At 36.1% G+C, this 111341-nt stretch overlaps 1 protein-coding gene across 1 annotated transcript; it reads left to right on the top strand.

Annotated features, from left to right (window-relative positions):
* Positions 1-8007: 8007 nt before the first annotated feature.
* Positions 8008-87033, top strand: LOC113225437 (fatty acid synthase-like). Its single transcript, XM_026457748.1, has 41 exons — positions 8008-8113; positions 14058-14210; positions 16438-16630; positions 24983-25103; positions 28985-29188; positions 29453-29569; positions 29747-29910; positions 45204-45346; positions 48421-48624; positions 51218-51407; positions 52156-52315; positions 52798-52967; positions 53180-53331; positions 53506-53689; positions 53986-54134; positions 57186-57370; positions 60027-60146; positions 64160-64269; positions 64603-64793; positions 65079-65248; positions 65843-66106; positions 66174-66294; positions 66436-66726; positions 66988-67431; positions 67924-68094; positions 69350-69480; positions 71855-72005; positions 72398-72569; positions 73518-73630; positions 74541-74702; positions 75155-75283; positions 77000-77079; positions 78490-78645; positions 81093-81344; positions 81684-81837; positions 82051-82255; positions 82900-83050; positions 84141-84312; positions 84579-84755; positions 84848-84950; positions 85413-87033. Exons 2-41 carry the CDS (start codon positions 14058-14060, stop codon positions 85997-85999), a joined length of 7266 nt encoding a protein of 2421 aa, XP_026313533.1. The 5' UTR covers positions 8008-8113; the 3' UTR covers positions 86000-87033.
* The last annotated feature ends 24308 nt before the right edge of the window (positions 87034-111341 follow it).

Genomic DNA, 111341 nt, shown 5'->3' on the forward strand with positions numbered 1-111341 from the left:
CAACGTTATGTACTGTACATAACGTTGCATTTACAATATATTACAAATCACTTTTACATTGTATTGCTATTTATAATAATAACTCACACACTTAACATAGCCCCGTACTAGGGAAACCCTGGGTCGTGACATGGACACACACATAGACAACCACAAATTACACCCAAACTCACGAGAGAAATAAATGTAGGCCATGCAAATATTTCTCCCGACCCGGGAATCGAACCCGGGATCTCTGCGTGGTCGTGGTAGCTCAGCATGGTAAACGTTCGACCACAGAGGCAGTATTAAGTAACGCTTTTTTATCTTGCTTGTACTTTTATTTTGTGTGATTAAGTTATTATTGAAATTATTTTTGTTCTTCGACGAATTAAAATAATTTAATAAACACAACTAGTTGTCTTTGTCAATTTAATGTAAACAATAATAAGAATAAAATATATTAACTGATTTATGCTACGTAAATATGTAATGTACGAGAAATCGCTTAGTTGAACGTGACATTATCTTTTTTTTCATCGACAGAAACAGTTAGGTGCACCACAGTCCATCGTCAAGTTCGAATTTCAAAAACCTTTTCCAAGCTAGCGTGCAAAAACGTTTTTGCGCGCATATTTCTAATGAGAAAAAAAGCCTTTCCGAAAGCTAGTGAGGTGAAAACAAATTTTTATTCTTAGAAAAATGGATTTGAAAATTTTTTAATTGGTTTGTTATATGTTCTAATTTTGTAAAAGTTATTTGTACGATAGAACGGAATTTCAATGTCAATAATTAATGCTTGACAGTCACAACCGGTGCTAGTCCATGTTGCACAAGGGTCCAATCAATATCCTATAACCAATATCCAAGCGACCAAAATGAAATACGTACAAATATATTTTTCCCAGAAGGGCTAGCACAATAGGACGCGACTAGCGCGAGAGCGACACAAAGTGCGAGATATTGCTATTCTCGCAGAAAGATCTCGCGCTTTACGTCGCCCGCACGCAAACCGCGCCTTATAGTGCTAGCCCTACAGTAATCGGAAATATCGGGTGCATATGATGTAATTATAAATGATGTTGAGAAGTTATAGCCAACGGGCTATTGAAGCGAAGTAAACGTATTTGCGACGGCACAGGCTGCCTAGAATACCTTTGAGTATCTTTTTTTATAATACCAAGTGACGGGAGGAGCAAGACGTGGATCTGTTGGTATGCGACACGCCTATCCATAACAGTTGCAGTGCCACACAGAGTTTTAAATCGCAAGGATCTCAGGGGCACTGCCACTGCGCCCTTTACAAGTTTACAAGTTTTAAGTTGACAAGTCCCATGTGCCTAATTTCACCAACACTCTAATTCTTCTAAGCCAGAGCGTAGTAACTCTCACATTACTAGGTAGGTACTTGGCGGCAGAAATAGATAAAGTCCTGCGCGCGTATGTGCCGGACACCCGGCACTATAGCGTCGTCCAATAACTCAAGACAACCGCATACTCCATACTACAGATTGTAACTCTGAAAAACGTCAAAATCCCATATAGTATATAATATTATAATATTATATAGTATATAATAGTATATAACTAAATGGCGATGATTGATAACCTGGAAGTAGTTTATATTGTGTTATTGGTCAAACACAAAATTACGCTCGTTTGGCCTCATCCTAACTTTGATAAAATATAGCTCGTCAATATAAAACGAATTAGTTACAGAAACTTTCTACTTTTCCAACAAATAAAATTAGAGTTATTATTTTTTTCTATGACTCGAATATATTCTAATCGCTCTCCTGTAATATTTTCCACATGCACGTTAGACGTTTTAAATTTTCAGCGTCGACAAGTGATAAATGATCAATAAATTTGACAAATTGTTATTCAGATCTGTCTAGATTGAGTTTTTTTTTGCTAGTTTATTGATATTTGCCCTTGAATTAGGAGACTCCTTTCCGTTTTTCTTTTAGTACATAAGGACTGTCAAGCACAGACATAGCAACACAGTGGCCAATAAAATAAACAAATCGACCTCAAAAGTTCGTAGAATTACATCTATTTGCCAAGTTGCATTTACCGAATCTCGGGTTCATCCCCTAGTTTTTCCACCCATAATTGTGGAATATTTTCTTCAAATTTAAATGGGACCTACACTGAGGTACCAACAAAAAAAAAATCAAAATCGGTTCACAAAGCCGGAGTAATCGTGTGACTTACACATAAAAGAAATACAGTACTTGTAAACCTCCTCCTTTTTCGAAGTCGGTTAAAAAGACAAGACGAATTGATGACGAAACCGCCGCAGCCACCGCGCTCATCGCTAATTTTGTGCATTTAAATTTATTTCCCTTTCTCTGAAATACATTCTAATAAGTTAATTTAAAGTCCACAAGCATTTTATACGTCGTTCCGCTTAAATATCCCTTGATCGGCAAAAAGTAAAATTGCAAATTCAAATGTTCCGATAGTTCCGTTTTCATCCATCGGGCGTTGTAGGTCAGAGCGGAAGCCATTTTGGAGGGACGCAGAGAAAAAAATACGGCGCTATTCGAGAAAAGAACAACCATCCACAAATTATATACAGGTATATTCAACGAGCAACTAGCGTTTGTCAAAAATAAAACACAAGGCGCCATAGAAAATTAATAATTAAATATTCCCCAAAATAAAAACCCATAACCCTAATAGCACTTTATAATCCTACCTAAAACCACAAACGTGACTTTTCTCCTATCAATAGATTTAACTCTTTAGGCTCAACTTACATTGCCCCGGAACGGAATGAAATCGAATTTAAATAAAATAAATAATTATTTGAATGAATCACGAACGAGACTCTGTTAGAAGCTTTCGGAGTCGAAATTCGTAAATCCAGTACCGCCCGTGGAACATACGATGTTTTTCATCACAATTGCACGTAAAACGTATGATTGCACGCAGGCTAACTTGACATAATGCCACAAATAAAACCCTCGGACCTTTTTTCTTTCCATTACAGCCATGGTCGTTATTTTTTATTTTTTAGCACGACATACTTCCTTACATAGGTCAGGTTCAAGTTCAAGCAAGGAGGTTACTTAAGTTCAAAACTAAAACATTCCCTAAAATGTTATATAAACAGAAATTTAATTCCAATTCAGCCACATACTAATTAAATACTTATTACGAAGAATTTATTTTAATTATTTTCTGTATAAAAATTCAGCATTTTTTTTACATTTTGATTATGTATATACATTTTGCTATTTACAACATTTTTCTTTACACCGACCTTGGCTGTAATAAGAAAAATTATTTGAGGCATTATAGTAAAGTTAGTCTGCATGCAATCGTACTATTTACGTGCAAGTGTGATGAAATTTCATTATAATCCGTCTTTTTTGAAAATGGAGTAAAATGATTTTTTTTAAATTTATTTCTGTCCATGGAAACAAAGTCCTTCAGCCGAAAACATAAAAATAAGTTTTTCTGTAAATATGGCCGCCACAAAGAGGATAGGCAATTTGAGGCGGCGTGTTTGGATTGACTCGGGATTCCTTAGAACGGGCCGATACGGGTATTTTAGTTCGAGATTCGTATAATTTCGCGTTTTAATCTTCGATTAAGGCACAATAGCACTATCCTATTCCACTTTAAACTAGATTTCACAAAATAATTGAAAGTCAAAATAAAAACGACACTTTTCCCTCCAAAAGGTCCAGAGCGAATCCCCCGGAGTAAAATGATAGTTCAAAGTGTTGCCCGCTTGTGAGCAACTAGTGATTACAACCGATAAATATCATAGCGACTATTGACTGAACGTTAATTATGCTGATGAAAGAAATAGACGAAATTGTTCATTTCATTCATTATCGGTCTATTATACGTACAATTGCTGGGTTCATTTGAATTGTTGATTTTTGAAAATTCATTCATACATACACTAAATTTAGAAATATGTTTATTAATAATATACACTAAGTTTAAAAATATGTGTATTAAAAATAGGAGACATATTTTTAAAATGTTTCGTTTTTAATTTATTTTTTTTATTGACCAAAATTCAGGAAAAATACTTATTTACTAATTACAAGCTTCGCTCACAAAAGCCCTTCCGGCTTTATCCGCGGCGAAGGAGCTCAGTATATTTAAGATATAATATAATAATATAATAGAGCAAAAATCTTAAAAAACTGACTTAATTAGTTCTAGACAGGTACAAAAACATGGTCACTTACATGTGCATATCAATGGCATATAATAACAATTTAGCAATTTACAAAAAATACATATAATCAAATCCGCCTGTCGTTATTAAAATGTGTATGACTAAAAATACATTGCGATAATAATATACCAACTGTCAACATAAGAATAAAGAATACAACAAACGCAATCAGTAATCATTAGAACGTGTACCATTCACAATTTCGTCATTTTTGGCAAATGTTTACGTACTACTACATACGTACTACGTACGTATTACTACATGACTATTTAAAATTTAACGAAAACTGGCAACCCTGCAAATGTCATTTTACTCCATCTTCAAAACAGACTTTAGAATGTCGTAATATTCACAATTCAGATATTTTGTCAAAATTTTACCTACTTTCATAGTTAAACCGTCTATAACATTAAGATAAACGTCGGTTATTTATTTATTTATTCATTTTAGGAAAATTGACGGACAAATAATACAATTATAGTTATGCTTATATGCAAAGGGCGCACTATAAGTTTCCGGAACTGGTCACTTACATAATTTTTTTTTTATTTATTGAGGCTTTGGCAAAGCCATCAGCATGAACATGAAGTTTAAATATGTTTCTGTAAATATGGTCGCCATAAAGAGGATAGGCAATTAGAGGCGGCGTGCTTGGATTGACTCGGGATTCCTTAACACGGGCCGATACGGGTATTTTAGTTCGAGATTCGTATAATTTCGCGTTTTAATCTTCGATTAAGGCACAATAGCACTATCCTATTCCATTTTAAACTAGATTTCACAAAATAATTGAAAGTCAAAATAAAAACGACACTTTTCGCTCCAAAAGGTCCAGAGCGAATCCCCCCACTTATATGTATAAACAATATTTAAAAAGTAATTACAACATTTGAAAACGGAACTCTTTGGCTGTAGAGTACAGTTTGTTTCATCTGACTGTCACTTGTTTTTACATTGCGGCGTCATTTTAGAAATTGGCTGTCTACATCACCATGGATTTAAGTCGTGAAAATTTTTGTAGTTAGATTTTCTACGACTTTAAGTGTAATTTAACAGGTCAGCGGATCTTCGCTCGGCTTCAAACTGCTTTTGGCGAGGAAGCACCATGCAAGACGACTATTTATAGCTGGTTTGCAGAATTCAAACGTGGTCGTGTGAATCTCAGTGACGAATTTCGTGATGGTCGCCCGTCCACTGCTGTGAACAACAAAAACATCGATGCTGTGCGCCGCATGATCAAAACAGACAGACATGTGACATACCATGAGATTCGGGCATCTTTAGGCCTAAGCATGAATCAAATACAATCAATACTACACAAACATTTGGGTGTGAAAAAGCTGTGCTCTCGGTGGATCCCACACAATTTGACTGAAGCTTAAAAAACGGATCACGTCAACGTTGGTGCAATGCCTTGCTTACCAGATTCAACGAAGGGACGTCAAATTTGGTGTAGGACATAGTAACAGGTGACGAAACATGGATTTATAATTACGATCCCAAAACAAAGCAGCAATAGAGCGTATGAGTCTTTCGAGATGAGCCGAAACCAACCAAAGTGGCGCGCGTACAAAGTGCCTCTAAGCGGATGATTGCTTCTTTTTTTAATAAAACTGGACACGTGGCTACTGTTGCTTTGAAGAATCGTTGTACCGTGAATATTGATTGGTGCATGACCGTTTGTTTATCGGAAGTTAGTGACAAACTCCGCAAAAATAACCGTGAACGCCATATCATCTTGCACCACGATAATGCCAGTTCTCACACGGCCAGATAGACAAATTAATTTTCGAAGGTGAACAACGTTGATCTTATGAGCTATCCCGTGTACAGTCCCGACCTGGCACCTTGTGACTTTTATTTATTTCCAAAAATGAAGAACCAGTTACGCGGTCAACGATTTTCATCACCTGAAGAGGCTGTCGAAGAGTATAAAAAATATGTTTCAGAGATTGTCACGGAGGAGTGGCTTAAAATGTTTTCAAAATTTGAATATTTTGAGAAACAATAAATTCATTTCTGACCATTTATAATATTTTTCTTATTTATTCCGGAAGCTTATAATGCGCCCCATGTATGAGTAATCCAATGCCATTTACGAGTTTCTGCCAAGATAAAACAATATAAAGTGCTTAAACAAGGCCAAAAATAAATTTTAACAAAAAAAGAACATCGTTATATAAATAGAAACTAAGTAATTAAAATACATAGTGAGTGAAATAAAAAAAGAAAATAGACAATTAGACAAAAACCAGTGTAATCATCGCCAGTCACGTGGCGTGTCAAAGTGACGTTTGATCATTTCTCGCCTGACTGTGTCTATGCCTATGCAACTATATGACTATTTCTTTCCATCATCGGGGGACTAGACGTAGGCTTGAATTCCACCCCTATGTTGTGGATATTCCAAAGATTCGCACGAAGCGTTACGCTTCCACATTCGTATGGATATGGAGTGGAATTCCCTGCCTGCAGACTTGTTCCCTGAACGTTATAACTTTTACCTTTTCAAGGCGAGAGTGAATTTAGGTGTGACGTTTTTTAGGTGTGCATGCTCCATTGTCGCCCTCATCGTCAGTTTCCATCAGGTGAGATGGAGGAAAACTGGCAACCCTACAAATGTCATTTTACTCCATCTTAAGAAAAACAGACTATAGGCTATGGTAACAAAAATTCAGTTCCGCGGCAATGTACATAGCCTTAAACTCAATGTTTGACCAATATCTGATAAGTTTAACTTTAACTGACGGTTTAATCCCTTCAGTGAGGGAAGACCAAGGCGTATGTATTGCGACTTAACGTCCAGAGTAATTTTATTAGACCCTCTCTCCCCATCTGACGCATGTCCTCAATATTATATCGCACTGCTATTACAATAGTGTTGTAATTCAAAATATGTGAAATTCAAGATTTTACCATTGCTGAACGTAAAATTGGATGATCCACGCTTGAATAAAACTGTCGTTAGAATATTTTGGGAAAAAGTAAAAAATATCAAGTTAGCTCAAAATGAGGCAAACTTTATGCGAGCTAGTTCTAGCCAAAACAGTCCTTACTTAAATATATGAAATTATTTTTTCACTATGTAAAGGAGGGAGGTTCTTTCGTCCGTTGGATGAGGTTCCTTACCAGAACAAGCCAAGTGAAACTCCAAATGGTTCAGAAGATTTTTATTTTCACCTTGTATCTCGCTAATACAATTCCACTCTATATGCGGAAGGTCCGGGCAGTTGTTCCCAGAAGGGACTCGACTCCTGGAAACCGTTCCGCGAGATGAGGTTCTTCACCCTATATGAGCGTACGAAATATCAGGAGATCCGGGTAGCAGTTTCCAAGAAGGGACTCAACTCCTGGTTGCCTTATTGAGCTCTCTGAATTCTCAGATTTCTCTTCCCATTAACAAACTTGTGTTCGAGTAGTCACCATTCGAGGGAAAATGTTAACACCGCAATTCAGAAATAACGCCAAATGGGTCAATGCCATCTAGCGGATTCTTAGAGAACTAAAAGTGAACAATCTGGCTTAAAGCTGTCTATTACATAAAGTAGGTTTGTTACCACTTTTATTTTTAAGTATATTTTACAAGTTTAGATGTTTGTAGTAAATTTTAACCTATTTATAAAATTTAATTTTCTTTCACGGGAACTGACCAGTTCGTTTTTCATCGATTCTTATAAAATACAATTTTTGAGTTAATACACTATTGTATTAACATTGCGATATAAGAATCGCTTTCAAATAAATACACCCTGTATGTAAATATTTTTTAATTGTCCGTTTTATATACCACAGTTGGTCGGTGCGGTTCTTAGACGTACAGGAGAGCCGCCGGTGTCCCAACGCCCCGATTTCTAATTCCGGATTCATTAAGTTTTTATACCAAAAAAAGTTTATTGACATCAGTGAACTTTTACCATTTAGTCAAAGGTGAGTGAAATAGAAATAAATACACACATAACAAGTGTCTAGGATTCAAACACGGTTTTGCCAATTACTGAAAATAAGGTATTTTTATTATTTTTTTTAATACCGTTGGATTTTTTAGTTCAGTTTTGTAATTTCAATTCGAAAATGAAATTGACCAAAAAGAATCCACTGTAGTTGTGATTTTTTCTTAATTAGAACTTACATGTATAATCGTTCGCTTAAAGGCAAAACCATATAAGTGACATTTTCCGCAAAAAATCTCCAAATTATTGTACCAAATGTAAGAAATTCATCTTTCTGCAGATAAAACTCTTAATAAGTTTATTGCTTTTTGTATTATTGAGTTTCACGTGCAGAAACTTACCGTAGCTATGTAAATTAAAGACTTTTGTGGAAAATGTCACATATGTGGTTTTAACTTTAAACAGACGTATGTATGATAAGTAGATAAATAATAATATGTAGTTAGCTCGTAAAGGTTATCTTATAATGAAATAAATAAGAAAAAATGCTTGACCACCATGATATTCAATTATTTTTGTGAAATTACTCCACGAGTTTGTAATAATTATTAACACAAAGATCTGGTGGACATTATTTAATCAGTCACAGATCACGTCAGTATATTGTAATGTAAACAATGTTGAATGTCAAATAACTGATTCATTTTACAAATGATACGAATTTTCGTAAAGTAAAAAATTTCATAAATTTCAAAATTTATGAATCACAGACCATATAAATACTGTATGAACGGAATGGGATATCTTTAAACCACACGCTGCTATGATTTTGGCTTAAACTTTTAAAATAGTACTTAATGTAATCGTTGCCTAATGACGGTTCTTACGAGATTTTAACACCTAATTGTATAATGTTTTACAAGTAAATAAAATAAGTAAACACAACTAATATTGAATATATATTTTGTTAACATTATTCATTGTAACAAACATTTTTTTTAAATAAATTTTCACCCATTTATTAGAGTACCTAGGCGAAGAAACTCTACGAAGAAACGCTGCAAAACAAAAAACCACAGATACAATAGAAGTGGCGAAATATCGCTTATATTTTAACCAATCTTTTTTATGAAGGTTTATAGCCCAGTTGAAAGATCTTTAGGCCAATTTAACTAACCAGGACGCAGTAGAGCCTTTGAGTAGCGTTATTAACCGACTTTAAAAAAAGAAGGAGGTTCTCAATTCGACTGTTTTTTTTTGTATGTATGTTACGCGATAACTCCGGTATTTGTGAACCGATTTTCATGATTCTTTTTTAGTCGGAAAGAGGGTACCTCCATAGTGGTCCCATTTAATTTTGAAGAAAATCATCCACCTCTTAGTGTGGCTGTTTATGTAAGTGAAGATTCATTTTTGTAAATAGCGCCTAAATTTTAGTATAATGAGCAATTATTTTAATGGTTGATTTTGCTATTCTTTAATTCAAGGCGTTTTTCTCTCATTACACTTTGAGTAGTGAGAACCGATTTTTATTATCTCCTGTGTCAAGTCCCGTATAGTGGCGCACTAGGGGATGAATCCGGGTTTGCGCTCTTTCCGGTAACCGATTTCAATAAAACTGGGTAATTATATGTAATTCCACGCACTTTTGAGGTCGGTTTTGTTAGTACTCTGTACTGATTATATTTCATATTTTAATTAGCAAAAATACGACGTTCTTTTTTTGAAACTCATAGTTTTGTGTACAGAACTATAATACTGATTGTCGTTACTCAAAGTTGTTTTTGGAAAACAAAAGTATATAAAATGCCATTTTGTATATAACTAAACATGACAAAATTCTAGTAGGTATGTATGAAAAACGATATATTAGTAGTTTTATTTCGCCATTTTTTTTTATTATTCTTTCAGTTCCTCGCATATTTTCCGTTTTGATTTAAGACATTTTATTTTTTGGTATAACGATGGGTAAGATACGTGATATAAAACTCGTTACAGTGAATATGAAACTGAAAGTACTTAAAAATGCGATACTTATAATAATGGAAACAAGGGACCGTATTTTATGTAGATTATAACAGAATACAAAGTTTCCTGTCCCCGAACAATGAAAAGGTTCAGGTCAAATGTCGTGTAGTGCATAAGTAGCTTTAAACAATTTAACATGACGGAATACCGGAGAGTGTTACAAATAAAACATTTCTTCAACCAGACTATAATGCCAAAAAGAAATGTAATTATAACACACCGTCTACGCATGCATTTGTGTCTACGTATGCAATCTCACGAGGTGTTTAAAACACTTAGAGCAATGCAGTACCGATGCAATCGCTGATCGTCTACATTTACACACGCGCGCGTTTTTAAGCATCGATGCACACGCGCGACTGCATCGATACAAACGCGCGATTGCATCGCAACACTTGGCATTTATAGGCGATTGCACCGATGCAAATGCGCGACTACATCGATACAAACGCGCGATTGCATCGATGAGTATACATCGCAAGTGTAGCGATGAAATCGCGCGTTTCATGAAAGCGTGTTTGCATCGCTGCTAACACTCGCAGTGTGTACCAACACTTAAAATGAAAATGAGCCCTTGATTTATAAATAAGTCGTTATAACATTATTTACGAGTACAGACTAGCGTTTTGTTTATTTTTTTAAAGCCTCGCATTAGGGAAACCCCTGTATCGCAGGTGCCATGGACGAACACCTAGACAACCACAAATTACACTTAAACTCGCGAGAAAAATAAATGTAGGCTATACAAATAATTCGTATTCGGGACGCATGCGTGACAGTCGAGTATGGTAACCGTTCGGCCACTGATGTATTTATTTACCTATATGAAATAGTAAATCACGCAGTAAAAATCTCAATATATTTTTATGTATATATATTCGAGAGTTTAGATTTGTTCGACGTTTTAGCGGTTAAGACCTGAACTTGTAAAGTCCATGTACGGGCTTACTTGCACAGGTTTATAATGTCATTCCCATATAACCAAGCGATTGATAGAGATGGTATTCTGACCACTTCGTACATTTTGCTTTGTATGTTCAAGAAGATGGACGTCGTTAAATAATAGATGGGCGCTGGCATCTCTCTTTTTGCCACACAATTTGTAAATATATCACTGTTCATGCCGTTAGGCTTTGGAATGGACTTCCTATTTCTGTTCACGAAAGTAAATCGTTAGCTATTTTTAAAGTGAGAGTTAAAGAACATTATTTATCTACTATTTCATCCATATCTTAGGTATTATATTAAGTATTATAATATATTATATTAAGTATTTATTTTAATATTATTATATTTATATTATATTTTGTTTTTGTATTACTTTTTTTTAATATTGTGCACGAAGCCCGTTCTTTTAGTTATCGTGTCCTGTATTCAGGTCTGCAGGCAGAAATTTTTGTTAGAAATAAGCAGAACCTTTTGTTTGTATTTTCCTAGTATTTGTATTTTACTTGTACGAACCCGGAACCTCGGAGATGGTGACACCATGAAAACCGGTGTGCAAATATACCTATTTTATTACAGCAAGTTAACGACTTGCTCTTATGGTAATTTTAGTTTTGCCGTCTTGCCTTATTAGGTTTTTAAATGAAGCTACAATGTAACAAATTATTTTAATTGATGAATTCGGTAAAAAAAATAATGAATTTGTAATTACTAATTACCACATAAAATAGGCACTTGTTTAGATTTCTGTGGTAGTGGAAATTACATGGAACATTTTCATTAAAATATTCCAACTACTAACGTCATTGGAGGTATTGACACAGAAAATCACAAATTTATTCATTAAAACATTGTTGATTCGTATTCGAAGATCCACTGCGCTCTTATTTTGAATAACCATATATTTAAATGATAATTGTAAATTTGCAAAAACAGCAAGCAAAAAATCTAAACGGCCATCTTATTCAATGATTTATACTTTTTCTCTGAAACATTTTAATTTGTTCTGTGCTAATGTTTGAGTTGTATAAACTAACTTTTGATATTGAGCCTCAAAACTAAAACAACTAAGCATTCAAAACCTGAAACCATATTCGGAATGGCAAGCAAATTCGCTTCAGCTTTTGCATATTCTAACCTAACCTACTGAATGGAGGGCGCAACCAAGATTTAACCTATGTGAAAAACAGGATCAAATATTATTCTTGACGTTAAATATAATGACAGTTTTACCTTGACCGCATTGACCTGAACCATTGACTTACAATTATATGGACGTCGGGTCCGCGCTAAACAGTGTCCGCACTTGTAAGGCGCTAAAATCGTATACAGAGCGCCAAACTCCGCTTTAGTCTTCATTTGTTCGACTGACAGCGCGATACTGCGATGACATTACAATTTAAATTTCGAATAGGTTGACTTGGGACATTTTTTTCGTGGTTTTTGTATTAGACCCGTCGTCCATTTATTTGTAAGTCAATGACCTGAACGCAATAAATTTATAATTTATCAGTAGATCAACTAATATAACAGATAATATCGACGCCGGAAAGCGATCTTGTCGTATCTCGAAAAATAGGCCTTTGCACCAGTTCCGAAAAATTATTTCTCTTTAATTTGAATTAGTAGAAAGTCAATTTTAAAGTATGATGTATATAATCATACCTTAAAATTTACTTTCTACTGATTCAAATTAAAGGGAAATAATTTTTTGAAATAATTTTTCGGCACTGGTGTAAAGGCCTATTTTTCGAGATGCGACAAGATAGCTTTCCGGAGTCGTTATTTATATCAAACATGAAAAAAATATTTTTTATTTAAATAAGTTCAATTAAATCTTTAAGAAACAATTAATATTATCCCTTTGACTTATTTGATAATAATGATAATATCGACGGTCTTTTTCAATGTCAAAATAAGTGCGCATTTGACCTCCTCATCCCATAATGAAAAGTAACAATAAGATCGATTGCGAAGCATGCACACCTATACAATGCCTATGCATTCTCAGCTTGAAAACGGCCCGAATTATAGCGTTCTGGAAACAAATCTGCAGGCAGGGAATTCCACTTCAATAGGTTGCTGGGGAAACTACCGGCACATGAAACTTATCAACTTATGTTTTAGGGTGACAGTGCCCCTCAGATCTTTGTGATTTAAAGATATGAGTAGTGCTGCAACTGCTATGGACAGACCAGGCGCACAGCTTATTTCATTCCGTCAGATGGTATCATAAAAAGAAATATATATATTTTTTATAGTATCAAGTGACGGGACGAACAAGTCGTGCGCCTGATGGTAAGTTACACGTCTACCCATAACAGTTGCAGTGCCACGCCCGTCACCCTGAGACATACGTTGACAAGTCCCATGTGCCTGTAATTTCACTACCACCGTTGCCCTTCAACACCGGAACAAAGTAATGCTGATATTACTGCTGGGCGGTAGAAATATGTAAACTGGCAGTACTTCCCTGGAAGAACTCATTCACATGGAGCTCTGAGCTATTGAAGTATGGAACATATACACCTTTATAAATTCACTCTCGCCTTGAAAAAAAAATTTAAAATTAGATCAGTGTTCCGGAGAACGGTGGCGAATGTCTGTATTGACATATACCTTTAAGTTCTAATTTGCGTACACTATCGCTTACAATGAGGGAAAAGACCGTAATGTAGCCTGCAAGTCGAAGACGGTTCACAACCTTTGAACAACGTGTGAAGTCGCCATCCGTACAGGCATTCGTTACCGACTATGGCTTAAACTCCAGACACCTGTACCCAGCAATGGAAACTGTTATCAGTTGATATGGAAGATATCCTTAAGCCACTGTTACAGACTTTACTACTATAGTCAACATAACGGGGTGTGTGATGGCAACTAGATTGATGCCGTGCCCATCTGCGGATCATATGTGGGTTAATTTAATATACTTTCTCAAAGTTATCTCAAACATTGTACACGCGTCAGGATTGCACAAGAATGAACTGTCTTTTTTAATATTGCAGATGGCACCACCAGTAATGGCTGAGGACAGGCTGACGTCAGGGCACCGGCTATCGCATCCCCCACCCGGAGACGAGATCCTTATTAGCGGCGTCTCCGGGTACTTCCCTGACTCTGATTCCGTCGTCGATCTGAAAGAAAACCTGTTTAATAAGGTATGTATGAATAATGGGTCACCCGGATAGAGATATCTCATCCAGCTAAAAGTTTAAAGTCGACTCTTTCCGCGAATTTTAGTAGTTGTCAGTCACCAGCCTTATATACATCTATTGCAGATAATTTAAGCGACGTCTACTTAATATTACAGCCCTCGCAGTTTGTGCCATCCACCACGATCTTACTCTTGTCTCATCATTCTACAGTTTGCGACTTTGACAATGTCCACTTTGAGAATATTAGGTAGATTAGAATTAGCGACACAGAGATATCTCGTTCGTTCGTGGCTAAAAAATCCTATACGAGAAGGATAGCAACGATCGCATTTATGGCAAAAGAAACGCCATGTGGATGATTGCGATTAGGTGACAGAGAGGGCATTTATGAGTTTAAAGATCATGCAAGTTTTTGTGAGGGAATTGACAAATTCTTTCACCACGATGGCAAGCATGTCATCAATACTATAAGAAGAACACCAAAACCAAAGCTTCGATTTCATTTGCTTTGTTTTTATGAAGAAGAAGATGTATTGTGAGCAAGAACTCGACTACGATTTTTCTCCAGGCTTCAGGATATTCGGCCTTGTTCTTCTTTTCAAAGATAGTGTAACACGTGATATGATATCCTTTAAAATTGACTACGCTAGCTAGATTGGTAGATGATGAGTCTTATGCTGCTCCTCACAGTAATGAGCCAAAGATGTCTTAAGTCGATGTCAATCACAGTTCCTTTTAACAACCTCCGTGATCCAGTGGCTTGCACGCCGGTTTTCATGGTATCGCCATCGCTGAGATCTCGGGTTCGATTCCCGGCCGGGTCAATGTAGAAACTAACTTTTAAATATTGTCTTGGGTCTGGGTGTGTGTGATACCATCGTTGTTTCCAATTTCCATATCACAAGCGCTTTATTTACTTATTTTGGGATCAGAGCAACGTATTTGATGTTGTCTAATATTTATTTATTATACTTTTAAGCATTGACTTACAAATGAATGGACGACGGGTTTAATACAAAAACCACGAAAAAATGTCCCAAGTCAACCTATTTAAACGTAGTGACATGTAAAGGAATATGAAAAAGCTAAAACGTTGATTTTAAATTGTAATGTCATCGCAGTACTGTCTAATTTTGCTTGCTTCGCTGTCAGTACAAACGAAGATGACGCTCTGTATACGATTTTAACGCCCTATAACTTCGGACACTTTTTAGCGCGGACCCGACGTCCATATAATTGTAAGTCAATGCTTTTAAGCATCTATAGTTCAAGGCGTATCAGACGACATTGACTTCATACAACTAATTTATAGTAAAATTGTGCCACACAACAAGTTGTACTCTATACTGTCACTTATTAGCGTTCTAATTTGAATACAATATATATAACGTAAGGTACAGTTTTCAACAATGAATTTTAATGAGTTTGAATGTACCAAGCAATCACACTAAATAACTGGCCTCAAATTAAGGAATGTACTGTAAGTACTAAAGCAACGCTATTAAAGCCAAAGTATTACTCAAAATAAGACCAGAGCCAATTTAGAAAAATAACTCTAGATGCATCCAAATTTTTTTGTATTCAACGGCCAAAACTAAGTTCACAATTTTGATGACACTGTGGTTAATTTTGATGACATCAGCCCAACGATTTATATGCGGTGGATGATAAGGTTCCATTTCTCGAGCTCGATAATAAAGTTCATACCACGTACAACCAATTTGGAAATTTAGCTTTTCTAAACAGGTTCTGGTTTGGATGCTTTGTTTAGTGCCCCGGAGTGAATTCTGTTGCTCTTGTACAAGGAATTCCATAGTTTGACACCAGGTAAATCCTTGTGTTTCGCTTGCAAATTATTCTTATTTATTTAATTATTTTCCTTTTTTTCTCCCTTCCCTTTTCTCGTTTTATTTGGAGTTGGACCTCCTTGCACGTTGGCGCCAGGACGCTCTATCCTGCGTTATCGTTGGTAAGATATTCAGGGCGTTCAGGTCTTTCTCAACATTGGTCCACCATGTAAGCGCTGATCTTCGTCTTTCACGGGGTTTGGTGGGGATGTTTAATACTCCCTTTACTAAGTAACTTTTGTCTCTATCGGTCGGTTCTCTTTAAGCTTTTCTGCCACCGGAGCCAATTAAAATGGTTCTTATTTGTTTAATTAATTTAAGAAAACAAATACCTTAAAAACGCTTACACTTGATATATATCCATAATATATCCATATTTCCAGGTGGATCTTATTTCCGGGGACGATCGTAGATGGAAACTAGCCCATCCCGAGATCCCGCAGCGTACAGGCAAGATCAACAATGTCAACAAATTCGATGCTTCGTTCTTCGGAGTGCATTATAAACAGGCCCATACTATGGATCCTATGTGCAGAATTCTGCTTGAGAAGGCTTATGAAGCCGTTATTGATGCTGGTAAGTGATAATCGGATTACGTTTATTCACTAACACAAATTGTGTAAATTCTTTATTATCGAATGAGTTTTTCTTAATGTTTCAATCTTTGTTATCATAATTATAACAACCTACTGGAGTAATTTACTGTTATTGTATAGGAGATTGCATGCTATTATGCGTAGTAAATACCTACGACGACGGAGGACGAAACTTGTTTGCAACGCAACGGAGTAAGTTGCATTAAACAATACAAACGTGTGATCGGCGATGTGCCGGTTGTCAAATAGCGTCCCCACCCCTCCCGTGCGTCAGTCCGCGCATCTTTCATCTAACCCAACTCGGAGCGAACGAGTTGTATAATTTTATTTATTATGTAATTACGTCATCACACTATAGACGCACACAGCAGGTATATATATATATATACATATTTATATATATATTTGCTATATTTAAGTACTTTTGCGATCTATAATATAACACACAGCATTAACACAACGTACAAAGAACAAATACGCAATTATTTAAGCAGTTTATTTTAGTTTATTTTATTTTGCGACACACACGTCCGTCACTCATCTCAGCTCATTGAAAACCAGCGCCACAGTCAATTGCGGCTGTGGCATAAGCTGAATGAAGTCCTTTTGCGTACGCCACAACCGCACACATGACAGTACAACATTTGTAGTTGTTATATTTAGTACTTTTCTGTTTTGCTCTTTGTTTGTTATTGTCTTATTTCATTTTATTTTAATTTTGTTAATTACGTCTTTTTGTTTTGTTTTGCTTGTCTAAGTAGTATCAATATTTTTTTTTTTTGTATCTACGTGTTGTGGCTATGCAATTCATTAAATTATTCATTAATAAATAACGCACACACTCAACATAGCCCCGCACTAGGGAAACCCTGTGTCGCGGGTGCCATGGACACACATATAGACAACCACAAATTACACCCAAACTCACGAGAGAAATAATTGTAGGCCATACAACTATTTCTCCCGGCCCGGGAATCGAACCTGGGACCTCTGCGTGGCAGTCCGGCATGGTAACCGTTCGGCCACGGAGGCAGTTCTGACGGAGGCAATAACTGTCTATTCTATTCTATTCTAATTTCACAAAAAAGAATTGAATATCATGGTAGCAAAACATCGTGCCATTCGATAAATTAAAAAAATTATAAATTTATTAGTTTTATTAACCATTCCAGTAATTATTAGGTTTACATTTTTTAATTCCGATCTATTTACAAAATTAATATGAAGACATTTATCAGTTCTGAATCAAGGAACATCCTAGAAGGCGAAGGAACTTTCGTTTGAACATAGAAAACTAAGATTTTTTTACGTTGGTAGTTAAAATAGCGTGGTAGCCTAATGATTTAACTTACCACTTCTCAAACAGAGGCCGTGCTTTCGTATCCGTGTTCGCACTTCTGAGTTTTTCGAAATTTACATGCGAAATTTCATTTGAAATTTACTATGAGCTTTTCGGTAAATGAAAACATCGTGTGTAACCCGCACATCGCAGAAGGTTCAAAATCCTCTAAAAAGTGTGAAATTCCTTTGCCCGCATTGAGCCAACGTAGTCGTAACATAACACCTCGCTTATGAGGAGACCCGCGCCCAGCAGTGTGACGAATAAATGGGTCGATCATGATGATGAGTTAAAATACGAATTAATGGGATAAAATTGGATACTGTACTCGTACATACTCCATAATTTCAAACTTCTTTCATCATCGCCTTACACCTACTTAGGTCCTTCAAGTATCTAGATATCCAATTGAAAACCTTTCAACCAGATAATGTAAACGCGGTCGGTCCAATTGAGTGTATTGATATAAGAGATCTCAGAATAATAGAAACCTTTGCCATTCCTGAAAGAAACAAATTTCATTGCATTCATGCGAGAAATAGAATACCGTTGGCTTTATCCCATTGTAATAAGAGCCATTGGTATTTGCTTTACTTTTCATCAGTCAGCGACACACACAGTGTTGTAAAGTAGCGGAAATCATCGTGACATCGATAACCGAAAAATGTAGACTATCGATCATCGATAAATTGGGACATGAAATATATTGTTACTGAATTATCATGCGTTTGTTGTCGAAAGAATAAGTTGCTAACGCAATTAGTAAATAAACAATGACGGCCTCGGTGGCTCTACAGTTAGTGGGATACTATATGCGAAAATCTCGAATTCGAAAACGAGTTGGCGGGTCAAATTTGGGAAAATAACTTTTCTATTTTGATTATGATCTGGGTCCTTGGAATGAGGAAATTTTAATTCAGGGAGCAATTTTTAATAGAGCTCCTTGTTCACAAGAGTTGAGCGAGTTCGTCCAGGCAAGTACTGCCACCTTACCTATTTCTGCCACCAAGTAGTAGTAATGCTCACATTACTACGATCCGGTATCGAAAGGTACCTAATGGTGCTAGTGAACTTACAACAATCTTGGCAACTTATGTCTGAAATTGAGACGACCGCAGTGGTAGTGCCCCTCAGATTTTTGCGATTCAAAGCTCTGAGTGACACTGCAACTGTGCACTACTTGTTTGTTTTACTTGGTATCACAAAAAAGCCTATTGTGTCCTACCGCTGGATAAGGGTTTTCCCCAATATCCGCCACTGCTCCCTGTCCTTGGTGATTTCCCAACACTCTTGCTCAAACCCATCAAGACCGCCCCGCCTACGCCTTGCATCCTCGGGTACCCAAGGATGACGACGTTCTTTTACTTCTTGGGTTGCACCCGGCTTACGTAGCCATCCCGGATTGAGCATGGCGGTTTTGCTCCGCACGTCAGCAATTCAGTTCATCGAACACAACATTGTAGCACACGCTACAATTCAAACACACAGTTCAAATCCCAGCATGCGCTCTGGCAGATTTTGAGTTTTGACTTTGAAACTGGATCAGCGACCATTATTAACTAATAATTTAAAGGTGTGCTTGGTCGGATTTGATCTAAAAAACTAGATACAATTCAAATCAATATTGCATATATTTCGGCTCTTTGCAACTAGATGGCGTTGACGAACGAATCAATTCTAATTGTACTTAACAATAAAAAAATACTACGGTGTAAGAACGTTCCAGTATCATGTATTTCATTGGACGTCTCGCTATACTCACCGTTGGTAATGAGCCTAATTTATCTCAACCTATTCTTAGATGAGATTAGACGTGACCCTAACCATTAATCTAGAAGCCGCGCAGAATTTGTTCCAACTTTATCACTAGAATATGAATTAAGGACTTCTTTTCCAAATTTATTTGCTTGTTTATTATCAAGTGACGGGACGAACAAGCCGTGGGTCCGGTGGCAAGCGCAGTTTGACAAGTCCCATCTGCCTGTAATTTCAATTACCCTTCAAAACCGGAAGCCATAATGCTCACATTACTGCGTGTCGGCACAAATCGAATCTTTCACAAGAAGCTCTACTGCTACTGTACCAGTTCACCGGAAATCAAGGTCCAGAATAATTTACATGACAAGCTTTGTTAAAAAACACATAGGATCAACGTTAAAACAATTATGACTTATAATTTAAACACATAAAAATATACGTACATGACTAATTATAACCACCTATATGTTATACTACGCATATACAGAATGTCCGGTAATGAATGTATCATACTGAAATGGCTTATAGCACAGCTTAAGACTGTTCCAAAAAAAATGGAAACAAAAATCTGTCCCATTGTAGTACCTAAAAAATGTTTTTTTTTTTAAAAGTTAATTATTTTTATCTTATTTTAGGTTTTTGTGCACTATGACTACAAATGAAAGGTGGTAGTGACAAAAGATAAGAAAAAGTACTGGGCTTTTGGAGAATCGATATATCGCCTACTATTTATCAATGAAACTCACCCAGGTCCAAGCCCGCCTAGAAAACCATTAAGCGAAATATATATTAATATTGATATAGCTATAAATCTCTATTATGTTCCAAAGAGGCTAAGAATCTATAATGTTACTGTCAGTGAAATGAAAAGACTACATATAAATCATCGTTGAGGCGATGGGGCCAATTCCTCACTGATAGCACTTGACGTTCTTTGCTACTGAGATCAATTTTGGATAAATAGCGAAATCGGGATGGGCCGTCGGCGTGCCCGGCTGTGTTTAATGTAAAACCATTACGTTTGTCGATTTTTTTTTGTTATGTTACGGTTGACGTTTTGATCATGAGACTCCGTACACTTATACAGACTGTTTTTTTAATGGGACAGTATGGGGGAATCCGAAACCATGGAAGATACGAGAAAACTGTCTTAGGAATCATTAAGTCTTTTTTTGGTAAAACAATTTTAGCATAATCAATTTTTTGGCCAAGCGTGATTTGTCCATAAAAATGAATAAAATTGATCGAAATTTTTGGTGTGGATGTCTGGCACATGCTACGACGCGACGCATCGACAGCGCCCGCTCTAAGGAAACCGTGCTCGGAGCACTGGTGACAACTTATGACTTAAAAGCCACCAGTAATTCCAATAAAAAGCTTTCCTAGCCGTTTAACAAGACGAATTTATTAGATCAAACTTTAAAATTTTACTCTCGGTCCTTGCTTAGCTTGTCGTATTCTATTAAGACGCCCATTTCCTTATCTCATCGTTTTCAATGACTTTTTGGTAATGTATATAGGGCCATTCTGTTATATAAGGGGTTGCTTTGTTGTAAATAGAACTAAGGTATTTGTTCATATAAACGGTACGTTTTCTGAGAACATGTAGGACAGAAATACCTCGTAGAATTAAGTACGCAAAAAATTGTCTCGATGCACTGCATCGAAGGTTGTTTCGTAGCTATGCAATGGCGCGTTTGATAAACGTACATTTGCATCGCTCACATAAGGGCACATCTGCAAAAGCTCGAATGCAATAATAGGCATATAACAATATCCGGTCAATAAAATGCCACCACAAAATCTTTGTGAAAAGGCATCTAACACAATTATTCCATTTCCTTAAGTCGTAAATGTTGAATTCATAGATTGGAAGCCAAGCTCTTATCTGTGGATCCATTAAAACTTCTTCATTTGTAATCATAACTCAATATTGCCTCTGTTGGACTATGGCGGACCCGAAAATTTACATTTGGCTCACTTAGTATTCAAGCTACTCGTGTTTCTGGTGTTTTGTTAGAAAATTTCAGGGTCGTACTGAGAAATTTCGAAAACGTATTTCAGTTAGTTAAGCTTTCGAAGTTCGTCTATTTCATTTAGAACTAATAATAATAAACCCATAAGAGCGACGGTAGTTTAGACATAGGGAAAAGCGTTACATTTCTATCACCGTGACTATCGTTCCAGTTACAAAAGAATCACAGTGACAAATCACCGTGATTTTGTCACGCCTGTCACTTACATCACGATATATGGTTTTGGCAACCAGCTGCTTTCTAATAGTCGTTATTACTCATTTTGATGTAACGTTTAATTATATTTGAAAAATTGATCCTCTATAACCTTTACAGTTTTACAGGCTTGTCGCATTATGACTAAATAAATTAAAAAAATACTCATGCGGCGTGTGTTTCATCTTGGATCCATTTTGTACAATTAACTTCTTTATATTTACAATATTTGCAATGATCTATGTATTTCTTGGTTTATAATTAGAGTTTAAAAATAAAAGCGAACTACAATGAGTAATTCAGCCGCCAGTCTCTACAGAACTGAGATCGCCTATAATTTTGTTTTGTAATACGTCGTATGTCATGATGTGAGTGCCGGAGACAGGGAACGGAGGAATAACCTATGTGATTTTGGAATGTCGTTCCTTCGTAAAAAAATCACGGTGATACTATTTGACGGCTGTTCACCGTGATTTTTTTGTGTGACCCACCTCTACGCTAGTTTAGTGGGTAATAACTTCCATACCTGGCATTGTTAAACTACGCGGGCTTCATATTCCTTCCTTCCTCTCTGCTAGATATGGAATGGTCTACTTGCTGAAGTATATATTCCCTTTGCGTCATGTGGTTCTTTAAAAAGCATGTCAACAGGGGGAGCAATTCTGTTTATTTTATTGGAATCGCTGGTAATTGTAATTCCATTAAAACTACATTAAGATTACGCTTCAATTATGATAATATTTGCTATTCTGCTAAAATCTAGTTGTAATGGCAGTTGAGTCTTAGTGGAATGGCAGTGATGACTTTAATTTATTCAATCTCTAGTGATCGATATTACCTTACCAAAACTACCATGGAAATTAATATACAAATCTTAAATTTTATCTCGTCTAATCAGCAATTTAGTCTTAAAATTGTCGGAGCCAGCTGTCACTTCAAACATAATTTATTAGATAAACGACTTAGTAAGCTATCTATGAATAACTTCAACTAGTCTTGATCACGATTTCTTTGTTTACAAATGTCACATTATTTTGACAACTCAAACAGGGCATCGCAGGAGAGAGCGGGCTTATTGTGTAAGTTGCTTGGACAGTGGAGACGTGTACCGCCTTCCTGAACTTGCTGCGTGATATTTAGAATCCATTTTAACCGCATCCATCTTTTATACTTTCTGACTAATTACTATGAAAAGTGCACAAACGAGTAGCAACAGAGCTCCTTGTGAATGTGTTAGTCCTGGGTAATACTGCCACCTTACCTGTTTCTGCCGCCAAGCAGTAATTCAACATTACTGTGTTCCGGATTTGCGGGGTAAGGGTGCTGGTGAAATTACAGGCACATGAGACTTGTCAACTTATGTCTCAGAGCGACCCCTCAAATTTTTGCGATTTAAAGTTCTGAGTGGCAAAAAAAAGATAATAGAAACTTTATTGTTGGCACTTAGGACCTTTTTTTGAGGACATCCTCTCAAGGTTAAGTAATGACAGTGCATATTTAACTCAGCGGCAGTTTTTTCCTAAAAAACATGTTTTAAATATCGTAATCGAACTTATCAAATCAATTAAAACTTTACCTTACTGCTTCGAGTTTAAGGATAATATTTGAAGTGGTTTTATAACGAATTGAAGAGTTTCTCAATAGTAATTATAACCGCCTGGTTCCGTAAAATTTAGAAAACGAATTTTGAATTTAGCAAATGTTACCCCTGCTGTGTTTTTGAACAATGTGTTTTTCATCGCACTTGCTAGTAAGGAGTGTCGTGACGTGCAGGCAAAGACGGCCGTAATATCCTAAATTACGCCCACGGGCTTTTTCGTTGATTTTTTAAAATTAACACTTTCCTTATACGTTAAGATTAACCAAAAGTTTTAATGCTTGAAAATGTAAATGTATTTCACATAAGCTTGAATTATAGAAAAAAACATTAAACACTCGCATTTTTTTTTACTATATTTTAGTAAGTAAATTATAGCATTTGGAAATTAATTATTTTGTATCTAATATATCATAGCTTCATGCGATTTTGCCTTTTAAAAATTTTTTTTTCGAGTTGCCATTATCTATGTAAGAATAGTTGCCCACTGTTTACAAAAAAAAGACAACTCCGCCACTTGCAAAATCCGTATCCGTAATACAAGAAATAAATCATTATTGTCTTTATTTCCTCGTAAATGTGATGAAAAGCATTGTACGTGTGAGCAGTAAAAAAATATTATTTTTTTTAAATTACACAATTCTTTTACCACCTTGAATACACTGTATTACTTCATCGTACTTGTACATGTAAGTGAGGAAATGGAAGAAGTAAGAGAGCTGAAAACTCTACCTACCCTGTTAAATAAGTTATCATACGGCTCCAGGATTTCTTTTGTTTCTACGCTCGTAATGAAAAATGTGTAGATATAACATTGACTTACAATTATATGGACGTCGGGTCCGCGCTAAAAAGTGTCCGCACTTATAAGGTGCTAAAATCGTATACAGAGCGCTACAAACTCCGCTTTAGTCTTCATTTGTTCTACTGACAGCGCGATACTGCGATGACATTACAATTTAAATTTCGAATAGGTTGATTTGGGACATTTTTTTCGTGGTTTTTCATTGACTTACAATTATATGGACGTCGGGTCCGCGCTAAAAAGTGTCCGCACTTGTAAGGCGCTAAAATCGTATACAGAGCGCGACACTCCGCTTTAGTCTTCATTTGTTCTACGGACAGCGCGATACTGCGATGACATAACAATTTAAATTTCGAATAGGTTGACTTGGGACATTTTTTTCGTGGTTTTTGTATTAGACCCGTCGTCCATTTATTTGTAAGTCAATGTGGTTTTTGTATTAGACCCGTCGTCCATTTATTTGTAAGTCAATGAGATATAACATGAATTTTTACTCACTTTGCGCTTGTTCAGGTAGACGTCTCTAATGGACGTTACGCGTTTCGCGGCCGGTAGTTGAAATGTCTTCGGTACATTTTATTGACCAATTTTCTCTTTTACAGGTGTTAACCCAAAAGAGCTTCGTAACACCAAAACCGGTGTATTCGTGGGGGCTTGCTTCTCTGAATCCGAGAAGACATGGTTCTACGAGAAAATGCAGGTCAACGGCTTTGGTATCACTGGGTAAGATAATCCTATTCTTTATGACAACACATCATATACATATATAGTCTGCCTTTTTTAAAGACGGAGTAAAATGACATTTGTAAGGTTGCCAGTTTTCATAAAATTTTAAATAGTTATGTAGTTGTTGTCGATAGTTTTATGGATGGATTATAAAAGAAGATAAAATTTTGCCAAAAATGACTGACTTGTGAATGTTACGACTTTCTAATGATTACTTAATTTCACAGTTGGCTTAGTAATATCGAGTTAAATTTTTATTCATATACATTTTAAAAAAACTAGCGGGATTTGATTATCTGCATTGAATCAAAATTAAAAATTTTAAAATACGTCACCTCTTTACATGTTTCAGAAACATAGTTCTAAATACAGTGTATGTATATATGAACTTACAAAAATTGACAATTTAAATGAAATTTTTATTGAATTGATATTCAATTATTTTTTATGAAATTACTCCACTAGTTTGTTATAATTATTAATACAAAGATCGACTCAATCAGAAAAAATTCCTTCGATCCGGTCGGATTCGAACCGACGCACGTCTTCTTTAAGATCGAAGGAATAATTGAATATCAATTCAATAAAAATTTAATTAACACAGTGAATAGCGACATCTCTCGGCAGGACTGGTAGCTGTAAAGGTACTAACTGGGTGATAAATCTGTAATAGATTTCTCATAGATGGCGCTACGACTAAAAAGTCGTTGAAAGACCAAGTACAAAGACACGACGCAAGCACATAGAGAAATTCGTGAGGTCCGTTGGTTCGTTCCGTGGCTTAGTTGGTATAGCGTCTGGCACGGTATGCAAGAAGACGTCGGTTCGAATCCGACCGGATCGAAGGAATTTTTTCTGAGTGTTCGATCTTTGTATTAATAATTCTAATTTAAATGAACTTGTGCTCAATAATTGAATGAATAATGGTTCGAGAGAGATGATTCAAATGAAACAAGTTAGGTTATTTATTCCATAAGTGTGACCAATATTCAGTCGATAGTCGATAGAATATTTATCGACCGCAATCACTAGCTGCCCGCAAGCGGGCAACACTTTTTCACACTTAACTGTCATTTTACTCCATCTTCAAAAAAGACAGATTATAGTGAAAGCAGAGCTTCTCGTGGAAGTTACGACACTACTTTTATTTCTGCTGCTAAGTACTAGTGTGAGCATTACTGCGTTCCGGTTATTTGTCAGGAAACTGCATTTGCTTCTTCCACGTCTGTTATGTGTCATCTCGTTATGCATTCACTTTACATAATGAATATATAATTATATATAACTTAATCGAAGTCGCTCTTTTCTACTTGTGCAAAGTGTATTAAGAAACTGCTCTTACATGTAAGTATTGCCTTTCATACAATCTATTTATGTTTACTTTATTTTCTTCTCCTTAAAGAGAGCCTCACATTCAATATATTCCAAGTAATATGACTCTCATCCCTCTACGTCATACGTCCATTTTCTCTCAAAGAAATTCCAAGTGGATTTATCACAAATGGCATACTTATTACATGGATTCTAGATCGCAGTAAACATCAATCAAATATCGTCCAAGTTTATTGCTTAACCGATATCTTTCTAAAGCTATCACGGAACTACGAATTTCGATATTGGGAACGAGATAGCTAAAAAAGCCTCTATTTATGCTATATTTGCTTAGGTGTACATATCAAGTATTGTGAGACTATACTTAGTTCCGAATCTAATTTACTCTTTACATGATTAATTTATAGTTAACATAGTTTGTAAACAATGTTTTTGTGTTAACAATGTTTTTGTTTTTGAAATTGATATTGATATAAACGCAAAACATTAAATTAGTGTCCAAAATGCCAAAGTGAATTAATGCTATTCCGGTATATTACTAGACCAATATTATGAAAAACATTTCCCCGCAATTTGAGTGCTTACTTCTAAATTCCGCATTAACTTCTGTCCCTATGCAGGTGCCAAGTAATTTGCCATAATATCATCATTTTCAATTCCTTGGATCAATGGCAATAATAATATGTGAAACAACAACTTAAATTACCTTACCATATTGAGAGAATTCTTTCCTAGTAGTGAGACATAGTTACAAGTAAATTTTAGTGTAAGTGGCCATAAACTGAACAAAACATCAGTTAAAACTTTTATAACTGGACTGGTAGTAGACAACGGCGCAATAATGGACGTACAATTGTGACTGAAACGGGAATAAACGGGAGCTCTGTTTAATCGCATTATGACACGGATCGTCGCTATAAAGACTCTTCACAAAACGCTACACTGGTCGTATGTAGTATCTTCTACACATACTTGTATTACAGGTCATATACCAATCTTTCTCGGATCTTATATATCAACCAATATCAAACAATCCATTGTTTGATATTGGTTGATTTTTCTGGATGTGTAAAGATCCATCTTTACACATCCAGAAAAATCATTCAATCATTAATATACTAAGAACAAGAATGGTTCCGGGACGCTACCCTATGGTACACAAAATACAAAAACTTTACTTTCATCTTATTTATTGTATTCGGTATCTCCACGACAATGATCTGTTTATCTCCAGAATGTCCATTTGATATTAAACAATGCCGCTCATTTAGCTTATAAACAATTGCTGTGGTTATTCAGTTCGTTTTGGTTTGTGTTCGTAACTTGTTAAGAGTGATTGACGTACTTAGTCAAATGCTTTGTTTGGATTCTATTGAATTTGGAATAAATACAAAACTAGATTTAATTAAACATATTTCATTTCTCTAGTAATATAAGTGCTATACAATCAGAAATTTCGTTACACACTACATTTGGACTTTCGACCAACCTACTGTAAATTAGTTACATATAATTCAATTTCAGTCTTAAATGTAAAATGCTGGGTTTTCACATGTTACTGGTTTCAAATCAATATGCTGTACCTTCCAGTTGCTAAAACGCTACGATCACCCATAACATAGATATCATAAGAAGTGGCTAAAAGGCTGGTAAAGCCAGAAGATGTGCGGAAGCGTATCCCCATTGTATTAAATTGCAGCTTTGCTTGGGTCGCGAATGCTAACGCCTGGAAAACGAGGCGATTATAGCAATTTTCCTTTGAAACGCTCTGGTCTGTTGTAGACCTATGCCAACAAAGTTGTTTGTCACTTACACCACTACGCCTCTGGTCCGTAAAGCTTCATTCAAAAATGGCCTCTAAGTGCAATCTTCGTAGAGCAGAAAGATAATATACACTGAGGAAAACAAAGCACGGCGTACTATCTATTACTGCTGCCCGTTAGTATATTCTTTATTATATTGTAAAGTAGTTCACAGTAGTACGGAACAAAACTTAAAGCCACTTTGGCCTTTTCATTATGAACCGAGACGTAACCGAACAGTTTGTTTGAACAACAATAATCTTCTTAACAATTATGGGTTTAATGCCTGTTAAATTCGACGATATTCGTTTCTTCTAAGAACAGATATTCATGCTTAACAGTTCTTTTAATTTGAGAATAATTGTCTTGTCATGTCACTGTAATTAAAACATTGTATTATATATATACATAGTATATATTATATATTATTCAGGTTTAATTTCTTACTATATTCTTCATGCGTCTAACGTGAGTGAGAGCCTATAATGTTAGGTATGATGGTCAATGCCTGGACAAACCCTTCACCATCTCATAGATCTACGAACCGTCTTAATTGCACGGGTCGCAAGAGGCATACCGTATTTTTGCAGAGCTCATTCAGCAAGCAGTCCATCCCTACACAATTTCATAGGAATGTCTTCGTGTCCCAGTTGTCTCCTCACTGAGATGTGAGGGCAAAAGTATGCTTTCATTGTGATGGATTGTAGTATGATAATTACTATAAAACCTCTGTCTTGTTTTCAGATGTTCCCGCGCCATGTTAGCAAACCGCATTTCATACTGGCTAGGAGTGACTGGACCGTCTTACACTGTAGACTCAGCGTGCTCAAGCTCTCTCTACGCCTTGGAACATGCTTTCAGGTCAATCAGAGATGGACATTGTGACGCTGCAATTGTCGGAGGATCGAATTTGTGTTTACATCCTTATGTGTCACTCCAGTTCTCTAGGTAAAATTGTATTTGTATTTGAGTTTGCCAAACAATCATCATCTTAGTCTCAAATTAGTAACGAAAACATTTCCCTTCCCAGGACTCTAAATCGGTCCTATTTAGAATCATATTCTTCATTTGGTTTGTTGTCATCTTAAAAGCGCCAGCTTAAGTATAGCCGGATATTTTTGTTACACCCCGTGACTGGACTAGAGCTTCTGATAATATGAAAATCGTTATGTAAATGAAACTAAATTTACTATGTTTGGTTTGTATGTTTAGATTGGGAGTATTGTCCCCCGACGGTCGATGCAAGAGTTTCGACAACAGTGCCAACGGATATGCTCGCTCTGAAGCTATTGTCGTCTGCTTCTTGCAGAAAGCCAAAGACTCAAGGAGGTAAGTAATGTGACTTTTCTTCAAGATTTCGCCTAAAGGGCTCTTTTTTTTAAAAGAACGAAGGTATTCGCCGAGTTTCGTAATTATATAATATAAGAATCCTTCATTCTTTTGGTACTTAACCTTTTTTCCACTTTTTTATCTAAGTCTATCCTCATATCTCTTATTTATCCTCAGAGTATATGCCCAACTTCTCCACGCCAAAACCAACTGCGATGGTTACAAAGAACAGGGTATCACGTATCCTGCCGGCCACATCCAGAAATTGCTTCTCAGTGAGTTCTACGAGGAGTGCTCCATCTCAGCAAATACTTTGGAATTTGTTGAAGCTCACGGCACAGGTTTGTTCACGTTCTTTTCTACTACTTGGGATATTTTCTACATCACACTTAGTACCAGTATCTTCAGATACTTTCTGTAGTACCATTGCTTACACGCCAACGTTTTATATATCACTAATAACACGAATATTACCAATTGTTGACATATTATATGATGACACAATACAGGACACAGCAATGTGAGCTCTAAACACTAACATTCAAATACAAATGTCGAGGCGAGATCGGTTTAAACGAATATATAGAGTGATAACTCTAGACAAATAAAACACTATTAAAATATAATTCAACCAAAATTTATCAAATCATGTTTTCATTTTCATCTCCGTGCCCACCTAATTTGTTAAAGACAAAACATAATCAGATAAAAATTGAATAAAAGGGTACCATTAACGAGGTTAATGAAGAGAACAAAGATAAATATAATTTGAAAGTTACAATAAAGAAAATATTAACTTAATAACACGATGACAATGGTCGTGTTCTACTGATTGAAGCTTTCTACGAATTTTTCGATATCGTTTAGAAAACCAGTGTTATAGTTTATTGTGATAGTATAATTTTCAATTTGCAATATTTCATTCAAAAATTGAGAAGTCAGGGACTGATGTCAGAGATGTTAGTGGTACTTGGTAAGAGGACAATAATTATCTCGTGATATTTACCATTTTCATATTGAATTGACTGGCTTTAAATTGTTTCATAAGGGTGAAAGCCATGATCGTGGATACATAACCATTACCATGCGGTACTCCCAAAATTTCATCCATGTCATTAAATTCGATACTGGCAAAATTGCCACCAGTTTAGTGTAGATAAAGCTGTCCTATGCAGAAAAAAAATTAATGCCTACAAGGTGTTATAAGTCAACCCACGCAATAAATACGGAACATTATTACCACCCCAGAACTGGGAAAAAAAATCATGCAAATACAGATGCAATTGATCATTCCAAGGCCATTGACTTTTTCTACTTGAAAATGAATGTCCTACACAGAATGATAGATCAAATATATCACCTACATACCTCTCCGTTCCACTCCGCTTTTCTTTATCATCCATAGAAACTCCATTCTTTGATTGGGTCTCTCCTCCCTCTTTTCCCTTCTGTCAAAAAAAAATTGAACTTACTATATAAAGTTTTTTAAATTGAGAAATTCTTAAGATCTACTGACTCGATATGTAGCTCAGTTGGCACAGCGGTAGCCACGTGGAGGCAACAGACGCTGGTTCGAGTAGTTTGTTCGCTCTTCGTGTCAATAATAATAATAACTAATAACTAACTAAAAAAAACTAATAACTAAAAACTACACCTAACTGTCTCCGTGGCCAAACCGTGGTTGCCACGCCGATGTCACTGGTTCGATTCCCGAACTGTAAATGTACCTGAGTGAAGAAATTTTTTAAGTTCTCACAGGTGGCGTTACGGCAAAAAAAGCTGTAATAACCGAATACAAATATCCGCAACTAGCACGTAGGTAAATTCATAAGATCCGGTGGTTAGGACAGGTGGTAGCCACGTAGTGGCGACAGACGCTGGTTCGAGTCAAGTCGACTCAAATTAATTTTTCCTTGTGTTTGTTCTAAAACTAAAAGGTATCAATTTAAAAACAAAGAAATAATGAAGACTTAAATTAGAATCTGTGTTCTCGGCATTTGCAATCAACAGAGAACGTGCATCCGATAGCTGAAGACAATGAAGTGTCAAGAATGAATAGGCAATAAGTGTAAAAAATGGGTCAAAAACATCCGGGCACACCTAGGGGGCAGTTAGGGAACCAATTTAAAACCCGTTAGCAGCAATATAGATAGGGGAATTGCTCTTTTAATGCCATTTTTTACTGTTGCAATCTTTAAGAGATAGTGGTTCTTTAACGAACAGGCCTCCATTGATACTTATTGTGGTTAATTTGGTTTCTTTAAAGCGAGGACGAGATGCGGAGAAAAACTGTTTTACTAGATCAAATCTTTTACGATACACCTAAGGATATTGCCTGAAGAATGTTCTAATTTGTTAAATCGCACTGCTATTACAATAATGTTATAACTCAAATATGTGAAATTGAAGATTATACCATTATTGAACGTAAAATTTGATTCTCTACATGTCATTAAAACCGTCTTTAGAATATCGTAAGAAACAACTAATAGATATCTACTTAACTTAAAATGAGACACGCTTTATGTCAGCTAGTTCTGGCCAAAATAGTCCTTATTCAAAATTATAAAATATTTTTTCTCTTTTATTTTTAAATATATTTAGCATGTAGGTAATTGTTTGTAATAAACTATAACCTATACATGTGTTCAGGAACCGCATGTTACGACTGGCGAAATGGCGGCAAATAATAACTTTTCTCACGCATGTCACACAACCGTAGTTTTTATTTTTAATTCATAGACAAAGTAGAACAGGCCCCCAACTATCATATCGTTCGATATCAAGTAACGTGTGAAATTGTCAAAATCGTTTGCTATTGCTATTTCATTTTGAATAAAACTTCATCTCGACTGATATCGGAATTGAGGTCCAATCAAATTGTTTTGTTTTTCAGAGTGTTCGAAATTTGATATCGAATTCGATGTTATTATGAAGCAATAATAACATTTTCACAGATAAGAAATTTGTTCTAACAAAACAGTTTACCTTTATGCTGGTCGTAATTTGCGGTTTTTGAACACATTATAGAGAGTTTATAATATGTGTGTAAATATAAGAATTTATTTCAGACAACGCTGTTACATGTTCATATAGTGTTAATAAATAGATGTTTACAACTATGTTCATGAACATGAATGGACATCCAATACTTAAGGATTGCGCTATTCATCTATATGCTATCACCCTAAGCAGACAGTTGGTGCTGCCCCTCATTCTAACCAACAGGGATGCCACTCTCTTGCGAATGATTGCCTGAAAGCCGCCAACATCCCCAAGGTCCTATACTATGGAGACTATTGATGTAACTTGAAAAAAATCATTTTATGGAAAAATAGTACAACAAAACAAAAATTTGTATTTTTTTCGAAAAAAGTAAAATGAAATAACTGAAATAAATAGCATCAACTTAAATAACATTAACTGTGATTATTTTACTTTATGGATACTGTAAATATGAATTTCCAATCCAATCCACTTGACAATCAACAACAACGAAGAGTTAATTGCACTGCTTTCAATCAAATTATAAACTAAACAATGAATGAGGATTTTTTATAGGGTAATTTCCCGTCCATAGACATAAACGTCAGGGAGTGCTGCCCATTGGTCTTGAGCAATAATATAAACAAAAGAGGTAGTGTCAAATTAAATCTAAAAAATATAATAAATGTAATGTAAAATGTCCCAAGTCAACCTATTTAAACGTAGTGACATGTAAAGGAATATGAAAAAGCTAAAACGTTGAATTTAAATTGTAATGTCATCGCAGTACTGTCTAATTTTGCTTGCTTCGCTGTCAGTCGAACAAACGAAGACTAAAGCGTGAATGACGCTCTGTATACGATTTTAACGCCCTATAAGTTCGGACACTTTTTAGCGCGGACCCGACGTCCACATAATTGTAAGTCAATGAAAAAATATAACAAATGTATGTTGGAACTATGTTATTGTCACGGCACTTTTTGAGAAAAGTTAATGCAGCTAGGGCGCGCGCACGTTTGTTCTTGAGGTCTTCGAACCGCCGGATTTTATTTGCAACACCCAGTCCGTACTGGTGTACATATCAAGTTCTTAGGTTTTCGCGATTGTTACACATGGGAAATGAAACTATTTGTCCGGATTTCAATCGCGTATATTTGTTTATTCAAACAAACCGACGTTTTGGGCCCTTTACAGGTCCCATGGTCACCTATAAGTTAACCTATGAGTCAACTATAATAAATGTGTTTTGTTTTTCGTTATTTTTTCACGGTCTTTTTACAACACTAATTTAGACAGCCTCAGCCGTCCCCAGAGTCAACGTTGTTAAATTCGACACGCAAGGCACTGTAAGCTTTTTCACTGTAATTGTTACACAGTTTGCAAGTGTGAAAAATCTGGTAATTTGTTTTATATTTCTTTTTATTTATTTATTTTCAGGTTACAAAAGACCCGTAAACACATACCTTATAGACTAACATAAGTACATAATAATATAATAAAAACTATTTATTTATTTACACGTATGGACCACGACGTGTGACGCAACGTGGGTGTCCGATAGCCGTCCTCGGAAACCTCTTCGGCCAAAAATCCTCCTTCATGAAGGTCGACCGATGTTGAGTTGGTACTCTCACCACAAATGAATTAAAATTCACCTTGTTGCGGGACTCCAACTGCTCGACCCTCAGGGCAGCTTTGGCTTTCACCCGTATGTACTCCACGATATCCGCAAACTTTGTGAAGAAATGAAGTCGTGTCACGTATAGCAACGTCAGACGTTGGACGCAATAGATGGTTGGGGCCAGTCGGGGCGGTGCCATTAAGGTTACGGCTAGTGTACTTCTTTTCTTTTCCACCTTTTTAAAGAGGGTAATTTTAACCCCATGAGCATCTTGCAAACCTGCGGGCTAGCGTGTTTATTACACTTTACCGCCAGTGCCCTAAGAATGAATTTCTCCATCCGTTAGTAATATAGTGTAAACATACCATTGTTTTTCTTCAGAATCTTGAGAATTTGATCAATTTCTTAACTTTTTCTCTAAACTGTGATGAATATAAGTATTGACTAATTTAGTTGAACTCCCTGATACCATTGATTTGTTCCTGATACGAGGTCGTGTTACTTTGGTTCAGTTTTCCAAGTTAACCTCTAGAATGCGCCCAGGCATACAAATCTTATTCCCGACGGATATTGAACTTCTAAGTCGACGAGGTAAGTTACTCGATTACGGGCTCTCAGTCTACATTAGGAAAGTTTTGACAGTTTTTATTTCACCTGCGTCACACTGGTAACAATCTACTTTTATCATACTTGATAAATTCTTTTGTACGTCCATTTGTTTGTTTCGTGACGGTACTATTATTTGTACCATTACTTATGCATGCACACACCGGCACAATTAGCGGTGCAAAAAAGTGAGAATATAAAACACTAATGTTTATATTTAAATAAGAATTAGACTTAATTACAGTACCGGCATGCTATGATGGCCGTTTTGACGTTTGTCCGCTCATCAAGTTTCGTATTAATTCATAACTACGTTGAAGGAGCTAATTGATGTACGTTGTTGTCAATAGTGACGTGCAGTAAAATTTATGGATGTATTATTTTAAGACACAACTCGGCATTTGTTTTTCGAAATTCGAATTTTTCAAAAATTAAATCTCATACGATCGTCACTCATAGGATCGCCGTCCAGCACAACTTTTACGTCCGGGAAACTCGAGTCAAAGCTAAATGCAAAACAAAGCAGTTTCGAATTGACGGTATATTAAGTAAACATTATTATTTTCGTTCTATTAAAACTTTTTAATTAGCTACTCCTTGCAATGCTAGTAATAAATCTAGAAACTTATAGATGCTACTCTATTTGATTAAATTTTTTTCGTTAATAAATTGAGATTTGACCTCACTATTGTAATCTATCAAAACGGCCATCGTAGCGTGCCGGTATGGTAGAGTACACTCAGATCGAAAGATTTTTTCTTTGTGTTCATAAAAACTAGTGGAGTATTAAAAACAAATCAAGTTTACTAACATGACTTTCAATCATAATGATATTTTTTTAACATCGCCATAGGCAGCCTTACTAAACCTTTATTGAAAATAATCGAAATTAAACAAAATTCTTTTTTTTAGATTTTGTGACAGCGCCGAAAATTGTAACAGTTTAACAGTTCAAATAAAATTTTAATAATCAAAAAAGACTTTCAACTTAAGTTTACGAAATTTACAACTACGCAAATAGCATTCGATAAACCTGTTAGAAATTTAAACAAACGCAAAGAAATGAAAACAATGAGAGTCGAGAATATTTTCAATTTTAAAATTAGACCTATATTAAAATAACCGGTTAGGCTTATGAAAAAAACACTGTATTATTTTTAATGATTACTCGTGGAAAAATTATTAATTACTGCTACCATTGAAGGTAACGTTTTCCCCGGTTATACAAATTCAAATTTTCAACAATGACTTATGGTCGTTTCCATTTTCCGTTTTCACCTCACTAGCTCGGATGGGCTTTCTTTCTTATTAGAAATCTGCGCGCAAATTGTTGGCAACTGGTTTTTGAAATTCAAACTTGACGATGGACTGTAGAGCACCTCACTTTTTCTTTCGATGAAAAAAAAACATAATGACACGTTCAACTACGTGATTTATCGTATATTATTTATGTAATATAAATCCGTTGGCACATTTTATTATTATTATTGTTTACTTTAAATTGACAACGATAACTAATTTTGTTTATTAAAACCGATTTGTTATAGTTCAAATGTTTTTCTTGCATCTACCATTTTCCTCGGTTTAATGAGGTGAAAAGTCGTGTATAAGGAGTCTCGCTTTGCTCGTGGTTCAGTCTTAGGCTTCTTCGCTTGCTCAGGTTTCAAAACAAGCACTTGGGTCAAACAACAACTTTGTAGCCTTGCATAATACATAACTATTATTGTACCAGTTCCCAAACTGCATTGTCGTTCTTGAATAATCAAACATTATAATTATTAACATAAAGATCGAACAGAAAGAAAAATTCCTTCCATCTGACAGGACTCAATCCCGCGTCTGTGGCACACCAGGGCGCCCGCTCTACCAACTGAGCTACAGGTCGAGTCAATAACCCTTACGAATTTTTCTACGTGTTTGTTAGAGATCTTTATTTTTTGGTTTTACCGTAGCGCCACCTGTAACAAATCTATGAAAATCATTTCTACATTCAACCAGGTACCTTTACAGCTACCAGAGGCTTGATTGTAATTGATATTATGATGTTTTACTACAATGATATTAATTTATTTTTTTGTTAAATTACTCCACTGATTTGTTATAATTATTAATACAAAGATCAAACACAAAGAAAAAAATGCTTTGATCTTTGCATTAATTATAACTAGTGGAGTGATGTCACAAAAAATATATGAACATCGTGGTAGTAAAACTTAACAATATTAATTACAATCAAACATTATTTAAGCTCAGAGCGTTTAATACAAAAAATACAAAGTGGCCCGATTAGTGTATCCGGGAGTGTATACGTATCTATCTACAACCACATTCTGTAGTGTAAAGAACAATCCGACCCTTCGTCAAAAAAGGGTATTATAGCGAAAATGTGTCATCAAGAACTTGTGATAGTCATTTGTTTCCCGACTACAACGTTAATTTTACTTGTCGGCCGGAATGGATGACAAAAAGCGCGGACAAAACAAATTGTCAACGCAATAACAGAGCGGTGGACATTCTAACATCTTCTTTTCACATTTTGCGTCTTTTTAGGTTATAGGATACATTAACAACAGCAGTAGTCTATAAATATTATCTTTTTAGTAATTTAATTCGCACCTCTAGTGCAAAAGGACAACTATCTTAATATCAAATATATGTATAACCAGAAATAGAGATGAAATAAGAACCATCCAGCCCTGGCAACTCATCAAGCAAATGGGCCTTATATCACTTTTAAATATCAATTCTCGTTTGCACCGAAATCACAAATTAGAAAGCTAAGATAGTACAGCGCCAACAACTGACCTGTGAGTACGTCTCCGTATTTTCCAAAAATATCTGTATTTATTCTATTATAGATAATATCTCTAACAATGGGGGCTGTTTCATTCGGTGGTGTAGGAAAAACAACATAACATCTAATTACAAAATAAACAGAATCACATTTCATCGGTAATTAGATATTAAATATGTAATTTTACAATCTTCGTCCATTATAGCAAAGCTAAAGTTAACTGGTCGATTTGAAGTGAAACAATAGACGACACCCGTCAATTGTTTCGAATTCGGGCTTTCCAATCGAAGTGCAGTTGTCACGGTAATGATATGGCAAAATAGTTTTCAAACAAATTAAATGACATTTCGTCTCTATTTCTGGTTATAATTATACTCGATGTCTTTTGATGACACCAAGAGACGGGACGAACAAGTCGTGCGCGTTTCTTTATATATCAAGTACGTTTATAGTAGTTAATTCTGACCCATCATCCCTTTGTTGGTAAATCAACGGTTCTCCTTAAATTCAATTTTTCAAATGCCAAACTCTTAAATAAAGGCTTTAACAAAAACTTAATTATCTGGATCCATTGACTTACAAATAAATGGACGACGGGTCTAATACAAAAATCACGAAAAAAATGTCCCAAGTCAACCTATTTAAACGTAGTGACATGTAAAGGAATATGAAAAAGCTAAAACGTTGAATTTAAATCGTAATGTCATCGCAGTACTGTCTAATTTTGCTTGCTTCGCTGTTCGAAGAAACAAACGAAGACTAAAGCGTGAATGACGCTCTGTATACGATTTTAACGCCCTATAAGTTCGGACACTTTTTAGCGCGGACCCGACGACCATATAATTGTAAGTCAATGTCTGGATCAGACAAAATTAAGTTGCTTAATTTTCAGAAAAAGCTTCTAGCGTCTAAAGAAAAGTATTTTCCGCTAGAAAAGATAACCCACCAGAGCCGAGTGAAAAGCTAATTTTTGTAGCGTTCGCTATAAAAATTTCCGCCGTTTTCATAGCGCTTTTTAGGGTTACGTAGTTCAAAATAAAGTAACGTTCATTGGACGACAACTATCGCCCACAGCTATACAAACCGTGGTAGTCTAAAGATTTGACGGACCGTTTCTCAAGCAAAGGGCATAGATTCGAATCTGCATGCGAAATTTTATTTGAAATTTATCATGAGCTTTTCGGCAAAAGGAAACATCGTAAGGAAACCTGAACTTAGTAGCAGTAGAGCTCCTTGTGACAGAGTTCGTCCAGGGAAGTACTCCCACCTTAAAGGTTCTGATGAAATTACAGGCACATTGGACTTGTCAACTTATCTCACAGGATGACGGGCATAATGGCAGTGCCCCTCAGACCTTTCCGATTTAAGGCTCTTGTCCCGTTACTTGATATTATAAACACACACGAAACAAACACATCTACAAATAAATTTTATGTTTGCAATTTAGTGACTCTAACCAGCGATTGTTGTCTCAGCGTGGCTGCTAATTCCTAAAAATACCTCCACGGCCCGGTTATGACGATGCGATGAAGGATGCATCGTCATTACACCTTTTCATCACCCTTTTCTCTGGTTCCTGACCACTTACTTTTGAAATTTTTAATAATTCTTTAATTACCTATCTTCGTCAATCTTAATTTTCTTCTCTCCGTCGCTACTTTCTACTAAAATTCCGAAGCGAACACACGTGCTCTCCTTCATATAAAAATTCTGACCAGTTATAACAATGAAAATCATGCAACTTAACTAGTTATAAAACATCAGTATTTTTACGAACACTGGCCCTTTTGGGGTAAGTTTGCTTACTTTAAATATTAATCCGTTGTAAGGGAGTGTTTCATATCATTGTACATGTTTTTATATCCTTATTTTGTACTGTTACAACCTTTACGCCCTTATTTTACCTGTTCTTTTGCCTTCCTGTACCTTCTCTTTCTTATTTCTACAATAAAATTCATGTGAATCGAGCTTTCTATTTAATTACGCGAGGCCCGCGTGACACGGTTACCATGCCAGAGGTCCCGGGTTCGATTCCCGGGCAAGGAGAAATATTTGTTAGGCTTACATTTATTTCTCTCGTGAATTTGGGTGTAATTTTAGTTGTCTACGTGTGTATCAATTACACCCGCGATACAAAGCTTTCCTGGTAGGCTATAACTGTGTGCGTTATTATTATGCACGTCCTACACATTGCTTTTTGCTGTGATACACCACTTCGCGTTACCCACTAGGCGATAGCTGAAAATCAGTGCGTTGCTTTTGGGCTACACCTGCACTGAGCTATGGCCTGTTTGGCTTGCTGCAGCACTCACAACTTGCTTTTTAATTAATTGTAGATATATCGTCGTTTATTGTGTATATTTATTTGATTTCATTCCTTTTTGTTATTTTGTATGTTTTGTTTTGAGTTTTTTTTTGTCTTCTTTCTTTCTTTAGCTATTTGTTGTTTCATATTATTGTGTGTGCTTGTGGTAAGTCAATAAACTTATTCTATCTATCTATCTGTCTATTATTATTATGGATATCTATTTACTCTAGATTATTGTTACTCTATCTAAACTACATTAATTTTACATACTATAGTCTTCTTTAATTGTCAAATTGGCGCTCTTAAATTGTGACGACTATAGCTTACATAATCGATTAATCAGAAACAACATGTGTATGGCCTTTAGGCAAAATTCGTATATAAAATACAAAAGAAAATTAATAAATTAAAGCCATAGGTAATAATTTCACATTAAGCACACCTTCTCTCAACTATCGTTGCTTTTAATTAGTAGCTCTTACACAAAATTTTGTCTAGTAGAGTTCCGTCTGTGGTGCTTTTCCTTAAAATACAATTTATTTTAATAATTTAAAGCTTATGATGTAAACTTTTATTGTTTAACGCAATGTTTTATTAGCATGATATTGAATAGTAGCCATAGAGCAGCCTATAAAAGAGTTCGCCCAGGGAAGTACTGCCACCTTACCTATTTCTGCCGCCAAGCAGTAATGTGAGCATTACTGCGTTCCGGTTTTGAAGACTTATCAAATTCTCAGGGTGACGGGCGCAATGGCAGTGCCTCTCAGATCTTTTCGATTTAAGGCTCTGAGTGGCACTGCAACTGTTATGCTGCTTACCATCAGGCGCACGACTTGTTCGTCCCGTCACTTGATATTATAAATAAAGTATAACTAAAAATGATAGTAATTAATATTGAAAATTAATAACACTTAATAAAAGCCAATTTCTAATAATGAAATAATATAATAATAATAAGTTATTTACTTCAGACAACATTTAAGGTCCATTTTAATGTTAGTAGAGCTTACCCTTGATTAATACTTAATAACTAACAATGAAATTGGCCTCTGTGCGAGTGTATACATCAACGGGCAATAAGGTCTATCAACTATCGCTTTCAGGACGCCGTTACAGCTCCCGCGTATTCTGTTCAACAGCGAGGCAGTTTTCTTTTGCCAAACGGCTTCAAAGCCATCCGCGTACGCATCTGCGAACATGCCCGAAGCGCTGCACAAGCGCGGGAGCTGCAACAGTGCCCTGAATGCATTATTAAATTGGACTTGCAGAGCATTGACCACAAACTTGCCGTGTACAATGATGTACAAAAAATCTGACAGAATTATGAACAAAGCAAAATATCTTCCTATCCTATCCTCGGCTACTCGATTTAGTGTGCGAATAATGCCTTGTTGCGCAGATTTGTCCTGGCTCGCGTCACTCACACTGTGTACCTTGCGAGAGCCAAGTCCGTTCTTGATTCTAACTTGTTGTAACTTGTTTTTTTGTGAAATTACTCCAAGTCTGATATAAAATATTAATACAAAATATTATTAATACGAACAATAAGAAAAATTCCTTCGATCTGGCTGGATTGGAACCAGCATCTTCTGTATACCAGGCCGACACTCTTCCAATCGAGCTACGGAACGAACCAACAGACCTTACGAATATTTCTGTGTGATTGTTGCAAACCTTTGTTTTTTCTTTTTTCACTGCTTTTTGCCGTAACGTAATTTCAAGCTTGCGTATAATAATCTTGGACAATAACTTGTTATAATTATTATATACAAAGATCGAACACAAACAAAAATTCCTTCGATCGGAATGGACTCAACCTGCATCTGTGCCAAAACAGGGCGAAAAACACAGGGTAATCTTTGTATTAATAAAGTAATCGACTAATTTCACAAAAAATACATTAATGTCGTGGTAATAAAATGTCATTATTCATTACAATCAATGTTACAATAGCTTGTGAAATTTATGTGATTTCAAACTATAATAATACAAGCAACCAAAAAGATACTTTGTAACAAACTTCAGAAAGACATTGTCAGGAACAGCAATGAGCAAAACCCACAATTATTTCGTCGAACAATTTATACCTTTGAATTAATTTATAATAATGCTACAGAATTTCACCTTTCGGTAAGAGGTTCCAGTACATTCGATGCTCTAATATACCTGACCCACTGGCCGGCCATTTTGGTTCTGAGAGACTTCTTACTCATTCAACAGGAAAATGTAAAGGAATTCCAGCTTTTTATATAAATTTGTATTTGCGTAATGTAAATAAAGATCAAATTGGTTTACAAAGTTTCTTAAAACGTCAAAGACAAAGGATCATTTATTCTATAGGTAAAATATATGTGTACATTTATATTATAACATCAAGTGACGAGACGAACAAGGCGTGCGCCTGATGGTAAAGCTGCCTGTCCATAACACTTACAGTGCCACTCAGAGCTTTAAATCGCAAAGATCTCAATCTTAGTAAGTCCCGCGTGCCTGTAATTTCACCAGCATTCTTATCCTTCAAAACCGGAATACAGTAATGCTGACATTACTGCTTGGCGGCAGAAATATGTAAGGCAGTACTTCCCTGGACGAACACTTTCACAGGGAGCTCTACTGCTGGTAAAATTTACATTACCTAAAACCGTCGTATTTAAACTACTGCTCGTTCATGACGCTGACTTCCCTGAGAAGAACGAGCAAGAAACTCTAGGGATTGATCGTCATTCACTATACTAAAAATAATCTAGGATGATCCCTGTGACATTTCAAAATATAACCTTGTAACCTTAGAATAATAACGCATAGAAACCTAGTCCGCACACGCTAAGTGAGGCAAATTGAAGCGCGCCCAAAGGGCCTACACGAGCGGGCGGGCCTTCAGTGCTCAAGGTCAACTTGCACCGCGAACAGATCAAGAATTTTAGCTAAAAATGACGAAATGTGCGGTAAATTAGTGTAAAAATACGTCAGACAAACATAAAATAGATACTAACATCACATTCCACAAGGAAGTAACGCGTTTCAACTTGTATTTTTATATAAATATTCACTAAAACCGAAAATTAACCTACTACTAAAACTAGCCTACATGAATTTGATTTTTGCCTCACTTGTGACAGTTCGTTTGATATGAAACTATCATTCTATGCGTTATTATTCTAAGCTTGTAACAACTTGCACTAATTTACATATTTCATAAATTCTTTTTATAATCCTCGCTTTTAATGAATAACTTTTATTGAAGTAAATACATTAAATACAAAAAAAAAAACACCAAATCAATGTTTATTTGGGAGAAATGAGCGGAAAAACATTTTTTTTCTTCAAAAATTCATTAATTTTTTACGACGACGTAAAAAGGTTACTTCATTACATTGCAAAGATGAGGTATGTAGATAAAAAGTTTTCCATAATTTAATGAAATAATATATAGTGCGTGCATTCTTGCTTAAGGTATTAATTTTAATCATAGGCAATGAATTTACATTTCAGTGTTATTAATTTTTGTAAACTTTTAAATTGATGATATGATGAATATTTTTAGAAATTTACTAAATAACAATTGAAATTCATTTGAATTATAGTTGTGTTCCATGCCTTCAATATTTACAAAACACTACACACAATCTATACATCGTTCAGAATACGTCAGAATAATAAAACTATCACTATTGATAGTGTTTTCTTTGGAACATGTAGTCGCTGTGCAATTTGAAGTTGTTGTTGTGTAGTATAATGATGCATTAAGGAAGTCATATTAAAAAGAATTTTACAACTCGCAGATTAAAGGTTAAATTCGTTAAGACCTTTTTTCATACTGATCTACTCAAAACCAAATAGACTGTTACAAGGTTAGGTGCATCAACTGTACAAAACCTCCAGCTCTAGAGGACCGGTCCGAACTAGCCATTAAACAATTTTATCGCGCAAGGTATCGCTTTCTTTGTAGACACAGTTCTGTCGACCAAGGCTTCGGTGTAAGTGGAGTACGTTTTAATTTAACGTCAAAGCACTTGACTGGCCAACTTTTTTCATCTATTTTTGATGTTTTTCCATTTGCAGTCTGCTTTTTAATAGGGAAACTCCTTGGTATAGTTTTTCTACTTTTATTACGACAATTGTGAGTTACAGGGACGTAGTCAGGCTTTTGTTTTAATATTTTATACCGTCTCTAAGAAAAGAGAGATTGGCGCAATTGTGATTGGCGCAATTTCAGGCATCCTTGTCTTTGCAAATGTCTGTCTATCCAGCACATGCCTTTTTAAAAGTATCAAGTTGCGGGACGAACAAGTCGTGCGCCTGGTTGCAGTTGCACTTAGAGCTTTAAATCGCAACCTTACCTATTTCTGCCGCTAAGGAGTAATGTATGTTACTGTGTTCCGGTTTTGAAGGGTACGGGTGCTGGTGAAATTAGATCTTTCAGATCTTTGCGATTTAAAGCTCTGACGACACTGCGATTGCTATGGACAGGCTTGTAGCTTACCATCAGGCATGACTTGTACGTCCCGTCTCTTGATATTATCCAAAAAAAAACGTAAGTTGACAAATCCTTTATGCCTGTAATTTCACAACCATCCTTACTCTTGGAAACTGACACGCAGTAATGCTCACATTACAGCTTGGTGGCAGAAATAGTTAAGATTAGGTAAGGCTGTTTCACAAAGCGCTCTGCTACTACTAAAAAAGATGCCTGCATTTCGCTAACGAATGCACGCATACTTTGCAGCATCCAATCAAGAAATATGTTAATTTGAACTTATTCAGTGATTTCACTTTGTTTGTTTTTTATGAATTTTTTTAAAATTAGAAGGTATGCCGTATATCGAATGATCGTATATAGAAAGTTTAAACGTGTCGGAACTAGAGTTGGGGTGTTGGCGTAACGTGCTGCACGTTGCTATATGTCACGTGTAAGTGTGCAAAATACTAAGGAAAACTTTTCACCACAGCGTATTATGTTGAGTTATATCTTGCTTTCAAATATATATACCTACAGGGCGTTACACGGTTATGCCACACAGAGGGAAGTACCTTAATAACGTAGATAGACAATATTACTGAAAAAACTTCATTTTTATTTTAAAAACGATTCGAACGGCATTCAAAGATTTATATATATAATCGCCTGTCTGAACCGATAATCGAACCCGCCAAATGTGAAAAAATACCTGTAATTTTACTATGCTGATCGAAAGGCTAAATCATGAAGATTGTTTTCTTCTAAATAACATGGCATTTTAGATAAAATGAATACTATTAGATTACTAAAATTGTCTACCTAGGCTCTTACGCTTTGAGTAATGAAAAATTCCTTCCGCAGGTACAAGAGTAGGTGACCCCGAGGAGTTGGTGGCCATCGACGAAATCTTCTGCACGGGTCGATCAGAACCTTTGAAAATAGGGTCAGTCAAATCTAACCTGGGACACAGTGAGCCTGCGTCTGGATTATGCTCTGTTGCCAAGGTAACAACTTTTATCAGGCCCGTCTATCACATCCATCGAGTATATAACCAGAAATAGAGACGAAATGTCTTTTAATTTGTTTGAAAACTACTCTGCCAAATCATTACTGTGACAACTGCGCTGCGATTGGCCAGCCCGAATTCAAAACAATTGACGGGTGTCGTTAATTGTTTGCACTTCAAATCGACCAGTTTAACTTGAACTTAATTGACGAAAATTGCAAAGTTAAATTTTTAATATGTAATTACCGATGAAATGTGATTCCGTTTGTTTTGTAATTAGATGTTTTGCTGTTTTTCTCACACCACCGATTGGAACAGCCCCCATTGTTAGAGACATTATTTTTATTACAATAAATATAGAATATTCTTGGAATATACGGAGACGTACACGCAGGTCAGTTGTTGGCGCTGTACTATTTCAGTTTTCTAATTTGTGATTTCAGCGCAAACGAGAGTTGATATTTAAAAGTGATATAAGGCTCATTTGTTTGATGAGTTGCCAGGGATGGATAGCCCTTATTTCGTCTCTATTTCTGGTTATATACTCAATGATCACATCCGCCCGAGGCAATTACTGTCAAATAAGTAATACTCGACCATATTAAAAGACGCATGATGCGAATGCAGCTTCATACTTGACATTGTGTTTTGATTCGGTCGAGTATTAGTTATTTGACAGTAATTGTTTCCGTCGGATGTCAGACGGACAACGAGAGTAGACTCCCGGACACGTAACCAGCCGGTATATGACACCCTTCGGCCAAAACATCTCCTTCTTGAAGTTCGACAGAATTTTTTTTATGATATAAGTCGTGTGTCTTGTGGCAAACAACACCTATAATATTTAAATATTTATTAAAAACACAATGTATACTTGCAGTAACAACCAAAACGCTTGCATGCTAATTTCTTATATACAAACATATTTGATACGCTAAGTTTGCCTTATAAATTACTTTGCTAATGCTGTCACAAAAGATGTCACCTTAGTGGACCTTACGTGGGCGCGTTGTCAGCCCGGCAAGTGTGTGCACGTGTGGCACAAACAGATCTACGTTGCTCAGTATTCCGGCATTGTCCACTTTACCTCGCAGGAGAAATACGTAATGGAGTTCGAACTTTACGTCTTTCTTCCAAGGTGTCAAGACCGACCATTCCGTAGACAAATAAGGCAGGAAAGAGCAGCGGATAGTAACCATACATTCTCTTGTATAAGAATAGAGCGAATTTGCGTTGTGTTTTTTCAATCTGGCGACAATATTTATCCTCATAAGTTGCAGTGCCCCTCAGAACTTTAAATTGCATAGATATGACACTGAGCCTGTCACCCTGAGACGTAAGTTCACGTTCAAATTTTAACAACCCGCACTCCTTCTCGAAGAAAAATGACGCCAAAAAGCAGCAAATTCACATGTATGGTGGCCATCTTGGAAAATGGCGGGATCAAAAATTTTACCCCGGTTTCCTATTGTGGGTTTCCTATTTCCAATTTACGCTACATTAAGTTTTACAAATTATTTTATTAATAAAGTATTAATTATTTTTATTGAATGAATTTTTATTAAGTTCTATTTATTATTATTTATAATAGAAATTAGAATAAATTAAAACATATTAATTAGTACAGCAGTCTTATGTGAGTTCAGTTCCATGATTCAGATTCAGATTCATTTATTTCTCAAATATTAATTATAAATTGCACTACATGTCAAAGTATAAGAAATTATATTAAGATCGTCAAACAGAAATGAAAATTATAAGAAATATACACAGTAATCAGAAAATTGACAACTCATTAATAATAATATTGTTGTCATTAAATTACATATCAAATATCATTCTCCATCAAGGATCGTCATAAGTTGATAACAAATATACAAAAGAATCGGATCGCAGTAATGCTCACATTATTGTTTGGTGACAGAAATGGTCGCAGTACTTTCCTGGACTTTACCACAAGGAGCTCTACTATTTTTTTTTTCCATTAGAAATAGTGACAGACTTAATATTATTATGAGAAATAAACTGGCCGTCCTTGACAGCCATCATTACAAAATCACAAATTCATTAAGGAGGCAAACGCTTCTGTAATATAATTCTAGTTGATATTGAAATTTTGCGTGTAGTAGGTTTAAAACTAAATAAACTAAGGTTTATTATACAGCTTCTGCGTACCAGGATGACAAAAATGCATGGTAGTGACTCTTTAGCTTTTTCAGTTTGTCAAAGATACCTATTTGAAATAAATATGTACAAAATAATCTCAGTACAGGATACTAAAAAAACGGTCCTCAAAAACTCGTGGAATTACATCAAATTGGTTACCGAAAAGTGCGCGTAACCGGATTCGTCACCTAGTTTGCCACCAAAAAATATTCTACTTCTAAAGTAGAATATTTTTTTCAAGTTTAAATGAGACCACTACTGAGGCACCATTTTTCCAACAAAAAAAGGATCATCAAAATTGGTTCACAAATATAACAGTTATCGCGTAACATACATACAAAAAAATACAGACAAATTGAGAACCTCCTACATTTTTACAATGAGCTATCCTATTTATTATGCAGCTTCAGTGTGCTTGGATGAAAAAAATATAGTAGTTTTTGTTGTACGCTGTGTAAGGGCTAATAATAATAATCACAAAAACAAATGTAAAATGAAATCATTTTCAACCCAGAATAAAGGTTTCAAATCTTCAAAATATAAAGAGAATATCGTAAAATTGAGTTTTTATAGGTTTTTTATCATAAACTCGAATTTAATTTTGCGAATTAACGTTTGTTCGAATTTTCATTACCCCGAAAACCGAATTATAACGAAACCGTTGTTATTTCAGGATATGTTAGATGTTTATCGCAAAGACACGATTAGTTCGGTAAGGTTAGGTTAAGTAAGGTTTAAAAGAAAAAATATTTTCCCATCATTTTCCTCTCAAAATTACTTTCGAGGTTATGAAAATTCGAGTTAACGTTATTTCTAGAAAATGTCATTTCGGACTTTTGATAGATAACCGTTATTTTATAGGTTCCTATTTCAATCCAATTCTTAACAGCTCCTGTTCTTCTACAGCTCTGCATAGCCTACGGCACAGGTTACCTTCCACCCAATCTACACTACAAGATTCCTCGTGAAGGCGTTGCTGCACTAGCCGAAGGTAGACTCGAAGTAGTCACTGAAAAGACGCCTTGGAATAGTGGCATGTCCGGCATTAACAGTTTCGGGTTCGGTGGTGCCAATGCTCACGTTTTGTTGAAGAATGTCTCTAAGCCAAAGGTAAGTTTGTAGTCTATAATTTGTTACATTAGTTGCTCAATGCACTATGGAAAATGAGCGTGCCAACAGCTCCGGTACCCACCTGTAGGTGGGTACTAGTAAGTACACAGGGCCGCTCACCCGAGACAACGGTCTGTGACAATCTTGTCCACGTGCTGATCTGGTGTCAGGACCGGAAGTTATAAAGTCCCCGTGCTCGCACAGGTTATACTCGTAATAGTGAGGGTCACTATAATAAAAACTTAATTAGGAAGATAAGGGATTGTTACTTTGGTAATGATTCTTGTCTAGCTTCCTGAGATCCAGCAACCTTCAAGTATGCCCTCAATTTGTTTTGAGGGCTGTCGCCTATGGTCATAGAGAATACGAGCCCTGTACCCCAACTATGGCGGGGTCGGGTTAGATTATAATAGAATAAAATATAATAGAAAACGGTAATTTGCCAGAATACAGTAATTATACAGATCTAAAATAAAAATAGATACAATGTCCAAGCAAGTGAGCAAATATTAAATGAAGTAAATATGTTGGCATCCAAAATTAATTGCATTTCAAATTAATACAAATTAGTATTTGTAAATTCTAAATATTCTTTAGGCATTCTTGATTACGGAGTGTGCTGCAGTAACTAAATTTGAGTGCGATATTTTTATTTTAGTATACACTGGGCGTTTACGTAACCATAGGAATAATGTTGACTAAGTCAAAATCACTTGACATGTTAACTACATTTTCATGTACCGGCCTTACTAGGCTAGAATATTATGAATTAAAAGGAAAATGTTAAGTTCTTAGATTTTTGTTATTGCTCATGCATTGGACTTCATGGTCAGACGAAACCTCGGGATTTTTTTTTAATAATATCAAGTGACGGGACGAACGACTCGTACGCCTGATGATAAGTTACACGACTGTCCATAACAGTTGCAGTGCCACTCAGAGCTCGCAAAGATCTGAGGGGCACTGCCACTGTGCCCGTTTACCAAATATACATATACAGGGTATACAGGATGTACAGCATGTAAAGGATATACAGGATTATTTGTAAAATACTAACAACCTCTCAGGACTATATTTCTAATATCATAAACAACAACTTTTGTTCCATGACTTTTTACAAAACATAATACATTTACCAAAAACAAACTTTTAAGTTTTTATTGTAATATCTGATACATTTTAGCTCTGTATTTGGTAATAATGTCTTCAAACGTGCAAGCGTCCTCCCTGACGAACCCCGTTCCCAGACCGCACAGAGTTATTGTCGTTTAGAGCGATCTATTTAAATATTTTTATTTTTGTACGAAAGCAAAATCTGATTAATTCTTAAAAGTACTGGAACAAAAGGTGTTGTTTAAGGCGGATTTGCCCTCAGGCCCAGTAGGCCCGGGCCCTGGGCGGCCAGATTTTAGGGACGGCCAATCATGACAAAAAATTCGCTGTTGATAACAAGAAATAACTCAAAGTACCTAAATATTCTAAAGGCTCTCGCACATTATGACGGGCCGCACTGCACTGCAACGTATAACAATAAACTTCCTAAATCACTTTCGTACATTTTATGTATAAAATATAGATAAGTTACGTATTATAATGTAATGTATAATCACTTCATCACTACGTCTGTCTGTCTGTCACAAGAACTACTGAACGGATGTTGGCTGACTGACTGCAAATCCGCCACTGTTTATGACGTTAGTGATATAATCCTGCGAGATAAAATATTGTATGAAAATTAGTAGTGGTGCCAGTGCAGGGTTTCTAAAACCGTTTAATTTCAAGGCACCGACAAGTACAAATGTTAAAATCTTTGTTTTGTAATCGGCAGGATAAAAAGATGAGATTACAGACAGTTGATTGTAACGTCTGTTTTTGACCTTAATTATTACACTATTGAAATGCGTTAATGTTTTTTATTTGTTTCACTGTGACAGTTTCAAACGATTATGATTTTTTATCACTAGTTTTATTTTAAATTATTATAAAAATATAATAAATATAGATTGTTAATATTTTTCAAATAACTCTGTATGAAGAGCCCGAAACGATGGTTTATTTGAAAAAACAAATAAACATGATTTAGACCCGACAAGAATAGTTTTTAATTTTCAATATTAAGTATTGCAAGATGTCGCTTATTGCGATAAAAACCGAAAAAGTCCACTACAAAAGTGTATAAAAAACATAGAGTTCGTAGGATATGCTGACTCGATCTATAGCTCAGTTGATAGAGCGGTGACCCTGGTTCAGCACAGTAACTGGTTCGAATCCTGCCAAGTCGAAGGATTTTTTTTGTATTCGATCATTGTATGAACAATTTTAGAAAATCAACTAGTGCAGTTATTTTACAAAATATATTTGAACATGAAGAAATATTTTTAGTACACGGAAAAATTGCTACGTGGATGCCAAATAATATTCAACGTAATTTCAAGATGACGTGTTGGTAAATCTTCATTATAAAACTTATACCTTCTATACGTTTTTGAAACATCCTCAAGCTTCTCTCAAAAATGTTCGAAGCCCAATGTCAACAAAATTTTACACCCCTTTTCTCATTCATATATATAATATCCACAACACACATCACCAGGTAAACAACGGTATCCCAGCTGATGACTTACCTCGCCTAGTATGTGCTTCTGGACGTACTGAGTCCGCCGTTGCTAAGATATTGGATGATTTAGAGTCCAGAACTGTTGATGTGGAACTTGTAAGGTTGTGGCATGCAGTTCATGATGAAGATATTGGTGGCCATGTTGTTAGAGGATACACGCTGCTCGGTAAGTAGTTTTTGTATAAAGGGCATAATCTGAAATATTCTTTCCAAGACCACAATTGGCTATCAAAAATATTACAATATTGAATCGTTAAATAAACTATTTAATCCACTGTTAGAGAATCACAAAAGATGTCATGATCTCAGATGAATGTTAATACGTTTAAAGGAAACAAAGTAAACCGAAATTTTTTATCCAATAAAACGTCTAAAATTTTAAGCCAAACTTATTAATCTGGAAAAGGAATAGACGATAAGCAGACACTAACGCCCGCCTTCCTCTGCGAAAGGGTAATTGGGCGGGAAATAGCTTAGTGAGCGGAGTAAAATAGTTTTGTCCTTCCACTAGGAAAGTAAAAATCAGTTTAAATTTTTATTTTCTGTAAAAAATCACTTTCAATGTTTTAAAACATAGCAAACCTATGAATTTTATTTAATCCCATTTTCTGCACTCTAATTAACCTTCGAGTTCATTTATATTTCATATCTGAATAAATTAATGGTAATAATGTTTTGTAGTAAAATTATAGTCTTAAAATCTCACAAATCGCTTTCCTTCTGAGCACGTTAAGTCCTTATACCTATATATTGCTTTTGCGGATTCCATTCAAAACTAACGCGCGACACAATGACAAATCTTAACTCGCCGAATCCACTTCGCTTATTCGTTAGCGGTGGAAGCACTTCTAACATTTTTGGATTTTCTTTATGGTTTATGTCATGTATGTTAAAAATGTATATTACTATACCAGGCTCTACCCCAACCAAAAGCGTCCAATTGTCCCGCGACATCCAATATTTCTCGGGCGTCCATCGACCTGTCTGGTTCGTGTACTCGGGCATGGGCTCGCAATGGGCTGGTATGGCAACTCAACTCATGAGGATCCCAGTTTTTGCTGCAGCTATTGAGAAGTAAGTCTTTTTTGAATTAAAAATGTTTTTTGAACCATGTCAAATTGCTTGACCCAAGTTACAATAGTTCTGGAACGGGGTTCTAATAGAACAAAAGTATTCTTGTAACTTTATAAAACTAATTCTATCTAAGCACAAGTTAAGCCGTGGTAGCCTAATGGTTTGACTTACCGCCTCTCAAGCAGAGGCCGTGAGTTCGAATCCGGGTTCGCACCTTTCAGTTTCTCAGAATTTATGTGCGAAATTCGATTTTAAATTTCAAACAAAGAAAAAATCGTAACGAAACCTACACGTCGGAGAAGGTTCATAAACCTCGGAAAACATGTGAAGCCCTCGCCTGAAGGGACACCCTTGCCCGGCAGTGGAACGTATAAATGGACTAATGATGATGAACCACAAGTTGACAATAGAATGAGTGATAATAGAATGTGTCTTTACATACAAGATTTTACGGGCTAACAGATTCCTCGCCTCTTCCACAGGTGCCACAAAGCTCTAGAACCTAAAGGCTTAAATTTGACCAAGCTTATTACAACTCCTGACCCAAAGATTTATGACAACATCCTCCACTCTTTTGTCGGAATTGCCGCTGTTCAGATCGGTCTCACTGATGTCCTAAAGACTATCGGCATTGAACCTGATTACATCATTGGTAAGAACATTTTTGAAAAATTAGTTAGAAACATTAGTTCTTTTGTTTAAATTAAGACTGATTCCTGATTAGTTTTCATAGACCGAGCTAATATAACCTATTCACAATTCTGCTTATCTCACAATACTATCTAAACGTTTGCCTTAGCTATATGTAATTTTTCTATAAATAGTGGAAAAGTGAAACCTCAAGCCCTATTATATTATCCCTAGGTCACAGTGTCGGCGAGCTAGGTTGCGCGTACGCCGATGGCTGCTTTACAGCCGAGCAAATGATCCTTTCTGCGTACAGTAGAGGTCTAGCTTCCATCGAGACTCCATTCATCAAGGGATCTATGGCTGCTGTCGGTCTTGGTTATACTCAGGTCAGACTTTTTTTCATTCAACCACGAATATTTACACACAACAGACGATTGAACCTGTCAAATTGATTGTCTCATATGACTATAAAATACCAGGAACAATTATTCTTAAAAATATCTTTTGCTTTATCCATTGATGTTGTTGGTTTTGTCACAGTTATCTATATACCTTATCAGGTGAAGACCATGTGTCCACCAGAAATCGAAGTGGCTTGCCATAATGGGCCAGGCTCCAGCACCATCTCAGGTCCTGCTGACATCATGAAGAGCTTTGTGGAGAAGCTGACTGCCCAGAATATTTTCGCCAAGGAGGTGCCTTGCTCTAACATTGCGTATCATTCAAGATACATTGCTGAAGCTGGTAAGTAATTTGCAATAAACTTTTTACGCATGTATAACCGATTGCAATAAGACTTGGCAAACAGATGTAATTTCACGAACTTTTGAGGTCAATTTTTTTATAAAAACGTTATAATTATGCATGAATTGTAAACTGAAAACTCCCACCAATCTTTAAAATGCGCTCTAAAATATTATTTTTAAATTGACCACATACAATAAAATATAACATTCTTCAACAAAATGAGTGGCAAAAACCGCACGGACTTTTTGATCAGCTCCTTAGAAGCAGATATTGATACCCCAACGCACCTGCAGGTCCCAGGCTACTGAAATACCTAAAGGAAGTGATACCATCACCTAAGCAACGCTCTGAGCGCTGGGTGTCCACCTCCGTGCCACAATCTCTGTGGAAGGATGCTAAGGCTGAACTGTCTTCTGCTGAGTACCACACTAACAACCTACTTGTAAGTAGCTTTAATTTTGGATTGGATTCTATTCTCACTCATTTTAAAACGTTCTCACAAATTTATTGTTCGGTATCCACAAAAAAGTTTTCGACTAAGGGTGGATTCACACCTGTTTCGGTTCATAATATGGACACATTTGGAGACGTTCGCGTGTGGTTCGCGTGCACGTTATAATAATCACGACGTAGTAAATGGAAGTAGCCATAAATGGAGTGAGTTCTTTGGGTTCTCCGGTAAAAATGGGTGTTCCGCAGGGCTCAATACTTGGTCCTTTCTTATTTCTCATTTATATTAATGATCTAAAATTCTTTGTTAAGAACCTTTACGAAATAGTATCGTTTGCTGACGACATGTGTCGTCTTGATTTTTAAAACAGACAGACATGACGTAGACTATGAAAATATTAATGATACCCTTTCAAAGGTAGTTTGTTGGTTTAATATTAACAATTTATTGCTCAATGCCAAGAAGACAAAGTGTGTTAAATTTAAATTACCTAATGTAAAATCGACTAGCCCAATCATAGAAATAAATGGAGAAAAGTTAGACCTTGTTAATAAAGCTGTCTTTTTGGGTGTGACCTTAGATAGTAAACTCCACATATATCTGCCAGCAGATTCAGCTCTGCTGCATACGCAGTCCGTAAAATACATAAACTCACCGATGTTGCTACTGCTAGACTAGTTTACTTTAGTTACTTCCATAGTATAATGTCCTACGGGGTTCTCATGTGGGGTAAAGCGGCAGATGTAAGGCGTGTTTTTTTTTGAGCAATCGGTATACATACATATGGCCACCGCGGCTACGTTTTAGATATGCCATTCGATTAGTCCAATTTCGCATCACTCTTTCGAGAACTTCTGGGCGTACGGCGAGAATTTCGCGTACAACGTTGGCTTCCAAATGCTCAATCGTCGCCGGTTTGTCCGCATACACTTGCGCCTTCACATGGCCCCACAAAAAAAAGTCCAACGGCGTGATATCGCAAGATCTTGGCGGCCAATCGACGGGGCCATTTTTCGAAATAATCCGATCGCCGAACGTTCCCTTCAATAAGTCCATTGTGTCACCGGCTGTATGGCACGTGGCGCCGTCCTGCTGGAACCACAAGTCGCCCAGGTCGTGCGTGGCCACATTTGGGAAAAACCAGCCTTCCAACATCTCCCTATATCGCGCGCCATTCACCGTAACGTTGGCTCCGGCTTCATTTTTGAAGAAATAAGGACCGATGATGCCTTCTGCATGCAAGCCGCACCAAACTGTGACCTTTTGCGGATGCAAAGGCGTCTCCAGAACTTGTTCGGGTTGTTCTGCGCTCCAATACCGCATATTTTGCTTGTTTACGTACCCTTTTAGCCAAAAATGTGCTTCGTCCGAAAAGATGATTTTCCGATGAAAATCTGGGTCATCTCTCAGCTTGGCCAGAGCCCAGTTAGAGAACGTACGGCGTCTCGGATGGTCATGCCACTTCAGCTCCTGGACCAGCTGGATCTTATACGCCTTCAAACCCAAATCTTTACGCAAAATCTTCCACGTAGTGGACGCTGTAAGGCCCAATTCTTAACCGCGGTGCCGAATTGAGACATTCGGATCTTCGGTGACACTCTCGTTCACAGTTCGTATGGTTTCATCGGTACGCATTGAACGAGCGTAGGAAATACGCGGCACGTCACACAGAGAAAACGTCTCGTCGAACTTTTTCATCAATAAGCGAATATTGGCTTCGGTTGGCCGGTGATGTTGGCCGTAAATTGGTATCAAATCACGGTACGTTTGGCGAATTGATTTGCCATTTTTGATGTAAAATTCCAAAATTTGGCGACGTTCTGGGAGCAAAAGGTGATTCATGTTGATAACTTCAATATTTTCTGTGTCAGAAAAAACTAAGATGGCCGCCATCTGTCAATTCCTTCTCTGTCAAATCCCTATCGGAAAATAGATTGCTCAAAAAAAGCACACTTTACAAACCATATTTGTGTTGCAAAAACGAGCGTTTCGTTCTGTGTACTATTTAGGTTCTCGGGTTTCTCTCATAGAAAAGTTTAAGGAGACTGGTATCATGACTATGGCATCACAGTACATTTACTCAAATATTTTGTATGCCCGTAAAAGTATACATAATTTCGTTAAGAAAGAAGATAACCTTAGAACTAAGTCCAAACTCATGTTACCACGTTTTCGTTTAACTAAGGTAAACGATTCTTTTATGGGGAACCGTATACGTTTTTACAATAAGATTCCGGAGCATATATTAAGATTACCATTTCCTAAGTTTAAAACTTACATTAAAAGTATTTTCATTGAAAAGTCATATTACAAAATTGTAGATTACGTGTTAGATAAAGATGTATGGAGTAACAACGTGAATCTTAATTCCACACAAATATGATTCAAAATGTATTCTATAGCGTTTAAGCTTATTTGAAAAGAGCAATCCCTAGAGTTTCTTGCTCGTTCTTCTCAGGGAGGTCAGCGGAACGAGTAGTAGTTTAAAAAATGACGTTTTCGAGTGTAAAAATTTTACCTATGAAATAAATTATTATTTGACTTTGACTTTGACTTTGATGTGCACATATTTTGTTCTTGTGCGTCTCGTTGTAACGCAACAAAATGATTAATTGACTGACGGTAGATTAACGACATACGCATGTGCGCGTAATTTGACACGTGCTTTACCGTTCGAGACTCGTAGTTTGTACAGTTCGTGCGCATGTGTGGATCTGCCTTAACAAGTCTTTCGCGAGTCATAACATTTTTAGTTTGTTAAAGTTCTTATGCAATGGAAATCTAAATGGCCGGTGTTATAATTTCACATCTTTAATAGCAACATGGCGCAAAAAGCGAACTACAATGGAAAAGCGCTAAACGCCCAATGTTCATTAATATGTACCTACTAAATGTTTTATTAAATGCGATATTTTGAATAATGTACACAGGGCATTTACGTGACCATCACCGACCGTACGAATCACATCACGTATTATGTACATTTTCATGTACAAGTGGTCATATGAGAGTCATGGTGCAAATACAATCCTCAACTTACAGAGTGCAGTCCTCTTTGAAGAGACCTCCCGGCTGATCCACCCGAACGCGATCACAATCGAAATTGCACCGCACGGCCTTCTCCAAGCCATCCTGCGTCGCTCATTGAAGAAGGACGTAATCAACATCCCGCTAACTCAGAAAGGACATGAAGACAATGTCCAAGTGCTATTTAATGCTATTGGAAAGTAAGTTTTGGTAGTGTGAAATTTTCACATGTAATGTGATGTCACAAGAGTCAGTTCCTGGAGCTATACGAATGGTCTATAATGCTCTGGTGAGAAACAAGCTTGATCTTTCGTCATTTATGTAGTACCCACACAAAGCTAAGTTTCATTGTTAACATAAAAGGAAGTTTCTGGAGATCTCCAACCAATGTCCGTCCAAAACAATTGCTGTCAAATAATTTATACTCGACCAAATTAAAAAAACAATGTGACGTATGAAACTTCATTCGCATCAAGCGTTTTTTAAAATGGTCGAGAGAGATTACTTATTTGATTGTATTTGTTTCGGACGGATATTGGATAGAGAACGTATTGGATAGAGTACAGGGCCTGTATCCGATGAATGGGGACTTCGTATTTTAATATAATTCTTTTGAAGTGAGGCGGAACAACAACTTGCTCGTCTCTGTTTGTAAGGTCTCGTGACACGTCGGATTGTCCTGAACTTGCGGGGCCACTAGTAAGGTTATTTGACCCAGACGTCCCTAAAATAATTCACAGAGTGTGACGTCGTGAGCGATTCGCAGTGCCTTCGTCACGTATATTATCGGATAGGAACTCGCCGCTGCTCCGTGCCCTCACAATGCTCAATGAACTCTTGGCATCGGCACCGGAGAGTGATCTCATTGTTATTTTCATAATTAGCATAGTTTCACGGTGCATTAGTTTTTAACTGTAATACCGTGTAAATAAGTAAATAAATAAATAACGCACGTACTCTACATAACCCCGAACTAGTTAAACCCCGTGTCACGGTGCAGTGGGCACACACATATACAACCACAAATTACAACCAAACTCACGAGAGAAATAATTGTAGGCCATACAAATATTTCTCCCGGCCCGGGTATCGAACCTGAGACCTCTGCGTGGCAGTCCGTCATGGTAACCATTCGGCCACCAAGGCATTTAGTAAATATATTTACAATAAATTAATTAATTAAAAGCAAGTACTGCACAATTCAGAAAATATTCAAGAATAACACGACTGTAGTCTCATTGCCTTTTACTTTATATATTTATTTATTTACGTGCAGGAACATATTTCACCCGGCCTAATTGAACGTTGCCTCCCAAGACACGTACTGTGGTCTAGATCAGGGGCTAGAATCACTTAAATTTGTTACGACTTTCTTTTGTCGTCTATGTTATTTTTACTCACATTAAGGCTCAGTTTACATTACTGCGAAAAGGAATGTATGGGAATTGGGAATTTTTGTAACGAAATAGTACATAACATCTTTACGTCAATTGTATAACGTACGAACTACACACGACACGGTAACTGCGGGAATTACCGAGACAGCGCAAGAATCTGTTATTGGGCTCGTAAAATTTCGCTTTCATTCCGTAACGCTGAATATAAATTGAGCCCTATAAATCTTGTTTTGTTCTTACTCTGTACTATTTGTAAAGCTAAAGTATTTAAATAAAGATATATACATAAACGATAAAGTACTATGATAACGGAATTCGACGGTAAGTGTAAAAGATCTTTATGAAATTACAAGTTAATTTCAATTGGTGTCCTTTAATTGCGCCAAATTGCGATGTGATCAGTATCAAAGCTTGTTCATGAACGCGTCGAAATTTAGCGGTTTCTGAACAGATGTCCAGGTTTTCTTTTCTTCCTTAGATTACAACTCGAATTAAAATGTTGTAAAAGGTAAAAGCGCTGATAGCCTGATGTATTAGATATAAAACAAACAATTTCCTAATAGTAAAAATGCAGAATTTGAATTTTTAAAACAAATTCAGTGAATATTGCAAATGTTTAGCTTTTTTATCGGTACTTCAAGCTTATGCGAAATAAATTCAGATTTTTCGAACAAAAATTATTTTGGCAAACAAAAATTATTTTAAAAAACATTAGCGACTCAGGGCGGTAATATAAATGAAAAAACCCACGGGCGTAATTTAGGATATTACGGCCGACTTGCAACCCTAGTACTGACACCAGAATCTCACAATGTGCAACAGTAACAAAATTCTGTATGCACAAGAAGATAACTACAAAATCTGATAGAAAGAACTACGACTAAAAGTGAAGTCACACGATCGTGCTACCTATCAATAATCCGAAATGACATTTTCCAGAAATAACGATTGCTCGAATTTTCATAATCTCGAAAGTAATTTTGAGAGGAAAATGTTTTTTCTTTCAAACCTAACTTAACCGAACCTAATCGTGTCTTTGCGATAAACATCCAACATATCCTGAAAGAACAACGGTTTCGTTATAATTCGGTTTTCGGTGTAATGAAAATTCAAACAAACGTTATTTCGGAAAAACTATTCGAGTTTGTGTTCGATTACCCACGGGCGCTGCCGGTGCGTCGCGTCGTTGCGTCTGTCATCGCTCTAAATCTTAATTCAGTGGTCCTACGGCACGTTTACTAAATTCACTTTCTTAAGTCTCGAATTCCTTCAAAAATACACGTAATACATGAACCGATAACTTTAATTTCTAGTAGCAATATATTTTGTTAACGGTGAAAGAAATTTGAATATCGTGATAAAGCCTGCAAGTTGAAAAAGATTGAAAAGGTTGTGTAGTCACAAGCTGAAATATGGTTACGTCGTTTTGTTACAACGATTATGATGATCTTTTTTTCAGATTATACGAGTCAGGGTTGAATCCCCGCTTGGCAAATATCTACCCACATGTGCCCTTCCCGGTGTCCGTATCAACGCCCATGATGGCGCACTTGGTCGAATGGGAGCATAGTGAAGATTGGTAAGCCTCATTTTTTAACATGTTTGTCTCGTACGTATATGGAGTGGAATTCCCTGCCTGCAGACTCCCTGAACGGTATAACTTGGGCCTTTTCAAGGCGAGAGTGAATAGGCATTATTTAGGTACACATGCTCCATCGTCGACCTCATCGTCACTTTCCATCAGGTGAGATCGAAGTTAAATGCGCACTTATTTTTTAATAAAAAAAGGTGTGACCAAACGTATGTTGGCTTGCTAATCAATTAACATTCTTACATTAGCGTCACAGTACATATAGGAAAATTAAATTTTTGTTATGAAACATAATAATATTTTTATGAAAAATAGTTATAAACAATATTAATACGAGCAATACAAATAAATGTTCTTACAGTCTTCTTTACAAAAGTCATATATTTATTAAAGGGGCAATGTATACGCTTCTGTAATAAGATTCTAGTTGATATTCTAAGTTTGCTTAAAACTATAGTAAATAAAAAACTACCCTGAAGGCATATACAACTTCTGCGTACCAGGACGACAAAATGCAAAGTGCATAGTGACCGTTTAATTCTTTCAAACTGTCTAGATGTATGTTATTTAAAATAAATAAATGAATAAATAACGCGTACACACTCATAGCCCCGCACTAGGGAAACCCTGTAACGTGCGTGACATGGACACGCACATTGATAACCACAAATTACACCCAAACTCACGAGAGAAATAAATCTAGGCCATACAAATATTTCTCTCGGCACGGGAATCGAACCCTCGTAGCCGTTCGGCCACAAATTACAAAGAGTAACCCCTAAACTTTCTTTTTATTTTTATAATATCAAGTGAAGGGACGAACAAGTCGTTCTCCTGAAGGTAAGATACACGCCTGTCCATAACAGTAGCAGTGTCCTCAGAGTTTTAAATCACAAAGTTGTGAGGGGCACTACCACTGCGCCCGTCACCCTGAGACATAAGTTGACAAGTCCCATGTGCCAGTAATTTCACCAGCACCCTTACCCTTCAAAACCGGAACACAATAATACTGACATTACTGCTTGGCGGCAGAAAGGAATCTGCCTTACGAATGCATTGTAAAGTTTAATCAATATGACTATTTCAGAAATATACGCGACTTAGATCCTTAGTACAATTAGCGAATAGAAATGAAGTTCTGCCGTCCATTAACCAAAACGCGGCTTTATTCGTTTTAAATAGCATAAGATGGAGCACAAAAATTCTCATATAAAAACAGTTAAAATTAGTTAACATGCTCGAATTATCGGAACTTACCCTAACGATGCGTAGCTGAAATATCATGAAACAATTTCAATATACTAAAACGTAGTTATGGTTTTTTATGATCTCAAAAAATTATTTTATCACTTAGCCGAGTTTTAAAAAAGGCCGAAAAAATTAAGACAACCTAAATATAAATAATATGATTGGAAGACACACACAAATTTACACACACTTACATACATATATACATAGATATGCACTCGCGGAAACGAACACATAGGTTAATTTATTTTAGTTTGTAAAAATTTTTGGTAGTTGTAACACCAGTTCAGAAATTAAAGTAGTTTATTTTATAATGCTTAAATAATATACATATATTGTAATGAATTATGTGTAATTAAGCCATGTAAAATGGACAAATACACATTTTATTTTTAAAACATTTTTTTAATAAAATAAGGAAGCATTCATAAGCCTTCACTATACGCTTTACTACAAATACAGGCAGAATTTAACCCAACGTGCTTGTATTTACGTGCCTCCATGTCATCACTATGAGCTTAACACAAAGGCTTACGTAAGTTTATTGGGTACCGTTTGAAATATATGCTGGCAGTTTCGTTTACAGACTGGATTAAAGGGTACAAAACAAAACGCGGGCTTTGCAATACGTTTGTTTTCGTACAAATGTACCGTTTTTCTATGTATAATAAAGCTTAAAATGAAATTGAAAAATGAATGTATTCACCATTAGCAAGCTTGTCGAGAACAATGTAATTAATTACACGATAGTGTAAGCAGTTACGTAGTCTGCAGACTGTCCTAATTGCAGTATCAGAAATTAAAAAATAGGAACTATTGCTGGAGAGGATACAGAGGCAGTTCTGTAGGTGTCTCTACAAGATAGACTACAGGTGCTACTCTCTACTGTACCCACCTAATTAGGTTTTTAGGTCCAGCCCTGGCAACTCAGCAGGAAAATGGGCCGTATATCACTTTTAAATATCAACACTCGTTCGCTGAAATCACAGTAAGCTAAGAAATAGTATAGCGCCAACCACTCACCTGTGTGTACATCTCCGTATATTCCAAAAATATTCTGTATTTATCGTAATAAAGATAATATCTCTAACAATGGGGGGCTGTTCCATTCGATGGTGTGGAAAAAGTGGCAAAACATGTAATTACAAAACAAAGGGAATCACATTTCATCGGTTAATAAATGTTGAATGTGTAATTATTCCATTTTACGTCCATTATAGCAAACCTCATGTTAAACTGGTCGATTTGAAATCAATTGACGACCCTCGTCAATTATTTCGAAGTCGGGCTGGGCAATCGGAGCGCAGTTGTCACCGTAATGATATGGCAGAATAGTTTCAAACAAATTAAATGACATTTCGTATCTATGTCTGGTTATATACTCGATGGCGTCTCCAGATGGTGTTCGCAAGAACGCAACTCCACCACGCCTCTAGCTCTTGCCTTGGTCAATACTCTCCTGGACGACGTCCGTAATGCCAATGTGCTCAACGACAAGTTACCGAAACTAATATATATAATGTATATAATATTATTCAAAAAAATTTTGAAATTTGTTTGAATAACTACTTGACATGATCAGAGAGTGTACTTAACATTATTGATTAATGTCATTTCATTATTTTATTTTCTTTCTGTCTTATTGTTCACATTATAATTTTATGTATTGACTTGTATTTATGACTTGGCGTGACATTGTAAACTCACAATGTATTTTTTTAAATAAATAAATAAATGAGAGCGAGGTTACTGTATTGTAATATTATCGGATTTTCCTAGTGTACTAATAAATGTAAAGACAGGTGGACGTAAATTAAATATCCATTTTATGACTGTTGTGCCTTCACTAGCAGAGAAAAAGCTCATCAAACACAGCTACTTATACTTATATATGGGACACACATGCATACACACAGAAACACACACGAATGCGAGACGGGGGTTTATAAAAAAGAACTTGGGTTGCAAGATAGCGCCTTGCAGCACTCTCTAGGGAAAATATGCAAATGCAATAGCCCCTGAGACAGCGTTGTATGTAACGTCATGAAATGTGAAAATACAAATAGTAACAAAAACATAAACAGTAATTCTACACGATTGAGAATTCGCAGAAGGCAATATTTGCGTTAGATATGTAGATTTTGACAAATACGCTTCTAAGCATCTGTACCTTTTTAAAGTAAAAAGAGTTAAAGACACCCCATAGAAACCCTGCTATATTGCAGTCAATGAACAAAGTGGCTCGATAGATCAGCGAAGAGCTATTTGTTTGCGGTCGGCTGAGTGATGGCGTACAATTAATATTAGGCTTCACTTCACCGCCTTCTTATTGCGTTCAACAAGAATGTGCCTTCGAATAATCGACATTGACATATGTCTTACTTTAGGTAGAGTTAGTATTGCAAACTATGCTTATATCATATAGCACTCACGGTTTGTGACGATTATAGAATAAATATAATTATATTTTATAGAAATTTGAACTATTTTGGTTCTTTTCAAATTTAAGCGTTTCATAGCGCCTTGTGGGACCCTTTATTATTTCACATTAGAGAGCAAATAAATTGTATTCTATAAATTGACCTGCATACGTTTCCGTTTCATATTTTATCATCCATTATAATTCGGCTGTAAAGAACAATATGTAAATAATTCCTAAAATATTACATTTTACAAATAGATTTCCAAAGCAAATGTATGTATATAAAGTACATTAATTAGTAATTTTAAAAGTATCTGTATGTCCATAACAGGTATGTAACGTCATACAAAGCTCAAGAGAAGATGAAGTCTGGAGAAAGAACCGTTAGAATGTCTATTGTAGATGAAGACAGCGAGTACATGGCCGGACACGTTGTTGATGGTAAGGCCAAACGCATCATGTAAATCGAAAAGTGAAATATCATCTTGAGTATCGCATTTTCATTTGATATTTATATCATCAACAGTGTTAATTTACTAACACTAAATTAAATAATGTAACATGTTTAATTAAAATATTACACAAATTAATTGAGAAAACTAGTAAATTAGATAAAATTTTATTTATATCACTTACTCCCAGCAGTACTGAAATATTGCCATCACTTTTTTTTACTTTCTCTACCTGATTGTGTTATTATCAAATTCATCTGGTTGTGATGTTGGAAGTTAAAATGATTTAACTGATTAATTAATGTTGTCTTGCTTTTTGAAGGTCGTAACCTTTACCCTGCCACCGGTTACCTCGTTCTGGTCTGGGAAACCCTAGGTATGATGATGGGAGAGCTTTTCACAGAAATCTCAGTAGTCTTTGAAAACGTCCGTTTCGAAAGAGCTACAAACATCCCCAAGGATGGAAATTTGGAATTCATCGTCATGATTCAGAAAGGCAGTGGTAACTTTGAGGTAAGTTAGAGCTTTTTATTTACTTTTCCATTTACTCGAGAATATACTTACTTCTGAACATTTTTATTTTAGTGTAAGTTTGCGTCACTAACCTAAATTTGATATTATGAGACTTTAGAGCCCTAATTTATTTCTACAAAGTTTTACACCGTGCTATTAGATCACAGAGGGGAAATAAGCGCAAATAGAAAGCAAAATTGATTGAATCCATTTTGGATTTCAAAACCGTATTGCAACCTTACAACTTTATTGTATTCGTATAAGTAACAAATATTTATCGATTAGATCGTAGAAAGTGGGGCCTCAATCGTAACAGGCCGTATCCACGCCAAGAAGAATGTGGGCAATGACTATCGTGTTCTTCCGGCTCTGCCTGAGTCCACCGGCCCTAACATTAAGCACTTGTTGACTAAGGACTTCTACAAGGAACTTCGACTTAGAGGCTACCAATACAGGTAAATGCAGTTTAGTCAAATATTTACAGCACATTCTAAAAATTTTTTTTAATTTTTTATTTTTGGGGTTTGATCCCACGAAAGAAGGTGATGACGAGGTCGGCCGAGAAGGTGATAGCGAGATATCTCGATGGATCTGAGAAGAAGTTGGATATCGGCAAAAACAGGGACCAGTGAAGAATTTTGGGGGGAGGTCTTTGCCCACATGTGGGAAATAAAATTAAACTACTTTTTGGATCTAAGTCGCGTATATTTGTTCATTATAACTAGCACAAACGGTCAGCCGTCATCAAATTACCTGTAAAAACGTAAAATTTGAAAAACAATATACGCTATATAAATATATCCGAAAAAGTAGTTTCATTCTCAATTTAATATTGCAATTATGTGAATTCGACAATCTAGTGATATGATGTATCTAAATTTAAACAAAATATAGATACATCCCGACATTTATATTTGTCCTCTTCAATTCTGTTTACGTTTGTTATTCAAACCACGATAACGCGCGGTCTTTTTCACACATGGTATCAATTTCTTTGAGGTTACGTACTAACAACATGCATTAACATATATGTATATCTATTTACCCAGTGGTTTATTCCGAGGCGTGTTGGGCTGCAACGTCGAAGGTACACGAGGTCGTCTCTCTTGGAACAACAACTGGGTTACTTTCATGGATTGCATGCTCCAAATGATGATCATTGGTAACGACACTCGTGGTCTCTTCGTTCCGACTAGAATTGAGAAGCTTTGTATTGATGCGAATATGCATTACAACGCTATCTCTAACATGAATCCCGAGTCAACACGACATTCTTTCGAAATCCGTGTGTACCCAGATGTTAAAGTCATCAGGTACGTAAAAACATGCGAGTAAGTTACTTAAAAAGTAAATGGGGCTATAACTTATTATTTTTTCCAGGTGTGGTGGCGTAGAGATACGTGGTCTCCACGCTACACCAATTTCTAGGAGGCTTCCACTTGGTGTACCTGTTTTAGAGAAAAATGAATTCCTTCCAAACTTCGGAAAGGAAAAAGTTACGGTAATTAAAACACTTGGGTTCCATCTAAACTTGGAAGTAAATTGATTAAAGAATGCACGTAGAAAAACTAGTATTCCTCTCTGACTGACATAAAATAGTCGGTCTATAAAAACCGCCATCATATTAAAAATATCATTTCAGATCGAAGATGTGCTCCGCGCTAACATCCAACTCATCTTAGAAAATATCCAAACCTACAAAGTAAAGAGCATCGAGTTAATAGACGAAGAATATAAAACGCATGGTCTTGAACCTGTTATTGAGAAAGTTGGCGAAGCACTTGGAGATTTACCATTGGTACAAGCTGAACTTTTAGTCCTGACTGAAGAGCAACTAGATATGCCTTCAACCATAACTGTAGAAAATAAGAAAATGGCTGGTGAATCCAACACAGTAATCTTCGTTGGTTGTAATATATTAAAGAGGCCTGATGTAAGTAATTTAAATTGTATTAAGATATCTGAACTATACATAGAATAATATTTCTTTATTTAACTTGTGGTTAACTTGGACGTTTTAGGCAAAGCTGAAAAAGCTACTTGTCAATATATTCCCCAAGTCATAAACAAAATTGGGATATAACACTCAGTACCAAGAAAGTAAAACTAATCGTACACAAAGACAACAGTCCATCAACTATATATTTTAATATAATATAATTCATATTTTAATTATTATTTCATTTTTAAACAGGTCCTGCAACAAGCTTTAGGAACGCTCCGTGATAAATGCTTTATCATCAGTCGGGAAAAGGAACGTCCTAACCCTAAAGACTTTTCAGGCAAGCTAGACATAATTACCATCCAGGACACTGGCGTAGAATACATTACAATGTTCAGAAAGCGCGTTGGTGCTAAACCAGCTAAGTTCATAAAAGTAGTCGCAGCTGATCAGACATATTCCTGGATTAATAAAGTTAAAGAAGAGCTCAAGGAGGGGCAAAAAGTAGTACTGTACACTCAAGATGAACACATTAATGGATTGTTAGGTTTGGTCAATTGTCTAAGGAAGGAACCTGGTGGTGAAGCTGTTTACGGTTTTCTAATTGCTGACCCATCCGCGCCGCCTTTCAATCCTGATTTAGAAATTTATGAGGAACAGTTGGACAAGGATTTGGCCCTTAACGTTTATCAAAATGTAAGTGATCTTGTTTTGTAAATATAGAAAGAAGAAAATAACAATGCTAATATAATATTTTACAGAATATTAAATTCTTACCAGTTCTTTTACCCGGAGTGATTGTAAAGCATATTGTACCGCAACTATTTGGAAGTCTAATATGTCCGTGAAAACTAATTAAAAAACTCCACTAGACTCACAAAGTTTTATTTAGCTAGGTAGCCATAACTGAAGTGTCATCACTGTTTCCCACATACCCTTTATATAATTAACATTATTTATAATAATAAAGTAACAAACACGTACGCACAAAATGAACGCAATATATGACAAAGTCAAATCGTGGTTAAAAAATGAACATACATATTATTATGCATGTCTATTTTTTAATTTTTAGATATACCATTTTTCTTTAAAAACTACTACTTTTACGGATCTGGTGTTGTAACTGATTCAATGTAGACATTCTTTGCAGGAGTTTAAAAAATATTGTGTGTTATTCTCGTATAGGGCCAATGGGGTACCTACCGCCATTTCCTCCTCGGGGACTTGGATACAGTGAAAGCTATCCATGGCTTTGTTAACACTACTACAATTGGCGACCTGTCAAGTTTGAGCTGGCTTGAGGGACCGATCCGGCAGGACCACGTTTTCAAGGACAAGGAAAGGATTCTCATTCATGTAAGTAATTCTATTGACTAGAAACATTGAAGATACGCACCGTAGTTCTAGAAATTCTGAATTTTCTATTATGTAACATAATGATTTATGACAATCAGAAGATAGGTTGATGCATGGTGTGCGGAAAGAAAGAGCTTAGTTTTCATAAATACTGAATATAATGAGACAAAGTACTGAATATACAGGGAAAATCAAAAATAGTTAAAAGATGAGGAGCATTCGTCGCTCCGTTTTCGCTGAGTAAAAAAGGCAGTGACAGTGGAATAAACTTCAAATACCATATAAGAGTCGTATATCTAAGTCCAACAAAAACCTTAAATTTAAACTTACTTAACGTAAAACCGCTTCCGATGTAATTGCCCTTGACTTTTCCACTAATCAAATTTCTCAATGTCAATTAATATTTATTTGTAAAGAATTGTTTGTGAATAAAAGATATTCACAATTGAAAATTGGCCTTAGTCAATTTAATAAAAGTGTGTGATGTCTGAGCTTACTAGTCCTAATTTTTAATCTTCTTTTAATGTATTAATAATATAATAATAACGCACACACTCAACATAGCCCCGCACTAGGGAAACCCTGTGTCGCGGGTGCCATGGACACACACATAGACAACCACAAATTACACCCAAACTCACGAGAGAAATAAATGTAGGCCATACAAATATTTCTCCCGGCCCGGGAATCGAACCCGGGGACCTCTGCGTGGCAATCCGGTATGGTAACCGTTCGACCACGGAGGCAGTTCTGAATACCATGATGTTTTTATTACAATAATATTCTTATATTTTATTGTGATAACACTCTACTACGTACAACTACGTATATTATTATTATTGATAGAGAGATCAAACAACTTCTTCTTCTTGAGGTGCCACCTCCTACCGGAGGTCGGCTATTATTAGGGCTATCTGTATTTTAGACACAGCTACACGGAACAAGGATCTTGTGCTCAGGTTGAACCATATCCGGAGATCATCTGCAATACTCTTTTATTGGACACTCTATAATCGATCAAACAATACAAATAAAAATTGCTTTAGTCTAACTGGACTTGAACCAGCGTCTGTTGCCGCACCGGGGCCAGTGCTCTCATCAACTGAGCTACAGATCGTGTCAGGATATATTATGAGTTTCTCTTTGTGCTTGTTACATATTATTTTCTTTGTAATTCACTTTATTTTCTTTCCCAAGCCATCTACATCATCTATTCATTATTATATCGTCATAAAACTGCAATTTTCTACCTTAGGTATACTGTGCAGCGTTGAATTTCCGTGATGTTATGACTGCAACTGGTCGAGTGACGGTGGATGCGGTCGCCACTGGACGATTGGCGCAGGAGTGCGTACAAGGTTTTGAGATCGTCGGAAGAACACCTAAGTACGTATCAAAAAACTTTATCCACGTTGTAGAACGGATACCGTCTCATCATACTGAACAAGTTAATCTATGGCATGGACCAATCAATAAGTCGAGAGATACAAGAAAGCGTAGGCGGGTATTTAGTACCTACTGGTACACCAGATGTCACGACGAGTACCAAATAGCTACTGTTGTAACTAATTTGTTTTACATTGACGATCTGCAATTTATTATAGCTACTCTAATTTCTAGTGATAACAAACAAATAAACTAGATGCCGCTTATTGGACAGGTTTTTATGGATACTGGCGGCTATTCTGTTTTATTTGGAATTAGCGCCATCTACCCATAAATTAGTGTGTAACACACAATGCCATCAATTTATACGCATATTTTAGCTCATGATCAATATGTGAACATTACAAAGAAAAAGCTGACCACTTATATTTCATTTTAAAAGTGAATTAATTGATATCGATTTACATAATATGAACTACTTCCAGGCTATTGATTAGCGCCGTTTAGTTATGAAACGGGATTTCGACCTTTTTCAGAGTTACGACATATATGGAGATTACTGTATCACATTCAAATGTAATACAGGCCTACTGCTTAATTGAGTCGGTTCCTGAGGTAGCTTTGCGGTGCGGGGGAATGACAGTTTACGTAACAGTGTTATATAAGTGCCAGGGATGGATGGCCCTTATTTCATCTCTATTTCTGGTTATATACTCGATGATTGTAATATAGTATATTCAAATGTAATAATGGAGCTCCTTGGGAAATAGTACGTCTAGGGAAGTACCCATTCTTGCTGCCAAGCAGTAATTGTGAACATTACTGCCTTCCGGCTTTGAAGGGTAAGGGTGCTGGTGAAATTATATATAATATTTTATGTAATATTTTAAGTGTTAAGTCAAATTCCACTGGACTGGATGAAATAAACATAGATTTGTTAATAATGACACTACCAAGAATCTTAAGTGTTATTACCTTAAGTGTTTGAGACTGTGTGAGTGGCTAAGACCTATCAGTATTTTACCCTATTTATCTATTATCTTAGAGAAGGTAGTCCATGGCCAACTTATGCGCTATTGTGAAGAAAATTAAATCCTTCCGTCACTTCAATCTGGATTTCGCAAGCACTACTACAGCTCTTCTTGATGTCGTTGATAACTTCCTCGCTTCTCAAGATATTGGTAGGGGTTCGATTTTAAGTTTGCTGGACTTCTGGCGTGCTTTTGATTCCATTAACATTCAAATGCTACTTTCAAAAATGACTTACTATGGTTATGACCAATTCCAGATCTTGGATTAGTAATTAACTTAGTGGACGTCATCAAAAGGTAGTCATACAAAACTCTGATGGTACCAACATCGAATCAGGCCTCAAGACAATCCAGAAAGGCGTCCCGCAAGGCTCCATTCTTGGGCCTTTGCTTTTCATTTTGTACAGCAGTGATTTGGCTAAATGTATTTTGAATTGCCGGTTTCACTTATATGCTGACGATTTACAAATTTATATTTCAGGCAATGCTAATAACTTGAACGCTATGGTTGGTGATTTAAATGATGATCTTAGTCGTATTTCTGCTTGGTGTTCTTCTAACGGCCTCGTTTTAAATGCAACTAAATCAAAATATTTGATACTTGGCTCCCGTAGTCATGTGCCTAAGACTATTAGTGCTGACCCACAGATTGTTATAGGAGGTGTGGCTATAGAAAGAGTCAGCTCAGCTCGGAATGTTGGGTTGCAAATGGATAGTGAGCTGCGCTTTGAAAATCATTAATTGGACGTCACACGCTCTTGCTTCTATCGCCTCAAAGTTCTGTACAATTTTGGATCTTATGTCAGCCAGGATCTGAGAGTTCTGCTTTGTGAAGGACTGGTATTATCTAGGCTGAACTATTGCATCACGGTGTATAGTGACTGTCTCAAAAAAAGCTCGAAAAAACTGATTCAGCGAGTGCAAAATTCTTGTGCTCGCTATTGTTTTCGAATTCCTCCTCGCACCCATATCACGCCCTATCTAATTAAATTCGGCATTCTGAAAATGGAGGCCCATCAGAAGCTATAGTTGGCCTGCCAAATGTTTGATAAAGTTAAAACCCGGAAACCTGATTATATATACCTTGAAATTAATTGGTCACAACGTGTAAGAGGGAATAAGTTCCGATTAGTTTATAAACACAGAACGACTGCTTTTTGTGGCGGTTTCAGGTATCGCACCAGTAAGTGCTGCAATGATATTCCTCCTCCATTGCATGACATCAGTAATAAAAAATTATTTAAACGTGAATACGAAAAATATCTTTTGTCAGAGCAGATGTGTCTCGCTACATATGAAATGAAATGTGAAAGTAATACATTGAATGTTTTCGTCGCTTTCAGTGGCTCCAGAGTGATGGCTATGGTACGGAACAGGGGTATGGCGAACATCGTTGAAGGTGACAGAGCTCTAATGTGGGCAATTCCTGATGAGTGGTCATTTATCGAGGCTGCCACTGTGCCGGTTGCTTACGGAACTGTTTACTATGCCATGGTGAGCAGAATATATGGTCGACATACAACTATGTTTATTGATTTATTTCATCATACTGCTATTTTTACAGTACCATCTCAATACTATAGTGTAGCATTTCATAACGTAATCAAACACATAACTTAACATATTACCTTACCTATTTCTACTGCTAAACAGTAATGTTAGCATTACTGCGTTCGAGTTTGGTAGGTTTAAGGGTGCTGGTGAAATTACAGGCACATGGGACTTGTCAAGTTATTTCTCAGGGTGACGGGCGCAGTGGCAGTAAAGCTCTGAGTGGCACTGCAACTGTTGTGGAGGCGTGTCGCTTACCACCAGACGCACGACTAGTCCGTTTCGTCACTGATATCATATAAAATCTTGTATTGAAATATGTCTCGTGTCCTCAGATGATGGTAGGTCAACTACAGCGAGGTGAATCGATTCTGATCCATGCGGGCTCCGGAGGTGTTGGCCAGGCTGCCATCAACGTGGCTTTCCATTACGGATGTGAGGTGTTCACCACTGTCGGAACAGCCGAGAAGAGAGCTTTCATAAAGAAATTGTTCCCGCAACTTAAAGGTATGATAATTGCATCAATATGATCGGCGACGCTGAAATTACAGTCATAAGAGTCTTGTCAACTAATGTATCAGCATGACAGGAGCAGTGTGTCTCAGATCTTTTATCTTTTTTGCGATTTAAAGCTCTGACTGGATCTGCAACTGCTATAGCTTAACTGTTGAACGGCTTATTCGTCCCTTGTTATTATATAAAAAAAACTTGACGTAAGCCGGCTGCTTGTAACTGTTACCCCTGCTTATAGGTCCACTTACGTTGTGGTGGTGATGCTACTATATACTTTTATAGCTCGTGTCTCGTGTTCTCTGCTCCAGCACTTTTCATCAAGCAATGTTTTCAATTTTTTAATCTATTGGTTTGAAACTGCTGCGAGATATGTGTACGGCCTTTCTTGACTAATTATTTCGTAAAACCCCGAATAATTAAAGCCTTTGTTGTTGTCAGGGGTCGGCCATTGCTTATTTAACTTTTAAGTTTTTATTTAATGTCACGAATTTTCACCATGATATTCAATTGTTTTTGTAAAATTACTACAAAGATTGAACACTAAGAAAACATTCCGTCGATTCAATAAAAAATTAAAAATTACAATTAGTAAAGCGACATTCTTAGTCAGCTGCTGATAGCTGTAAAGGTACCTGGTAGAGAAGAAATACATTTCTCACTGACGGCGCTACGGCAATAAGTCGTTAAAAACTAAAAAAAGAACGATCTGTAACAAGCACATCGATAAATTCGTAAAGCCCGTTGGTTCGTTCTGTGGCTTAGTTAGCATAGCGTCTGGCACGGTTTGCTAGAAGAGGCTGGTTCGAATCCAGCCAGATCAAAATAATTTTTTCTTACTCGATGGAAGATCGAACATCTTTGTATTAATAATTATAACTATGAAATGTTTTTTTAGACTAACACGCTGTGTTCACTAATAAATCTCTATCGTGTCATCAACAGACAGCCATATCGGGAACTCTCGTGACACGTCTTTCGAAGATATGGTTCGCAGAGAAACCAAGGGCAAAGGTGTCGACTTGGTCCTCAACTCTTTGTCAGACGACAAACTGCAGGTAAGGAACCTAAAATGTTAAAATCTGAATCTGGAATGACAGGGTCAAGAATTAGGACGTTCTGCGACGCGTAAAATCAGATTATTCTATTTTCATACATTTATATGAAATCGACACAGTCGCCGGTTGCAGCTGTCGGACACTGTCGCCCGTTGCCGCAGCCACAATTTATATGAAAATAGAATTGTATCCAACAGAATACATATTGTGCGACGCAATAAACTAATAGTTTAGAATAAAGCTCTGTTACCACACTGATACAAAGGCATAGACTTTCCTGTATCCTTTTACCGACTCCAAGGTAGCATTGATGCTTTACAACATGTACTTTCGCAGCGTATCGGAATTCGGAGCGGTACTGTGGGACCCTCCCGAAACCACAAAAACTGACATGATACAGAAGGTGGAGAAAAGGTTTGCAAGATTTGCCTATAAAAATATGTACAATGTTTACCCGTATCTTTTCCCTTCAATGTTTGTGTACGGAACGATTGGACTGGACAGCCTATTATCACACTATTTGGAATGGTATCTCGGGTTGGTCAGTTTGTCCCTGGCGTATATTTGCGTGGCGGTGGTGCTGTACTGGAGAGGCGCGTGAGTCTATTCTCGACGGTTCGCTGGCGCACCTGCATTGGCGCACAGGCGCCTTCTTTGCTTAACCAATTGCTCACACAACAGTCACCTGCCGACATATTCCAACGAATTATTGAAATATGCTGCTTTGTCCCTCAATGAATTTTTCCAGAGCAGGCTATTTGACTAGCATTTAAGTGTTCTGTATACCGCTGTAAACTTATATTGTGAATACATAAATAAATAATAAAAATAGCCTACCTTCACAATCACGCCTTAATTATTAAGGTTCATCTGACATCAAACTGTATTTAACACTGTGTCTTTTTCACAGGCTTCCGTAAGATGTCTTACATACCGCGGTCGCTTCCTCGAGATTGGCAAATTTGACATCAGTAACAACACACCTATCGGCATGTACTTCCTCTTGAAAGAAACCTCCTTCCACGGCATTATGTTGGATTACATTTTCAACCAGAGCTGGTCCTTTAGAAAGGTAAAAACTCCCCTTGCTTAACATAACTTGTGTAATTTTAAGTAGCATTAGAGCTACTTTTGAAAAAGTTCGTCCAGGGAAGTATTTTTTACCACATTACCTATTTCTGCTGCCTTATGTAAACACAATGCGTTCCGGTCCCATGGGACTTGTCCACTTATGCCTTAGAGCGATTATGCCTTACCGGTGAGTGATTTAAGGCTCTGTACTGCAACTGCTATGGACCGGTGTATCGTCCCGTTACTAGGCATCATAAAAAGAAATGACACATCTAGTTTTTGTTGCGGTTTAGGCGATTTAAAACAGTGTCAGACTAAAATGGATGTTCAAGTCCACAAATTTTTTATCTTCAAATTTTACGGACAATATGAAACACTCATTATAATTATCACAATAATTTCCGACGGCATAATTACTATACCGTTTCTTTTATTAAATTAAACCTTCGGCAGAGGCTACAAGATCTTTTACTTTCTGGCATTGAAAGCGGAGCAGTGCGTCCACTTACATACTGCACATTTGAAAAACATGAAGTCCTACATGCTTTTAGATACATGGCTGCTGGAAAACACATTGGCAAGGTGAGTAGCTCGTATTACCAGTAGGTAAGTTCCTTATTACCACTTTTCCAAAGGTCACGGCTGAATCGTACCAGTCGGCCGAATAGTCAGCCGTGATCCTTTGATCATAGGACCTGTAAAAAATTTAGATCCGCGATAGTTCCACTTTTTAGAATAATAAACAAAATAAATAAAATTTAGAAAAATAATATTCCATAGAATAATAAACTTTACTTCAATTGTGTAAACTACAAATTAGATAGAAGCCGAAAATATATTACATATTGTATTCTACTCTAACTACTCCATATCTACTGTTGGGTAATTTAAAAAAAATTTCAAACAGTGGAAATTTTTAATTCTAATTTGCCTCCCTAAAGGTGCAATATCTTCTTCAAATTTGAATGGCACCAAGAGGTACCGAGTTCACAAATCGTTGCCTTGAATGAACAGGGTATCATCTCAAAATTTGGACTTTTTACTTTAAAATGCAGTCCTATCAAATCGAGATCTTTCTAATGAACAAGGCCTTATAACGATCGGACGTGAAATGTCACGGGAGGCAGGGTAGTATCTCTGAACTTTTTGCACGTGTCGGCCAAATATTGAGCAACACAGTCGTATTCAATATTACACACGAAGCTGTAGTCGTCAAGACGTCGTCGTTCGTTGAACAGGGTATTAAAACTAAAACGCAACATTATTTCTAAAACGAAGACGATTATTTCAAGGTAACATTTGAGACATTTTTTTTTTTCAAAGAATTGTAAAGGTAATTTATAGTATAGAGTAAAAGTTTTGAGATACTTCTTATATCACTCAATATATTCTCGATTTCAACATTATTCATTCCTTAATTTAAACGTACTAAGCATAAACAGTTTACTTAAAACTCTGGATCACAAATATTTTATGTTCAAGAGGTTACCCTCTACGCGGTCTATAATATTACTGTTATAGACCGCTCTGAACAATTTCAAGACTGTGTCAAAATTACAGAACTGTATAAGAATAAGAAGTATTCGAAAATACAGTTAAATTTGTAGGCTTTAAATACATATAGGTGAGGAGAAACAAATAACAACAGCGGCTAGAAGAAACTTTAAAATTGCTTCTCCTGAAAATCTGTGTTTTGGAGATAATACCCTGTTCATTTGGACTAAACTCATGGTACTCAAAAGTCCAAAGTCATGGTACCACGATTTCGTTTAACAAAGGTGAACAACTCTTTTATGGGGGACTGTATACGTTTTTACAATAAGATTCCGGAGCATATATTAAGTTTATAATTTCCTAAGTCTAAAAACTACATTAAAAATATTTTGATCGAAAAATCATATTACAAAATTGAAGACTACGTGTTAGATAAAGATGTATGGAAAGACGACATGGCTCCAGAATCCACACAAATTTGATTCAAAGTGTATTCCATAGCATTTAGATTATTTGAAAAGAGCAATCCCTAGAGTTTCTTGCTTGTTCTTCTCAGGGAGGTCAGCGTAGTGAACGAGCAGTAGCTTAAATGTGACGTTTTCAAGTGTAAATTTATTTTACCTATGGAATAAATAACCTTTGACTTTGACTTTGACAACGTAAATGTCGGCGTGATCGCATAGCATAAACACAAAAAAAACGTAGTCGAATTGCAAATCTCCTCCATTTTTGAAGTGGGTTAAAAAATATATGACCCTTCAGTTGGATAACGTGTGCAATACTAACGATTAGGTTCTATAACAGGTGATCGTGAAAATCCGTGACGAAGAACGCACTACCCTTCCTGTGAAACCAACCTTCGAGCGTGTTAACTGTATACCTAGGTAAGCATAAAAATACAGTACAATCATTAGAACAGGCCATTTTTTGTACCGATTTATTTAAATATTTCATTGAGGATCGGCAGCGTGATGTACCTATAATGTCACGTATAATAGCCCTATCTTAGGATGTGTAGATTTTTTTTATTAAGAGTTTTTGCGTGGATACAAGGCCTTTGAGCCATGTCTTCGTTTAATTATCGAGATCCTTAGTAATATTTTTCATTGTGGTTCTAATACATTAAACTGTAGACTTTGAACAAAAACTTTGAATTCATAATTATTGGAATATTTAGGATAAAGCCTTTTGTAATTTGGTTTAAAATAAGGAATATAGTTCTAACTTTCTTCATCACTGTTTCTCTCTTCGTTTTTTCTTCATAATATACTTAAAATTAAAATAATCTTTGTGAAAGCTGTACTTGTAACTTCAAAATCCCGACATTTTTCGCGTGTCTCCGATGTGGTAGAACTTACAATGATATTTGTAGAGATGTAGATATGTTCTCTCAGAGTCATAAAACATTTGTGAGTAACTGTTTCCTGATATTTAGTTATGTTTCTGCATAGTTTTCTTTTTTTTTTTTATTGCTTTTTGTTGTGCGTTTCTTTTTCCCATCAAATCTCATTTTAAGTAGAAAGTTAAACTCTTTTTAATGTACTTTATTCACTATAACTTAACTACACTAACTCAAAAGGTTTAGTTCTTTGCAGTCTACGCACCATATTTGTATTGTCTAGTAGCTGTATAACCTCTATGTTCACGTGATAATGATGTTCGTGAGCTTCGCCATACATTTGTATCACTTTATCTACGGGCTCCATATTCAAATCGCGATGCAGATCCACGTTTCGTATATACCAAGAAACTCCCACAATTGTTCTCAGTATTATATCTTGAAAACGTTGTAAATCTGTATTGTATTATCCCAGCATATTAGTGCGTAAAATAAGACAACTCCACAAATCGAAATAAGTAATATAAAAGAAATATTGAAATTAACAAAACTATTTTAGAATTAGTAGAAGTGAGAAACACACAAACATACCTCATGCGCATGCTAATAACACAAAATATCATCGTTTAGCTGAAGAAGCTATCTTGTAAAAGTTAAATTACATTTTTATAGTATCAGAGTCTACGTAATGACTAGATAACGTGTTTTAGCCGTTCCGTAACTCTGTTATAATTACAGCTTTTAGTTTCGCTGCGTTTCGAAAATAATTTAAAAGAAAATTTTACTTTGAATGCAGTTCATTTATAATTTACCTAACAATTAATATATGTATATATCAAACATAAAAAAAATGGTTTATTTAAAAAAGTGCACATTAACAATAGTTCAATTATATCTATGAGGATCAAATAATATTATCCCTAAAAAAACACTAATAGAATATTCTTCCCTACAGGTACAACTGTCACGAAGAGCACGTGTTCATCATAGTAGGTGGCCTGGGAGGCTTCGGACTTGAGCTAGCCGACTGGCTCATCTTGAGAGATGCCAGGAAGCTTGTACTAACGTCTAGACGAGGAGTCACCAATGGATACCAGTCCTCCAGACTTAGGTAATTTTTCGAAAGTATATTCATTCTGTGTCAGTTACACACGCACACACATTTTCCATTAATCTTTATTTGTATAAATTATATATTTCCCCAATGCTCTTATAGTCAATACCACTAACATGACATCCTAGGGTTTGAGTGCCTGGAGACCCATATTACAAGTTCTGCTTAATTTGGGCTCCATTCTCCCACGTTACATTACTCTAAGCGTATATAATAATATGTTCTCGAATGTAATATTACTTTGTTTTGTATTGTGGACATAAATAAAGGTATATTATACTGTATGTATCTTCTCTTCGTTTATTACAGAGCGTTACTTTTGTGATTACAGTATTACTACACTGAAAAAAACAATGCTCAAACAGAGTTATTATTAGTGAGATTCAGGCGTTACTTTGCGGTAACGCATGTTAATTTTATTCTTTTCTGTTTTATTTCTCATTAATTTTTATCTCATTGACATAGTTTTGTACCATTTCCTCCTATTTCTTCGGGTCATGTATAATGATCGTTTATGAATAATAATAATATTTATTACATACTTTAATGACAACAATATTATTATTATCGAATTTATTAATTTTATAATTTATAGTGTATTTTTAATTTTATAATTTAAAATTCTTTTTTGACAATCTCAACACAATTTCAACTTTGACATGTAGTGTAAAATATACTGTAACTTAATTGAGAAATGAATAATCCCATCAATAAGTAAATCAATGAATAATATATCTACATATAATAAATCCAATCAATAAATGAATGAACCACGTGAATGCAGTTAATAAGTCATGAAAAAATATTCGACACAAGCGCAACTATTTAGCCTACATTAGGTTCGCGAAGTAGCAAATTAATTTACTTCCACTTTTAGCTTAAACAGAGGTACTTCTCTTTCATTTCAATTCACTTGTTTCTTTTCATTCAAGTTCTTAACTTTTTGGGAAGCTCAGTTACATAGCGATATGCCATCGAGTATATAACCAGAAATAGAAACAAAATAAGTTCCATCCATCCCTGGCAACTCATTAGGTAAATGGGGCTTTATCACTTTTAAATATCAACTCTCGTTTGCGCTGAAATCACAAATTAGAAAACTGAAATAGTACAGCGCCAACAACTGACATGTGTGTACGTCTCCGTAATAAAAAGATAATATCTCTAACTATGGGAGGCTGTTCCATTCGGTGAATCACGATGAAAACAAACGGAAATACATTTCATCGGTAATTAAATCTGAAATTATGTATTTTTTTAATTTTCGTCCATTATACCAAAGCTCAAGTTAAACTGGTCAATTTAAAGTGAAACAATTGACGACACTCGTGAATTGTTTCGACCTCGGGCTGGCCAATCGGAGCGCATTTGTCTCCGTAATGATTTGGTTTTAGTTTTCAAACAAATTAAATGACATTTCGTCTCTATTTCTTATTACATACTCAATGCGATAGGCACTCTGGGCACTTGACGAGGAAGTTTCTTCGCACCCTTGGTATACCTCTAGCCACATCCGCAAAATGACAACTTTTTAGAACAGATGTTCAAATATTCTACGAACAACATTGGTCGATAACTTGTTATGCTTAAATAGAAGAGCTATAAAATTTCACATCACATGTGGTTTTGTATAATACAAAGGGTATAAGTGAAGTTGTGAGTAGAGATTTAGTTATTTTGGTATTCAAGGTTGAAACTAGGAGAATTGGTTTTATTGTCTGGATTTTTTTATTTATTCTATTTTGTAGCCATGCTCAGTAGATTAAGAAATGTTTTCACATAATTTATCAATAATTCGTTTAAGTTTTCTACAGCAGGCATAATTTTTTTTTTTAGTTTTGTCATTTATGACTTAAGAGGGAGCATGCCAAAAAAGTATTTGACGTTGGCTCCGCCCAAATTTGTGAAACAAATATATGCCTGAAGTTCGCGTGACATGCGACAAGAGATGTTGAATTTTGCGCATTAAAAGTACCAAATTCGTTTTAGCGGAATAACTCTAAAACTAAAGGGATTAAAAAGAACACAGACAGTTCTCGATCATCCATAAACATAATTATTTCGAGGATGAATCGAAAAAATGTGAAAATTAGAGGTCATTTCGTGATTTTTATCTATCTTTTTAAACTTTCTTGCTTTATGTTTCTGATTAATGTCTATGCTTGAATATATCGTGTAGTTACTCATACAATATTTTATTTTTAACTTTAAAGTGGATATACCCCTCAAAAATCAAATCGAAAATTAGGAATTTTTCCTCTGCTCCCTCTTAACCCCATGATCCATATAATATATACCTTAAGGACTAACGTAGCTACATACAATATGTTAAACTATTTAAGTAATCTACACGCACTAATATTGCACTTGTTTGATTATTAACAATACTTATTATCGCAATTAAAGTATTTACGTGCTGATGTCAAGAGTGTTATGTTTATCAGGACATGGGCATCATACGGCGCTGATGTCCGCATTTCAACAGACGACATCACAACAGAAGAAGGTTGCGAAAAAATGCTGAAGTTAGCCAACTCCATGGGACAAGTCGACGCCATCTTCAATCTGGCTGTCATCCTAAAAGATTCCATTTTCGAAAATCAGACACCTGAGACATTCCAGATATCATTCGGGCCAAAGGCGTTGGCAACTATGAATTTGGACAAATTATCGAAGAAATTATGTCCTAACCTCAAGTACGTTTGAAAATTCGTTTTACATTTGCAACAAAATTGATGCCTCTTACATATTATCATGTCAGAACACATACAATTACATTTACGTGTACAGATTGACTGACATAACTAATATTATTGGACAATGGCAAAAGGAGACAAAAAGGTCTATCCAAAAAAAAATCGGAAGTGTAGGCTAATTCTGTTATAATCTGTTTATATTAGCAAACATCTTTCTCTGGCGTCTTCAAAAAATCTTTTTATTTTCATGAACGTACTAATTAAATAGTCCTTGTTTATTGATCAACAGCAATGTCATTAACATCGATTAATGATTAATATTGAATTTGTTTCCTTCAGGGACTTTGTAGTCTTCTCATCAGTATCTTGTGGTCGTGGTAACGCTGGGCAGACGAATTACGGTTTTTCGAACTCCGTCATGGAAAGAATTTGCGAATGGAGAAAGAAACTTGGTTTACCTGCTTTGGCTATTCAGTGGGGAGCTATTGGCGATGTAAGTAACTTGAGATTTATGTGTCACGCGCCATATACACCATAACACACTAGTTAAAGCCTATGGGAGTTCACAACTTCAGAAGTGTATAAAAGTTTTTGTGCTCTACGATATTTTCGCGATTTTTTTTAAACGAATTTTGCCAATTTGTTGTCAGATTTATGGTAGCCTGCAGCAACTACGGGAACTTGAATCACGGGACTATTGTTTCAGGTTGGTCTAGTAGCCGATATGCAAGATGACGACGTTCAACTGGAGATAGGTGGTACTCTCCAGCAAAGGATCTCCTCGTGTCTCCTATCTCTTGACAAATTTATGAAACAAGATGCTCCTGTCGTGTCTTCTATCGTCGTAGCGGAAAAGAAAGCTGGAGGAACTGGTTGTGGAAACATTGTAGACGCAGTTGCTCAGATTATGGGTAAACAATTCTTCATAAAATGGTATTTATTACCATAGTCACCGTTGGTTAAATTTTCAATATAGAATTCCGTGTCCAAAATTTCGGATTCCCTTATAAACTCTTGAAATGTCAAAAAATACGAAATATTACTTCTATTATTATTTAATTCTCGAATTTTCAGAACCTGTCCCAATCTAGAAAGTCGTTGTAAATAAATTAGAACGGGTACATAATAAAAATTAAATTTAAATTAAAAAAACCTCGATAAAAAAGAGCAAGTTCTAAAAATGTTAATAAAGTCACTCGTCGAGATCTCAATGAGCCCAAACAATATGTGCTGTTATAAGTAGTTGAGGAGATAAATAGTCTGTAGGACTTCTCCTTGCAGCATCAGATCAAGTCCATTGTTAAAAGTCTTGATGGACTTTAAACAGCTGAACAAATGTTCCTCGAACATATCTAAGAATCCTGTTAAAGAAACTTTCAAACAAAAAAATACCCATTTGGGATGAGATCGTCCATTTGCGAGCTACGATGCCATAGACACACTCACAGACAAAGGCTACAAAGTTATAACTGACCACTTTTTGAGTTCAAAGTTAAGAACAGGATATAGGCACAATATTTTTTGGGTTACTATCGAATTTTATTCTTTCCAACAGGTATCAAGGATCTGAAGACAGTATCACAGCAGGTATCTCTGGCTGAATTGGGTATGGACAGTATGATGGCTGTGGAAATAAAACAGACCCTTGAAAGAGAGTTCGAAATCTTCCTGACAGCGCAAGATATTCGTACCCTTACCTTTGCTAGGTGAGTTGTTCTTTATAGACCTGGTTGCTTACAGATTTCACAGACCAGGATAAAAATCCATTCCCAATAACGTGGATTTTGTAACTGAGTAAGTGGAAGTTTAGTATCAGAGCTTTTTTATGATACCAAGTGGCAGGATGAGTGAGAGGTTCAGCAGCCAAGCAGTATTGGGGCTAATGAAATTACAGGCACATGGGACTTGTCTACTTATGTCTCAGGACGTCGGGCGCCGTAGCAGTGCCCTCACATCTTTGTAATTTAAAGCTCTGAGTGGTACTGCAACTGTATGGACATGCGTGTCGCTTACGATCACCTATTTGTCAGTATGAACTTCTGTTTATCTGGTAAACACGAAGCAATTTTGTATTGATTGAAGAGTTACTTTGCGGAAATCCATTTTAATAAAAAAGGAAATAAATTAATTTACTGCTCCGCGAACCCAAACAGGCTCTATACATATAAAGTGTTGCGTTCCCGAAGTAGCAAATTAATTTGCTTCCATTTTGTTATTTTTTTATTTACTTTATTTTATTTGTTTACATTTCCAATACGAGTACAAATATGTACATAGAACAGTATTTTATAAACTAAAGTAAGTTTTTCCATATTTGCTAATCCAACGCTAGGCGTTTAAATGTTTAGAGGTAAATGACGGTGTATTTTTGTGAGTGAATGGCATGGTGTTCCAGCGTGAGTCAGTGGATGATTGCATGTAAGTGTTTCTTGAGATAACTTGTACATGCCTCAGAGTGTACTAGTTGCCTTCCCTGCCATCCACATTCTCATCCTAAATCTATCTATTTATCTTTATTTATTATATATATGATAGGGTTACGTGTTATTTGTGCTTTTGCACGTAATAATAGCACATTATATAATAGTAATAGTTGAAAATAGTTGGACCGCTTCTGACCATAATTGATGGTCTTCATCAGGGGTTCGAACGTTCGAACATTGCACTCAACCCCTGATGAAGACCATCGATTATTATATTGTAGTTGAAACTAGTCGGACCGCTTCTGACTAAAATACTACGTGAGTAAGTCCCGTTAATTTTATATTATAACATATGGTAACCTTCCTTCCCAAGGTTGGTAGAGCTAACAGCGCAACGTGAGGCCGCAGCATCCACATCAGCGACGGCACGCCCGGCGGCTGATGGAACTGCTGGCTTCAGGGTTCTCCTTAGAAACTTCGGCGACGAGAAAACTGCCTCTGAACCTGTAATCTACATGCCAACTATGGTCAGCGATGGATCTGAGGTACATTAGTATGGCTTAACGAATGCCTGATGTGGAACTCAAAACAGAAATGTTAAAATAATGCTATAAAATAGAAGCAAAATAAAATGTTAAACTAAACAAAATGGACGGAGCATCACTAGCTTTACAATTGACATAATTCTCGACAGTTAAAGTAATAAAAAAACAATAAAGACCTCAGTACTTGAAACTAAAACTGGCATTGTACTTTATGTCCTTTAAGTATCAACACTTTTCGGTCTTCAAATTTATATCCTTTTGTTCAGGGTGAAGAAGCAATTCATGATATGGAAAACACTTTATTCGTTTTACCTGGTCTGGAAGGATGTGCCTCAGGTCTGGAGCCTTTATGTCGCAGGCTTAAGACCAAGGTCTGCGGATTGCAATTCGCTACGGAACGTAACGGTGAGGACCTTGCAGCAATGACCGACGCACTCTATGAGGTACGTACATAATTTTCTTCTTCGATACAGTCAGCGAGAAGTGTTATTGTGTATTTCTGCCTGCATTATTGTGTACATAACCTTTGTTGCAGTCTGTACGAACGAGAATTGCACCAGGTGCACCATTCAAGATACTTGGCTACAGTTTTGGAGTCGTACTTACGCTGGAGCTTGCCTCAAGATTAGAAAAAGAAGGTGACATCTTAATATATCTTTTATAAAATCTAATTATTAGGTTTTCACGATTACTCGTATTCAGTACTAGTATTGAGATTTTTTTGGTACATCAAAACAAACGAACGTTCCGAAGTCTTTATAGGGCCCGTGGTCCCTATTCTTAATATAAACCACCCTATTGTTAATGTAAGCCACCCTGTTCTGAACCATAGTTGCAAAAATTATTAATATTATCTTTAAAATAGTATTATAATATTAGACATAATGGTTGATGACCAACACTGTATCAGGTAGCCACGACCATGAGGCCTGCAAAGAGCCCAGAATGGTGTTTTGTTTTGAGACAACAAATACACATGATGTATCTACGAAAAAGAAAATGTTTAATTTATTTTCACTCAAAATGCTATTGCACCGCTATGTAATATTTATAATTAATTGTTACTATGAACTGTTTAACAAATTACATATAATTTTCAGGGCACAAGGGCGTAGTTTTTTGTATTGACGGCGCTCCGGAATTCCTCTACGCCCTGTTAACAATGACAGTAAGCCATAAGGATGAAAAGCAACTTCAAAACGGTCTCCTTTGTCAAACGATGGAAATTATTGCTCCAAATAATGACGCCACCAAAGATTTAATGAACATTCTTGCCGACATTGATTCATTCGACGATAGAATTGACGCTGCAATCAAAGCATGTCCTGTACAATCTAAATACAGCCCCAAGTTCATCAAAAACATTGCTAATGCCAGTTACAATAGACTTAGAGTTCTTCTCGACTATGACTTCAAGAATATTAAGAAACTTGAGTCTTCTATCGTTCTTTTGCGTCCTAAAGAAACCCCTGGCTACGTTGTCATCGAAGAGAATTATGGTTTGGACAAATTTACTGATAATCTAACTGTACACTTCTTGGAAGGTAACCACGTTAGTATCATAGATAATAAGGATTGTGCTAATATTATAAACAGAGCACTTGTCGAGAAAGATGATCAAGAAGGTAAAGGTGCTCAAAATTTAGTAACTAGCATGGTTGAAACGCAGAGAGAGTTAAAAGCGTAATAGGGTCATAGGTACTTAAAATAAAAATGGATATAAATTACTTTGCTAATCCGAGAACCCGGTGAAAATGCAAAATGGCTGCGCTTGTGTTGATTATTGAACTAATATATAATTTCCTCACCTTCACTTCAAATTAAATTAAAAAACAACATAAACGCATTTTTATAATACGAAGTGACAGGAACAAGTCATGCGCCTGGTGGTAAGCGACACGCCTGTATCCCACCCACTCAGAGCTTCAAATCGCAAAGATCTTAGGGGCACTTAAACTGCGCCCGTCACTCCGAGACCTTATTTGTTCTCTACTGAGACAAGTTGACAAGTCCCATGTGCCTGTAATTTCACCAACACCCTTACCCTTCTAAACCTGAACGCAGTAATGCTCACATTACTGCTTGGCGGCAGAAATAGGTAAGGTGGCAGTACTTTCCTGGACGAACTCTTTCACATGGAGCTCTACTGTAATTAATTGCATGAAAAAAATATTCAACAAAAGCCAGTTATTTTATTCGAACCTTCCCAGGGTTGGCACAATAGCAAATTAGTTTACTTCCGTTTTTATTAACATGGATTCCCACAAAGTACATCTTTATGTTTCTTTCTTCTTCTTCGTGTATCTATTCTCCATTTAATATTTGGGATTTATATTTCCGACTTTTTCAATGCGGTTTTTCAATTGTATTTTTACATGTGGTAACAGTGTATACTTGTATAGATTCCCTTTTTAACGCATTTTATTAAATTCTTTAACTGTAATTCCGTACTTCTTTAGAATAAGTGGCCGTACTTATTTAAACTTATTTATTTTATAGTGATTAGTAAGTTATGATTAAAGATTAAGGATTAATTGTTTTTAATTTTAACTTTGACTGTCCAACGCACACCAGTACCAAATAAAATATTCATTAAGCGTAGCTTCGTTTTTAATTATGTACTGTTTTTATTAAATATTGCTTATTTGGTATATGGTATTTTATTGTGTTTGTTATTTGGTACCAAGGTTGTATGATCTATGTTTCATGTAAAATTTATAATAAATATTTGTAGTTATTTTTTGTGGATGGTATTTTCTGGTTTTATTTGAATTATTGTTATTTAACTATGCAGTAGTTTTAGTTTCCGTTAAATGCTGTTGTAGGTTAAAAAAATTGAAGGTCTTTTAGAATGTTATAAATCTCAATTTAGTCCGAGCGTTACCTCAGAGGTGATCGAGTACCTTCAAAACGATTATGGTTTTAGAAGTCATAAATGTAAACCCAATGCCAGATTTACAAGACTACACCGGTGAAGTCGTCGTTGTCATAGCAATAGCGGGACACAGACACTCTATCGCGCGTGATACAGCAATTGATTGAGCGCGCGTGTAAAGAAAGACGTTGGAAGGAAAAGGGAAAGACCGCGCGATTGTGCTCATCAGACGCGCACTCCAACACGCGTCGCTCTTTCCGTTGTCACAAAAACGAACACAAGCATTCGCGCGCATAAGAACTTTAGCTTATTCAAATTCAAATTCAAAATAATCTTTATTTCATAGGTAAGCATAATTACACTTGAAATCGTCACAATGGTTGAACTCTACCGCTCATTCGTAAGGCAGATTCCCCTGAGAAGAATGAGCAAGAAACTCTAGAGGTTGCTCTTTGTAAATAACATTTACAGTATTTTTTATTTTTTATTGAAACATCAGAGATCGAGACTACCTCCATGAGTTACTACCACGAATTTTTGTCATCCAAGTACGCAGAATTTGTATAATAACCTTTAGTATAAAGGTTTTCTTTCACTATAGTTTTAAACCTCGTGAAAGGCAAATTTTGTATATCAACCGGAATCTTGTTATAGAAGCGTATACATTGCCCCTTAAATGATTTTTTGACTTTGTGAAGACGACTATCAAGAAAAGCTAGTTTATTTCTATTCCTCGTATTAATGTTATGTCTGTCACTATTTTTCATAAATAAATTACTATTCCTTTTAACATAAATCACATTTTCATAAATGTACTGTGAGGCTTGTGTAAGAATGTTAATTTCCGTAAACTTATCTCTAATTACAAAAGTTCAAACAGGTAATCGCGCGCGATTGCGCGTGCAGGCTTTCCCGCAATCCTGTACTCTCCTGATCACGCGCAATAGAGTGACTGTGTAAACGAGGCTATTGCCGAGTCGTATGCTGAATGATAACTTTTTAATTCCACATCGCACACTAAAAATGACAGTGACACAATGCAAAATTTTTGGTTTTGCGTAATGAACAATTAAAGTTCTGAAAATTGTGATAATTGCAATTTCTTACACAGCGAACATTTTTAATAAAAAAAAAATCAAAAATCATTTATTCTCAGACAACTACAGTCCATATTTTACAGTTATAATATTAGCTTAGATACTTCAATAGGTTTACACACATTAAAATAAACAAAATGCAACTTAAAAACATAGAATAATTAAACAAATTAAATTAAATATCAAATAAATCATCGACATGGTTTTAAACGCAGTTTCATACAATGTAGCATGATTGGGCAATCCACTCTACCAGCCACAACGCGCAGAATCTCATTCGTGCCGCAACGGATACGACTTATTAATGAGCAGCTCTCTTTTTTCTTTTAATGCGTTATTCAGCTAAATTAGAAGTGAACCTACATAATTTTAGAAGTGTTATACAAATTTTCACTTACCACAATAAAGGTATTTTTGATAATTTCTTTTTATATCACTATTCCTATCTTTTCACGTAAATTAATATCTTCTCATTATGCAATATCGTCACAAAGGATTCATAAAAATAAATTGTCATAAAATTTTATTTTAAACTGCGAAAATAATAATCTCAGTACAGAGTACTAAAAAACCGACCTCAAAAGTACGTGGAATTACGTCTGTTTGCTAAGTTTTATTGAAATATCCCCTAGTTCGCCACTATACAGGACTTGACACTGGAGATAATCGGTTCTCACTACTCAAAGTATATTGAGAGAAAAACGCCTTGAATTGGAGAAATAGCAAAATCAACCATTAAAATAATTGCTCCTAAATTAAAGTTAGGCGCTATTAATAAAAATGAATCTTCATGCGTGAACAGCCACCCTTATAGGTGGATGACTTGCTTCAAAATGAAATGGGACCTTTATGGAAGTACCCCCTTTCCAACAAAAAAAGAATCATGAAAATCGGTTCACAAATACCGGAATTATCGCGTAACATACATACAAAAAAGAACATACAGTCGAATTGAGAACCTCCTCCTTTTTTGAAGTCGGTTAAAAAGATAAAGTACTCTATATCCACTTACCAATGTCGACCTCAGCTCAGCAATTCTTTACTATATTAGACTTAATGCAAAAATGACACTATCCAAAAAATGCCAATATACTTCACGGAGTTACTAGTACTCGTAAATTGTTTCACAACTCCGCGATACAACACTACGGAAAAACATGTCAGTATCGCGCTGTGTCCTATGCGCCGTTTCCCTTATACAGCATGACGTTATTACGTCACGTAGCAAATTCTACGAAAACAACGTACACGGGGGTTTTTGCATTATAAAGTTCGTACTCTCAAATCTAAGATGTAATTAAAAATAAAAAATAAATAGTTTTTTGCATAGTAACGTTATCATTCTCGGTGTGCGACATATCAAGCAATTCGTAGAAATTCGTAGAACTTCTACGCTTTGCCGTCGTAGCAAGAATTTGACAGTGTATTTCACGGTTTGTGAAGTCCCTAACCCGTAACTTAGACCCAGTCCTTAGAGAAGACACGTGCGTACGTGCGCAGTGATACGTATAAGAGCGCCTTCAAAATAGACGCTTGTAGAAGTGCTGCAGCGGCACGACTGTGGCGTTTTATTAATTTTTAGTTCACTAAAGCTTGAAACACATAAAGGGCGAATGCGGGTGGGTCGGGACCGAGGCGGGTCTAGTTCCGTATGTGACGGTGTGACCTCCTTTCACCGGCATCTCACCTTTTTGTATCGCCTCTCTCCTCTTGTATCCTATCATTTTTTATTTTACATGTATTTAAATTTGAATTGTTCCATCTTCCTTCACTTTCTCATTTTGTTTTCGTACCACGGTCACTCCCAGCTCGACCGCCACAATGGTCGGAGCTGTTAATAAGCTAATCATGTGTAATAATTTATAAGCCTTCGTGTATCTATTTCTGTAATTCAGTTACTCGGCCCATTTAATGGTAACGGGTAAGTGCCTTAATAATAAAGTGTAGAGAGTGTTTTATACTGTTGTACCTGTTTTTTTACATTTACCTTTTTATTGTTACAGCCTTTTCTTTAAACTTTACTTCTTGAATAAATTTTGTGGACCGGAAGTTTCCCATTTCATTGCCGTGAACCTGTTCACGGCTAGTTAGGGTTACAACCCTTTCACGTGTATTTGTAGAAGACACCCTAAGTGTTAAACTGGACGTGCACGTAACTCTGTGCCATTCCTGTCCAGCACATTTTCAAACTGACTGTAACGAACGCAGAATTAATCCAATATTAACCATTAAATGCTAGAATAATACAAGGAATTGGACCCGCCGCGGTCCCGACCCGACCCGTACCCGTTCCCTGTGTGTTGCACGCTTGAATAAAAAGATACAAGTGAATTGAAATGAAAGAGAAATGTCTGTGTTTGAGCTAAAAATGGAAGTAAATTAATTTGCTACTTCGCGAACCTAATGTAGACTAAATCGTTCAAAATAGCTGCGCTTGTGTCGAATATTTTTTCATGCATTATTAACTGCATTCACTTGGTTCACGAAGTAGCAAATTAATTTGCTTTCATTTTTTATTAGACTAGATTATTCATTTCTCAAATATGTTACATTATAAATTACACTACATGTCAAAGTATTAAGAAATGATATTGAGATCGTCAAACATAAATTAAAATTATAAAATTAAAAATACACAATAAATTAAAAAAAATTAATAATTCATTAATAATAATATAGTCATCATTCAACTTCAACTTCAACTTTTGTATCAATGGCTCCGTCGATTTGCACGACGATTTCGCCAACGTCAGGGTTGAAAAACATGTAGAGCGGTGGTGAGATAGATTGCCGGTTATTAAAATACTTCGGCGGTTATTATTCACATTGACGGTTATATATATATATATTTTTTTTTTTTTTTTATGACATTACAAAAATATAATTTTAGGGCTCATGTTATTTTCTTTCTTTTGGAAACATTTTAGGAAGTTTTATTTAGCCGGAAATAAAATATAAAATCGTTTAGTAAAAGAAAGTTAGGCATCGTTTTCGTCCTTTAGGACTGTTGGACCCACTGTTTGGTTCCACAAGTGGGTCCAGTAGGATTTTCAAATACTCGTGGTTCCACTTAGATGGTGGAACCAACGGTCTTTTATTTATTTCCTTCGTTCAGTAACAAACTTTTGACCGGGGTCAACGTGGAAAATTATCATGGAGGATAGAAAAGAAATAAAATTATACGAAAGATAATGGGAGAATACGGGAAGAATGAAGAATATTCATTTTTCTAAAAAATTAAGACTGTTCAGATAGTCGTCATTAAATTATAAGCAATATGCAAAAGTGACGCGCGTGTGTCATGAGAGTGGCGATGCAACTTTTTTCTAAATATTGTGTGAAAATTGCGAACGAAAATGCCACTGCAACGCTTCCATCTCAATTTGGAGGCGTCCTAATGCTTCACTTAACTGATTCGTCCTTTAGAGAAACGCACTCACAAAGCATTCCAAGAACGGCATACGTACAACAATGGCGCCGAAGTAAATTAAATTTTATAAATGCCCTTCCAAAAAAAGAAACAAACTAAACATGATTAATGGTCGGGCATTGTGAAGAATGCCCTCTCAATAGGGACCACGATTGACTCAACAATAGCTACCAGGCTAATGACAACGCCAGCGAAACGCTGAAGTTACGCACGTGGAACTTTCCTTCTTTTGTGACAAGAAAAATATTCTTTTCTCGTCTGAATTAGAATAATAATACAACAATGTGCCAAACAATTACCAGGTCCCAAACTAAACTTCCCTGAATTCTTCGTACTATGATTTGGACGACTCGCTCTTTATACGCACTAGACATACAGAATACTGCTTCGAAAAGTAATGCAGTATCACTTTTTAAATTTTTTTATTTATTAGTTTAAATAAGGCATGACCATATTTTTTTTTATAAATTATATAAATGCATATTTGACCTCCATCTCACCTGGTGGAAAGTGACGATGAGGTCCACGTTGGAGCATGCACACCTGAATAATGCCTATTCACTCTCGCCTTGAAAAGGCCCAAGTTAAAACGTTCAGGGAATAAGTCTGCAAGCAGAGAATTTCCACTCCATAGCCGTTAGCCACATACATGTGGAAGCGTAACACTTTGTACGCATCTTTGGAATAACCACATCATAGGGGTCCCAAGCTTACGTCAGTCCCCCGGTGATGGAAAGTGGAAGGCGGAATTAAATCGTGTCAAACCATCGCACGCTGTCCGTGATCGTGTACAATACGAGATCAGCAGACAACTTTACGGCGGTGTTCCAGGGTGCTCTGCAGCTTCTCCACTAATTCAGAGTCACCTATAAGCCTCTTGGCACGCTTGTGGATTGAATCCATATAATCTAAAACCTTAAGATCTAACATACATACGAGGAGCGGCTGATAAGTCCGCGGCCTAAGGTACGTAAAAAAAGAAAAGTCAAGATTTATATTTTTTATTTCCCATTAAAATCTCCCTCAAGTACATTTCTCACATATGATACTTTTGAACCACCAAAAAAATATTCTTTATATTTGTCTTCAAAATGACGATTTACATATTATAATTTAATTAAGATCTTAAAATCTCCGTGCTCCTGAATCCTTTCATAAATTGGTAAAAACTAAACTCTACTAATATAAATCTAACCATATTAATATATGAAACCGATACCGTTCTGACGCTTCACGACACGACATTTCCAAAAATTAAGAACGAGTTACGCGGTAAACGATTTTCTACACCTGAAGAGATTGTCACGGAGGAGTGACATAAATGTTTTCAAAATTGGTTCATTCGTATGAAAAAGTGCATTAACGCTAACGGAGAATATTTTGAGAAACAATAAATTAATTTCTGACCATTTATAGTATTTTTTTCTTATTCATTCTGGAAACTTGTAGTGCGCTCCACGCATAAATTAATACGATACTTGACGAGTTACAAAAATGGCTATTTAGTACTCGTAGCGACGTCTGGTGTAACAAAAGGTACTAAGTACCCGACTACGCTGTCTTGCATCGCTATTAGCAATCCTCTTGAGTTATAGGTCCATGGGAGTATCAAAAGTGGCTATAGGGAGCGGTAATAATTATGAATCCAATGGACTCTGTCGAATAAACACAAAACTTTTGTAGAGTCACAACAAAGTAGAAGCAAGGAAGGTAAATAATCCACTTACAATGTTTAGTAAAGATTGGGAGCCATTTATTAATCAAACTTTCGGGTAGCCCGTGTTACTACTGGAAATGAAGACCAGTTTGTTCATGGGACATACTGTCTTGAAGAATCACGATTTTTTAGAGAAAGGTTAAATCATCTATCAGGTTAGATTATGACCTAGAGAGTCATTCGTTCAGATGGAAGTCCCCAATGCTGGGGCGATGGATGTATTTAGACACTGCTGCCAATGGGTAGCCCTGTCATTGACTGAGTATGTTGTGCTCTCATCATAAATACCTCTGAATAATTTTATTTCATAATTTTTTACCTAACACTAGCTTAAGTACTAAGCTAGTATCAGGTAAGTATTAAGGTTCGAATCTGACCGGATCGAAGGTTTTTTTCTAAATATTCGATCTTTGTATTAACAATTATAAGAAACTAGTAGAGTCATTTCACAAAAAAATCATTGAATAACAATTCAATACAAGTTTAATTATAGTAGCTGTAAAGGTATTTAACTGGGCGACGAAAAAGTTTCATAGATTTCTCATAAATGGCGCTACGGCTAAAAAGTCGTTGGAAAACCAAATACGAAGATCCGACAACCGAGCATACACAAAAATTCTTGAGGTCCACTGATTCGGTCCGTGGCTTAGTCGGCATAGCGTCTGAAATGGTTTGCTAGAAGACGTCGGTTCAAATCCGGCCGGATCGAAGAACATTTATCTAAGAGTCGTATTCTAGAACTCTACTCAATGCTCAAGTCAGGATTTGAGTATGGTTTAAAGCACTCGAAATCATACTCAAGTCACTGCCATTAGGGTTGTATTTTCAGTGCTTGTGTGTCCAGTGCAATCCTGACTTGAGCATTGAGTAGAGTTCTAGAATATGACCCTAAGTGTTCGATCTTTGTTATATAATTATTACAAACTAGTGGAGTAATTTCATAAAGAACAATTGAATACCAATTCAATACAAATTTAACTAGCTTAAGTATTTTTCTTTACTAATAAATATTATGGATGAATGTATATCTAATAGTTATTTGTTATGCAAGGCTGCAAAGTTGTTTTTGACGCGAGAGCTTGTATTGAAACCTTAGCAAGCGAAGAAAGCTAAGATTGAACCACGAGCGAACGGGTTTCAAGTCACGAGACGCAAAACAACTTTTCACCTCACTATAGCAAGGAAAATGGTAGATGAAAGAAAAACAGTTGAACCTAAAAGAAAAAGTTTATCTTCGAATGCGTTCTGAATTTGCACCTCATCAATTTTTATTCTTGCTTGTACTTATAATTTTGTGTGATTAAGTAATTATTGAAATTATTTTAGTTTTTCGATGAATTAAAATAATTTAATACACACAATTTGTATGGGAATGAAGGTAACAAAATGGTAGGGATCCATACATCTGCAGGATAGACGTAGCTCCACAATGAGCCGCCTCGCGATTCCTATTGGAAGATGAGAACCGTACCTGCAGGTTTGCACCGTCAATGCCAAACACTGAACAGAGCACCACTTACCTTGATCTGGTTGATGAAAATACAGGAACTGCTGGATCACGGCGGCTAGCTAGTCGGCACCGCGTGCTGCGATTTGGGCGACACCACGATGAGGATAATTTGATCCGCGGGGCACGGCTTTGAGTTATGGACAAGTTCACGATATGTCTGTTTAGCACCAGGTTTCACGGTCTCATGAGATTTTAGGTAATTTATGTATTTTAGAGAACACCGGTCATTTTTGCTTTGTTCGTGAAAGTGCTCGAAAAACGGCGTGCGGTGCTTACGCCCGCCAATAGGGGGCGCCTTCGTGAATGACGTATTTGACGTTGCAAACCGCGCGACGAAGAACTTACACGTGTATGAAAACCGTACACAATTAGTTATTATTGTCAATTTAATGTCAACAATAATGAGAATAAAATATACCAACGGATTTATATTACATAAATAAGTAATCGCGTAGTTGAACGTGCCATTATCTTTTTTTTTTCATCCAAAGAAAAAGTTAGGTGCACCACGGCCCATCGGCAAGTTCGAACTTCGAAAACCTTTTCTACGCTAGCGTGCAAAAAACGCTTTTATGCGCAGATTTCTAATGAGAAATAGTAGATTGTACAACAAGTGCATAAAACGCGCGTATGGTTAAGGTGAATATTTAAGTCAAGGGTAAAATGGGTTTTATGAACGAGTTATACACTCTACTTTTCACTTCGATTGCAAGGAAATTATACAGCAATATTACAAATAAACGATTATTTAATTAAAATTTAATGTAAAATCAGAACAATCAGATATATTTAATGTGATGGTTTTTTTTTTGTATTTTTTGCACTAGAGCATGAAATCCCATTTTATACACTAGAGCATAAAATCGTATTTCATGCAGCCTACACCCAGCATAAATACGCACTTTAAGAGCATGTGAAGTGAAAGTCTTTCCGAGCTAGTGAGGTTAAAAATAAACTGTTATTAAATCAATTATTATTTGTATAAAAAAAACTTAAAATTATTGATTTGTTTTTTATTTTTTAAGATAACTCCACTAGTTTTAATTAAATTTTTATTGAATTGATATTCAATTATTTTTTGTGAAATTACTCCACTAGTTTGTTATAATTATTAATAAAATAGGTGATAAATCTGTCATAGATTTCTCATAGATGGCGCTACGACTAAAAAGTCGTTGAAAGACCAAGTACAAAGACACGACGCAAGCACATAGAAAAATTCGTGAGGTCCGTTGGTTCGTTCCGTGGCTTAGTTGGTATAGCGTCTGGCACGGTATTCAAGAACACGTCGGTTCGAATCCGACCGGATCGAAGGAATTTTTTCTGAGTGTTCGATCTTTGTATTAATAATTATAACAAATCCACTAGTTTTGTTTTGCTATATTTTGAAATACAAATATAGACCAAAGAAAAATTCCTCCGACCCGACAGTACTCGAACTTGCGACCACGGAATTCCGTCCCCATTGCTTTACCAACTAAGTTACAAGTCGTCGGTATCTGTTATTTATCTTTACATTGAGTTTATAGTCTTTCCGACGGCGTAACTGACGTATTTGCAAGTTTCAAAATTAGTAATTTCGGTTCTAGTCAATTTTCTCGTACACCAAGATGAGAAAACCACAGTGAAACTCAGACATATTACCTAAACTAACGGACAACTCACGTATCTAAGTCTTATACTACTTCAGCTCGAATTCAAAATTTTCCCATACTAATACGGTTCAATTTGCTTCATTTTGGGTCGAGCGGCAGAGCCACTGGTTTTATATCAGAATTAATTTTTTTACAAGCGATATTAAAGCCATTTTTCAAAATATGTATCGTATAGTATACGCGTCATATTTAGTTCTGTTGATATAAATAAATCATTGGTATCGTATAAAAAATCGTAAAATTTCTTATGAATGCAGACTTATACCTTGTAACATAAATATTCTTTTCACTAATATCGTTAAAAAAATCGTAATAATTGTTAAATAAAAAAAATTTTTTTCACAAAATTTGATTCGATACAAATCGAGCAAAAATTCGACTTAAATATGTTATTTACTCGTTAATGTAGTTAAAACCATGATGAGGTTTAATATTAAAAACATCGTACGAAGTAATTATTACGTTTAAACAAATTTAACTGAAAATTTTATAGAACTTCGCTTCTTATTTTCGAGGGTTTCATGATTTTAATTAACTATGAGTTAAGATGAACATGAGAGTTGTGCCGAAAAGTGAGACATCAGGACAGGGTTAAAGAGATGGTCTAAACTTTGTCGAGCATCACCAGGTCCATGATTCCGGAACCACACGACAGCATAAATATGGTATTTTACATAGGTACAGAATTTTCGTATTTTTTTAAATTACCGTTTGTTGGCTTTTTGAACGGTAACGAGTCATCAACGGTCAAGTCAACGGGAAATTGGTTTCCATAATCGAAGCGCAGAATAATAAAACTTTTTTTCGACTCCTGTACTTTAATCTAATCCGTACTGTAATTTAATCCGTCAATTAAAATTCCTTATTTTGTAACGAATGCATAAAATTTACTATTATGTTGTCTTACAAATATAGTTCACTATAGCATCTTAAAACAATATTATTTTAACCTTATATTGATTTTTCGTACAATGACGCGCTTAAAGTAAGCTTATTACAATGTTTTATTAGCAGCATGTTGGCAGCCTTGTGACTATTCATTCACTCAGTTCGTACTATGACGCGACTTTAACATTAAAGTAATATTGCTCTTATGTCAAATTTAGCAACGTTAAACAATGTTATTTTTGAATTTATATTGATTTGTAATGATTAAAACTTAAGTTGAACTTATTTATTTACATAAATCACTTCAATATTTTGTTTATTTTTTTATTTAAATACGCGATGTTTATTTCTTAAAATTATGACAGCAACATCTATATACTCCTTGGCGACACTAACAGTTAACACTAAGCTATAATTCCGAATTCACAACGTGACTATCAAGACTCAGCTTGTTTTATTTATTTTTCTTCATGAAAATGCGGAAAAATAATTAACATAAATGAAATTGATTTTACTATAACATATTTTTCTTTTTTTAACAGTTAAAATTCTCTGAAGGTAAATAACGTTAAGTAAACATTATACTACGACAAAGAACAAAAAAGTAACGAGAACGGACGCTCTCCGCCCCTCTCTAGCTATAGATACCTACTGTAACGAGGGGTAGCTCGGATTGCGTCTACTCATAGAGTAGAGCCTAGACTACAGATGTAGTACTATGAGTAGAATCACTGGCTGAGTGAATAGATTTGTAAATAAAATGCTTTGAAAATGAAGTAAGAGAAAAGAATGGAGCATCTTGACATTATGGAATTGTAACCTGAAAGTGAAAATATGTAAAATGGTGAAATAAACCAAAGTTCTTAAGATGATCCCGGTTTATATTCTTAGAAGTACCTCTCGCTACGCAATCCGAGCTACCCCTCGTTACACTACCGCCACCGCACCACACCCCGCACATTGACGGCCATATTGACTGAATGGCAATAAGGTTGTCGGCAAGGCTAAGACGGTTTTGCCTATTTGAATATAGTTTTCATTTATTCATTACGAAACTTGTACATTAATATATAACATCATTTTATGTTACTATTTATAATGGTTGTCAATTGTGCTGTGTACGGATGTTTATTATCAACTAAACGGGATACAGAGAGGAGTTTCTTTCGTGTTCCGAAAGATGAAAAAAAACAAGTAAAAAAAAAACTTGTCTGAGACTCATACAGTTATTGTTGTCTTCATTTATTTAGTGCAGAATAATACATAATACAGAGTTATTATACCAGTATAATGAGACGCCACAACTTCGTGAGCTAGTAGACAAGGCTTCTCGAATATTCAATTTGTATTGCCGATAAATACTACATAGTGAATATACCTCATTATTAACTAGGTTTAACTAGGTAAGAATAAACTTAGACACGCAATTTCAAATACCTTGGTTCCCTTATTTAAAAGTACCTGTCCAAAATATAACATTTTAAGTGCTTTTAACATATATTTTATTTTAAATAAATCTTCAATATTATTCTAGTTAGTGAATTAATGAAAAATATTATATTATATCGATATAAATACCTAATTAACATGTGTAATTATTAGGATTCTATTAATAGAATTATAGATAACAGTTTCGCGTTAGAATTTTCGCTATGATGTTGCCGCTCTGACCACGTAACGTAATAAGTACGAGATAGTGATGAGTAACCCTGCCACTTCACGCACACATTTGCTCGTGTGCAGATAGCGCCTCGCTATATGTAGTAGTAGGTAACTAACTTTCGACTGTTGTATGGAGTGTCCGGGGTGTGCGAGGGTGTGACTACGATAAGATATTTCGGAACATCAAAAAAGAAAAAAACGGCATTATATAGTTCACATAGCGTTATTTCTTTCCTATTTTTAGTAAGGAATAGACTATATTGAGAAATCATTCGTTCTTCCAATCACTTTAGCAATAACACATTAACTTGGTTGACAGGTTTGTCATGTTATGAATATAAGTAATATTATATTAAGCTTACTTTAAGCTTACATTGAAACAAGATTGGTTTTGGAAAGGTTATATAATACTCTTATAACACAATTCACAATTGCAATTCAACAATAATAATACGAGCTATGGAGCGACAATGTTCGGCATTTCTCTACGTGATCGAATCAGAAATGAGGAAATCAATAGAAGAACGAAGTCACCAACATAGCTCAAAGGATTAGCAACCTGAAGTGGCAGTAGGCAGAGCACAAAACTCGTAGAACTGTCCCGAATGGAGACTACGAACCGGAAGGCGTTCAGTGGGATGACCTCCTACTAGAAGGACGATGGACGCACGTCGCGTCCAATCGACTGATCTGGAAATCTTTGGGGGAAACCTATGTTCAGCAATGGACGTCTTCCGGCTGATAATGATGATGAATGAATACTAATTTTGCATCTCTCGTTTCTGTAAATTATATTGTTACTCAATCTTTTTGCCCGTGTATCTCCAAACATACTTTGAAAGAACAATAAATCTCTTCGAACAGAAACTTTTAGCTATTTGTTAGTTATTTAACGTGCATACAAAATACAATAATGTTGCAATGTATACACCTACTGAGCAGCAGCAGCTCTTGATTTATAGCTGAAATCATATTGTTTAGTAGAAACTTTGATTTTTAGGCGAAACGCCTGTTCACTACCATAGCATAGTATACTTTCTTATTGTTATTTTTCTTTTTCTTTCAGTTCCACACATTTGCATAATTTTATAACAAAATTACAACCAATTATTTTTGTAAAATTACTCTACTATACTATTTTTCGTAAATCATTAGTTTTAACCAAATTTAATTTTTTTGCCTCTTTACAAATCGCATTTGAGAAATGATAAAAGCAAACATGATGTGCAGCTTTAGGTATATCTCCACGTATGGAAGTAATGAGAATAAAAATAAGAACATTTTTATTCCCACTAGTGCCATGCAAACTTGAAACTTTGGTTCTTTTTTTTATAATATTAAGTGACGGGACGAACAAGTCGTGCGCCGTAAGGTTACACTTGTTCCATGCAGAACTGAATACATGGAGTTACTGGGAATAAACCGTTTGCACTGCTGGATTTGAACCAGCGTCTTCAACATACCAGGAAGACGCACTCCCAACTGAGCTACGAAAGGAACCAGCAAACCTTACGAACTCTTCTATGTGCTCGTTGCAAATCTTTGGTTTTTGGATTTCAACTACTTTTTGCCATAGCGCCATCTGTGAGAAATCTATGAAAGTTTTTCTTCACTCAGGTACCTTTACAGTTACCAGCAGCTGATAAAAGATGTCGCTTTAACAGTTGTAATATGAAGTTTGAAAGGCAGTAAAATAAACTAAAGTATTATTTTCTTTTCTTTCTTTGGTATTATTTTCTGCGTTTTCGTCTTTTTTGTATTTTCGTCGAAAAAATAGTTTTAGGGCATTGACTTACAATAAGTCAATGTTTTAGGGAGAAGAGCGATAACGGAAATATAGTAATTGATTGTGCTCCGCCTAATTTAAAACAAGAAGTAATAGCCATGAAAAACTTGTTGCTGGCTATGAGCAAGATACACGAAAACTTATGAAACTTTCATGCACTGGAAAATCACGTGAATCACGTCATCAGAAGTTCTGCAGACTAATTTTTCCAGGCACATATTAGTGCCTGGAAAAATACCAACATATTCTTTAGGAAAATTGTCAAACATGTCAAATATTACTTTTAATGTTATTTTTTTACTTTTTTTATTATACATCTTCCTCTCTTTGGTCTTTTAGCATTTCGTCACATTGTTTAAGAAAAGCACTATACAAGCCTCGGCGGGAACGGGCATTGCTTGACTCGTATTAATACAATGCCTCGCTAGGGCTCGGCCTTGTAACTCATACTCGTCCAACAATTCCTTACTTCCCGGCCACTGTAGTAATTCATTCATAATTGAAAACTTGATAATGAATATCGTCAAAAATCTTGTTGATATTATCCCGTACGCAGCGCGACTTATCTGTTACGTAAACTGTCTCTCCTCTCGTACTGCGCAGCTACCTCAGGAACCGACTCTGTTAAGCGGTAGGTCTGTACACATACACCATCAAATATAGAACCAGAAATAGATACGAACTAAGGGCCATTCATCCCTGGCAAAGATCAGGCAAATGGGTCTTATATCACTTTTAAATATCAACTCTCGTTTGCACTGAAATGACAAATTAGAAAAGCTGAAACAATACCTACAGCGCCAACAACTGACCTGTGTGAACGTCTCCGTATATTCCAAAAATATTCTGTATTTATTGTAATAAAGATAATATCTCTAACAATGGGGGGCTGTTCTATTCGGTGGTGTGGGAAAAACAGCAAAACATCTAATTACAAAACAACCGGAATTACATTTCATCGGTAATTAAATATTAAATACGTAATTTTTTAAACTGGTCACTTTGAAGTGAAACAATTGACGATACCAGTCAGTTGTTTCGGATTTGGGCTGGCCAATCGGAGCGCTGCTGTCACCGTAATGACATGGCAGAATAGTTTTCAAACAAATTAAATGAAGTTTTGTCTCTGTTTCTGGTTACACACTCGACGCTTATACGTCTATGTTGATGCTTACATCGAAAATAAAGTCCACATTTAGCTTAGCAAATATGTACCGTGAGACGTCTCGATGCGTTGAAATGTCACAAATGTGGACCCACGTTAGAACTAGAAAATAACTAATATGATATTTAACTACTCGGTTTAAAGTTGAGTGTATTACGGCAAATCGCTTTGTTTCTAACTTTAGCTCATGCCTTTTCTGGGCACGTACTGATTTTATGCTCAAAGTTACACTAAAAACGTCTTTTGTTATGTTTCTAATGTTAAATTGTTCACCTTATTGAAGATGTTGCGGGAATTTTTTGTTTATTTTATTACTTGCTGTTTCCCGCAACTTCGTCAAACAATTCGAGTAGCTACTACTTACTTGAGAAATTATTGGTTCTCCATACAAACTTTCACCCCCTATTTCACTCACATACCAAAATTCGTCAAATTTGATAGAAATGTTTATGCGTGTAAATATAACAGATAGTGTTTCTTCCGCATTTATAATATTCGTTTGGATTTTGAAGTTTGCGAGTTCATGTAGCTCTGTTCTGTGTGTACGGGTGTGAGGTTCCCTATATTAACGCACACACTCAACATAGCCCCGCACTAGGGAAACCCTGTGTCGCGAGTGCCATGGACACACACATAGACAACCACAAATTACACCCAAACTCACGAGAGAAATAATTGTAGGCCATACTACTATTTCTCCCGGCCCGGGAATCGAACCTGGGACCTCTGCGTGGCAGTCCGGCCACGCAGAGGTAACCGTTTGGCCACGGAGGCAGTTTACCTTGTACTTGTTTACGTTGTACCTATAGGTGTTTGATCATAATTTGCAGTCAAAATACTGTTGTTTGCTATTTTTAAATATGGTTGCCATACAACCGTTTTTGGCGGCAGGCTGTAGCAGTAGAGTTCCTTCTGAAAGAGTTCCTCCAGGGTAGTACTGCCACTTTACCTACTTCTGCCGCCAAGCAGATTACTATTAACATTAGTTAGCGTTACTATGACCAGCGAGTAGCAGACAAAAAATTGCTAAACCGACTGAAAATGGAACGGCATGTCTTCAATCATAATTTGGAGTAGAAATTTCGTTTCCGCCGTTTTTCGATAAAGCCGCCGTTTTTCGATAAAGCCACTACAAAAGCCTTCTTTTCTTGATGAAAATGGCTGTTGAAAAAACTTGCTTTGCTCGAGCTGAAAATTAGTACGAAAAGATTTCAACTATTGTATGATAATAATTTCTGGTCAGAATATATTTTTGCAACTTTTAAATATGGCCGCCATTTTCATTTTTTAAATAAAGGCATAAGTGCCGAGGCCGAGGTCCAGCGCAGGGCGAAGCACGTAGCGTCCGCACGCTACAGTACGTAGGTAGTATACTGAGGGTCTATTACGAATACAAAATCTCACATTTGTGTGATGTAGTGGAAATAAGATACTTATAGCCTAGCTGTAAGCTCGATCGTCTCTCTATTAGATTCTCTTTCATGGAAGCTACACCGAACAGAAGTATTTCAGGGCAAAAGAACGCCAGACAATCACACCAAATTTGAGGTCTCAAATTAGGGAATTTTCTGTACTATGAATACCAGAACAACGACAACTCTGAGGGCAATACCCAGACCAGAACCAACTTAGAAATATCCGTTTCCTAAATTGGCCCAAATCGTAAATCGAACCCGGAACCTCCTCATCAAGCGCCCATAGTACTAACCGCTGTGCCACCAAAGAGCATAAGTACACCCCGTAATGTGAACCTGATCACGCGCCGCAGGCCGAACCCGACACCACCGTAGGTGGGATACAGGACTCGTAAATATATATAATCCTCTTGCAAAAGTAACTAACTACGATTTCACGTCTCTGTTAACAAATTAAACCAACTTTAAGCGTTGTAATATCATTAATTCTGCAGTGCATACGCTGCAGTATACTTACATAGTATCTAGAGATTGAGAGAAACGATTCGGCTTTATAATTCGGACTTTATGTCAGGATTTTTACACGTAAAAAATCATTTGTGTTTTGAGAGTAAAAATAGTTCTTTCGAATTTACAATTCGAATAATAATGATGATAATAATATGCTATATAAGTAAGTACTTCCATTATTTCAGTAGCAGCAGTAATGTCTCACATTTACCTTTCCAAACCAGATTGCAGTAATGCTGAGCATTACTGTTGTCAACGTCTCAGAGTGACGGGCGCAGTGGCAGTGCCCATGAGATCTTTGCGATTCAAAGCTGCGAGTGACACTGCAACTGTTATGGACAGGCGTGTCGTTTTCCACCAGTCGCAAGACTTATTCCTCGTTCCTTCACTTGATATCATAAAAGAAAAACCTTATTACGTCACTTGTTGTAAACGTGTTGACCAAATAGGTCTTGTAAAAACGGGGCTCATTTTTTTCTAACCCTAAACTCAACTCAACGTTGTAAATGCCGAATATCGAATAATGCCGATAAATTGATTCCTACTGCGAACACTATTCAAGCACACGATTGCACGGTAGTTAAACTAAATTCTTAATGATTCGGCCAAATTACATGGACACTATTAGCTGAGCACAGACTAATAAAGCTCAAATGTGAAAACATAAATTAAAATTAAGAAAACCTCCGACACAAAACAGCGCACACCAAAATCAATAAAGATACCATCTGTAAGCCAACAACTTGTCGAGACCAATTCGACAAACCTAAACAAGATAATTCTACTGTAAGTTGAGAGTCTTTTGCAATTTTTTTTAATTTATTCATTTGTATCCAAGTTACAAAGACCCATAAATACATTCCTTATAGACAATTATACATAATAACATAAGAAAACACTAATGACTAATTATTATTTACACGTATTGTTTGCGACGTGTAACGCAACATGGGTGTCCGGTAACCGGCCTCGGAAACGTCGGTACATGACGCAATTCGACCAAAATTCATCCTTCATGAAGGTCTACAGATGTTGAGTTGGTACGCTCACCACAAATGAATTAAAATTCACATTGTAGCAGGACCCCAACTGCTCGACCCTCAGGATAGCATTGACTTTCACCCGTATCTACTCCACCAATATCGGCAGACTTTGTGTAGTAATAAAACCGTGATACGTATAACAACGTCGTCTATATCACTGGAAGCAGTAAATGCCCATTCGGGGCGGTGCCACAAGTTTACGGCTGGTGTACTTCTTTTTCCTTTCCACCTTTTTTAAACCGTCCTCGTCGCACAGGTCAACTCTTCTCGGTGGTACAGATGACACAGCTCCAAAAATGAGTATCCGTTTCTTTTTCTAGCTGCTGCAAAGAGCTTGATGATCTTGAAATAGCTGAGCAGATGTTCTTCAAGTTTAAGTTAGCCTTTAATAAGGACCTTAGACCCTTAGAGCGTGGAAAAAAAATAAAAGGAAAGCAGCTGCCATAACTACAGAATGAATGTGCATATCTAAACAAAAATAAAACGCTACAAATGGCGGATTTCTTTAGTGTTGTACCATAATCTATCGATAAGTCATTATCGACATGCAAATGTACGTTTAAACTGGCTTAGTGTCGTATTCTAGAACTCTACTCAATGCTCAAGTCAGGACTTGAGTATGATTCAAAGCACTAGAAATCATATTAGGGTTGTATTTCCAGTGCTTGAAATCATACTCAAGTCTGCTCAAATCCTGACTTGACCATTGAGTAGAGTTCTGGGACACGACCCTTAGTAAACTAATTTACTGTAATGAAAGTATGATTAAAACGTTTAATTAAAGTAGATCAATATTCCATTCGGGATTATCTTGTTCTATTTCTGCGATAGAACACGATGACATTTTGTTAATTTATATGTACTTTCTTTCTTTTCTGACATGTTTATGTTTTCAATGTCGAAATGCATCATATAAATATAACGTCTGATTTATATATGTCAACATAATATGTTCTTTGGTTTCCATAGTCTAAGATATATAAACTCACACACTGCTTATTTTTGTCACCCTGTTACAACTCTTTCAATATAAAAGTCTATTTTTGCCATTGACTTACAATTATATGGACGTCGGATCCGCGCTAAAAAGTGTCCGAACTTATAGGGCATTAAAATCGTATACAGAGCGTCATTCACGCTTTAATCTTCGTTTGTTCGACTGACAGCGAAGCAAGCAAAATTAGACAGTACTGCGATGACATTACAATTTAAATTCAACGTTTTAGCTTTTTCATATTCCTTTAAATGTCACTACGTTTAAATAGGTTGACTTGGGACATTTTTTTCGTGGTTTTTGTATTAGACCCGTCGTCCATTTATTTGTAAGTCAGTGATTTTTGCCGATTGGCCTAAGTAATAGGAACGAAATTTTTTACCAAATTATGTAATGATTGCATACAAAACTTTTTCTAGGAGTAAATTAAAATAATGAAACAGAAACATAAATAATGCTTAAAGATTATTTTCTTTACAATCCACGACCATTGACTTACAAATAAACAATGTCCACGACAACAAACTGAAACCAAAGCCAGGCTAATGCTACAACACAAAATATCAAAGGGATGGCATAGAACTGTCTGTAATTGGCAAAGTACCAATTATATTTTAACTAATCAGGAAGCAGTACAGCGTTTAAGTAGCGTCATATTTTATATTTTAAATTGTTTTTAAATAGTTATTTTTGCCAAATAATTACGCCTTTGTACCTCTTATGCAATATTTTGAGGTAATATTTATTAAAATAATTTTAATTTTAATAATTGGCCTAAATAGGCGTATAGAGACATTATTTTGTTCAGGAACGCAGTGACGCGTCTAAGGGCTCTTTTAATTAGTAAAAATATGAAGTTCTTTTTTTGAAACTCAGTTCTGCATCATTATTCTGAGAAAATTTGTTCAGTTCAATCATAGACAATAATATAATTGTGCTTCAGAATTAAATAGATCCTATAGAATGGAAAAAAAATAAATAAAAAGAGCGCCTTTGTGATTTTTTTTTTTTGTGATATGGTTTATGAAATTTTAATTGACAGATCAATTCGCTCTGGACCTTTTGGAGGGAAAAGTGTCGTTTTTATTTTAACTTTCAATTATTTTGTGAAATCTAATTTAAAGTGGAATAGGATAGTGCTATTGTGCCTTAATCGAAGATTAAAATGCGAAATATAAAGAATATCCGTATCGGCCCGTTTTAAGGAATCCCGAGTCAATCCAAACACGCCGCCTCAAATTGCCTATCCTCTTTGTGGCGGCCATATTTGCAGAAACAAACTTCATGTTTAGGCTGATGGCTTTGCCCAAGCCTTAATAAATAAATTTAAAAAAAAGTTGACAGATCAAAGTCCAGGAGTAGAAAAAAAGTTTTTCACGAGCATTGACTTACATTCACGAGTGATAGTTCGTTGAGGATGGAAAAAAGCAGTCTAAGATCGTATTGACAAACGATTAATGTACAAGAAATTAGTAACAATTCAACAAAAGATTACATTTTTTTTATTGCTATTTCACTGCCTCCGTGGCCGAACGGTTACCATGCCGGACTGCCACGCAGAGGTCCCAGGTTCGATTCCCGGGCCGGGAGAAATGTTTGTACGGCGTACATTTATTTCTCTCGTGAGTTTGGGTGTAATTTGTGGCTGTCTATGTGTGTGTCCATGGCACCTGCGACACAGGGTTTCCCTAGTGCGGGGCTATGTTGAGTGTGTGCGTTATTTATTTTATTTTATTATTTTACTACGTGTACACATTAAAGAAGGCGACTATACCTCTAATAGAACAGAAACTACCAAACAGTTGCTGTACAGAAGTGTTCATTGGTTAACTATCTCATTGTTTGAGAAACGCTCCAAGTTGGGTATTGTTCTTGTTTATGTAGCTAACTCACCTAGTAGTAGTATAATGGTAAACTTATTAGATAATCTTGCTATTATAACCAACATCTTGTTTTTAAGTAGTACAAAGTCTATAAATATAAAGTAAATATAAACGCTTTCTAAATATTTTTCAGGTTTCCCTAAACAACTAAAAGACGAGCAAAAGCTTCATAATTCAAATTCAAGAAAGAAAGAATACTTTCAAAACAAACATCAAGCGGCAAGGATCAAAGAGAGCAAGGAGACAATAAAGAAAAAACCCGAACTCTTCAATACTGTCGTAACTGTGACAATAAGAAGTCGACTCATATTGAACACTGATAATATACGGGTTGCCGATAACTACCTTTTAAAACCAAACCAACAAAGAGAAATTCCATCGATCCGGCTGGGCTTTAAGGCACGGGTCTCCTTTCAGACGAGGGTTCAGGCCATGGCGCAATGCGGGTTGGGGTCTTCACACGTTTTCCGAGGGTTGTGAACCTTCTTCAACGTGCAAGTTTCATCGCGATGTTTTTCCTCATCGAAAAGCTAATAATAAACTTCAAATTAAATTTCGAGAAACTCAGAGATGCGAGTCTGGATTCGAACCCACGACCCCCTGCTTGAAAGGCAGTAGGTCAAACCATTATGCTACCATGGCTTCGTCATCTCGCCATACCGTGGCTGAATATCAGTGATCATGGTAGTAAAACATCGTTTTTAATAAAATTAATATACTGTTTACTATCCGCTTACGCGATACATGCAGCCGTAGACGCATACCGCACCTAGAGGTGCCGGTGATGATTTTATACCGATTTATCGGATATCGAAGTTATAACAGGTAACAGAACTAATATTAATTGCTATTTCGGTAACTATTCTAGCAAACTATAAAGTTTTTAATGCCTGGGTCTGTCATTTAAAAAAAATCAACAACTTCAAAAATACGTCACGACAATCGTGTGTGTTATTGTTTGGGCTGGTGATTTCGGTGTTTATTTATTGAAAACATACCGTAAGTAGCGTTTTTTAAGTTTGCCCTGAATATAAATGTTTATAAACTATACTTTAAGGAGTAATTTCGTGGTAAACGGAATATTATCATATTTATCCAAGTACACCAAAAATTTCATTAGTGCTTTTTAAGTGCAGGATTTGCGGTTACTTACTGCATTTTATTTGAGATGTTTTTGTTGGTAGCACGGAGGGTATTTATTTAGTAATGCAGAATAATAAATTTTATTCATAAAAACTTGTATTTAAACTGAATGCTTTTCTAATTTGCGAAACCAAATAGCCGCTATTTTGCGGCAGGAGGAGCGCATCGTGTGAGCGGTTATAGCAGCAGAGCTCCTTGTGAAAGGTTTCGTCCAAGGAAATACTGCTGCCTTACCTATTTCTGCCGCCAAGCAGTAATGTAAGGAATACTGCGTCTCGGTTTTGAAGGTGTTGGTGAAATTACAGGCACATAGGACTTATTAACTTATGTCTCAGTGTGACGGACGCAGTGGCAGCGCCCCTCAGGTCTTTGTGATTTATGCACACACGTGTCGCGTACCACCAGGCGTACGATTTGTTCGTCAAATGGTATCATAGACCCGTGCTCAGCAGTGACACGTAAAATTTGTTCCGATGATATACATATAATTTTACACGTAATCCATCTCCTTCTGCCCTTAAGAGTTGATAGTGCCTAAACTTTAAAAAAACTAAATGAAATCCATTGAAAATGTATGTCGTATGAAAAAAAAATTGTATATGTAAAATACCCATTGAGTACAGCGGTTTTCTTGTAAAATTTCGAGGTAAGTTTGCGTTTTTTTTATCGTGAAAATTTTTAGTAAGCGTGTTTTCACACCATATAGTAATCAGTGTATATCATTGACTTACAATTATCCGTCCGCGCTAAAGTGTCCGAACTTATAGGGCGTTAAAATCGTATATAGAGCGTCATTCACGCTTTAGTCTCCGTTCCGACAGCGAAGCAAGCAAAATTAGACAGTACTGCGATGACATTACAATTTAAATTCAACGTTTTAGCTTTTTGATATTACTTTACATGTCACTACGTTTAAATAGATTGACTTTGGACATTTTTTTCGTGGTTTTAGTATTTTTTTATTTATTTTTTTTAATAATAACGCACACACTCAACATAGCCCCGCACTAGGGAAACCCTGTGTCGCGGGTGCCATGGACACACACATAGACAACCACAAATTACACCCAAACTCACGAGAGAAATAAATGTAGGCCATACAAATATTTCTCCCGGCCCGGGAATCGAACCTCAGCGTGGCAGTCCGGTATGGTAACCGTTCGGCCACGGAAGCAGTTTTAGACCCGTCGTCCATTTATTTGTAAGTCAATGGTGTATATTCTCAATTTTATTATATATTTCTTCGAAAGTGTTCGATTCAACACTTTCACTGTTATGCTGAATCAACCAAAGCCATTTGATGTTGCATAAACTCTTCCTTAACAGTACATTACGAGAAAAACGAGGATATTGACGTTTTCCCTTTGGATGCCTAATTTCATTGTTTGGTGAAAGTAGTTGCGATTTAAGTAACCGAAGGCGAGTTTAAAGCGTCAAAATAATTGAAAACTTCGCTTATAGCACTAAGGAATGAAAATGAAATGAAATGAAAATGAAATGAAATGAAAATGAAATGAAATCTTTTATTTCAGGCAATGAAATGCCCATAGACAAAGTGTTAGTAAACAATTAAAACTTAGACTATTGTTAGTACATACAGCACTAATTAACCTAACCTTATTTTATATACAAAAGAACCGATTTGATTTGCCCAATCCAATACCATAGGATTGGGCAATCAAATCTGCCTGCAATCGTTTTCAGGATGCTGTTGGGACTCTTTCTGACACGAGTCAAGAGGGAGACGATCTTTTTCCTCATCAGTGCATGAAAGCCATCTGTGTGCGCCTCGGCAAACATGCCTGTAATAGAAGCGCAAAGAGTGTATGTGGTTTCTTGATTTAAGCGGGTGACAAGACCGTATTAGGCAACTTAATAAAGTTACCATTGCATGAAATAAATCAATAGACATTAAAATACAATTTTCTTTATTAACTATGAAAAAACTAAATTAATTACAAATGTCAATCCGCAACTTAGGCTTCGTCTGATAGACACAAATATAAATAAGCAACAGGCTTCTTCACATAAAAATGAACAATACGATTCGCTACACTCTTAGCAATTTTTTTAGTTTTAAATTGCAAAGATCTGAGAGGCACTGCCAATGCGCCCGTCACCATAAGTTGACAAATCCCATGTGCCTGTAATTCCACAAGCACTCTTGAAAATCGGAACACAATAATGCTGACATTACTGCTTGGCGGCCGAAATAGGTAAGGTGGCAGTACTGCCCTGGATGAACTCTTTCTCAAG

The sequence above is a fragment of the Hyposmocoma kahamanoa genome, unplaced genomic scaffold (assembly GCF_003589595.1).
Source record: "Hyposmocoma kahamanoa isolate Upper Pololo Valley unplaced genomic scaffold, ASM358959v1 160, whole genome shotgun sequence".
NCBI lineage: Eukaryota > Metazoa > Arthropoda > Insecta > Lepidoptera > Cosmopterigidae > Hyposmocoma > Hyposmocoma kahamanoa.

Coding starts and splice junctions, on each gene's coding strand:
- LOC113225437 (XM_026457748.1), top strand. CDS start 14,058: ATGGCACCACCAGTAATGGCTGAGGACAGGCTGACGTCAGGGCACCGG. Junction 64,794..65,078: donor AAGGCAGTGGTAACTTTGAG/GTAAGTTAGAGC, acceptor TTTATCGATTAG/ATCGTAGAAAGTGGGGCCTC. Junction 77,080..78,489: donor CGTGTTAACTGTATACCTAG/GTAAGCATAAAA, acceptor TCTTCCCTACAG/GTACAACTGTCACGAAGAGC.